We start from the raw sequence: 144,179 nt of genomic DNA on the forward strand, positions 1-144,179 counted from the left end.
TACTGTCCAAATATTTCTGGCCCTAACTGTATAGTACTTTTACCTGCACCTAGAGATGAGCGAGCACGCTCGGTAGGTCAGTTACTCGAGTGAGCCTCGCTCATCTCGAGTGACTGCCTTCTTCTCCGAGCGTGCTCGGGGGGGGGGGGGGAGTGAAAGAGATCTCTCTCTTTCCCCACCGCTCACCCCCGCCGCCCCCCTGAGGAGGAGGATATCAAACATTCTTTTACATTTGTGATCCCAGACCCTCCTGTCTCTTTGGCGATGTAAAGTTGCCTTTTAATATAACAGCTTTCATGTGTCCTATGATGTGTTATGGGCTACAAAAACGTTCAGCTGCAAGAAAATGATTCTTTCTCTCTTTATTTGTATGGCGATGAGATCTCATCCTTCATCCAATCGGACATTTTGTCAACAGACTTGGGGGACACAGCATTGGGTGAAGAACATATGAATGCCCTAGGGATCTTATAGTCTTGATGGGTGTTAAGTATCTATATCCTGTCTGTGGTCAGTAAATGTGAAAAGATTTTACAACTCCTTACATTGCAGAGATGGGAAATTATCAAGAAGATGAGATTAGAAAATGTTATAGAGTATTCCATCCATTAACATTAGGACAAGACTATAATACATGTTAGATTCTGGGGGTCACCTATGACTAACCCATAAAAGTGACAAATGTTAATGAATGAAACTCCCTTTTAATTATGACTGCAAACATTTGTCACATTAAATATATGTCCCTTTCTCTCATCACCATTTTATTTACTGATTCATGTAACAGAATGACTAGCATTACCCTTGACTGTGAAGCAGAGATGTCCAATCTTTTGGCGTCTATGGGCCACATTGGATGAAGAAGAGTTGTCTTGGGCCATATATTAAACACACAAACACTAACGATGCAGGGCATCATCCTCTACACCAGGGGTCCCCAACTGCAGTCCTCAGGCACCCCAACAGGTCATGTTTTCAGGATATCCTATAGTAAGAACACCTGTGGCAATGTCTGAGGCACCAACAATAATTACATCACCTATGCCATACTGAGAAAATCCTGAAAACATGACCTGTTGGTGGTCCCTGAGGACTGGAGTTGGGTAACACTGCTCTACACAGCCCCCTTCATCCTCCACACAACTTCCATCGTCCTCCAAACAATCCACTATCTTCGTCCACACTCCGCCAGACAACACCAATCGTCTTCCACAGTCCTCCAATCAACTCTCATTGCCCTCCATTGTGCCCCCAAATAACCCCATCATCCTCCAAATAACCCCTCCACGTCATCAGGCTATATAGACTCCATACCGGAGTCAGTGCCTGCTTCTGCATGCAAGCCTGGACATACAAACCTATCTAATCTCACATGCAGTTCATGGCCACAGGCCAATTTCTGGCACCAGCGGAGGGATACACAACACTGGCTGGCCAAGATGAGACCACCATCTCTCGTCCTCACCTCGATACTGGATGGTAATGGTCAGAACTCAGGAGGACAGGAAGGAGAATCGCTACTGCATGCTGTACTCAGAGTTGCAAGCTGCCAGGTACCACCTGCGTCCTCGCCTCCTACAAATTCAACCTGCACAGGCACCACTCCCCTTCGGGATGCATTCACAGCCATCTTGGGCCGCATGCGGGTGACAGGTTGGACGCCCGCGCTGTAAATAATCTGTGTTCAGTATAATAATGATCGGTTGTGTAGTGCTAAAGCTCGGTTCCAATTCCTAATTATATCTGCATTAATAGCTGCATTATTTTCGGCTTACGCATTTTACGGGAACGTTCTGTAAACCTTATTATCTTGAAATGCCGACAATACATTATTTTCCCTGCAAATCAAAGGAGTGACCTTACCAAGTTTATTGTGTTACAGTACTTCTCTATTATGTCTCCTCGTAAACCTGTATCAGATGAGAAGTTCTTTCATATCAGCTTATTTATTGGGAAAATCAATTTACAAAGAATAGATGTTTCTTACCTTTCTGTAATCCGTGTGCTGGAGAATTTCCAGTTTGATATTAAATAAAGGAAGAAAAGGACTCATTTTTGTTTTACCTCAAACTTTAATCTGCTGTCTGGAGCTTTGTGAACCACAAAATATAATGCAATTTAAGTTTTCTAATATTAAATTTCCCATTGTTTATTAGATTGTCTCTTGTGTTGTAAGTAAGGTGAAATAATGCTCCGTAACATGCTGTAGTACAATGCCATTACCATTAATACTGTATATTGGGATGCTATAGTCTTTTTCTTCTGTAGCTAATATTACATTATCGCATATACGTTATATTGAAAATGTGCTTTTTATGTCAGGATGTAAACAATTCATAACCTTTTTTTAACACCTTAGTGACCACCTCATTGCCTTTTTATGTCCTGACTTGCTGGGCTTTAATCCCCAGGGACGTAAAAACATGCTCCCTGCAGGAATTAAAACCCTGCAAGCCGTGGACGTGACCGCTCCATACTGTTGGTTACCGGAGGTAGCCAATATCCTGGAGCTGTCATGGGGGGGGGGGGGGCGCGGGATTCCCTCCTAGTCACGTGATTCAGCAGATACCAGCGATCGCATTGAAGTCATTGAGTATTAAAAATAAAGTTAGTTTCAGCTCCCCTTACAGATTCGATCGGTAAGGGGAGCTGAGGTTACTCTTCCCCATCCTCCGCGATGTCCCGCGGCGTTCTTGTCCTCCAGGACCTGACGCCGGCGTCTGTACGCCAGACGTCATTACGTCACACACATGTGCAGAAGTCTTGGAGGCCCGGAACATTTAAAATCTCCCTGCTCCTGGCTAGTATGAATAGCCAAGAGCACAGAGCTGTCACCGGGAGCCGCTGTATGCGGTTCCCCGGAACATGATCACTGTTATCCAATAGATAACAGCGATCATGTAAAAGTTAAAAAAAAGAAAAAAAGTTTAATTTTTATCTTCCCTCCACGAATCATGTCTGTGAGGGGAGAGGAAATTACGTACCTAAGCCCCCCGGATTTTTTAGAGGATCTTACCCCGGCTTCTGTGCACGCACCCATCGCCAAGATGATGATCGCATGCGCAAAAGCCACAGATTGCCAGGGTAATTTAAAAACTCCCTGCTCCTGGTAGCCAAAAGCCTGGAGATTTCACGGGGTGCCGCAGTACGTGGTCTTTGGTCATGAGATCTCCAGTATCCAATGGAAAACGGTGATCATGTAAAAGTTAAAGCTTCACCTCCCGTCACAGATTCGATCCGTGAAGGGAGGTTAAATTACTTACCTAAGGCTTCCGGTGATGGCCCTTGATTAGATCCTTATCCGCGGACCTTTCCCCAGCTTCAGCACATGCGCCCGTCACCAAAATGGTGGACACAAGCGCAAAAGCTGGGAAGGGCCCGGAAAATTTTAAATCTCCTTGCTCCTGGATACTAATGGTAGCCGAGAGCCTGGAGCAGTGACCGAGGGCCACAGTGAGCGGTTTCCAGTAACATGATCCCGTTATCCAATGAATAATGGCGATCACATAAAAGTTAAAGACAGTTGAAAGACAGTTTGATGCTCCGTTGGTTTTGTGCCCTGTTGTGCATCCAGACAGAAGATTAGGGCCACAATGGGTATGTCTCTGAACACGGAACAAACAGGTTGATCCATTTTGGGGTAAAAGTTTTCATTCATATATGTGCTGTTCAAAAAAACTTTTTAGAATGACACAATTCCCAGAAAATGAAAATCCTTCTGTTTTGCTTCGATTCATTCAAAAACTGTGGGGTCAAAATACACAGTACACCGCTAAATGCATTCGTTAGGGGGTCTAGTTTTCAAAATGCAGTCATTTGTGGGGGTTCTCGATCGTTTTGGCCGCTTAAGGGCTCTATAAGTGGGCAATGGGGCCTAAATCAACTTCAAGCAAAATGTCTGTTCTGAAAGCCACCAGCTGCTCCTTTGATTTTGGGCCCCGTTGTGCATCCAGACATAAGATTACGGCCACAATGGCTATGTCACTGAAAACAGGACAATCAGGGGTATCCATTTTGGGGTGAAAGTCTTCATTCATCTGTGTGCTGTACAAAAAAAAAAAAAGCAGTTTTTCAAATGACACTATTTCCAAAAAAATGAAAAATCGTAATTTTTTTCCCTTCTGCTTTGCTTAGATTCATTCAAAAACTGTGGGATCAAAAAAAACAAAAAACAAACAGTACACTCCTAGATGAATTCGCTAAGGGGTCTTGTTTGCAAAATGAGGTCATTAGTGGGCTTTCTCTACCATTATATGGTCACTGTATGATGGTAATATTAGTCTGCACAGTAGTTGTTTTACAGTAATATAGCCACATTCACATCTGCTTTTGTATAATTCAGCTCTGCTAAAGGAGCCTAGCAACAAAAATACCAGAAGGATCGGGTTGGAACAGTGCCAGACAGACCCCACTGACTTTACAGGGGTCCGTCCAGCTGGCAGCATGCTATCCGTAATGTCCCAGATGAAATAGCGTAGCACACTGCACTAGTTCACCTGTGAGTTTGCTGTGCCGTATCTGCATTAGAGACTCCGAACAAAGCCTCCAACACAGAAGTGATTGTGGCCTAAATGGAATGATAACACTACTTTCGTAAGAAAATACGTTTATCTTTTTAAAAAAAAATTAAAAATGATTATTCATATACCATTATACTGTTTATTTAAAATAAGACCTAATTCTTATAATTTGTGTAAATAAGAGAAAGACTTCCACATCCTGTATGTCTGGTAGGCATGCCGTATCAGAACAATACACTGCATTATTTGAGAACTATTCTTCATTCCTCGAAGTCACACAAGGCCAAGTAAAAAAAAAAGTCTTATTAGAAGTCTCAGAACAAAAAGATACGGAGCCTATTCTAATGTCCGGCATGTAAAACAAGCCTAATTAGATATGCTATCCACTTCATTTAATAATGTCATGCAGGCAATGTTAAACAGTATGTAGGAAAACAGTTTATCAATAACCAAAGAATGTGATGGAGGAAACCCACTCCTCGAACACTTCTCATGTCAGTGGTCTCAGGTGCATATCAAGTCACAGGGCAACCTGACTTTGAACCTTTAGAAAGGAAAGAATAACTTTCAAGGCGACTATTTGATACGAAGTAGGTTTCAGAGGGGCTAAGGATTCTGAAAGGAATGTGAATGTAGCCCACTGTTCACATGGCTCTGTGCACTTAACCCTTTGACTGTCCTTTCTATTGCTGGCTGCCTCTTGCTTTATGGTTACAAGTGCACAGTCTGTGACTGTGAGATAGTGAGCTGAAGAAGGCATTAAGCACTTTCTTTGAAGGATATAAATGCCTGCAAAAGTAGTGCTAATAACCAGAAATTCATACAAGATTTTATCCTAAATTCAATTTTATCCAAAGACTACATAAAATATAACAATTCATCATCATCATCATCAGATAGTAGTATTGCTAAAAAGACATTGGGCCAATCCTACCCTAAAATGATAAGAATAAAAGAATGTTCCCTCTGCTATCTACGATACTTAGGTTCTTGGATAAGAACATGTTGACCCTTGGGCCTCCATCTAAACCAGGCCAGCTTACTCCTATCTTCAATAACCTAGCTTTCCCAGAAGGGATGAGATAACACATTTTGGGGCTCTCCATGCTATAGGCTCCCTACATTAGACACTTTACCCAATCAGGTACCTTGTACTCTACAGTCTTCTTCCCCGGTGCTCTGTCTGGAGGGGATTGGCTTCTCCACGTACAACTAACAAACTTCATAAATACTATGCTCCCTAGGTGGTTGTTACGTAGAGATCTTACTTTTGAACTACTATGGACACAGACATGCCCCCTTTCCATTTAGTGTCGTTGCTGTACAGATTACTCCTGGAGATTTGGGGGTATACTACCCTGGCACGGTATGCGTCTGTTTGGGAGCATGAACTGCAAAGGTTTTATCTTAACTCTTAAATCTTCCAACTCTTGTCAAGTGCAAGAGAAAATAATACAAGGCGTAAACCAAATTGTATATAACACAGTCAGTATGATGCAAATTGTACATGGTGAGGGTATAAGAAGTCAGTCAGCAGACACTCTACTACACATTGTCAGGCAGATGTGGATGCACCTTGCCACACACAGGTTTGGCTTTGGGCTAACTGAAGTGGTAGCACCCAAGGAAACCTGGTTTTCACGCTTGACTCCTTCAAGCTTTGCTGCAGGGTCCCCAGCCCATTACACACACTGACAGTCCCGGTTGTGTGGCAGCTGACGCTGCAGTGAGCCAGGGCGCATTACCTGTAAGTCTGAACAGGTGCGTGGTGGTAGAACAGGCTTGAGTCAGGGCTGCCAGCTCTGGTGAAGGCTATAGGTCAACGCACACAGCAAGCAAGAGAGTCCAGTAAACAGAGATGAGGTCAAGGAACACAGAAGTCAGGAATGTCAGTATGAGCATGGGTCAGCACCAGAAACACACAAATAGGGGCTTTATCACAATGGTGTGGGACCAACTGCTTAAGCACTCTCCATGGAGTGGACGACTAATATAGCAGAGGAGTGCAGGTGATTGGCTGGGGAAGGATTACGACAGTCCCACTGAAAATGAATAGAGCACCAGCGTGACCAGCACTCCATTCAGTCTCCTCACAGCAAGGGGTGTAGTATGTAAGCCCACAGTGAGGAGGATGGAGGAAATGGAACCCCGTCCTCAGGATTGGTGGAGGTCTCAAGGTTGTCCAGTAAACCATCGGTGATTTCTCGGAGATATATACATACTCCAAAATATTGAGATATGATTCGTTACTTGACCAGATAAGTCAATACATTTTTTACTTTCTGTATCAATTTTTAAAAAAAAATAATATTGTGTAGTTAATAATTGCATGAAAAATGTGGGAATAAGCCAGATAGTAGGATTATCAAGCACTATAAGCAACCTTGGATTTGCATTAAATATTGATGACATTACACACATAACGTCCTGCCACAGGGAGGGGCATCATTGCTATCTATGGACTGTGTCTGGTATTCAAGTGGCTGGGCAAAGCAGCAATACCAATCAACACAGAGGTAGTTCTGATTATGGGCCGAAACAGCCCCTTTTTCTAATCCTAGAGAACACTTTCTATGACTTTGTATGGAGCGTTCTGATTGTACAGTAGATGAGCAGTATAGACGTATAGCATTCTTCTGAATTCACTTTTGTCCTTCATTTGTCCTATGTGTTGACCCTATAATGCTCACTTATTGCTCTATATCAAATTAAATGACATTCTTCTAAACTAATCACGTTGTATTATGTATATTTGTAGTGTTCTGAATAGCATTCAATTTCGGATAACCTTCAGTCCCATTATCTGCAAATCACCTTTCCTTCATCAAGCTATGATTAATTTAATGGACCCACAAGAATGCATCAAATGGGCAAAGCAGCTTAAGAAAGATAATCTTGGGTCATCAGTGAGTCCATCCTTCTGTGTACTTAATAAAAATGAGATAATTTGCTAATAACTCATCTCTTCATTTTCTTAGAAGTATGACAAGGGTTAGAAGGCAATAAGCCAATGCAAAAAGTTAATGGAGAGCAAATAGATTATCTTCTCATCAAGAATCAAACTTTTTCATTAACATTGCATATGATTTATTTTGGATCCTGAGTTAGCATAAGGATTAATGTTAAAATTAAGGCCATCCTTTCTTTAAAAGTAAAGTATTATATGGGATTGAAACAACTGTTACGTTTTTAGCGCAAAAATACGTTGCACCCCGGAAAACCCTCGCTCGGCTTAAATCCTTGTGATGGCTTCAGATACCTAGAGGCACCTTGTAAGCTATTTGCAACATTTGACGCTGCTAAACTGCCCCCACCCCTCTCTCCCTCCTTTTTTTACCAGCTCCTATAGGAGTCTTTTGGAGCCGATGCTGTAACTCGGGCAAAAGTTCCAGAACTATCTTTTTGCCCACCTTATATGCATCGGCACCTATGTTTCATTTTTCACAAGGCGACATTTTTATGCGCCGTATATTCGCCCGTGTGAACGAATGCATTGGAAACCAATGCCTCAGATGGTTGCATATATCGGTCGGCCGTAAATATGCGCTCGTGTGAATAAAGTCTGAAAATCTCTTGCAGACGATATCCCATCCACCTGCAGACACCAATGGTTGCACAATAATGCTGGCAAGCTTGTGTTGCCATTGGCTGCCATGGATATGTGGGGGTTTGCTGCAAGTGGTTTTCACTATTTGGAAACAGGATTATTAAAAGAATTCAAATATGTAACTATTTGGGTAGATCAGATGGTATGTTGTTGGATCAGGCGTCTCACCCTAAAATATTTAGAAGAGCTCCTGATGAAAGATTTGGTAATAAGGCCGCCTGCAGACGGGCGGGTCAGATCCGGCTGCGAGGATTCCCGCCCCGGGACCCGACCCGAGCGCCTGCAGAGAGCGGCGCGTACTTACCTGCGCCCGCGGCTCCGGCTGTTTGATGTGCCGGCTTGCCGGGCAGCTGGCGCATGCGCAGACCGGAACCGGTGGCAGGGCAGTGACGTTTCTGTGAGCCACACACAGAAATAGAGCATGCCGCGATTTGTTTGTTAACGCAATCCTATGCAGGCTTCCAGCGGCGGAATTTCCGCTCATGTGCAGGCGCCCAAAAGAGAACCAGTCACGTTCTTAGATTAGGGGTGCAGGCTGTACATATTTACAGTCACATCCTTGCTGACTGTCAGAGTTTTTCTTCTTTTTCAAAAGGTTTTTCCAGATCTTACACAGCATGTAGTTTATACACTAAAGAACCAAGAACCACTGTGACCAGATACAGATTGCATTGAAATGACGAGGGGACTGCCTCCTAGGTTATTTCGACCCACAGGTTACCATTGATAATAGACCACCAGAATTTTATCTGATCATGCACTAATGAGTAAAAATATTTCTTATGGTTTGGTATACTCATACTTCTTCATTTCCAATGTCTAGTAAAAGCATCGGCCCTCACTCTCTAGCTCTTATTAGTCTGTATGTAGGCATCAATGCAGCAATTCTGGTTCTCCACATTTCACCTCATCAGACAAATGACAGGAGTTCCTTTAGAGAAATCACCTTAAATACACTCTTTGTCAAAAAAATCAAGCACCTACCGTGTTTCCCTGAAAATTGGACCTACCCTGATTATAAGACCTACCCCATTTTCGGTGGGGGCCTGATATATAAGACGTGCAATAATTTCCAGGAGCTCGGACTTTAATAAAAGTAAATTTCATGCTTTATTAGATATCGTGTTCACAACATCATGGTTATAAGGTGTTTTATGGAGTACGCGTTTCGATCTTTGACTAAGATCTTGATCACCTCACCTGAAATATAAGGCCTCCCCAAAGAATAAGACCTAGCCAACCTGCATTAAAAAAAATCTATACACAACTGGTCTGCGGCGTCCCGATGCCTCCTGATGGTCTCCGGTGGCGCTGCGGCAAATCGTGTCCTTTCCGTTTCACAGCTGAGCTTCTTCTGGTGTTGGGGGTTTGAACACCCCGCCTCCAGCAAAGCGCGTGCTGTGATTCACATCCAATCACAGACGGCACTCGATGATGCCATTCACTAAGTGGCTGTGATTGGCTGGCTTGGGCTCGATAAGTCAATCACAGCGCGTGCTTTGCTGGAGGCGGGGTATTCAAACCCCTGTCACCAGGAAGAAGCTCAGCTGTGAGACGGGAGGACGCAGTTTGTCGCAGCACCGCTGGAGACCATTGAGAGGCATCGGGACGCCGCGGACCAGGTGAGTATAAGGCCCAACCTGAAAGTAAGATACTGTGCCTCTTTTGGGACAAAAAGTAATATAAGACCGTGTCTTATTTCTGGGGAAATACAGTTGAAGGAGTTGTTGGAATCAAATAAAATTTTCTATGTGTGACTGTAACGTTGATATAAGTGATTATAATATCATAGCAAATGGATAATTTATTGTGGAAAATTGAACACTTAAAGGGAGGCTCTAGAACCCTGTTGTACTGCGTCTAGCTAGGATACAGGATGTGATACGGACGGGCATGGAGGCTCTAGTAACCTGTTGTACCGCCTCTAGCTTGGATACAAGATGTGATATGGGCAGGCATGGAGGCTCTAGGACCCTGTTGTACTGCCTCTAGCTTGGATACAAGATGTGATATGGGCAGACATGGAGGCTCTAGAACCCTGTTGTACTGCCTCTAGCTTGGATACAAGATGTGATATGGGCAGGCATGGAGGCTCTAGAACTTTGTTGTACTGCGGCTAGCTTGGATACAAGATGTGATATGGGCAGGCATGGAGGGTCTAGTACCCTGTTGTACTGCCTCTAGCTTGGATACAAGATGTGATATGGTTGGAATGGAGGCTCTAGTACCCTGTTGTACCGCCTCTAGCTTGCATATGCAGCGTCCGAGGAGAGGGCTCACAGCCAAGGAGAAAACGGTGTAAATGAGAATAACTTTGTCATGGTGGCTCTACCATCTCCTCCCCAGGGGGTAGCTCGGGACCCGTCCAACTTACTGCTGGGGAAGTTCATAAGGAAAAGTAACCAGGAGTTACTTTAAAGTTCTTTGTTACTCGTGACACTACCCTTCTGTCTTCTGCAGTGAATCTTGATGAAGTATATAACTTAGTCCACACACAGGGAAACTTTCTGAACAAACCGGGAACAGTCGGTAATGTCCGTTTACTGCAACTTGGGCACAATTACATGCATAGAAGGTGGTGTGGCAGGGAGGACTCTGGGGGTAATCCAGACAATCCACAGTCCTAGTTTTCTGTGTGATCCCGCTCCCGGCGAATCTATTTCTCTCTCCAACACTCTACCAGTTAACACTTACGCTTCTGGTGCCTTTTCTCTCTCAAGCAGCGGTCCTTCTTTGTCTCTCTCAGTGCTTAGAGGTAGCATCGGCACATCCTGGGTAGAGTAGGCCCAGGCCAAGCAGAAGGGTATCTCTCAGCTTCCTCCATTCTCCACGCACAGACTGATAAATGTCTGCAGGGGTCACTCACTGGCTTGAAAGCAGAACTTATTGCACTCACAGTCTTAGACTGGCTACTTTTGACTACTCTCAGACTCTCTTGCATAGACTAGCCCAACATGGCATCCTTGCAAACACTTATATATGACATAATCACATGACCTACATGATACATTTCTCAGACATAACCCAGACATTAACTTATTAAGTGCTGCAGAGATGCAATACACATACCAAATGCACACTACAAATAAGACACTGACAAGACAATTGCTCGAGAAAGACATATAACTAGTTCTGGGCCACTGCAGATACAAGATGTGATACGGGTGGGCATGGAGGCTCTAGTACCCTGTTGTACCACCTCTAGCTTGGATACAAGATGTGATACTGGTGGGCATAGAGGCTCTAGTACCCTGTTGTACCACCTCTAACTTGGATACAAGATGTGATACGGGCAACATGGAGGCTCTAGTACCCTGTTGTACCACCTCTTGCTTGAATACAAGATGTGATACTGGTGGGCATGGAGGCTCTAGTACCCTGTTGTACCGTCTCTAGCTTGGATACAGGATGTGATACGGACAGGCATGGAGGCTCTAGTACCCTGTTGTAACGCCTCTAGCTTGGATACAAGATATAATACAGGAGGGCATGGAGGCATACAGGTTCCATATGGTATCCTGCGGCATATCTGTCTCATTTACTGTAAATTAGCCTCTAGATCGTGCAAACTCATAGACTGCTACAAGGCTGAGTTGGCGTCCCAGAAGGTCTCATACATGTTTTATTGGCAATAAATCTTGTAACCGAGCAGGCCATGGAAGTGTGACAATGTTGTGGAGGCATTTTTGTGGTACCCTTGCTGTATGCAGCCAAGCATTACCTGGCTGGAAAATGCCTCTTAAAAGTCCTACCATCAGAGGCAACACATGGGGCTGTAGGACGTCCTCAAAATATTGCTGAGCTATCATCATACCTCATACCACTACTAGGGGTGACTTACAGCTCTGCTCCTCCGTCTCTGCTCCTTTGTCTCACACACGCACGGCTCTGCTCCAACCGACTCACACACGCTCAGCTCTGCTCCTCTGCATACAGTGAGGGGAGAGACTTAGTCATGTGACCTCTGACTTCTCCCACACAAGTGACTGATCACATGACAGTGACATCGTCAAAAGTCCTGTAAGCACATGGCTGCTGTCTGGCTCTGCAGGTTTTGAATAAAGTGAAAGACCTGTCATGCCATCACCATTATGTGAACAGGGGCGGAGGTCAGAGTCCAGGTGACTGATCACATGACTGTGACATCACAGGTCCTGTGAGCACACGGGTACTGTCAGGCTCTGCATGTTTTATGCTTTAGGACCTGTGATGACATCACCGCCATGTGATCAGGGTCAGATCATGTAACGCACTCAAACATGGACAAGTGGTCGTTAGTACTTTGATATCTTAAAGAGTTTGTGTCATCAATGACAACCCCTTTAATAAGAAAGATCCACTTTAAAATCAGTTATTTACATTGTTGCTGAAATCTTCCTGCAGGGATCACCATAGGGGAATTGTAGTGTAATGGATCGGTACTGAAAGTACCCAATGAATATCTGCCCCCTTCCTGATTAGACACTCAAGAGTGGTGCATGCACGAGAAGAACCGCACTGACACGCCGTTCAGCTGGATGATACTTCCTTTATTCTAACAAGTTACACAAGGTTATATAGACTATGTCTGTGATGTATGCAAAGCCGGCGCATAGCTCATACGTCATGAGGTACGAGCGCATTGCTGATTGGCAGTTGCCTTATATGGGTTTCTTCCTCCAGGACCTCGACGTTATCATCTTGGGTATAGTCCCGGACAGAGGTGCCATCTTGAGCACATTGTTTCAAGCACGATGGGAGGGGGAGCGAGCTGGCTGATATTTCCAGCATAGCGGCCATTTAAGCAAGCATGATAAAGCACATATTGCAATAGGCATTTTACTTAGTTTATTACAGTCTATTACAATAGCATTACTTGTCTTGCTGGCATTCAGTTGAATAGCAGTTCATGTAATACATAAATGGACTGAGTGGAGCCACGGCTTGTTAGTTTCTTTGACATCCATATGCCCTAATGGTAAGTACCTTTACACGGGCCAATTATTGGCCAAAAAATTGCTCAAACGTGTGATTTTAAGTTATAGTTGTCCCATGTAAACAGGGTACTGAGCGCGAAATCACTTGTTAATGTTTTGTTTCAACTCAAAGTGACTAGTGAGTGACTTCTTGCTCAGTGTAAACAGGCAGTCATTCATCTATGAGGTACTGCCTGTTCACAGTTAATGAGGCACAGCAGGCCGGAAGGGATCTCCAGTGCGCTGTGCTCAATTCGGAGAAGAATTATTGCTCCTGTGTGAAAGCACATGAGTAATAGTTGTTGAGATAGCTGGTTTTTTTAAATGCTGCTTCTTTTTGCAGTTTTGAGTCTGACATTTTTTGTTGCTTTTTTTGGCAAAAAAACACGACATCCAGATATTAGCTGTAAGTCAATAGGGAATTATGAAAAATGCTATAGTCAATACTTTTTTGTAGTAGCATTCTGTCTCAATTTTGATGTTATTTTAAAATTGCAACATGCTCCGGGTCTAGCGTTTTACTATAGGCTTCTGTATAGGGGAAAAAAAAAACCTGGGTGAGAACAAAATAGACAAAACATATCTGTAAAAAATGTAGGCAACATAAAAAAGGAAGCCTTAGGGTGTGTGTATATATATTTCCCAGTGTCGGCAGGAGCATTCTTTAGGTTCTAAATAGAAAAGTAAAGGAGTCACAACTTGATTATTCAATGCCAAGTGCAAAAGTATTGGCACCCCTGTGTAATGAATCCAATCTAATTCTCTAACTTCCCCGTGTCGTACAAACATGAAATTTGGCATAAGCATTCTTTAGGTCCTGAATAAGAAAAGCAACGGGGTCACAGCTCGATTTTTCAATGCTAATTGCAAAGGTAAGTGCAATCCTATTAAATTTACCTTCCCGATGTCTTACAGTCTTGAAATTCGGCACAAGCATTCTTTAGGTCCTAAATAGGAAAAGTAAATGGGTCACAACTCGATTATTCAATGCTAATTACTGTAACTTCCCGATTCTCGTACAAGCGTGAAATTTGGCGCGAGCATTCTTTGGGTCCTAAGTGAGGAGAACGAGAGGGATGGCACATTCTGCAGAGGGACATCGGTACATGCAGCCTGAGGAGACTCTAACGCTCCTCTATGTGTATACATACTTTATTCCTCAGTTCCTCTAAAGTAACCGCGACTTCATAAAAATTTCCGTGTGAACAACACATAAACACCTGCACCAAATTAACTCGGGTGTATCAGCTAGTATTATATATATACATATAATGTATATAATTTAAATATGTAGAATAAATCATCATTGTTATAATAAAAGCATTGCATTTGTTTTTTATACTTTGTAATGTATCTAAATCTAGTAAATGCTCAAAAACAAAATGATAAACTATATAAAGCCCCGTGTTTTCATTTACATGGTATCATATACACAACTACATGTGTTCTATTGTAATAAGGCCACAACTCACAGGAGTTTAATGGGCAGAAAACATAAAGATAAGATTTTTGTAACAACTTAACCAGCTCAGAGGAAATGTTCTCTGCTACAATGTCACAGAACCCACAGACGTTTAGAATGTCGTATAAGGTGAACTTCCATGTAAGCACTAATGGGAAACACAATACTCTCTTCTTGACTGGCAGAGCAGAAAAAAGAACTTAAGGGGACTTATTCTTGTAATTTCTTGAATGCTTAATTGGGAGAAGCAAGGGAGAAATGTTGAATATATTGATTGTGAGATCTGGTAACCTGCAGGTAGCGCTCAATGTATGGAACAATATGCCTTCTTTGCTTATCTTGCACTAAGTTTAATATTTGATCTCTAATTTCCTTTGTAGGGGAAGAGTGTTTCAGCTCAACAAGAGTCTGAATGAAATGATGCATTGCCTCTCTCCATTCAATGGTCATGGGATCCCGTCCCCCAGACATGTTGGGGTTTAAACTCATTGTCCTTATGCTATGGGACTACAACTCCCGGTTACAGGATCATTTTCCCTGCAAGACAAAGACTTAGAGTGTGACATCATTTTCACAGAGTTCTCAGAAGTAAAATAAATTCAGGTACAAGAAATTATTGTATGGGAGTGAGACGGAGGGGGGAGAGTGTGGCGAAGAGGGGGGTAAGAAAGCTGGGAAGAAGAGAGCTACAAAAAGAGGGCGATAGAAGAAAGGAAGGGATAAAGTGCTGTTTTTCAGAGAGTCTAACCAAAATGTGGCAGACAATCCTTTTAACTCATTTGACACAGTGTCACAATTGTACATGGTTGTAAATAACAGCCATCACCCTGTAGTAACAGAAGGGATCAGAGAGAACTTCAGTTCTGGCCTGTTAACCCTAGTGGTGCTGCTATCAATCACAATCACGGACTCAACAAGTAAGAGGGGCTGCCTTTGCTCCACCACCATCAACAAAGGTCCCCTATATCATGCGTATGCCTTACAGCCAATGCATAGGAATATACCGATGATACAATGGCATTGTATTAATAACTAATAATGTAAAATAAAAGACACTTGCAGAAGAAAAAACAATTATATTTAAATAGGAGTAAATACTTGTATTCCACATAAAATAAACAATTCTGGTGCATCTTTTAGCAATCTTTGTTGTGCTGTTCCTGTTATTCTTCCTAGTAATTTATGAAGAAACTGACAACTGGGTGTTACCAATTAGGAGTGTGTCCCTACACAGTCTGACATCTTCCAATAAGTGCTGCCAGTGCCAGATTATGTAGGGACACACCCAAATGACAAAGGGGAATGATAACGCCCCTTTGTCAATCTATACAGTTAGGGCCAGAAATATTTGGACAGTAACACAATTTTCGCGAGTTGGGCTCTGCATGCCACCGCATTGGATTTGAAATGAAGCCTCTATAACAGAATTCAAGTGCAGATTGTAACGTTTAATTTAAAGGGTTGAACAAAAATATCTGATAGAAAATGTAGGAATTGTACACATTTCTTTACAAACACTCCACATTTTAGGAGCTCAAAAGTAATTGGACAAATAAACATAACCCAAACAAAATATTTTTTTTTCAATATTTTGTTGCGAATCCTTTGGAGGCAATCACTGCCTTAAGTCTGGAACCCATGGACATCACCAAACGCTGGGTTTCCTCCTTCTTAATGCTTTGCCAGGCCTTTACAGCCGCAGCCTTCAGGTCTTGCTTGTTTGTGGGTCTTTCCGTCTGAAGTCTGGATTTGAGCAAGTGAAATGCATGCTCAATTGGGTTAAGATCTGGTGATTGACTTGGCCATTGCAGAATGTTCCACTTTTTTGCACTCATGAACTCCTGGGTAGCTTTGGCTGTATGCTTGGGGTCATTGTCCATCTGTACTGTGAAGCGCCGTCCGATCAACTTTGCAGCATTTGGCTGAATCTGGGCTGAAAGTATATCCCGGTACACTTCAGAATTCATCCGGCTACTCTTGTCTGCTGTTATGTCATCAATAAACACAAGTGACCCAGTGCCATTGAAAGCCATGCATGCCCATGCCATCACGTTGCCTCCACCATGTTTTACAGAGGATGTGGTGTGCCTTGGATCATGTGCCGTTCCCTTTCTTCTCCAAACTTTTTTCTTCCCATCATTCTGGTACAGGTTGATCTTTGTCTCATCTGTCCATAGAATACTTTTCCAGAACTGGGCTGGCTTCTTGAGGTGTTTTTCGGCAAATTTAACTCTGGCCTGTCTATTTTTGGAATTGATGAATGGTTTGCATCTAGATGTGAACCCTTTGTATTTACTTTCATGGAGTCTTCCCTTTACTGTTGACTTAGAGACAGATACACCTACTTCCCGGAGAGTGTTCTGGACTTCAGTTGATGTTGTGAACGGGTTCTTCTTCACCAAAGAAAGTATGCGGCGATCATCCACCACCGTTGTCTTCCGTGGACGCCCAGGCCTTTTTGAGTTCCCAAGCTCACCAGTGAATTCCTCTTTTCTCAGAATGTACCCGACTGTTGATTTTGCTACTCCAAGCATGTCTGCTATCTCTCTGATGGATTTTTTCAGCCTCAGGATGTTCTGCTTCACCTCAATTGAGAGTTCCTTTGACCGCATGTTGTCTGGTCACAACAACAGCTTCCAAATCCAAAACCACACACCTGGAATCAACCCCAGACCTTTTAACTACTTAATTGATTACAGGTTAACGAGGGAGACGCCTTCTGAGTTAATTGCAGCCCTTAGAGTCCATTGTCCAATTACTTTTGGTCCCTTGAAAAAGAGGAGGCTATGCATTACAGAGCTATGATTCCTAAACCCTTTCTCCGATTTGGATGTGGAAACTCATATTGCAGCTGGGAGTGTGCACTTTCAGCCCATATTATATATCTATAATTGTATTTCTGAACATGTTTTTGTAAACAGCTAAAATAACAAAACTTGTGTCACTGTCCAAATATTTCTGGCCCTAACTGTATATATAAAATTGAATGTATGTCTGTCTGTGTGTGTGTGTGTCTGTCTGTTTGTCCTTTATGCGCTACTACACCATTCATCCAATCGCCATGAAACTTTGGGAAGTTGTTGAGTACACTCCTGGGAAGATTATAGGCATAGTACAACTATCCTATGATAGATGGCGCGCGAGCGAGCGTCGTCGACAGTTACGCCCCCCCCCCCACGTAGATCGTTTGATTTCCATCATTGCCACTAATTCTCTCACTTCCCGATATTGTAGAAACATGAAATTTGCCACGAGCATTGATTATGTCATAAATAGGAAAAGTTAATGGGTCCCAACTCGATTATTCAATTCTAAGCGCCAAAGAATTAGCGTCCAAATTTTACGTACGGAATCTAATCTTCTCGCTTCCCAATGTCATAGAAACTTGAAATTTTGCACGAGCATTGATTATGTCATAAATAGGAAAAGTTAATAGGTCCCAACTCGATTATTCAATTCTAAGCGCAAAATAATTAGCGTCCAAATTTTACGTACGGAATCTAATTCTCTCACTTCCTGATGTCATCTATATATATAAAAAGGAATGTCTGTCTGTCCTTTTTGCGCTACTATACCATTCATCTAATCGCCATGAAACTTTGGGAAGTTGTTGAGTACACTCCTGGGAAGATTACTGGCATAGTACACCTATCCTGCGAGCATTGTCGACAGTTATGCCCCCCAGACAAAGATCGTTTGATTTCCATCTCAAGCACAAAAGCAAAAGGCATTACGAGCAACGGGATGAGTGTTCAACTACAAAATGATGCATCATCCGCTGAACGTTTCGCAAGACAATTGCTGGATATTGAGAATGCTGAGGTAAAATGAAAGCTGTGCTGTGATTGGTTGCAATTTCTTATACTGCTGAGGTAAAATGAAAGCTGTGCTCTGATTGGTTGCTATTTCTTATACTGCTGAGGTAACAGGAAAGCTGTGCTGTGATTGGTTGCTATATATTATACCGCTGAGGTAACATGAACGCTGTGCTGTGATTGGTTGCTATATATTATACTGCTGAGGTAACATGAAAGCTGCTGTGCTGTGATTGGTTGTTATATATTATACCGCTGAGGTAACTTGAAAGCTGCTATCTAGATATATAAAAACAAATGTATGTATGTATGTCTGTCTTCGCAGCAACGCGCGATGGGTACGCTAGTTTATTCATAATTTCTAGGCGGGGTATTATTGTATCTTGTCACCATGGGAAGTGTGGGTGGTGACAAGATAGTTAATGCTTGACAGGGGGGTGACACCCCCTGTTCCTGATAGGCTGTCATTTATTGGCCTCACAGCAGGTCCTAGCACTCAGCACAGCGGTATCCTGATGTGACTATACCGCTTGTGTGTGCTGCTGGACCTGCTGTGACTGTAGGCGGTGGCGGCCTCCCCTTACCGTGGCCGCTGTCACTCTCCCCGCCTGGAGTGTCCCTGGCGGCATCTGCGGCAGCAGCGCTGCACTCAGTGTGCCCTCCCCTTACCAGGGCCGCTGTCACTATCCCCAGCACTGTACCGGGTGGCAGCAGTGTGAAGATCTGCGGCTCCGCTCTGTTGTAGTGGCCGGCAAGGAGGGAGCGGAGAGGCGTTGGTCCCCACATCTAAGCGGTTAAGAGCGCCGGTGGGCCGGACTCATCTCTGTTTGTGGCCAGCACTGTAAGGGCCCCCACATCAAGAAGCAGGCTGTCCTCTGGCCAAACAGTGCCGTGATTTTAGCCTTGCCAGGAGGGTTAGGGGTGTTTTGGGGTTAGGCTTACATTATTTTTTCTCTTACATGCAGGCCTTTTCAGCAAATAATGTAAGCCTAACAGTTACACTAATCCCAAACCGTCCAGTCAAGGCAAAAATCATTACACACTGTGCTGCTAGGACCTTTGAGAAGTCACCAAACAGGAGCATTCCTGCATCCAAGCCCTGTCAAACCCCTAGCTTCCGGTGGCGTCAAGATACAATAATACCTCTAGGCGGTACAAAAGAGGAATAGCATAACATAGTTATGAGAAAATATACTCTACAACAAAAGTAGGTGCTGATTATCAGTTCTTGTGTTTCATCTGTGGGTCGTATGCACCTTACCTTGCTCCAGATCTCCAATCTATGCAATAAGGCTTCCTGCATGATGGTAAGTTTATGAGCTTCATGAATACAAATGGACATCTAACAAAAAGTCTCCACATGAGTCTGGGGTCAAATGAAGGTGGAGGTGCAGCCTCCATAAAGTTTAATGAGCCCTCCCATAGCTGTATTTAGACAATTATGCACTCCATCCAGCACAGTTTCAGTAAGTACTCCTGTTATACAGATACTGTTGTGGCGCTGGCATTACTGACAGTCAGCCTAAGGGCTTATTCACACGAGCGTATATTGGCCGGCATTTTCACGGCCGTCCGATGTACGCTACCATCTGATGTATTGGATTCCAATGCATCAGATCAGACAGGCATATTCACGCGGCATAAAAGTGCCAGGCCAATATAGCGCCGGGCGCTTTTACGCCGGGCAGCAAAGCTAGTCCTGGAACTGTCTTTCTGCCCGGAATATGTCGGCAGCTGCATACGCTCCTATGGGAGCCAATGACAGCAGACGGAGAAGGAAGGTGGGAGGAAGTTTTGCAGCGTGACTGCTAAGCTCCTACCCCTTTTCTCCTCCCCTCTGGCTGTTTGCAATGGTAGGGTTGGTATGGGGGCAAAGTTAAGCTCCATCCCCTCCCATTGCTGGCTGCAGACAAGGGTTGGGGAGGAGGTGGGGCCTTAGCTCCACCTTCGCCCATTGCAAACAGCTGGAGAAGAGGTGGTTGAGCTGGTGAGGGGGAGGGAAGGGGGAGGGAAGGGGGAGACAGCTTAGTAGAGCTAAGCTGTCTCTCCCCGCCCAACGGCATTGCAGCCTTGGCATATATGCGCCGGTCCTGGGCCTTCTGAACGGGCACACAAACTTTAGATCTGTGCACCCGTTCACACGTTTTTACGTGCTGGCAGACGCATGTAAAAACGCCCATGGCCGTGTACAGAGCCGTAAGGTCCATTAAGGTCTCATGTCTTTTTTTTTCTACTTTTGAAAAGATAAAAATAGAGTAATTTGGACATAATGCTTCCAAAATATAACTATACAATGGCCATGTAACTCTGCCACGTAGTGCAAACATAAAAGTACCAGAATAACATTATGTAGTGCTCAGGTAATAATGCTATAACGTTGTGAAAAATACAAAAGCTGGTGCCCTTACTGGATGGCCAAAATGCAGATTTATATCAGAAGACACTAAGACCCTACTTGTCAGCAGAAGGAGTTGTCGGGGTTACGTTAAAGGGATTGTCCTGAGTACCTTTTTTCTTAGTATAAGCCCAGTGACGTCTAGTAAAATATAAATTAGGCCATACTCCCCTATTTCATCACCTCTGGCACCACAATCACCCCAGTTTCCGCTTGCTTCCGGCTAGCTCGGTCATGTGCCATAGAAGCATGCGACTACTGTTGCCAATTCCTGGGCTCAGAATTGGTACAGCTGAGGCCAGTGATTGGCAAGGCTGTCATGTGCTTATACAGCCCCGTGACAGGTTTACCCAGAAGTAAGCAAAGACTGAGAACCAGAGGAGCGAGGATCAGAGCTCCGTAGGTAATGAAACAAGCGAAAACACTCCGGTTTATTGTTTTACAGGCCCTTTAAAAGCAAATAGTCAGTGGTGGGTACCCATGACGTTATAGAAATAGCATAGCACACAGTTTCCGTAGCTCCCATTCACTTCAGTGAGGCCTACGAAAAGAGAGCAGTGCTAAGCGCTTGTCTTCTCTGGCCAGATGGCTGGTAGCCATGGAAGTGGTTTCCTATCTTGGCTATGAAAAGGCAAGATGGCAATACCCTTCACCATATTGGAATGGGTTTGCACAGAGTGTCTCTCACTTTGGAGGACTCAAGACATCCATGCATTACAAGGACAGCCCACTGACTTCAATGTGGATTGTGAAAGGCTTCATTTCAGACGTAGTGGCACTGTAGGAAACTGAACACTTAGGGAACCTGTCACCTCTGAACACCAACATAAACTAAGTTATGACGCGGTTTAGGAAGGTGACGGTGAGCCGGGGGATTTTTTTTTTTACTCTCCCATTACAGAGCTGACTGCAGGTGAAGTCCTCACATGGTCTAAAAATCTGATTCTTTTCAGACCATTGTATGTGTGCTTCCCCATATAAGTCTTTTAGGAGAGCAGGTGAGTATAAAAAAAATACATTCCCCGGCTCCCAGTCGCCTCTCCAAACAGCACCATAACTTAGTTTATGGTGCTGTACAGAGGGAACAGGTTCCCTTTAAGGGGATTATTTGGATTAAAAAAAATCTCTACAAATGTGCTAAAACAAAAAAAAAACTACTCAACTGTTCATAGATCTGAAACAGCTGTGGTCCTTCCAGTCATTGTTTACAAGCAGATAGCATGTGGTCGCAGTAGTCATGCAACAAACTACTGGCATCACTCCTAAGTGATGGGAGCCATGATGCCAGGAGTATGGCACATGACTGCTGTGTCCAATGATTAGCCGCAGTGTGAATGAGCAGTACAAAATACCATCACTGTGCTATTGTAAACAGTGACCAGCAGGGGACATCCCCACAAATGGCCCCGTTTTAAAAACTACACCCCTTAATGTAGTCACTGAGGAGTGTCATGAGTATCTTGACCCCAGAGTTTCTTTTCAGGAGTTATTGCAATTTAGAGGAGAAAAAAAAATCATATTTTTGCAAATGAGTCATTTTAAAGACAGTTTTTTTTCTATAGTGTACATGAAAACAAGGATTTGCACCCCAGAATGGATCCCCCTGTTTGTTTTGTATTCAGAAACATACCCATTGTAAGGTCACTGCCCTTCCTTTGTGCTTTTGTTCAGCACTGAGAGGGTTAACCAGCTATCTAACTCTCAGTTCACCTGTGGGGTTAATTAGGCATTACTCTCCTATTTAAGGTGAGATGATGCACTTCCTGGTTGCCTTTGAATTGTTTTTTTTTTTTGTGTAGGTCTTGATAATCAGCCCTCACTGGTCATTCTGTTCTGTGGCAGGTCTGCCCGCTCTTTAGGTTCTGTCTTGCAGTCTGACTTCTGTTTTAGTTGTTTCCTGACTAGAGATGAGCGAGCGTACTCGGATAAGCACTACTCGCTCGAGTAATTTGCTTTATCCGAGTATCGCTGTGCTCGGGTCTGAAGATTCGGGTGCCGGCACGGAGCGGGGAGCTGCAGGGGAGAGCGGGGAGGAACGGAGGGGAGATCTTTCTCTCCCTCTCTCCCGCCCGCTCTCCCCTCCGACTCACCTGTCAGCCGCAGCGGCACCCGAATCTTCAGACCCGAGCACAGCGATACTCGGATAAAGCAAATTACTCGAGCGAGTAGTGCTTTTCCGAGTACGCTCGCTCATCTCTATTCCTGACCTTCTATTCTGTCTGAGGCATCTTTCATATTTGCATGTGTTCTTATGTTTATTTTCTGTCAGTTTCATGTCAGTTTGTCCTTGTTCTGTCCTGCATCTGTCTCCTGCCAGTTCCATCTGTTTGCCATTTCCGTATATTGACCCTTCAGGGACAGACAGACCCGAGTTTCCAGCGCAGTGCGGCCCTTATTGGGGCGATTGCCTTGCTTATAGGTAGGGTACTGCTATTCTCCCTGCAGCCAAGGGTCAGTCTCCATTTTCCTGAATTCGGTCTATGCCTTCTCAGTTGTGCCTGTACTCCTGTCTACATTCCGCTTATCTGAAGAGTCAGCAACCAACTACTCCAGGACTGTCCTCAGCCTTGGTGGGTTGGTCCAGTGGATCTATATTTTCTGTAAATCCGTAACAACCATTGTGTCCCTAATATTATGTCTGTATGCACAACGGGGTAAAAAAAAATAGGAGCAGCCGGTGGCTTTCAGAACAGACTAGCTTGAAGGTGTTTTAGGCCCCATTGCCCACTTGTAGAGCCCTTGAGCTGCCAAAACGAGAGAACCCCCACAAATGACCCCATTTTGAAAACTAGACCCCTTAATGAATTCATCTAGGGGTGTACTGTGTATTTTGATCCCACAGTTTTTGAATAAATCTAAGCAAAGCAGAAGGAAAAAAATACGATTTTCATTTTTTGGGAACAGTTTTTTTTGTACAGCACACATATGAATGAAGACTTTCACCCCACAATGGATACCCCTGTTTGTCCTGTGTTCAAAATCATACCTATTGTGGCCCTAATCTTATGTCCACACGGACAACTGGGCCTAAACTGAAAGGAACATCAAACTTCAACTGTCTTAACTTTACGTGATCGCCATTATCCATTGGATAACGGTGATCACGTGACCGGGGACCACTCACCGCGGGCCTTGGTCACTGCTCCAGGCTCTTGGCTACCTTTAGTAGCCAGGAGCAAGGAGATTTTACATTTTCCGGGCCCTACCCAGCTTCTGCGCTTGCGTCCGCCATTCTGGCGACAAGCGCATGCGCCGACACTGGGAAAAGGTCCGCGGATAACAATGCCATCGGGGGACATTGCCAGAGGCTTTAGATAATTTCACCTCCCCTCATGAATCAGATCTGTGACGGGAGGTGAAACTTTCACGTGATCGCCGTTACCCATTGGATAACGGTGATCACGGGACCAAGAACCGCATACCCCCGTGAGATCTCAAGGCTCTTGGCTATGTTTGATAGCCAGGAGCAGGGAGATTTTAAATTACCCCGGCTTTCGTGCATGTGTCTGCCATTTTGACGATGGGCGCATGCGAAGAAGCCAGGGTAAGGACCGCGGATAAATCTGGGGGCCTTAGGTACGTAATTTTATCTTCCCTCACGGATATGAACCATGAGGGGAAATGACGCTTTTTTTTTTCTTTTACATGATCGCTATGTCCAATGGATAAGTGATCATGTGACCGGGAACCACATAGACATCTCCCAGTGACAGCCCTGTGCTCTCGGCTACTCATACTAGCCGTGAGTTTTTAAATTTCCCAAGCATCCCAGGCTTCTGTGCATGCGCGTGACGTAATGACGCCTATGGCGCATGTTCAGAAGATGGGCATCAGGTCCTGTAGGACGAGAACACAGCAGGACATCGCGGAGGACGGGGGCAAATATCCTCAGCTCCCCTTACGTAACGGATCCGTAAGGGGAGCTGAACCTTTAACTTTATTTTACGATCGCGTGACCGGCAGCTTCCCACCCCCACCCCCCCATGACAGCTCCAGGATGTCTGCTACCTCAGATAACCGACAGCATGGAGCTATCACATCCTCAGCCTGCAGGGCTTTAATCCCCAGGGATTAAAGCCCAGCAAAGCAAGATGTCAAAACACTATGGGGTGGTCACTAAGGGGTTAATGCTATCTCTAACAATTTGAGAGGGAGTTATGAAGCAGACAGCTCCCATTAAAGAGAGCCTGTCACACGGAACATGGTTGCCTGATCTGCAGGAGGAGCTCAGCAGATTGATATAGTTTCTAGGAAAATAGTTAGTTTAACTTGTGTTTTATTAATTTACATCTCTGCTCTTTTTTGTCTTGGCAGTCCAGTGGGCGGAGCCATCAGTGACTGACAGTTATCTCTGTTCTGTGTGTGTATATAGATATAACAGTCTATCACTAAGTAGGGCTGCAGACTACACTTCTAAACTCAGAATGGGCAGTTCTTTAAAATAATAAAATACAACTTATTTTGAATCTTTTCATATAAAGTATATATCAATCTGCTCAGCTCCTCCTGCTCTACAGCGGAAAACGAATGGGTACCCAAAAGAAACAGGAAATCATTAAAAATAATCTAATTTGTACATTTTGAAACTTCAGTCTCTTTCCAAAGTTCTCTCCATATGAAGCAATGCGTTTGTCCAAACGTTTTATTCCACTGCTCAAAGCATTTTTTTAAACTCGTCATTATTGAGGTCTTTTAGTATTTGCCGGTTTTTGTTTCACCTTTGAGGTCTCTTAACCAGAGGAAATTAAGAAAAAAGTTGCACGGAGCAAGTTTTGGGAAATATGAAGGGTGAAGCAAGGATGTCATGCCGTATTCATCAAAAATTGGTTAACACTCAGCGCGGCAGGTGAATTGTCATGTTGGAAGAACCAGTCACCAGTTTGCACAAATCAAGATTTTTTCTCCATATATCGTGACTAGAGATGAGCGAGCATACTCGATAAGGCAAACTACTCGAGCGAGTAGTGCCTTATGCGAGTACCTGCCCGCTCGTCTCTAAAGATTCAGGTGCTGGCATGGGAGAGCGGTGAGTTGCGGGAGGGAACCCCGGGGGGGGGGGGGGGTGCGGGGGGGAGAGAGTGAGAGAGAGATCTCCCCTCCGTTCCTCCCCGCCCCCTGCCAGCAGCCGAATCTTTAGAGACGAGCGGGCAGGTACTCGCATAAGGCACTACTCGCTCGAGTAGTTTGCCTTAGCGAGTATGCTCGCTCATCACTAATCATGATGCAACCTTTTCAAAAAACTGTCAAATAAAAACTTTGGTTGATTGTTTGATGTTGTGCTACAAATTCCGAGTGCCTGATCCCTCTCACATCCAAGAAATAAATGAGCATTCTTCTCACCTGTGACTTTACTTGTATGAATCGGCCATCACAAAATAGGCGAAAACCTGAACAACTTATTAAAAGAAAAGCACTGGGGCGAAATATAACCTTCCCCAACAATGACGGCTGGCAGACTGCCTGAGAGGGGTTCCGCAGACATTCACCTATGAACAGAAGATGCTACCAGTAACACCCCGCCCACCAGATGATTCCGGTTCCTTTTGGGCGCCCCCTTGTATGCTGCCTGTTCATGTTGAATGTGACAGGCTCCCTTTAAGTCTTCTTTCTTTTACAATTACTGAAGCCAGATATTCCTTTCACCGATTATTTCTGGATTATTGTCTAACTTAATTGAAGCTGTATAACTTCATCATCACTAATCCTTTCTTAAGTGATACAGCCAGTTTATGATATTACATTGCACGGAGGTTACAGACAATTCACAATGTTCTTGTGTAAAATTTAATTTGAAGATTACAATGTCTTAATACAAATCCTCCAAACAATGGCGCTCCTTACAAGGCACGATGGGGGTCACGTTCTCCACCCGTGATGTAAGGAACAACATTCTAAACAATTATACAAGCTAAATATCAAGCGAGTCTAGCTGCCCATTCATCTCCATACCACAGATTGTTTAACCGGATTACGATATGGGGATGGTGCGTATCAGTGCAACAAGGGAAAGACACCTGCCAACTCTGAAAACACTCAGGGACACTTTGTGCTTTGTTGTAGGGGGTACTACCTTGTTTGATGATGCTAATGGAGTCCGATTCAGAGTCAACACCATGATAGGACCACCAGCCTGGACAGTGCAGACCACACACAGGGGGTTCGTGGCTTTATGTGCTATTCATTTAGGCCATTCATTGTTGCCATGAAACTTAAACTTGAGAGACCGGTTAATGTTTTGCTAACTTTCAATAGTCCAATATCGGGTTTCCAAGGCAGCTATGTATTCTTGTGTTTGAGTATTATGGCTGGTCTTCTGCTAAGTATGTGCTTCCGCCCCGTACCCCTGTGTGTTCCGGCACAGACACCCGATCAGCTGTGGTCCCAAGCGGTGGCTCTCCGTCGATCAACTATTGATGACCTATCCTGATTTGAAATAACTCTAAAAAAATTTAGAAAATACAAAAATACAAAGTTTTTTTTTTTTTTATTGCGAACTGTTCAGCACACATGTACAACCATGTATAACCTCAATTCTGAACGTTAACATTTTAAACTGTGCCAACATTAATGCCGCTAAGGCATCACATTATAAACAGCATGGCAAAAAATGTAAAGCGTCGACCAATAAAACTCTGAAATTTAAAGTAGCCCAACAAATCTGTAAACTCACAGCCAGAGGACGGGTACAGGAACAGAACGGTATCCGCGAGATCACATTTCCCTCTCTTTTTCAGCCTCAATTTAGTAACCTGCCATATAACTATAAGTAGGAAAACCGCTAATAAACGATAGATAGCTGTCGGACAAACTGGACTGCCCTTCAAGCAGCGACAGAAGCAGCTAGGGCTATTTTTATTTTCTGCTGCAACCACTATAGTTCTGTAAAAGTTGGAGGGGGGGGGGGGGGAGAGAACTTTTAGATGGAAACCCCTTAAAGGAGTTGCCCAATTGTAAACTACTGATTGACCATCAATAGTATAGATTAGCAGAGGGTCTGCCGTCCGAACTACCCACCAGTCACCTCTGCGCTGGGTCAATGTGCTCGCTGTTCCCAATGCAGTGGCAGGACTTGGTATTACAGGCAAAGTTTGCACTGAAGTAAATGGAAACTTTGGGGGTACTGCCAAGCCGAGCCACTGCAGTGGGAAAGGAGTGCTTTCTATAGAAATAAGCTCCGTGCATGAGCAGAAAAGGTCCGGCAAACAGCTAATCAGCAGGAGTCCCAAGTTGTGGAGCTTAGCCCATCGACTATTAAAGGTCTATCTTATGGATAAGCCATCAATAGTTTACAAGTGGCCAACTCCTTCAAGGACACACCATTTCTTTTTTTCCCCATCCCCATGAAGGCTTCTTTTTGCAGAACAGATTGCACTTTTAAAATCATTTTGGGGTACATGTAATGCATTGAAAAGTTTTACTCGTTTTTTTGGAAGAGATGGGGGGGGGGGGGGGGGGGGGGGGGGAGAGAGAAAAAAAATGCCTAAAAATTTTAGTTGAGGCTCATTTAAGACAGTGTACAAAAATGTGCAATGCTGACATTATGTAACTCAGCGAACAATAAATAAATCTGTGCCTATTTCACTAGCTTTACTTTTTCTTTCAGTACTCTAAACTTTGGATTATTTTGTATTTTCTTGTTGAAGATGGCAAGAAGCTCCTCTGGGGACTTGTGCTGCTCAGAAGAAACCACGTAATACTGGGCAATTACCTAGAAAAAAAACAATAACCAAAAATGTAACAGGGAACCTGACTAATATCTTCTTAAAGGGAGCCTGGCATCATTTTTACCATAGTAAACCAAGCACAGCGCTGGAATCATCACCTACATCTGTTTATGGAACTTGGTTTTCTATGGCTACTTATAAATGTATACCTGAAGAATCCCGGCTTTTAAAAAGTTTTTATATATGACACAGAAACTATGTAGACCATTTCTGTCGGTGGGCCAGATCGTCTCTTGTCTGCAGCTTTTTCCCATTAGTCCGCCCCCTCTTGTCCTAGGATGTGGATGGAGTGCTAGCCGCTGAGAATTTGCTGACCTGCGCATGCACAAATTAGCGCAGCAATTCTGGCCATAAAAGGAACAGGTGTACTGCATGTGCGGTCAGCGGAGGCGCAAGATTTTGTAGCGCCGCGTGGATGATGTACTGACATAGGAGAATAGATGGGCGGGATTAAGGGAAAAACCTGCAGACAAGGGAGATGGCCCCAACTGTCCATCGGAACGGGGCAACAATTTACATGGCAACTATTTAAACAGTGATTCTTCAGCTAGGCTTTTATAAAGAGCCGTGGGAAAATACATTTTGTTAACGTGATGTAGGTGACAATTCTAGCGCCGTGCTTGCTTTACTTTGGTAACAAGTGATGACAAGTTCTCTTTAAAATAAACTTTTACAAATGTCAGATACATGGCAGAAAAGAAGCAGCGGTGTTCTAACCACTTAAATGGTCACTCCACTTAAAAACAAACAAACTGTGCTTGTATTACAATGTGATATCCAACAAAAGTACAAATCGCTTTATATAACTAAAATGTCAATTCTGTATTTTGTAATTTTGTGACAGACACACGGAGATGGATTACAGTAAGAGTGTGTGTGTGTGTGTGTGGTCTATTCTTGCTACTATCTCATGCTGCCCATAGAAGTCTATGGAGAGGGGATGAGGAAGCTGCTGCAAGAGGGAGCAAAGACAAAAAGACTGAACCTGCTGTCATATGGGTGAGAGAGTATCCCTGGAGGTACACTTTAATTGTAGACTGAAAAGTATACTCAAGGAAAACCCAAGCACAGAATACCTTTTTCCTGAGTTTCTTGATGGGTAGTTCATTGTCGGGAGCCAGTCTCAGCAGTGCCTTGATTGTGCCCTTCCAGTTAAATTTACCTGCAAACATAAGGAGAAAATATCAGTTGCAGTCATTAACCCCTTGAGTGGCACGCCCGGAAAATTTCCGGGACGAGCTCCACTGCTCATAGCAACATAGCCCGGAAGATTTCCGGGCTATGTATCACAATGGGAGCTGCAGAGCACAATGCCACAAGCTGTGACAGTGTGCTCTGCCTGCACAGACCCACAAAGAACAAAGCAAGGGCTTTGAAAAACCAGCAGAAGATATTGCCGATATGTCGGCAACCTCCTGCTTTGTTTACAAGTTGCCATAGAGACCATCGGCTTGTCAGAAGCAAGCCGATGGTCTCTGTGGCAGGGAGAGCTGGTTGTTAGCTGTCAGAGGACAGCTAGGTACCTGCTCTTACAGCAGAGATCAGAGAAAACCTCCGATCTCTGCTGTGTTAACCCTTTACATGCTGCAGTCTATGTGACTGCAGCATGTAAAGGGTTGCCACTGCAGCATGTAAAGGGCTGTCACCATCGGACCCCCGGAATGTGATCAGGGGTCCTGATGGGTCCCTGTGGAAGTCCCCTAAAGGGACCAAAAAAAAAAAAATTTAAAAAAAAAAAGTAAAAAAATTATTAAAAAAATAAAAAAAACACTTGTCTCCCTTTACTTTGTAAAAAATCAAAAATACAATCACACATGTGGTATCCGTGTGCGTCGTACTGACCCAGAGAAGGAAGTTAATACATTATTTAACCCCTTAATGACATGGCCCCTTTTTTTCTTTTTTCCCCATTTCTTTTTTTCCTCCCCCCTGTTTAAAAAATCACAACTTGTCCCGCAAAAAACAAGCCCTTATATGGCCATGTCAATGGAAAAATGAAAAAGTTATGGCTCTTGAGACGCAACTGCAAAACTAGTTGAAATTCAATGATTAGACCATTTTAAAAAACCTGCCCTGGTGGGCAAGACAGGGTGGTAGGAAACCTGCCACTCAAGGGGTTAAAGGGGTTGTCTCAGCACAGCTTGAAGTCTGCTATCTCCGGCAGGCCCTTTGAAGTCTTTAGCCAGAAATGGTGTTTGGATTGCCTTACCTCTTTGACTGCCATCCTCTCCAGCATTTTCGTTGGCACCCTTCTTGTCTGCCTCCTCTTCCTGTAATTTTCCTTGGAATAAAATCAATAAGGATTAATATATAGATTGAAAACATTTTTCTAGTTTGTCCCAAAGATGTTCAGTACGGTACAGGTCGGCACTCAGCCAGTCCAATTAGTGAACATCCATATCCTTAAAGAAACTTTAAACAGCGTTGGATTGGTGACAAGGCACATTATCTTCTCGATAGTATTGCTGACAATTCCCAGAGTATTACCACATTGTTGGCAGCACATTATTGTCTAGAATGTCAAGGTACACCTCCGTCTTCATGGTTCTTGCCACTGCAACTAACGGACCGAGACCATGCCACACAGAACATCTCCCAGACTATAAACAAAACTTCCACCGTACTTAATTGTTGGCACGAGACCTTCAAGCAAAAGTTGTTCCCCAGGCGTCCTCCACACCCAGGTACTGATCTGATCTGAAGATGGAGTGGCTTAATTAGTCACTCAACAGAACGTTTTCCCCATTGCTCAACTGTGCAATGAGCACATGCCTTGCACCATTACAGATTGGCCAATGCATCGTCTTTGAGAAAACTCACCAGACCCTAATGAACATCTTTCGGATGAACTGAAATGCTGGGTCAGGAAATATGAACAGTGTCCATTTTTTGTTTTTTGAGAGAGAACTTGCCAGAGGTTTGCAGGATGAATGGAGGGAAATTCCAGCTTAAGTGTATTAGACATTAGTAGGAAGTATGCCACGGAGAGTATCCAATGTCATTAGGGCAAAAGGAGCCCCACTAAGTAATAATAATAATCTTTATTTGTATAGCGCCAATTTACTCCGCAGCGCTTAATATATGTAAGTAAATACTACTTTTGATTCTTGCTCAGGATTCCAATCACTTTTGGCAGGGTAGCGTACATCATGAGCTCCAAGTTACATAGCTGCTGGGAGCTCAGATAGGAAGCTCACCCCAATGAGCCATGACTGTGCTACTCGGAGGCCTAAAGGGTTAGTCCTATATAATCACTAGGATATGCCAGCACTTTATAATCTGTGATTTTCTGACCTCTGTGACTCCCTCCTATCTTGAAAATGAAAGGGCCGCAGTGTAAATTAACCTCAGATGCCCCAAAACAGCTGCACCCTGGTCACCAGCAAAGAACTACAGCATGGACTCACACAGATTAGTGCAGTCCCTTACACGGTGCCACTGTGCAATGAAAACCAGTACTAAATCAAAATTGCACCCTCTTCTTTCCCAGCATCAGTGGGGGGTCCCAGAGATCTCCATGATCATAAAGATGACATTTCACTAACAATATGCTGTCACTTGGGAATACTCTTTAAACTACTAATACCTTGAACAAGACGACATGTGCTCTTCTTATATAATTATGTTGAACTCTACAGCTCACAACACCTATAACAAGGGGATGCAGTGTACGGATACAGACTGACGTACTGTCATATAATTTGTGGCTCTGGTGAGGCAGGAGCTCCGCTCTGTCATGTGCTGTAATTATAGGACTGCAGTAGCCAGCATGCAGAACATGTAGTCACAAGACACTAGGAAGGATTTTTTTTTTTTTAGTATCAGGTAGCAAATACTAATTGTAAAAATTTCCTGAACTCATACTAACAGTATGAGAGGCTGAAAACAGGTATATGTCCATCTAGTTTGTCTAAATGGGGTTCATATTCGTGCGAGATTTGTACGTCTCAAGCGACATTCTCGGCCGTGTGAAAACGGCCTTACTTTACAGTTGTGTCATCTGCAAATATGGCTATTTTACTATGCAATCCTTCTACCAGGTCATTAATAAATATATTTAAAAGAATAGGGCCCAATAATGATCCCTGTGGTACCCCACTAGTAACGGTGACCCAATCAGAGTATGTACCATTAATAACCACTCTCTACTTTCTATCACTGAGCCTGTTACTTACCCAAATAAGGGAGATGGAATAAAACCTCTACAGTGCCACCTATTGGAAGGCAGTATTCCTTCAAGCCAAAGTCAGACTTTTTATACAAGCCTTATATATACAAAGCTTGTATAAAAAGTCTGACTTTGGCTTGAAGGAATGCGGCCTTCCAATAGGTGGCACTGTGGAGGTTTTATTCCATCTCTCTTATTTGCATATTACCCAGATGAGCGTACATGGCCATTTGAGTCTCCTCACTCACCGTCTAGGTGCTCTCCCTAAGGAGAAAAGATAGCATTTCTGACCCCTGTTACTTACCCACTTACACACATATTCTCGCCCAGACCAAGCATTCTCATTTTATATACCAACCTTTTATGCAGCACAGTATCACACGCTTGGGAAAAATCCAGCTAGACAAGATCAAGTGACCCTCTCTGATCCAGTCTAGAACTCACCTCCTCATAGAAGCTGATCAGATTGGTTTGATAGGAGTGATCTTTTATAAACCCATGCTGATACAGAGTTGTACAGCTATTTTCCTGAAGGTCCTCCAGGATAGCATCTTAGAAACCCTTCAAACATTTTACCCACAATAGAAGTAAGACCTACTGGCCTGTAGTTTTCAGGTTTGCTTTCTGACCCCTTTTTGAATACTGGCACCACATTGGCTACGTACCAATCCAGTGGAACAGAACCCATCACTATATAGTCCTTAAACATAAGAAACTGTCTAACACAATACTTAATTCCCTTAGGACCAGAGGGTGTAAGCTCTGAGGACCTGTCTATTCTAATCTTTTTAAGGCAGCTCCGCACTTCTTCTTGGGTTAGGATGGTGACATTTAAGAGAATTTACTTTATCACTTTGCATCTTATCTGACATTTCATTCTCCTCTGAATACACTGGAGAAAAAAAAATAATAGATTGTCTGTCTTTCTCCTCATCACCCTCTACAATTTTTTTCTCCAATATTTATTAAAGAACCAACACTTTCAGTAGTAATATTTTTAGCATTTATATAACTGAAGAACAGTTTTGGGTTAGTTTTACCCTCATTGGCAAGGAGTCTTTGTCTCCATCTTTGCGGCTTTTATCTACTTTTTTTTTAACTTTGTTTACATTTATTTTGTTCCTTATAGGATTTAAGTGCTTCTTCACTGCCTTCTTGGTTTAGTTTAAACACTTTCTTTTTTGCTGTTTATTGCCCCCTTTACATCTTGTTTTTCCTATTAACTCCTTTTTCTGTTTATGGGTAAGATAGAAAAAAGAGCTGTCGGCTAACTCATGTGCATGCACAACTTAAAGTGAATCCACCTATTATTGTCTAGCCAAAATCAGTCATATAGAGCAGTGTTCCCCAACTCCAGTCCTCAGGGACCACCAACAGGTCATGTTTTCAGGATTTCCTCAGTGTTACACAGGTGATGTAATTATTGTCAGTGCCTCAGACATTGCCGCAGGTGTACTTACTATAGGATATCCTGAAAACATGACCTGTTGGCGGTCCCTGAGGACTGGAGTTGGGGACCCCTGATATAGAGCTTTCAAGAGTCAAATATTGACGGCTTCTCCTTAAGAAAAACCCTCAATGTTAGACTCAAAGAACCCCCCCTTCAAATCAATGCTTGTACCTTTTGAATCATTAGTCTTCTTTTTCTGTGGAGCCTCCTTCTGTACACCTTCACCCTCATGTTCTCGCTGCTTCTTTTTCTTCTTTTTACTTGTGACCTCCTCATCGTTGGCTTCATCGTTACCACCCTTGTTGCTCTCATCATCTTCAATTTTCCTCTTCTTCCCCTTCTTCTTTGTGCCATTCTGTAGCTGCTCGTCTAACTTTAGATCTTTTTTCTCTTTCTTGTTCGTTTTCTGTCTTTCTTCCTTCCGTTCCTGCTTGCTCTTCTTTTTAGTTTCCTCTGTGGCTGTGGAAGACTCAGATTTGCTCTCAACCACTGGAGCGTTGGATGGCTTTGGTACATTGTTGTTAGTATTGTCATTCTGCTGCAAGATAATTAAATCGAAATGTTTTAGAGTATTATATGGGGCTAAGATAAGAATACCAAGAGAGATTCTCCCATCAAACATTTCAGCCCACCTCTATTCGTAAAGGGAGGGAGCCACTACATAGAAAGTTGGATCAGTGTGCGTCAGTGCATGCATTTCACCAGCAATATCAGTCAATCACTGAGTGTCCCACCGGAGTGACCATAAGCAATTGACTCATCGTGGAGGCAGCTGTTAAAGAGGGTTATTCAAAAAGGAAATACCCTGAAAAAGACCCCTTAAGGCCCATTTACACGGGCCGATGATCGCTAAAAGATCGCTCAAACCAGAGTTTGAGTGACAGCTTTAAGCGATCATTTTGTATAAACTATTAAGTAGCTACTCAGCTACTTAAGAGCAATTAAGTGTGTAAATGAAGCCTTTAGTTGAAAGCAGTTAATAGCCCAAGGGCTCTTATCTGCATTCAGATCCTTTTTTTTCCAACTGGAAACATTGCTATCAGCACTCCCCGTGGAGAACTGCTGATAGGGCTGAATGACGATTTTTAGGTTGGACTGAAGTTAACAAGCAGCTAGCAGTGCATGAAAAGTGCACGATGGCCACGCATTTAGACACAACGATTATTGCTAAAACAATCCCCTTTTAGTGATTATCGCTCCGTGTAAACGGGCCTTTACGTTAACTAAACTATCAAACTAAGCACTGGTGACTATTGTATGTTATAACATTTTCCCATGCAGGGCCCTAATCTATTAAACACTGTGCAGAACAGCTACAAAGAGCCAGTTGAGCTGGAGGACCTAGCACGACAGTACATTAAAGGGATTATCCTACAATCCAATATTTTTGTCAAAAGCCCAATATCTTCTGAACATCATTGAATAGAATACCACATGCCCAAATGAGCTTACTATGTGCCTCCCTGTTAAGTATATAGATTCTGTTACTCCTGTTGGTGAAGGTTTCTTCATTCAGCAAACAGGGGAGTCCTTTTGCTCAGTCACATGACCAGAACTTCTAACTGGGAAACTACTGTGCACATGAAATGATTAACCTGTCATAGGAGGGGGAGCTGAGCTTACGGAACACAGGGGAGAGAGCGCGTAGACACAGCCTGCTCTGCCCTGAGTGCTAAAAACAGGAACACAGCAATTACATAGCAGTGAAGACCTGATGAACTCGAGCATGCTCGACTGGAGTGAGGAACAACTGCAGGACATTCCAGGAGCAACCAATGGTAAACATAGTGGGAATGGGATGTTTACGGGGGTTGGGAAGTCTAAAGCATTCTCAAACAGATGTATTTGCACAGATTAATGATTTTAAAAATTGATCACACTTACGATTCCTCATCAGGAGGTAGGTCCTCCATCTCCCCATCCATACTCAGACGACTCTTTAGGCCATTTTTTACACTGGACGATTATCGTTCAAAACCCTGCGCTCCCGTGGGGTTCGAACAGTAATTGTCCAGTCATTCAGTTTTAGGCTGCTATTTCTATAGCCCCTGAGATATGTCTATTGTCCATGTTCTAAGGTTCACAATCTCATTGATCAAAAAGGGCTTGCTTCGTTTCTTCCGCTCAACAACACGACAGACGATCCCTAGACTAATGGACAACAGACCCCTCCATCTAATGCATGTGGGCTGAAGTTCTAAATTCTTTAATGCACATAGAAGATAGTCGGATAGCTACAGTGTATTTTACTCTACTTGTGCCATTTGGATTCAGTTCAGAATATCTCTGGAGTTTGTTTTGTGGGTCTCTAGTGGCTTTTTGCCTTCCAGATTTACGATTGGGTGATGTTCCCAGTCAGGTTGAACTAATTAAATGCTTCCAGTACCTGTCAGAGACCTCCCCTTCCCATCATACCTTTCCTACCTACACTCGTTAGAAGTTCTAATTTTAGTTTATTGTCAGAAGTTTTTACTTAATCCTCCCTAGAGGGTTGCTTTTATTTTTAAATACTAGAACGATGTTTGCTAGAACGGCTGGCAAGATACGGTTTTCATATGACCATTTGCCTGCGTGCAATTTGTTCTGGCCATGTATGTTCAGCATTTACTGATTACTGCCATATTGTTCATTAAATATTTCTAAATACCCAAATATTTTTTTTAACGCTTGATCAAACTGGATAAAAAGTAAATCTTGTTATTTGTGTAGTGCCAACTTAATCGGCAGAATGAACCTTGAGCCGGATACCTGACCCATGCGGAGATTGAACTCACGACCTTCGGTTTGTAAGTGTCAGCTTAAAACTGTATTCTGCTGCTGAGGTGTTGCTGCAAGGAAACTAAATACATACTGCCTTGTTTCACCACAAACAGTAGCTGATCTCTAGGGGAAGGGGGGGGGTTACAACCAGACAAGCTGTGATAGGCTCATCATTAGGGGACTCTGAACAAAATAAACCTGTAAAATGGACGACCCCCTCTAATGACCAAAGGTAGAGAAAGTGGCAAGCAGGTCCCATCCTGAGATTGTCCCTGCATGGAGGTTAACATCTCTTACGGTCACCGTTTCATCGCCCCATAAAGTTGCAGAGGGATCTTTTCCGGATTTATCCCTTCAGATAAGAAATAAAAAAAAACTGCGTATAGTCTGAACATCAGTTCTACTAGTCCTTACATTCTCTGTAGCTTCTTTCAAAACCTCCCACACTTCACTCTGCACGGTTGGGTTACGAATCTTTAAACTGTTTTGGATCCATTTCTACCAAGAAAAAAAACAAAACACAAGATCACAAGAACAGTTAAAACTGTAAGGAGTCAGAAAACTTGTTAATGCATGTTTCAGATCTGAGAGATCTGGTCCGCGAGGTCTTGGAGCTAACATCCATCTAGAGACAAAAAACGCATACACCCCTATCTGGATGTAGGGTGCTTTAACACGGGACAACTGCTTAAGCGTCACAGTGATTATCGCTCCTATGCTTTCACACGGGAGCCATGATCACTCACTGAATGGAGGCGGACTGCGCCAGAGATTTTTTCCAACCGCGCACGTTGAGTGACTGCCTGGTTCAACGGAGGTGACCTGAAAACAGCGATTCTGACAAGTGATTGATTCTTGCTGTCAGGTTCCATGTTTACACAGGCCAAAAGTCGTTCCGTGTAAAAGTACCCTAAGGGCTCCTGCATGGCCCGATATCAGCCTTGCAGTCCTTCTGAAACCCCCTGGATGTGAGGCATTTTCACAAGAAAACCGCCTCGCATCACTGCTGGGGTTACCTCAACTCCGCCGCGGCAGCAGATTGCATGTTCTCCCATTGTTTTTATTGGAGCCGGCGCTGCTGCCACCAACCCTATCGAAAACATGCAGAAGCCCCTGGATGCGACAGCTTCGCATCCGTGTGAGGCTGAAGGAATCCCCTGCTGCAGCTGTCACAGCCGCGGCAGGGGATCGCAATCTTCTCCTATTGATTTTAATGGGGCTCTCGCCGACCCCATTGAGAACAATGGGCGATACCGCAAAAAAGAATAGGCATGCTGCAATGTGTCTCCTGCATGGCATTGCAACATGGTGCCATGCAGGGAAACATCACAAGTGTGAATGCACCCATTAAAAAAATAGGTTTCATATTTGTGCGTCTTGCAATGCACAAATTTCACACGATTTTCTCGCCAGTGTGCAGAAGCCCTGAAGGTACCTTTACATGCTAGGATTGTTGGGTGCATAAGTGCCCCGACAGCCGTACCAGCGAATATCGTTCCTGTGTTTTACACAGGAGTGATCGTTGTTCGAATGAACTTGGTAATGTCACTGTTGTACCAAGTTTATTCCACTTCTTGATGACGTCTTCTCTGTGCCTCAAGAGTATTTGTAATGTCTTGGAGAGGTTTTGCTCCCCTCTTCCTGACTGATACCTTGCAACAATCAGATCCCTCTGATGGTCTGTAAGCTTCTTACAGACCATGGATTTTCCTGAATAATAAGAAAATGTCAGGAAAATCCTCCTAGAAGAGCTGAACTTTATATGGGGCAAATCAGAACCACTTGACAAAAACACGGCATTTCAACAGTGGAATAAGGCAAAATAGTTATAATACAAAGGTGTCAGCTATTTCATATACATGAAGTTCCCAGGGCAAACCAGCATGGAGGCCTCTTGTGAGGCATGAAGTTTGTAGTACAGGGTGGCCATGGAAAAGTAGCCGGCAGCACACTCTTCATCACTCTAATCACAGTGTAGATTTCGTTTTACCTTAGCAGTATAAGAAATGAAAGCTGCGTTGTGATTGGTTGCTACAGACAACAAAAATGTATTTGTTTTGATTAAAAAACGCACCACCTTAGGCCTCATATCCACTAGAAAAATAGAATTAACAAATCTGCGCATTTTTCGCGGGTGAAATCCGCAATCAAATTTGCCCATAGGGAATCATTGGCCATCCACGGTCAATTAAACTGAATTTAACACCCACGGATGTGATTTAATTCGATTTGCGGATTTCACGCGCAGGTAAAAAAAAAAAAATACAGCATGCTCCATTTTACTGCGGATAGGCTCCATTCAACTGCTTATGATCTCCGCAAGCAATTAAAAAAAAAGAAAAATCAAATTAATAGTGACCTGCAGTGCATCCGCTGCGGAAAACCATGCTGACCATATTTTTCTAGTGGACATGAGGCCTCAGACTAAGGCCCAATGTCCACGGGCGGATTTTACTTATAAAATCCCTGCGTAGCCCCTGCACGGTAGATCCGTTCATCTTGCTGCCCATACGGATGCATTAGCAACCGTAGGGCAGCTAAAAGCATGCGGATGGGATTTCTTCCCGGAGTGCAGGTTGCACGAACGGGAAGAAATCGCAGCATGCTCCATTTTGCTGCGGGGCTCCTGTACGGACAACTCCCACTGAAGTCTATGGAAGCCGTCCGTATCTGCGGCACAGCCACAGCTGTTTTTGTACTGTGCCGCAGATACGCGGGAGAGCAGGAGTTTAGAAAAAAAAAAGGCTGTGCATGGCGCATACGCGCAGCGCGCTGAGCACATCCGCCGGCCAGAAGAAAGAAGATCCGGCCTGCACTGAAGACAGCCCCGCAGCGTCCGGAGGGGTGAGTATAATGTATTTTCCCTGTCTATTTTTGTTGTGTATTGTTTGCCGATTTGTTGTAGATTTTCCCTATTGATCAGTTAAAATCCAGCGGTAATGTTGTGGGTTTCGCAGCAGATTATCTGTGGATGCAGAAGAGCCGTACGCACATTATAACAACTGGCCAATCCATTATAACTCAGGACTATAGAGTGAAGACATACCTGGAACTTCAGCTTCTTTCTGGGAACATTATCAAATGTAGTAATTTGAATTAAAATGTCCCTTATATTCTCACTAATGTCCGGCTTCTTCACTAGTTCTTTAATCCTCTGGAAAGAACAAAAGTAGCCAGAAATAATTCATCATAAATCCTACATAAAGGGAGAGAATCTCTCTACGATTCATCAAATACTAAACAGGGAGATCCAGGAACACAAAAGCAATGGGGGAGATTTATGAAAACTAGTGCCAACCAATCCGCTTCCAGCTCTCAGTTTTCAGAGGGCTATTTGAAAATGGAAGACACAATCTGATTGGTTACTATGGTAATGCATACCACGCATTCAAATGAGAACCATATAGTAAATGCCCCTCCAGAACTAGACATCACCAGCTATTTTGTACTATAGAAGATCAATGTACTGTCTCTTCGAGAGCATCTAGTGTGGTCATCTCTGGGCTGCAATACCACACACAGCCTGTGAACCATTGTGGCACTGTTTTTGGCAGAAAGCACTCATGCTTTCAACAGCTTTTAGGCCTCAATTAGACAGCTTTATTTCCCTTCCATGTATTTCACGGACTCACTATAGCCTATGAGTCTACTCACACGGGCGAGTTTTCATAGGGACTGATGTTCTTGTCTGTGAACATGGACCACAATAGAAACACCACATGCAAGGTCCACTAACCATGGAGATGAGACAGCAAACAGATGGGGGTCCGTGTGCCGTCCGATGCATGTTGCACCCAACTCGCAATATGGCCGTCTGAATGAGGCCTACTAGCTGCAGATTTCACGCTGCCTGGACGAGCGATACAATATTATATGTTATAATCATTAATAACTTCATGGGTCGGTGATCCAGGGATTATTCCGATTGCCAGATTGGAGTCTGGAAGGAATTTCTTTCCCTTAAATGGAGAAAAATTGGCTTCTACCTCGTTGGGGTTTTTTGCCTTCGTCTAGATCAACATTGGGGGGTAATAGGCTGAGCTGGATGGACATATGTCTTTTTTTGTCCTTTGTTACTATGCACTTCCACCATCAGGCCATAAACCAGACACTCACCTTAATGCACTGTTGCTGCTTCAAATCCCCTTTACTGACTTTTGCTTCAAAGGCTTTGCCGCCATATTTCTCATCCTCTGTTAAACATTTCAGGTGGGTTTTATAGTCTTCACCCCTGCATTACAGACACAAATATAAAGGACTAGCTGATATACCCGGCTTCGCCCGAGTTAATTTGGTACTGGTGTTTATCTGGTGTTCACACAGAAAATCTTATGAAGTCGTGGTTACTTTAGAGATACCGAGGAAAAAGATATGTTCACCATTTTGCATAGTTCTCTGCGTTACCCAGGAAACACCACGTGGAGGTAACCATGCGACGTTTCCTTCATATAAAATGACATCAGGAAGTGAGAGAATTAGATTACGTACGTAAAATTTGGACGCTAATTCTTTTGCGCTTAGAATTGAATAATCGAGTTGGGACCCATTAACTTTTCATATTTATGACCAAATCAATGCTTGTGCCAAATTGCATGTTTCTATGACATTGGGAAGTGAGAGATTTAGATTATGTACGTACAATTTGGACGCTAGTTCTTTTGCGCATAGAATTGAATAATGGAGTTGGGACCCATTAGCTTTTCCTATTTAAGACAATCAATGCTCGTGCCAAATTTACCGTTTCTATGACACCGGAAAGTGAGAAAATTACATTCCGCACGTAAAATTTGGACGCTAATTCTTTTGCGCATAGAATTGAACAATCGAGTTGGGACCCATTAGCTTTTCCTATTTATGACAATCAATGCTCGTGCCAAATTTCCCATTTCTATGACACCGGAAAGTGAAGAAATTACATTCCGCATGTAAAATTTGGACGCTAATTCTTTTGCGCATAGAATTGAATAATGGAGTTGGGACCCATTAGCTTTTCCTATTTATGAGATAATCAATGCTCGTGCCAAATTTCACGTTTCTATGACACCGGAAAGTGAAAAAATTACATTCCACACGTAAAATTTCGACGCCAATTCTTTTGCGCTAGAATTGAATAATCGAGTTGGGACCCATTAGCTTTTCCTATTTATGAGATAATCAATGCTCGTGCCAAATTTCCCGTTTCTATGACACCGGAAAGTGAAAAAATTACATTCCACACGTAAAATTTGGACGCTAATTCTTTTGCGCTAGAATTGAATAATGGAGTTGGGACCTATGAACTTTTCCTATTTATGATATAATCAATGCTCGTGCCAAATTTCACGTTTCTATGACACCGGAAAGTGAGAAAATTAGATTCCGTACGTAAAATTTGGACGCTAATTCTTTTGCGCATAGAATTGAATAATGGAGTTGGGACCCATTAGCTTTTCCTATTTATGACATAATCAATGCTCGTGCCAAATTTCGAGTTTCTATGACACTGGGAAGTGAGAGAATTAGATTCCGTACGTAAAATTTGGACGCTAATTCTTTTGCGCATAGAATTAAATAATCGAGTTGGAACCCATTAACTTTTCCTATTTATGACATAATCAATGCCCGTGCCAAATTTTAAGTTTCTATGACATTGGGAAATGAGAGATTTAGATTATGTACGTTAAATTTCGACGCCAATTCTTGTGCGCTAGAATTGAATAATCGAGTTGGGACCCAATTACTTTTCCTATTTTGGAGATATTCTATGCTTGTGCCAAAATTCATGTTTCTACGACATCGGGAAGTTGGAGAACTTTTGGCGAGTCAGTCAGTGAGTGAGTGAGTCAGTCAGTGAGGGCTTTAGTCATATATATATATATATATATATATATATATATATATATATAGGACAACAAATGGTAACACAATTACTAATAAAGGAGTTTTACAAGATATTTTTACTGAGGACATAGGTCATCGGTAGTTGACTGGCAGTGGTCACCGGGCGCCCAAACAACTGATTTGCTTCTGCTTTGAACCCTGTGTTTTACAGGTGACAGCAGGTGCCCACACAGCTGATCGGTCGGGGTCCCAAGTGGCAGACCCCAGCCGATCAACTATTTATGACCAATTTTGACCTATGATTACCTATCTTGAGGATAGGTCATCAATAAGAATAGCCTGGAAAACCCCTTTAAGAAGCTACAACACTTAACAGACAAAATGAAGGTTAATCCTCTGCTACTTTTAAGCCCCGACAAGTTCTTTTCAGCACTGCTTAGATACATATCATCAGTTCAGAACCCCCTTTAGTTCAGAATGTGCTAAAAGCAACTGACTAAAGAAAGCTCCTATTACAGGAGGTGCTGGTCCTTCACATCCAACAACCCAGAAAATCTAATAATCTGGCATCAGGCTGCTCACTCCTATGATTAGTGACTAGAGATGAGCGAGCATACTCGCTAAGGACAATCACTCGAGCGAGCATTGTCCTTAGCGAGTACCTGCCCGCTCGGGAGAAAAGGTTCGGCTGCCGGCGTGGGTGACAGATGAGTTGCGGTAGTGAGCAGGGGAGAGCGGGGGGAGAGAGAGATCTCCCCTCCGTTCCTCCCCGCAGCTCCCTGCCCGCCACCGGCAGCTGAATCTTTGCTCTCGAGCGGGCAGGTACTCGCTAAGGGCAATGCTCGATCGAGTGATTGTCCTTAGCGAGTATGCTCGCTCATCACTATTAGTGACCCATATACTAAAAACTTTTTTTTTTCTTTTTTTTAAATACTTGGACGTACCAGAAATCTTTACCACAGTCGATACAAGAAAGACACTGACAGTTCCGGCAGATGGCGAGATGTTTCTCCACTTGCCCTTTCTTCAGGGATTCGCCACATGCATTGCAGGTGAAAACTACCATGGTGATGCTTACAGACACGGTCTCTCACCTATAGAAAGGGAAAAGGTAGTCATTGACAAATCACAGCAGGTAACACTACCCTCTCCACCAGGGCTGGGCACATACCAGAAGTCAGGTACGCAAATCACAGACGGGATATTTCCTACTTATAAAAAATGGCGCCGGAGTAGGGAATAGTATAAAAGGTGTAATTAAATTTAAAAAATAAAATATATATATATATATATATATAAATAATAACATAGCCATTATACACCAAGTCGGTCCCCGCTGAAACTGGATGCAATGATGTCATGTTCATCATTCGCATGACTGCTGCGGCCAATCGCTGGCCCCGACAGTCACGTGCCATTCATACAGACATGACCAGAGTTTACAGGTTAACCGCAGCAGTCATGAGAGCGATAAACGTGACATCATCGCTTCCTGGTTTTGCGAGGACCGGGTCAGCAGCGGCGCAAAAAGGGTGAATTATGACTTATCTTTATATACTGTTCCCTACTGTGGGGCATTTTTTTATGCCAGTGCTGGCTTTATATGGGATGGCTGTCGTCAGAACAGCTAATTAATACAGCAAATGTAGGAGACAGGCGATTCGTGTAAACACGGCCACCAACCGGGTGACGAGGGAGAATTTGTTTCAGCTCACCTAAAAATAGTCATTGGTTGAGAAATCATCTGGTATAAACAGGGAATTGTTTGTCTTTAACCCCCTAAGGACTGCTCCTTTTTTATTCTCAAGCTTTTCCTCCCGCTTTCAAAAAAATAATACCGTAACTTTAATTTATCCACCATCGTAGCTTGTTTTTTGCGAGATGAGTTGTATTTTTCAATGGTACAATACCATATAATGTACAGAAAAACTTTCTAAAAAATTCTACGTGGAGTGAAAAAAAAAATAAAAAGTGCAATTCCACCATCTTTGGGGGTGGGGGATTCGCTCCTACATTGCACACTGCAGCAGAAATAACCCGATCACTTTAATCTGTTGGGTGCGATTACTACGATACCAAATTTACTTATTTTTTTTCTGTACTACTTTCAAAAAATAAAATATCTTAAGAAAAAATAATTAAAATTATTTTCTGCCGCCATCTCCTGACAAATCTTACGTTTTTATTCTTTCATCAACATAGTTGTGTGAGGGCTGCTGTTTTTGCACAATGTCCTGTCGTTTCTATCGATATCCTTTATGACTTTTTGATCATTTTATTATAATTTTTTTCTTGGAGACTTGACTAAAAATGACATTGCGGTTCTTTTTCGGACAACATTCATCTTACGGGGTTAATCATGCATTACTTTGATTTGACTTTTATGGACATGGCAGTAACAAATACGGTTTTAGTGTTCTTTATTATAAATATGGGGAAGGTTTTAGTTTTTAATTTTTTACTTTTTTTATCTATTTTTTTTAATAAGCCCAAACTTTTTGAAACTGATCTTACATCTATATTTTTTAGCCCTCACAGGGGACATGAAGTTGCGATTGTTTGATCACTCCTGCTGTATTGCAGGTAACTAGAGATGAGCGAGTATACTCGCTAGGACACATTACTGGAGCGAGTAGTGCCTTAGCCGAGTATCTCCTCGCTCGTCTCTAAAGATTCGGGGGCCAGCGGGGAGGAACAGAGGAGAGATCTCTCTCTCCCTCTCTCCCCCCGCTCCCCGACGCAACTCACCTGTCACCGGCGCCGGCCCCCGAATCTTTAGAGACGAGCGGGAGATACTCGGCTAAGGCACTACTCGCTCCAGTAATGTGCCTTAGCGAGTATACTCGCTCATCTCTACAGGTAATCTATCAAGCCACACCACAGGCATGGCTTGATAGGCAATCTGCAATGGCAGCCCTGCCTTCCAGAAGGCCCCCAACTGCCATGGTAACCAAACACCACCCCACGATTCAAGTGCAAGCGGCTGTTCGGGACCCCCGGACTCCGATCAGGGTATTTACAGTAACTCTGACCCAATGAGGGGGAGAATGGGGCATCTGATTGCTGATGGGTCACCCAATACGAGGGGTAATAGCAGCTAGCACCTTAGTACATGAGGCCCTAGAGAATAGTGCAGCCATATAAGAACGAGAACAGCCATTCATCGGTTTATTCCTACATGTCTGGATAGAGTACAAGTAGTAAAATAACTTGTTAGGCTTCACCCCAAACCAGCCCCCTTTAACCTTGGGCAGATGTTACCCCTCCCTCCTTCTTCAGTACTCATGGCAAGAAGTCTGCAGTGCAAACCTCCAATGTGTTACTCTGTTAGAGGCTGCCATGCTGACTTACAGAACACCTTGGAAAAGGCGGCACTGCACACCTCCATAGACTCGCCCAATTCCAGTTGCCAACACTGCATGCCCGGACTATGCCACGCGGCTACCTGTTGCAGCACAACTGCCACCCATATGTGATACTGTGCGCACTGCATGCAGACAACCAACTACTACAAAGTCCATTATGGCACCCGAGGAAGGTCTGACACTCCCAACGGCAAGGGCAGCGCTCGCTGTAACCACCCTAATGAGCACTCACCTCCTGCAAACCACGTGCTCCGTCTCCACAGCGCCCGCGGTCTACAGCCTGACGTCACTTCCGGAAAGCCTTAGTGGAATCGAAACCAACTTCGCTGTGAGGGCGGAAGTGACGTTGTCGTCGCGCAGAAATGACGCCAGAGAAGATGCAGAGTTGTTGGTAAGCCGGCGGCGCTGCCCTGGTCAGTATTGTCCACCCCTATGCCTGTGCATGTACTGTGTATTACCGGGAGGCCAGACTACAGCCAGCCGTACGTTACATCATGGTGGAAGCCAATATGCTGTAACACAGGGGCAGTTTATAAAGTGTCACCTACTGCAAGTAATGGCAGCTCCCCTCTTTTCAGGGCTGGGGGACTATATTGTGCTGGGGCCATTGGTAACACGTCCCATTACAAGACTGATGAGTAGGGCGGCAGCCTGGGTTTTGGGGTCACACCCTAGTTAAAGGGGGTTTCCAGGCTATTTATAGCGCTGACTTGTTCTCAGGATAGGTCATGGTAGTTGATGGGCCGCGGTCAGCGACACAACACGCGGGGTACGGAGTGAAAGCAGATAGTGCTAATCCCAAGTAGTGGCCGGTGCTGGTAACTGCAGGTGCAGCTCTCATTTATTTTAATGGGAGCCTGCAGTTACCAGTGCCGGCCACTATGTGGGGTCAGAGCAGGCTGCTTCTGTTCCGTATACACTGTTGTGGCGCGGACAGCGGGGGCCCGATCCGCCCTAGGATCGGTCATCAGTAACAATTGTATGGAAAGTCCCTTTAAAAAGGAGTCTCGGATGGTAAAAGTAATGAGGGAATGGCAAAACAAGGGAATTCTGAAAAAAGATGGCAGCTGCAGGCGTATGCTGTGACCTCATGACCAGCTGTCATGTGATCTCCTCCTGGACAAGCCCTTTAAAGTGATCCGCAGATCCCAGGACTACAACTGTCCTAGACGCATATTTGGTATTTCAGCCGCACTTCAGTAGCTGTGAGCGATTCCAGCGACCTGATTGGTTGGTTGTTGGGTACACACCCCCCTTTGGAGATGTGCACAAGTGCCGGCCCGTTAAATAAGCAGCAGCAGGGCCGTAGGAGGGGCGGCAACTAAGGCCAACCCTAAAACTAACCCCCCGCTGGTCTCGCTCAACGCTACTGAAGTGCGGCTGAAATACCAAATGTGTGTCCCAGACTGAGGGATGGAGTCATATTACCTGCCGATGTCCCTCCGATCTGCCGGTTTGGGAACGTTTTTTCAGCCATTCAAGATGGCCGCTGTAATTTTCTAGTTGCCAAATGCACACTGGGCACTGTTCTCTGATTGGCCAATGTTAACCACGTGAGCAGTGCTGGCCAATCATAGAGTAGGTGTAGTGAATCGGTAGTCTAATGCGCTATGGGGATTAAGTAGTGCACAGATTCCATCGGTCATCTTGGATGGCTGACCCAGAACCAGCAGATCCGAGGGGTATTGGCAGGTAATAGAACTGCCTCCTCCAGCCCCAGGATAAAATGTCCCTTTAAGCCGCACAATGTGAGATGTTGACATTGCACCACAGACAGTCCCTTTAATTCGAGCCGTGTGATCATTGCAGTCCGGCTCCCTAGCAGACAGCTGGGCCATTCAGATGAGAACCCATCCGTGTAATACTAGGACACTGACTCATGGAGGGACCCCCGCTCTTCCATGTCTATATGTCCTAATGGGACTATTTAACCCCTTGGTAGTTTGATGGCTGATTACTTTTGCTACAAACCTGCATTTTTCTGGACCCGACTGCCATTGTGATAATTTGACTTTTACAAGGGTGACAAAGGAGTGAAATAATGATGTGCTTGTAATAAAAATGGCAAAAGGAGGTGCCAAATGTAAGTGCCTGGTGCCCCCAAATTAAAAATGCTCACTTTCCTTTAAAAAAAAATTCTAAAAAAAATTAAAAATTCTGAAATGATTTAGGCTCCTCCCCCTTCCAGTGCCAGTACGTGGTTATCATATATGTTCCGGATAAAATAGATGCCCTTTCAGAATATGACTGTCCCAGCGCCACATTGTGCCTACATAATACAGAATGGAGGCCTCCCAATCCCACAAAAAATTATCCCCATTCTCCATTTTTGAACAGTATCTGCTCTTATAAATAAATTGCACCCAACTGTTTTACCACCCTGTACAGATGCCTGGTGAGGGGGACACACGGAAAGCCCTATTGGAGATCTTTGGATGTACCAGTAATAGGATGCATTACTCCACAACCCTCCAGTGACTCTTTGGTCCTCTGAAAGCGGTAAAGGAATTTTTGAACCCCATAAAATATTTTTTACCGACCAAATAACTATAAATACATGAGGGGACGATACAAGGATCTCTCCCAGGATCTGTTTACACCCAGGACTGCGACGGTAACAAGAGGGCATCCGCTACGTTTAGAGGAAAGCAGGTTTCATCACCAACACAGAAAAGGGTTCTTTACTGTAAGAGCAGTGAGACTGTGGAACTTTCTGCCTGAGGACGTGGTGATGGCAAAATCCATAGAGGAGTTTAAGAGGGGACTAGATGTCTTTCTAGATCGCTATATTACAGGATATAGACATTAAGTGACCAGCGGGGTTGTTGATCCGGGTCTTGCAGTCAGGTAGGAACTATCAAACGTTGATCCAGGGATTATTCTGACTGCCATTTTGGAGTCAGAAAGGAAGTTTTTCCCCCCAAATAGGGTAAATTTGGCTTCTGACTCATTGTTTTTGCCTTCCTCTGGATCAACAAAGGGGGGTGGAAACAGGCTGAACTATATGGACATTGTCGTTTTTCAGCCCAGCGTACTATGTTACTATTATGAGCTGCTTGTAAGCTATTGAAAGTAGTGACGCTCCCTTTACGAATTCTCTGCCACTTCCATGGTGCTGGTAATTCTCCTGCCCATCTCGGTTCACCCAGCTCCAGCGATGTGACAATTGCAGCCAATTACTGATCACAGCGGTGCCGACTTTCGAGTTATCACTAGAGCCCGGTAAACAAGTATTGTGGGGGAACAGGGAATCGATAACACGGGAGCCAAGGGAATTGGTAGAGCAGGATTTCTCTTCTTATTTTCTACTACAGTATTATAAGTTGCTTGTAAAATATTTTGCCAGTGCAGACATGTCTGCCAGCAGTGCACAGCGGTCAGCCACTGCCGGTCCCACTTCTTACGGCTATTGACCTGCGCACCAGCACTTTATTTTTGCCTTAGATTGTTGGAAATAGACTTAGTTATGTTGACTGACCTTTCTAGGCTTTATATGTGTACTGGGACTTGGGTAATACCTGGTGATTCAAACGTATTACACCATTGGTGCTGAGGGCAGGGTATGAAGATTTCAGTATTTGATGTTTAACCCCTTAAGGACCAGGGTGTTTTAGTCCTAAAGGACCAGACATTTCTTAGGGATTTTACCCATGTGGTGGTTTTGCTGCCCCCTTTTTTTTCTCTTCAGCAACCAAAATAGTTTTTTTCTGTGACATAGGCCCCCTGCACACGGGCAGAAATTCCATGGCAGGATTTCCCGCAGAATTTCCGCCCATGCCCGCCTGCATAGGATTGCATTAGATAACGCAATCCTAGGCAGACGGCCGTAATTTGTCTGCATGAAAACACACGCGAACAACAAATCGCGGCATGTTCTATTTCTGTGCCAGTCTCGCAGAGGCCCGCACAGAAATGTCAGTGGTGACGGGCCGGCTCCCCTCTGTGCATGCGCCAGCTAGCCGGCACACAGCGCAGAGAGAAGACGCCGGGAGCGGGTGAGCCGCAGGCCTCTGCAGAACCGACCCAACCATCTGCAGGCGGCCATATAAGGATATTTTTTTTCTATCTATATTTTTTTTTCACTGACTTTTTTTCCCGTTTTTTAGTTTTATTAAAGGGGTTGTCTCGCGAAAGCAAGTGGGGTTAAGTACTTCTGTATGGCCATATTAATGCACTTTGTAATATACATCGTGCATTAAATATGAGCCATACACAAGTTATTCACTTACCTGCTCCGTTGCTGGCGTCCTCGTCTCCATGGCTCCGTCTAATTTCGGTGTCTTCTTGCTTTTTTAGACGCGCTTGCGCAGATGGGTCTTCTCCCTTCGGCTCCGCTCGGCAGCAGCGGCGTTTTGGCTCCGCCCCTTGTACGCGTCATTGCGTAGCTCCGCCCCCGTCACACGTGCCGATTCCAGCCAATCAGGAGGCCATACAGAAGCACTTAATCCCACTTGCTTTCGCGAGACAACCCCTTTAAGGGTGAAAAGCTTAAAAAAAAACAATTTTTCTAAATTTGTAGTTTTGTTTTTAAAATTAGTATATTTACATTAAAATAAAGTACAGGAATGGGCTCCTCATTTTGCTTCAGACGTTTTGATGTATAGTTTGTATAGTTTCGGATTACAGGGTGCATATGGTGACTTTTTTGGTTGGTGTCGTCGGTGGGTCATTTTTTTTTTTTTTTAAATTTCTTTTATTTTATTCTGTAATTTTTGTACTTCATTTCTGTAACGGATCGCTGTGATTCTCCGCTCGTGGACTGCAGGGCTGCGCTTTCCATAGTAGCCTATGGAAAGCGTTCACTGCGTTTCCCGCGGCCAGATTATCGCCGCAGGAAATGCAGTGAAGAATTGCCCGTGGACAGGCGGCCTTCAGCTCTACTGTGCCAGGGGGCACCCAGTAGTCACATGATGACTGAGTCAAATAGTGGGAGTAACACTCTCTCTTTAGTACATAGCACTCAGTGAGTTCCCTGTAGCCTGGAAAGAAGGCTGAAGCTGCTAAAAACCGCTTCTACCTTCTGAGTCCTCAGTAATAACTGAGGACCCTACCTGTTTCCGCTTAATTGCGGCAGCTTTAATCCCGCGCTGTACTTTCTGCTATTACCTGGGATTAAAGCCCAGGACTAAGCGCCAAGAATTTACTGGTCATTAAGGGGTTAATATTTATGGTGCTGTAAAAATATTCTGTAATCTTGGTTACATGTGGTCCATGCTTATTTTGTATATGGCCTTTGCTCATTAACATGTTCCCAATTATTGGGACTTTTTAAGTGGATTTAGATTGTTTGTTAGCAGGTGCGTTTCCAATAAACTCTGGTAGTTTCATCTTGTGTTTATGCCATGTGTGTTTATGCGATGTGTGATTATGCCATGTGTGTTTATGCGATGTGTGATTATGCCATGTGTGTTTATGCCATGTGTGATTATGCCATGTGTGTTTCATGCATAGACTTTTTCTATAGTATTATGTCTAGTGCACCCAAAATGCCATCAGTTGTGTCCCGCTTCGGCATAAAGCCCGTGGCCGGATACTTATGACATTGACAACTTCCGTGACGTGTATCCCCGCTTCATTCTGGACCTTTCAGAAGCTTCGAGATGCAACCAGTGCTCAAACCTGCTCTTATACCCTGCCATGAGGGGCTAGTCCTCCCTGCTGACTGCCATTACTTCTTGAAGACCGGTGGATGAGTAGTCCATGTCTCGTGATCGCTTTGATAGAAGTCTGTTATTTCCTGTGCAGATCTGATTATGTGTCTCCAGTATCTGAGAGTATTCATTAGTCACCGGATTATGGTGATTCCAGTCTATGTAATTGAAGCAGACGTTCCCTTTTATTCCAGCACAGTAGGTTCATCTGAAGGCCTGCGGCCAATCTGTGTACTCTGTGACGGAATGAAACGTTTTCCCGTCAGGTTGGTCTTTGTATAGTAGATGGCTGTGCGTAGATCTGTATACTGTATTATTATATAGGACAATAGGCCTCTGTCTTACAACTCGTGATGGCTTATATGATAGTTGTCACTGTAATAATAAGGCATCGCTCCATAAATGATACACGTGTGATGCCGGACACCGATGGAAGGATGTACCTGATGCCACCCACAGCACGGGGTGCACCATTGATGATGCCACATCCTTCTCGGAGTATACATGGGCAGTAATTTGCCGGTTGTAGATAGCCCATTCAAGTTATTTCTCATCACTAGTTTGAGGCTTGATATTGGTGACATTTTACTTGTCTCAGGCCCTTTAACGCCTTAGGACCAAGTAAATATATGGTGCTTGGAACTGGGCTTTAATCAAAAGCAAAAATACAGCTCGGGATTTAAGCCTCCGTTCCAGCAATGAAGCAAGAGCAGGTCGGATCCTCAGCTGTTACCGTGTTTTCCTGAAAATAAGCCCTAGCCTGATTTTACAGCATTTTTGTGGAGGCTTGAAATAGAAGCCCTAGTTACACTACATAAAAAAAGAAAATACTTACCTAGCAGGCTCAGCCAGGTCCCTCTTGCTGCTCTCCAGAGCTCCGGTGTGGTCCTACAGTGCTCGGCCACTCATACAACATTACTTCCTGGTTACGGAATTCATAACTTCTGCCTCCACAATGCGATGGCTGTGATTGGTTCTTCGACTGCTGGTTAGCCAATCAATGCAGCGCTCGTTGAACCAATGCGATCGCTGTGATTAGTTTAACGAGTGCTGCTTTTCTTGGCTGAGCAGTGGTCGAAGAACCAGTCACAGCTATCGCTTCCTGGAGGCAGGATTTATGAATCCCGTAACCAGGAAGTCCTGTGGGCGGCCAAGGACTGCAAGAGCAGCGTGAACCTCCAGAGAGCAGCGGGAGGGTCCTGGCTGAGCCTGCAGTTGGTAAGTATAATAAGACATCCCAAAAAATAATATAAGACAGGGTCTTATTTTGATGAGAAACGCGGTAGCAACAGCTGAGAACCTGGAGGAGAAGGGAGAAGCAGTTTTTTAACCTTTTCTGCATTCTCCTTTTTCGGATACACTGAGCTTACTAAACACTATGCACTAAGAAGTGGAAGTGTTTCCTCTACTATGCAACCCGGCGGTCACGTGACTGCTGGGAGACCCCTGGCACAGCAGAGCTGCAGGGTCCTTGCAGACCCAGATCAGCTCTGTTAGTGACTATTGTCACTACACAGGTATGTTTTTCCCTGTAACTACGTATTCTATGGATGCCCCAGCTACACTGGAAAAGTGTCAAATTAAAAAAAACTAAAAGGCGGGAAAATAAAGTCAGTGAAGAAAGATGTAACAATATAGTCCTATATGTCATGGGGGAAAAAAAGGCAGCAAAACTCTTTTTGGTAGCTGAAGGATAAAATACGGCAGCAAAACCACCACATGGGTAAAATCCCTAAAACATGTCTGGTCTTTAAGATACCAAACAGCCTGGTCTTTAAGGGGTTAACTGCTTTATAATTTAGTAACAATGAAATAAAATAAGGCACATAACAACCACCACAAGAGACAGTTTGATATGATTTATGTAAGCATAGCCAAACAAAACGGCAAATGACAGCAATCTCAACAGTAATTGTAGGCCGAACCGATATGATTGGTCCACGCAGGGTATTCCGATCCCCGGTAAATGGGACACAATCACAGGTAGGTAGGTAGGTAGGTGCACAGTCTCCAGCAATAGAAACCTTATACAACCCAAAAATGATTTTGTCAGCAACAAGGAGTTAAAAATGGGATTTGGGGGGGGGAGGGAGTCCAAAGTTTTAGCCCCCATCATGGAGTTTCCGAAGTTGCTACCCATGTAGACCATACTTTTTTTTAAAATTTAGTAGTGACATATATAGGGGATGACTTAAAGGGGTTGTCCCGAGGCAGCAAGTGGGTCTATACACTTCTGCATGGCCATATTAATGCACTTTGTAATGTACATTGTGCATTAATTATGAGCCATACAGAAGTTATAAAAAGTTTTATACTTACCTGCTCCGTTGCTGGCGTCCTCGTCTCCATGGTGCCGACTAATTTTCGCCCTCCGATGGCCAAATTAGCCGCGCTTGCGCAGTCCGGGTCTTCTTCTTTTCTGAATGGGGCTCCGTGTAGCTCCGCCCCGTCACGTGCCGATTCCAGCCAATCAGGAGGCTGGAATCGGCAATGGACCGCACAGAAGCCCTGCGGTCCATGGAGACAGAGGATCCCGGCGGCCATCTTCAGCAGGTGAGTATGAAGACGCCGGACCGCCGGGATTCAGGTAAGCGCTGTGCGGGTTGTTTTTTTAACCCCTGCAGCGGGGTTGTCTCGCGCCGAACGGGGGGGGGGGGGTTTTAAAAAAAAAAAAACCCGTTTCGGCGCGGGACAACCCCTTTAAATTGTTATACCTGTTTTATCCTTTTTTGCTGGTTATACACATAAAACAAAAAGCTGTCTGAAGCCACCAATATCAATTGGATCAGCCAACAATCTGATGTGTTTAGGGAGGAAAGTAGGACCGCTGTCTTACACCACCAGACTAACCGAAGACCCTTATAAGATGATGTCTTTCATAAAACATTGCACACAAGTCAGAATCCACAGCCACCAGTCGCTACATAAGGGATTCTACTTCCACACTTGTTCCTTATAGCCCTGTCTGGGTTTATGATGCAGATCGGAGGATGTAATTTTTGTTCTACAGGTAAGGGTTACACCAGCGATGGCCTAGGTATCTTACATCATAACGTTAATGCCTTTTCTTGCATTTCTAGAGCATTGAAATGGTCTTCCAGAATGGACCCGACCGCAAGTCACAGTTGTCACCTTCTACAGCAGCTTCACGAGCAACGTATCCAAGGACTGCTGTGTGACTGCATGCTGGTGGTGAAGGGAGTCTGCTTCAAAGCCCATAAGAACGTGCTCGCTGCTTTTAGTCAGTATTTTCGGTAAGGTGCAACGACTTTCGCTGCAGTCAGAATGATTTTCCATGAAGATCCAGGTCGTGTGCATGTTAGCTTTTTATTGATAGCTGTGGAGGGTAGGACACACAAGCCCCTGCATTGTCAATCATTGTCAGTGGATCTACAGATTGAGGGTTGACCCATTATTAGCCAACTGCTATACACTTTCTAAGGGTCCCAGTACATGTAGTGGTAGTTTGCAGTGTGGCAAGCTTTGCATGGTTGCACTGTGAACTACTGCAGCTTTTGCCCACGTAGACTGCATAGATGAACATATATTAAAACAGTATGTATGGTAATCCTTGTATTTTACTTGCATATTGAGTGTTACGCAGCAGGCGTGGACCCACCGTGTGACTGACTAATTTGACTTGGCACTACTACCAGATGGCAGCTCCAAGAGTTCCGTAGTCTTTATCATTTAACCTCTATTTTAGAGGTCTTTGCTGCAGGCAACCTTCTGGATACTACCTCAAGAGTAGTCTCCGTACGGTAACAGCCGACCCGGCAAGTCAAAAGATACCAGAGCATGGTACAGAGATCAGGCTCAGACAGAGTCAGATAACTGACTCTGACGCTGATCAATGAGTGGAACAGGTTACCATGGGAGGTGGTGAGTTCTCCTTCAATGGAAGTGTTCAAACAAAGGCTGGACAGACATCTGTCTGGGATGATTTAGTGATCCTGCACTGAGCAGGGAGTTGGACCCGATGACCCTGGAGGTTTCTCCAACTCTACCATTCTATGATTCTAAATAACTAAGGTCAGGGCAGGCAAAGTTTGTGCAATTTGGTATACAGGCAGGAGGTCAGGGCAGATGGCATTCACCAAGATGTGGTTGGTAAACTGGCTAAGGTCAGGACAGGCAGAGTTCGGGAAAGTTAGGTATTTAGGTGAAAGTTCAAAACATGGAAGCAAGCAGAATACAGAAGAACCTTCACGATAACACTAGGAACCTTCGTGCTCAGTTACCTTCCAGTGGTGGGAAAGAGCCTTAAATAGCCTGGGATAGCTGAGTACCGGCTAACCTACGTTGAGGCAGGTTGACCGCTCACGTATACACTATAGGCCGAGGCAGCAACCAAAGGAATGGTAGTGGGGAGGGTGTTGCTGCTGGATGGAGATGGAGGTGAGAGGAGTGCTGCCGACGTCAGTGGGTGGCCATAACATGGATAAAGTAAAGGATATGAGTCAAAGCCAGTCCAAACACAAAGTATCTTTTATAGTTATTCAGTTTTTTTGTGCCACCTTGCCATCATTCAGTGTGAGCTTTATTGAGGCCCTCCTTATGGCACCATGATATCTAGCGATCATACTTCGGGTCTTGGGCTTAGATGTTTTTACAGCAGAAGTATACATCCTCATCTTTATCCTCTCCTTTGACAGATCTCTCTTTCAGAATGCTTCAAACCAGAAAAATGATGTCTTTCATTTGGACATTAAGAACATCGGTGGAATAGGTCAAATTTTGGACTTTATGTATACTTCTCACCTGGACCTGAACAACGATAACATACAGGTTATGTTGGACATTGCACAATGCCTGCAGGTACAAAACGTCTTAAACATGTGTTACAGCTTCCTAAAGCTGACCACAAATGTTGATCCAGTCACTTCCATGCCATGCAACAGTTCTCTACCTCTCCAGGGCACTTATACCGCCTTTAATAATCCAATTTCCAATGAGCACCTCAACACAACACTCCTAGAAGAGCCCATAGCAGATGAAAGACAACCCCAGGCTGATAAAGGGAATGTTCCTCCTAGTGAAGTACCCAAGAGTGCACTTGTCTCCTTGAAGCATTTTGGGCAACCATATAAGCTACGTGATTTTTATAGTAAGTTGTTTTACAAGGAGACGGCGGACAAGGCAGCAGAACAGCTAACAACAACCAGTGTTTGCACAGAGCCCAGTATTGAATCTCAACCATGGACCTTAAATAACTCTGAATCCATCTTGGCCCCATCTGACTCTTTACCTCTTGAACCCTTACCTGCATTCTCACAAACCTTTGTTACATCCCAGGATCCAGAGACGTCTCCATTACAGTTCCCTCAGGAGATGCGTCTTAAGAAAGCTATTCATTTAAAGAAGTTAAACTTTCTGAGGTCTCAGAAGGCGGCTGAAGAGTCTTCTGAACCCATAGGAGTCTCGCACAAAGCTGTAGAGGAGACTGTCTTTCCAAATGTGGAGCTGGAGAGAACAGAGAAAAACTTTTTGGAAAAGGAAGCAGATGGGGAAATTCTGGACACTGTGGAAGAAAATGTTGAGGTGGGGAGAGCCGAGAGTCCTAACTTGGAAGATCAGAGTGCTCCTGTCTCCAAGCATTGCTCTTGTGATGTGTGTGGAAAGAGGTTCAAACACCCCAGTAATCTCGAGCTGCACAAGCGTTCTCATACAGGTATAGTGAGGTAATGGTTGCTTAGATCACCCCCTTATTGAGTGGTACCCATAAAGTGTCCTGGATATTTCATATGTAAAGTTGAACATATCCGCAATAGTAAAGTGGGCCAAATCCAGTTTACAGACTAAGGCCGCCTGCACACGGGCGGAAATCCCGCGGTGGGATTTCCCACGGGATTTCCGCCACTGAAAGTTTGCATAGGAGTGCATTACAATACGCACTTCTATGCAGACGGCCGCGGTTTGGCCGCGCGAAATCTCGCGCGGCAAACAAACCGCTGCATGTCCTATTTTTGTGCGGGGCACGCACTCACCCAGCCGCCGGCTCCGGTCTGCGGCTGCGCCGCAGCCGGCACATGAAAGAGCTGGGGCCGCCAGGCGCGGGAGAGTACGCGCTCGTCCCTGCAGGCTCTCGGGTCGGGTCCCGCGGCGAGAATTCTCGCTGCCGGATCTGACCCGCTCGTCTGCAGGCGGCCTTATTCACCTATAAATGTATGCCCGTTTTGGGTTGTTTTTGATTGATGTCCACGAAAGGTAAAAAATACCTCAAATTAGATCCTGAAGTGGTTTAACTGGCTCCTAAAGTCTATAGCATTTTGCACATCCATGCTCTATAGTCAGCTTTTTAAAGGCTTCCTCCATTTTTAATAATCTCTAATTGTTAGAAGTTGATCATAAAGTATCCCTTTTTTGGGATCCCCAACGATCAGCTGTAGTCTATGGAGACACCTGATAGAAAGTGTGCAGTTGTCCTACAGCACCTCCACAGGTAACATGAAGCATTACACAGTGAACACTCTTTGTAACCGCTCTCCATTCTGATCAGGAGACGAGGATCTTGAACAAGAGAGCCTCTTTATTAACTCCGGGTTCCCTAATGGGGTATGTAAAATATGGGCTTTGGAAACTGGATAGCCGCTTTAAGTTCTGTGCTTCATTTGTCTCCATTTAATTATATTGCAGATTAGGTTTTTAATTCCGGTAAGTTCCATCCAACTCCCAACCTATGTTGTATATATTATATATTCTTATGTCAATGCACACATTATTAGTTATAGGAGCTTAATATTATTGTGGCTGAGCTATGGTAGGGATTAAAATTGGACAACTATTGGGCTACACTCCCACACAGCAGAAATGCTGCGGATTTTTCATCCAGGCTTGCGGATGAAAAATTTGTAGAATATTACAGTAGCAAAAAAAGGGGATGAGATAGTAAGAAATCTAATCTACACACTGCAGAAAAATATCTGCTCGGAACTTGGCCACTCATCAATTGATGCGCATGCATTTCCTAGACCTCCTGGATTTGTTGTCCGCACATTTCTTAACTTAACCCTCTCCAATCCGCTGTCTGACGTCTAAAGACATTATGATTTAAGGCTGTACAGCTCCAATGTTTAAAGACGTCCGTCGGGGTTCTCTTACTGTATATTGCCAGCCTCTCTGCTGTCGGAGCGTATCCAATGTGTCCCCCCCCATGCAGTACTGGCTTTAGCCAGCATATAGCGCCATTGTATAACAGTAGATAAAGAGTAAGCCCCCTAGGAAAACCAGAATACAAATTGGATTGGAAAGGGTTAAAGGGAGTCTGTCTGCTCTTAAGAACCCAATAAACTACATTTATGGGTTCATAGGGGCTAACATGCTAAAGTCAGCAATGTGAGTCTTCTAGCTACCTTCCCTGCCGTTCCCCCTGATGTCCACTGTCGAAAGTGCATTCAGCAGCAACTGGCAGACTACATAGGTGCGTTCATGGCAAGTAGTCTGGCAAACGCATTCAAGAGGAACGGCAGGGAAGGTAACTATCCCTGGGGTCAGCATGTTAGCTCCTATGTGACCATAGCTTCAGTTTATGGGGCTCATATGAGCTAACAGACTCTCTTTAAGCTTTAGCCCTTTCACAACTCCTACCATGCCTTTTTGTGACTGCCTTTAAGGGGCCTTATTTCACAGTTCCATGTTTGACACACTAAATGGTGTCCTAACAGCAGCCTGTGTCCTAGTGACACAAGTTCTAATGGACATTCTAATACATTAATGAAAACAAAGATTTGGTACCATGTTAGCCAGTAGAGCAAAATGTGATTGTTCCCAGCAAGCGAAACCAAGTAATCTTATAGATATGATACCTTTTAATGGCTAACAAAAATACATGATGTAATAGCGAGCTTGCGAACCAACGCAGGGTTCTTCTTCAGGCTTATGGATTGGATCTGAAGAGGCATGCATATTTATACACACTTATAACATACATACTTATGACAAGGCACAGATATGGATGTGATTGGTTCGCACTTAAAAGGAATTCTGCAACAGCAAACAAACTTTTTTGTCTAGGCACTGATAGCGAAGTGAAAGTTTTATGGTCCCTAAATTACTGTTGTCTGTTTTGCTTCTTTCTTGTAGTCTGATATATTCATGAGGACTATAGCACCACCCTTATCTGCAGGCTTAATCGTGATTTCCTTGTTGCTCTTAAAGGGGTTGTCCCGCGAAACAAAGTGGGTCTATACACTTCTGTATGGCCATATTAATGCACTTTGTAATGTACATTGTGCATTAATTATGAGCCATACAGAAGTTATCAAAAGTTATTCACTTACCTGTTCCGTTGCTGGCGTCCTCGTCTCCATGGTGCCCGTCTAATTTTCAGCGTCTAATGGCCAAATTAGACGCGCTTGCGCAGTCCGGGTCTTCTCCTTTTCTCAATGGGGCTCCGTGTAGCTCCGCCCCGTCACGTGCCGATTCCAGCCAATCAGGAGGCTGGAATCGGCAATGGACCGCACAGAAGCCCTGTGGTCCACCGAGGGAGAAGATCCCGGCGGCCATCTTCAGCAGGTAAGTAAGAAGTCACCGGAGCGCGGGGATTCAGGTAAGCACTGTGCGGTGTTCTTTTTTAACCCCTGCATCAGGGTTGTCTCGCGCCGAACGGGAAGGGGGGGAAGGGTTGGAAAAAAAAAAACCCGTTTCGGCGCGGGACAACCCCTTTAAGTGCATGGATGGCCCTTCTTTCCTGCATATTGATATTAAATGTTTCACTTCCATGCTTGTCCAGTATAGTGGATTGCACCGCATGTCTAAAGGAGTCTATGTATTTGTCCAAAGTGCGATTCCGTCCAGGAGGGGGCGTCCAATCAGACTTCTTTTTGGCCCCAAGTTTCTCCTGTGTTTGTGTGCTTGAAAGTCCAGTGTCCTCTTTATCAAGAAAGAATTCTTTCAGTCTTAGTCTTCTGAAATATTCCTCCATGTCACATGGGACAGTTTCCATCCTAAACACTTCAAAAAGTCCATTGTCTACAGCCAGGCCATCAGATACAACCGGATCTGCTCCAACCCAACAGACAGAGAGGAACATTTCTACCCTCCTAAAAGGACATTTATAAATCAGGGCTACCATCCCACCTCAATTGATGACCAAATCAACAGAGCCACCAGGATACCCAGGAATCAACTACTCCAATACAAGGAGAAGGAAAGAAACAATCGTGTGCCTCTAGTAGTGACCTACAATCCGCAACTAGAGGTACTGAGGAAAACCGCAAGAAAACTCCACTATACCCTGCACAAGGATGCCCACTGAAAATCATATTCCCAGACCCTCTGCTTCTGTGTTACAGGCAACCTCCTAACTTGAGGAACTTTATAGTCAGGAGTGCATTGACCCTCTGACACACAAAAAGGAACTTATCCTTGTAATGTAAGGAGCTGTAAGACCTGCTCACATGTACTGACTGCGGACAGGATACGGATCCCCAACACACAGCAGGACTATAAGATCCCGGGGACATTAACATGTTCCACGTCCAATGTTGTGTACCTGATCATGTGCAGTAAGTGTCCTGTTGGGGGGCTTTATGTTGGAGAAACAGGGCAGAAACTGAAAGCAAGGATGAGATCTCATCGCCACACGATTAAACACAGAAAAAGAGAATTACCTGTGGCCGAGCACTTCTCTAACCATGGACATGACATAGGAGATATGAGAGTTTTGATATTGAAGGGTGGTTTCAAGTCACAAAACCACAGAAGAATTTGGGAATATAAATTGATAACAACCTTTGACACGCTGAATACTGGGTTAAATTGTTCCCCAGGATTTATGAGTGAACGGGAAGTGTGAGACATTTATTGCATATATAAGACCCTCATCAACAGTAATTCAGGGACCATAAACTTTCACTCCCTTATCAGTGTTTAGCTAAAAATCTTTGTGCACCTCTTGTAGCAATTCTAGCCTGCCCCCCCCCCCCCCACAGTAATTTAGGGACCATAAAACTTTCACTCCGCTATCAGTGCCTAGACAAAAAAAAGTTTGTTTGCTGTTGCAGAATTCCTTTTAAAGGGGTTGTCCCGCGCCGAAACGGGTTTTTTTTTTTTCAATAGCCCCCCCGTTCGGCGCGAGACAAACCCGATGCATGTGTTGAAAAAAAAAAACGGATAGTACTTACCCGAATCCCCGCGCTCCGGTGACTTCTTACTTACCTTGCGAAGATGGCCGCCGGGATCTTCACCCTCGGTGGACCGCAGGTCTTCTGTGCGGTCCATTGCCGATTCCAGCCTCCTGATTGGCTGGAATCGGCACACGTGACGGGCGGAGCTACAAGGAGCAGCTCTCCAGCACAAGCAGCCCCATTCAACACGGAGAAGACCGGACTGCGCAAGCGCGTCTAATCGGGCGATTAGACGCTGAAAATTAGACGGCACCATGGAGACGAGGACGCCAGCACTGGAGCAGGTAAGTGAATAACTTCTGTATGGCTCATATTTAATGCACGATGTATATTACAAAGTGCATTAATATGGCCATACAGAAGTGTATAACCCCACTTGCTTTCGCGGGACAACCCCTTTAAGTGCGAACCAATCACATCCATATCTGTGCCTTGTCATAAGTATGTATGTTATAAGTATGTATAAATATCCATGCCTCTTCAGATCCAATCCATAAGCCTGAAGAAGAACCCTGCGTTGGTTCGCAAGCTCGCTATTATTACATTATGTATTTTTGTTAGCCATTAAAAGGAAATATATCTACAAGATTACGTGGTTTCTCTGGCTGGGAACAATTCTAATACATTCACACAATGGCGAGGAGAGAACCCATTGATTTTTATCTGGGACTGTGCTAGCCATGTTCTGTAACCCGTGCAGAGGTCATTATGCAGGGAGAGGGAGGAGGTGAGCTGTGATTATCACCTATTGTGAATAGTGGGTCCTGTATTGGCTGTATATAGGTGTCACCTGTTGTAAACCTGCCTGTGATGCTGATGAGATTACTAAAGTGTCAGTGTATTATTAAGCTTGGTGGTTGGGGTGAAAACTGCAGGATTTTTTTTGGGGGGGTAAAATATAGATCATGACTTCAAAATCAACAAAAAGTCATTAAAATGTGTTTAAAGGGGTATTCCAGAGACATTAAGTTATCCACTATCCTGCAGTTAGGGGATAATTAGCAGGTCATTGGAGATCTGACTGCTGGGACACCCACCAATTGCCAGAATGGGGGTCCCATGTTAACTGAGAGACTGGCAAAGTGAATGGAGCAACAGCACGCATGTTAGGCCACCGAGCTAGTCATTTCAGTGGGAGCGCTGGAGATTGCCAAGCTCTTGAATTTGGCTATTTTGGGCACTCCGATTGAAATAAATGGAACGGTGGGCAAGCCTGCATGCTACCACTCTATTTTTATTGCCAGTCTCTTGTGGGGAGAGACCCCCTTTCTGGTGATCAGTCAGGGTCCCAGTGGTTGGACCACCAAAATCATCAGCTTTTCCCATTCCCTGCGAATAGGGGGTAACAATGTCACCGGAATACCCAGTTAACAAATAAACCTGAATTATACAGTGAGCCGTTTCCTGATGACACTTTCCCTTTATTGAGGTCGCCAGCAATGAGTTATAGGGCATATGCAGTATAATTTGTCCCCCTCACCCAGCTGGGCTTTGTTCTTCTCCGTCCCGCTGTTACATAATTCTCCTGGCACTCGAAGACCGATGTACCTTATACCTAATTATGTACCTGTTTCTTTATAGGTGAGAAGCCCTTTGAATGCAGTGTTTGTGGGAAGCACTTCTCCCAGGTGAGACATTCACATGTAATTCCTGGTATTAATAAGTTAGGCCGGCTGCACACGGCCAGATTTGCGTTACGGAATCCAAAGCGGGCATTCGCCTCCGGATTCCGCAGCAAATACCACCCATAGCATGCTATGGAAAAGCGTTTTTCCTGTACACGAGCGAAAAAATTGCAGCATGCTCTATTTTAGTGCGGTTTCCGCACAGATGGCTTCCATTGTCAAGTCAATGGAAGCCGTCCGACCCGCGGCCCTTCTGTAATGACATTGGGGAAAGGTACCTGCATCATCGATTAGCAACGTCACAGGAAAAGCAGGGATTTAGAAAAAAAAGACCACGCGTGTTTGACTGCTCACCGTGCGGACAATCAGCAGTACAGAAAAAGAAGGTCGTCGGGTACGGGGGGTCACCATCTGGGCGCAGGGTCGGATTCTGCTGTGGGCTCCTGCATGCGGAATCCGACCCGCTTGTGTGCAGCCGGTCCTAGTCTGAGCCTATCTTTCACCCCTTCACTGCTGGGACAATTTTCATGCTAAATCTGAAGTGGTACAATGTAATCCTATTATATCCACAAACCTCTTATGAAAGTAGAAATGTGACACGTTTACAAAATGCCACTTTACAGTCATGGATGCCCTCATGCTATTATGTAAGTTGTGTTTAAAAAGAAACGCCTACAAATTAAAGGGGTCGACACATCTCGGCAATGTATTCCCTACACACAGGATAGGAGATAACTCGTTGATCAGTGGGGGTCTGACTCCTCTCTGGACCCCCCCACTGATCCTGAGATTTCAGCCCTGGGGCACTTGCACAACTCTCTTCCATACACTTCAACGGGACCACCGGGAAACACTTAAACTTAGTCCCAACGATCACTAAGACATCTTGCTGAAATAAGAATACCCCTTTAATGTTTGTGCCTAAAAGTCTGAGCCGAGCAAAACCCAAGATGTGCAAGACCTGCCACTAATGCCATTTGTAGATGTGTATATAGACTGTATACGTGTCACCTCTGTAGTATGTCTACATGTAGATGTATACCTACCATCTGCAGAAGAGATCCAAAGTCTCAGATGCCAGTAAACATCATGAAATTGACAAATGTTCTATTTAGATGTAGAACTTCACTCCTTTTAGTAGGAAGAAAACTAAATGTGACAATGGGCATATGAACCCTCTGCCATCGGTGTAAGGGGGTGACACCATGAAGAAAAGTTCCTGTATTCCCTCTGGGGTCACTGCAGGCTGTAAAGGTTGGGGGTGACAGTAAGGACTCTCTCACACGGGCGCATGTTTGCTGCATTTTACGTACGTATTTATGCGTAATATGCAGTGCGCAGCAAACGGTCACGTAATATGCGTATTTTAATAATGGACGTATTGCGCCAAAATAGGACATGCTGCGTTTTTTTGATGCATGTAATTCACAGGTCTGAATGGGCCAACACAAATTAATAGGCTTTTAGTGCTGCGCATTACCCAGCAAACATACGCCCGTGTGACTGAGCCCTAAGTGGCTTTTTCTCTTTCTTCCTGTTATCACTTGCATCTTCCGCCTCCCCAACACCGAACCAGGAAGTAAAACCTTTTTTTATGCGCATCAGAGGATCACCAAGTGTTTCCCATCACATCACACGGCATGCAATATGTTTGACTGTCCCATTGAGAACAATGGGCAATGTGTTCCGAGGGAACTCGAAAACATAGGACATGCAGTGATTTTTATTTATTTTTTACCTCGTAGCATCGCTCGTGTATATAGTCTCAAATATATCTACTAAAGTAAGGGCTCATTCACACGGGTGTATTTACGCTCCGTGTTACATGTGTAATGCGGAGAGCTGAAACCCCATTGATTTGCATTGGGGTATTCAGACATACGGTTTTCACGTGTGTATTCACGCATGTTAAGAAAAAAAATTGCAGCATTTTCTATTGTGGTCCAAAATAGGCCTTTAAAGTCAATGGGAGCGTGTAAATACACATGATACATGCACATGCACTGCGTATTTCTGCATGAAATCAGTGGGGCCTTCTTGTAAATATTCTCTGTATTATAGGCCACAGCTGGTGAATTTCTGCATAATTTAGCAGTTTATAGTGTTTTATCCTTTATTTTCTTGGTACCGTCAGCCTGTCTTCAGCTCTACTGGGCTGTCCGTCATCTGAATTATAATTGAAATGGTGAAATCTGAGGTGGCTCTGCGCCACGATCCATGACAAAATCTGCAGCAAGTGGTACGGATCTGCTGCGGATTGTTTTAGCAGTAGAAAGTTAACCGTAAATCTGCGACATCTGAATGCATCCTTATTAAGAATGAGCGAGTATACTCGCTAAGGCACTACTCATCCGAGTAATGTGCCTTAGACGAGTATCGCTGTGCTCGTCCTTAAAGATTCGGGGGCCGCCGCAGAGCGGGGAGCTGCGGGGGAGAGCGGGGAGGAACGGAGGGGAGATCCCTCTCTCCCGCCCTCTCTCCCCTGCTCCCCGCCGTGACTCACCTGTCAGCCGCAGCGGCACCCGAATCTTTAAGGACGAGCAGGGAGATACTCGGCTAAGGCACATTACTTGGACGAGTAGTGCCTTAGCGAGTATACTTGCTCACCCTTAAAGGGGTTGTCTTGCGGCAGCATGTGGGGGTATACACTTCTGTATGGCCATATTAATGCACTTTGTAATATACATCGTGCATTAAATATGAGCCAAACAGAAGTTATTCACTTACCTGCTCCGTTGCTGGCGTCCCCGTCTCCATGGCTCCGTCTAATTTCGCTGTCTTCTGGCGTTTTTAGACGCGCTTGCGCAGTCCGTGCCTCTGCCTGGTGAATGAGGCCGCTCGTGCCGGAGAGCTGGTCACCGCGTTGTCATCGTAGCTCCGCCCCGTCACGTGGTGCCGATCAGCCAATGAGGTGGCTGTATCGGCAGTGGAACACCGAAGACAGAAGAAACAACTCCACGGTGCACCATGGGAAGACCCGCGGTGCACCGTGGGAGAAGACCAGCGGCACCATCTTTAAAAGAAGAAAAGAAGAAGCTGCAGAACGCTGATGCAGGTAAGTGCAATGTGCTTGTTAAAAACTAACACATGCTTTCTTTTTCATAGGGCATAATGCAGGGGTCCATTTAAAAAAAAAAATTCGCTTTCGCCGCGAGACAACCCCTTTAATCGTTATAGATCCTTATGAGAGTCTGCTAATACACTCTGTCCACCAGGGGGAGCATGTCACTCACCTATAATATCACTTCCCTGACATCTAGCTTCTTAAGTTGTGTTCTCTTTCAGGCCGGGAACCTTCAGACTCACCTACGACGTCACTCTGGTGAAAAGCCTTATATATGTGAGATTTGTGGGAAGAGGTATGTTACCATTATCTGTGTACTTTTGAATTTCTAGGAAAGATGGTTGTGAAATACACATTAATGTAAACTCCTATAAGTAATATTTTCCTAAACTTTAGAAAAGGTCTGCAGTGTCATAATTTGCGTGACCACCGCTCCCTTTATTGCTGTGGCACGGAGGGAGTTTACCAAGCTCCTCAATTCCCTCCATCCCATAGAAGTGAATGGAGCCACTGTCACATATGCCGCCACCGCTCCATTCACATAAAGAACTCTGGGTGTACAGATGTCAGGGATCGCTGGGGGTTGGACCCCAATGATCAGACATTTATTCCCTATCCTGTGCATAGGGAGTAAATGTCATTAGTGGGGGGGGGGGGGGGGCACTTTATGTGGGATAGTAAGAAGAAAACTGGAATTACTTTAGTCCACTAACCAGAAATCTAGGTCTGTCACATCCAAATGCAGCTGGAAATGCTGTCATTGTAGTAGTTGGGGGGACATATGGGGGGTCTGTGTGGTGAGTGCACACATTAAAATAATTTCTATTGGTTTATGTAGTTATAAGCCTGCAGACCTGTCCCTTTCTATTCTTGCAGGGTTAATGTATAGGAGGATTACACTGTTTGGAAAAATTAGGAAGTTTTTTTGTAACGGAAACATGATTAATTTTATATAACTTTGTGGTGCTGAATACAAAAATAATATTGAAAATGTGAGATTGATTCTTGTTTGGAAGTTACAAAGAGAAAAAGTCAAAAGACAAAAAAATTGCGGTATTTTGGGGATTTAAACTACCACTCCTCCCGTGTTTGGTACAGTTTTTCAACTGAGGTGTGTTTGGGAATTAAATTGCTTCTCTCTGGTATTTGTTACAATTTTCTGTTTTTTAATTTCATATCTGCATATACTATTACATATCGTATACATTACAGCACCATTCCTTCAGAACCCCACTGACTGTCTGTCCGCTGTCTCTAACACTATGTCTTCTCTCTTCCTAAAACTGAACCTCTCAAAAACTGGCCTACTGGTCTTTCCACCCTCCACTAACCGACCTCATCCTGACATCTCCATCTCAGTGTGTGGTGCCACCATAACTCCCAGCACACTTGCTGTCTTAGGGGTTATATTCGACCCCTAATCTCTCCTTTACCCCCTATATCCAATCTCTTGCCCCAAAATGTCAGCTGCACCTCAAAAACATTGCCAGAATCAACTCTTTTCTCACTGTGGACACGCTAAAAACGCTTACTGTTGCCCTCATCCACTTCCAGCTCAATTACTACAACTCGCTGCTGATCGGCCTCCCCTGCACCAGACTCTACCCTCTCCAATCCATCCTGAATGCGGCAGCCAGGCTCATCTTCCTGTCCAGCCGCTATTCAGACGCCTCTGCCCTGTGCTGGTCACTGCACTGGCTGCCCGTCAAATACAGGATACAATTTAAATTCAATACCTTCTTCCACAAAGCCCTGAACAGCACCGCGCCGCCCTACATTGCCTCCCTCATCTCAAACCACCACTCAGCCCGCGCCCTCCGCTCCGCTAATGAAATCAGATTAAATGCCCTTATATTTCAAATCTTTCATTCCCACCTCCAAGACTTCTCCACAGAAGCACCAGTCCTCTGGAACTCACTACCCAAAACTATCCGAGCAATCCCTGACACACACAACTTCAGGCGTGCTCTTAAAAAAAAAAGTACCTCTTCAGGGAGGCATAACACATCTACTAAACAAACCCCTCTATTCCGCATGATAACATGCTACCTGACCTACCGACTGCAATCCCTGCCAGCCACAATCAACCGCCCTTTGCAGTCATACCGATTCAGCCACCAAATGGCTTAATGTCTGACCATTGTCTATGTGTATAGCATCCCTCACTCTCCACCTCGCCATACCGTGCACATCTCCAGCCCTTTACCTTCTGTATCACCCCATTACTTGTAGTATGTAAGCTCGTTGGAGCAGGACCCTCACCCCTACTGTTTCCATCAATTGATTACTTCATGTAACCGGGGTCTTGCTTTTATTCCCCCTGTCTTGTAAGCGCTGCGGATTATGTTGGCGCTATATAAATAAAGATTATTATTGCTATTACAGCAGGCATATAAAAAGCCTTATACTTTGGGGGTAAAGTCGGAGATCAGAATAAACCACCGGCTCGTTTTTGCTGCAATACCTGTTTAATCTCTGATTGTGGTTGCACGGGAAGGGACTAGCTGTTCACAGTCCCAATGGTATGGAGGAAACCAAGTAATCACGTTACAGATTACTACTTCTGCATGGTACCCGTATTAAAGGATGACCAAGAAGAAGGCAACAATTAACTCCCCTAAAATCCCTTCAGCAGTGCGGCCTATACTGCCCAGCGAGGATATGCCCATTATAGAACCCCCCCATAAAGGCAATAATTGGCAGGACCATCCTCAACTGTGCATGTGTTGTGTTGAATGTTTCTGAGGAGCGGCATAAGATAACACAAGACGAACTCCATGATCTTAACAGGGATCCGGAATTGCCCAAGAATAAAGCAGAACTCTTGGCCTTCAGGTTAAAACGATGGAATCATCTTGCAGAAAATGTGAATGTCACTTCCTTTCGCTGCTGGCAGCAATGCTTTGTGCAGATCTCACCCTCTGTAACAGTGTCAGCGGTGTTAAGGGAGCTTTCGGCATCACATACAGTCACAATGAATGGCGTTTCTTTATAGGTTCTTCAGAGGTCAGTTTAAAGGCGGTGCTTTTGTACACGGCAGCGTTCTGCCTTCAGTTCCACCGGCATATGCAGCCTAGAGTAAAGAAACCTATACAGACATGGAGGAACGTCTTAGACTTCTACAGTGCAAGAATCAGAAGTGGCATGAGTAAACTTATGGCTGTTTCGGTGGGACTACAGCAGGGCTACACTAAATTCTGTTGTCATCTCTGTGAATGGGACAGTCGCGACAGATGAAACTATTACCACAAGGAGGACTAGCCTCATCGATCACCGCTTACACCAGGCCGGAAGAATGTAGTATCAGTATCGCTAAACTCAGAATTCTTTCCTTTTTCCTTCTATAATTTCTAAACAACAACCAAGCTCGCATTTTCACTGTCATTTTTCCGTTCGGCATCCACAAATTATGTAAGGTTAGTTAAGGGGGTTCTGTCACTAAAAAAGAAAAATTCTATACTTCTTTATTCCTCCCCCGTCAGTATACTTACCAGATCTTCACCTCCCCCATCTTCTCCTGTCTCCTGCAGTCCGGGGGAAGGGGTCACTTCACCTTGAGCTGCCTGATTCTTCTCCTTCCTGTGAGCTTACGTACATTTGGTTGGCAGTCTTCTGCCTGCCAACCAATGTATGATACGTCACAGCTCACAGGCCAGCAGGGGGACTGCCTATCTCCTTCAGAGATTGCTCATGCGAGTTGTCTCTGAAATAGATTACAATTCCTTCCTAGGCAGTCAAGCTGCAGCACAGGGACCTGACCTTCACTGACCCAGCTGGAAGGAATTTGAGGAATGCAGTCTTCATAACAAGCTGGGCCCAGTGTGTAGTGAGGTGACCGGGGACATTGCAAAAGCTCAGCAAGGAGAGATGTACTAAGGAAACTGACAGGGAAGGAATAGGTAAGTATAGATTTTTTTTTTAAATGACAGAACCTCTTTAAGCGTATCTCCGTTACAAAACCTGTGTTTACCCGAAAATAGGACAGTGTTTTATACTAGTTTTCGCCCCAAAAGATGTACTTTATAAAGTCGCCATTTAGCGATGAAACGCGTTGTACAATCATACTTACATAAATTTATGACAAATACTAGATTTGTCATTATCGGAATGATTTGTTGATCTAGCGCGGAGCACTTTTTCCTATTTAGCATCATTCGCCCCAAAAGAGGTACAGTGTCTTATTTTCGGGGGGTGTCTTATACTTACCTAGCAGCCGGCGTTCAGGTCTCTTGCGCTGGTGTCCGGTGCTGTTCCAGGCTTCTTTGTTCTCCTGACGCCGACAGAGCATTTCTTCCTAGTAGTGGGCTTTGAATACCCCGCCTCCAGTGAGCGATTGCTCTGATTGGCTGACGCCGCACTTGAAGAACCAATTGGAGCCGGAGCTCGATTAAACTATCACAGCCATTCATTGAATGACACCATTGAATGGCTGTGATTTGTGTAATTGAGCACCAACTCTGTTTGGCTGACGCGACGCTCGAAGAACCAATCAGAGCAGTCGCTCGCTGGAGGCTGGGTATTCAAGCCTTGCTACCAGGAAGAAATGCTCTGTCTTTTTTGGGGGGGGAAACGTGGTAATAGTATTATCTGCAGAAGATGGTGAGACAACTAAAACCTGCAAGTTGCTTGTACATAACAGGATAGCCATGCATCTAGGGCTGCTCACATCAAACATTGGTAATTTTCTTCTCATCGTTTTTTAGAACAGTACTTTTACATGTATTTCCCTAAACTGTGTTTATTGTAGATTTGCGGTTTCTGGTGACGTGCAGCGTCATATCGTCATTCACACAGGGGAGAAGCCTCACTTATGCGACATCTGTGGCCGAGGTAAATGAGTGAAGGCGTTGTAAGGACTAGTAGTAGTTCTAGCACAAGTACTGAGGCTGCGGTATCTTTCTATCAGGTTTTAGCAACGTCAGTAACTTGAAGGAACACGAGAAGACTCACGCAGCTGACAAGTTCTACACCTGCGACGACTGCGGGAAATCATTCAACATGCCCCGGAAGCTAATGAAACACCGGATTCGGCACACCGGGGAGAAACCATACAGCTGCCTGACGTGCGGTAAGCAGAACTCCTAGGAAATGTCTCGTAGATGGGAGCCTGATGAGGGATACAGAAACACCTGGCACTATGGCATAGTGTTCAGAGAATGGGCTCCTCCTGCCCTTTTTCCTGGTTTGAGAGGAGTAAGATGAAGTATGGGAATTCAACTAATCGGATATTTACAGATGTAGCAAAGATTCTGATCTGTGACTTACTGTAACAAGTTATCTTAACACAACAAAAGCTGTTAAAAGGCAAACGGTGACAAAGAACTACATCTTAATGTATTGTGTCAAGTTAAGCTTTGCTACATCTGTATGGCTATACCGTATGTGTTGTTTGTTAGATTACCCCTCTGAAGCCAGCCACCTTTTGCCAGTTTGCAACTTTACTGTTTTGAAGATACTTCTTATTCCTACACATTTCTTGTCTCAGTTTCTAGCTGCATGGTCTAGTTCAATCCCCTCACATCCTTTCGTAATGCCTTAAAGATTGGCTAAAGGCCTCCATACAGATGAGTCTAGTTGTCCACTTACCCCAATAACCATGGGGCCTGACAACTCCCTAATATGTATGGGGGTGGCTCAACTTTACCCTGACAGATGGGGAAAGAAGAATAGAGAGATTTCCTCGCCCAGTCCTTTTGTTCCCTTGAGAGATAAGCTAAGGCCAGAGCTGTCTGACTGTGACTTACCTACCTAAACACACCAACACTTGGCCAGGCCGAACGTTCATATGTATGGGGAAGCCAGGAGTAACAGCTATTAGAAGAATGTTTAGGATAGTCCATCAATGTGTGGTCAATTTGGATTCCACCCTCAAGATGCCTAGCACAAAAGAGGAACTATGGCCCCTTTAGTTCAACATCCTATATAGCGACGTGTGGCTGCTATTGGTACTGCAGTTCAGCCCATTCAAATGATTTGGGGCTAAAATTTTTTGAGCTGCAGTTCTTGGCCACTGCCCTCACATTCTATTGCTTGATGAAGGCTCTTGGGAAAAGCCTTTGTTATAGCCTAAAAAATCTGTTTGGTTATCAGCTATATTAACCCTTTCCAATCCACTGTCTGACATCTGAAGACATTCTGATTGAAGGCTGTAGAGCTCCGATGTCGGAAGTCATCCGGCAGGGTATTCTTATATTACTGGCTGCTCTGTTGTCGGGGGCCTCTCTGGCATGTCACATACTGCAGTACTGGCTCTAGCCAGCAGATGGCGCCATTGTAAAATGGAAAAAAAGAGAAAGCCCCCTAGGAAACCCTGAATCCAAAATTGGATTGCAAAGGGTTAACTGGATCAGCCAACGATCTCATGTATGAGGGCCTGTTAACATATTCTACTCATTCTGTCTTTTTTCATTAGTTTATTGAGCAATAGAAATAATGTTCCCTCTCTGATAAAACCATACCCATTGTCACCAGGTAAAAGGTTTGCCGGTTCTGGAGATCTGCGGCGGCACGTGAGATCCCATACAGGGGAGAAGCCATACACCTGTGATGTGTGTAACAAAAGTTTCTGTCGCTCCGCTGTCCTCAGACGGCATAAAACTATGCACTGCAAGCCCACAGAAGATGGACAGATCACTCCTGAAGAGTTCCCCAACACTGTGGAGTCCTCAGGAAAATCCCAGAATTCAGATTCATTAACTCCTAACATTCCGGCTACTTTCATGCAAGAGCACGAACATTCGGTGGAAAACAGCCGGAGTGATTATGAGGGGAGCAATAATAACTCTTATTGTAAACTGCAGACTGTGATTGTGCAGGATGAACTTACAGCGCAGGAGAAGAGAAATGCTGAGTGCACCAAGATGCCGAAGCCTCACGCAGCAGAAACCCCCAACACTTACACATTTACAGAGGTGGAGGTCACGGAAGAGAGCTTACACTCGGACATATCCATGATACGCTCCTCTCTAGTCACTTTGGAGAATAACTGTAATGAACCTTTAAATAATCGAACACCTAATGGCTATAGAGGGTCCGATGGCCCATTCTTCTCTAGTATGAGCCTTTGGGGACTCGCTATGAAGACTCTGCAAAATGAAAATGACATGGATCAGTGATTCCTAGTTTTTTGGGTTTTTTTGGGAAAGGGTTATCCTATTGAATGAAGTAAATGGGCCTGTAGAATCATCCCGGGCCACTGCGCAATGTACAGAGCTGTTTGCTTTCTGCAACAAAACAGCTAGAGCTAGGATCACCCCCTCCCCAACAGAGGACGTATACGTCCAGGGTTTGTATGGAGGGGGATCAAGAGCCGATCCCGCTCCATATAATGTGGTCATCGGCTGTTACTTACAGCTGACACCTGCTGGCAACAGCCGTGATCAAAGTTCAGGGGGTCCCGAACGGCACCACGCAATGCAATCGCGAGGTGCTGTTCAATTGCCATGGCAGCTTGGAGCCTTCTAACGGCACCCAGTACTGCCATGGGTGATTGCCTATTCAGCCATGCCCGTCAGATCACGGTATAATGTAATACTATGGTACAATCATTGCTAAAAAGAAAATCAGCACCTATGAGGAGTTGTTAGAATCAAATTAAAATTTATGTGAGTGACGTTATCATAAGTAAGTGAATACAGTTTCAGAGCTAAAGGATAAATGATTGCAGGAAACTGAACACTCGAAGGGAGGCTCTAGTACCCGGTTGTATCGCCTCTAGCTTGCAGGTTCCATGTGGTATCCTGCGGTATATCGGTCCACATTTGCTGTAACTGAGCCTCTCTAGATCATGCAAACTAGTAGGTTGTCAAAGTCAGTGTTCCAGATGGTTCCATACATGTTCTGTTGGTGGTAAATCTGGTAACTGGAGAATGTTGTAGGGGCTCCTGTGACCCCCTTGTGTGTGCGGTCGAGCATTGTCTCTTGGAAGCCGCCATGAGAGGAACATATGTTCCTGAACATATCGCTGAGCTGTCATTGTCCCTTGTACCACTACTACGGGTGACCGACTGTTATATGCCATGGCCCCCCAAACCATCACACCAGCAGTAGGGACAGTGTGCCGCTCCACAGCAAAGGCAGGATTGAGGTGCTCGCCCTGAGGTCTGCAGACCTGAACACGGCCATCAGTGCCTAAACTAAACCTGGGTTTGTCGCTGAAAAGAACCCAGTTCCACTATGTAGCAGTCCAGTTTCATTGTTCACAACATCACGGCAAACAGATGACTGTGGGTGGGTGTCAAAGACAGTGCATGTAAGGGGCGCCATGATACCAAATGTCCTTCAATTAAGCGCATGGAAATGGTTCAGCCAGACACTGGGGCCTGTAATGATGGTGCCACCTGTCTGTGGATGGTAGACGGCAGAGAAGCGGGAGCTACTTGTTCTTGTCGGACAAACCTACGATCCCCTCATCTGGTGATCTGAGCCAGGTGGCTGGAAATTCGTTGATACGGCCATCCAGCTTCTTGCATCCCAATAATGCGCCCCTCCTCAAACTCTAACTGGGTGAAACCTCTTCTCTGCGTCGTAGAGGCATCTAGTGGTCAACAAGCTCTATACAAGCGGAAGAAGAGGTCACTACACACAAGGAGCCTCCGAATGTTTTATAGGCCAAGGGTGGAACCACTTTTAGGGCCTCAGGTGACAAGACTGTTCATCTAGTCCAAGATGATCACAGTTGTCAGCACTCTTTAATCATCCCAAAAACTTTGGAGGAACAATCCTCAATGCACATCCCACAAGGGGTAGGACCCAAACTGAAGAATTTTCCAAAGAGACGAAGGGCAGCAAATTATTTGTGCAAATAAGAGAACAAACACTGAGGATGTGTTTTTATTTCTCCACAGACATAAAAAACAACGTTTCGACTACTATCTGTAGTCTTTATCAAGCTCACTAATAATTTACTGCCCTTTGTTTCTTTGGAAAAGACAGTTTATCTAGTGGTACCACAACTCTAATCATTTGCATATCTGCCTGGGATGTAACTGCATGCCGAATTTTGCAGCAAAACGAGAACTCCTGCTAGGTGCTGGATTTTTTTTTTGACAATGAGTGTATTACACTATAGTGCATGAGCAATAAAGCGATAACAAGTTCAAGTCCCCTGTGGGGACAAAATTTTTTTTTTAATGAATTAAAAAAAAAAAAACTTTTATTAATTATTAGAAAACATTTTAAAAGAATCAAAAATTAAATAAACTTTTCCCATATTTAGAATACAAAAATCAACACAAACATATTTGGTATTGTTGCATCCATAAAAGTCAGATCTATCCAAGTAATGTATTATTTGTCCTGCAGAGTGAATGTCATCCAAGAAAAAAAATACACAACACCAGAATTGTGCATTTTGATCACCCTGTCTCTAAGAAAGACATTTATAAAAAGCGATCAAAAAAATCATATATACTCCAAAATGGTCCCAATAGGAACTACAGGACAAAAACAAGTCCTTGCATAACTATGTTAAGGGAAAATATAAATTAGTTATGTCTGTCAGAAGATGGCGGCAGAAAAGCATTTTTTTTTTCTTTCCCAAAGCTATTTTGTTTTTTGTCAGTAGTAGAGAAAAAAAATATGGAAATTTGGTATTGTAGTAATCTTAATGCCCTATAGAATAAAGTTACCATGTCATTTTGGTGCAGTATGTACGTCAAAAACATGACAAACCCGCCCTAAAGATGTTGAAATTGCTTTTCTTTTTGCATTTCACTAAAACTTTTTTAAAGTTTTGTAGTACATTACATGGTGCATTAAATACTACCATTTGAAAAAATGCAACTCGTTCTGCAAAGAACAAGCCCTCAGACAGCTAAGTCGATGGATGAATAGGAGTTATGATTTTTTTGGAAAGTAAGCAGGAAAAAACGAAAATTGAAAAAAGGGAGGTTTTTAAGGGGTTAAAGACTACTCAACCCAAAGTTATAAAATAAGAATGCAAATATGGAGGACTGAGGTGGATGCATCGAGTAACAAAGCCACAGTTCCACCTCAATGCTCATCTCTCTTTTTTTTTTTTTTTTTTCACAGTTGCCCATCTGCCTTCCCATGCCACTTATATAAGAGAAATCGTATGAAATTGGTTGTGTCGGGTGAAAAATTGATGGTACATCCTTTGGGATATGTGTTTGATCGTCCTGGTCTTACTGCTGCGATTTCCATCAAGTGTCCCAGTAGACGGATGCACATCCATCACTCGTTGGGATATGCCATCAGTCTGTGGTCCGGCACAACCAGATAGGGGGTGCACTTATAAGACTGTTAGAGCCTTGGAAGTTACTAGTGGATTTGGCAGCTAGTATGTTTATGATAAAGCACTTTTGGGGTCACCCGCCAAATTCTCTTCACAAGTCATTTCTGGTTGGCATTCATGTTTACTTTATCCCACGTAATGTAAAAAAGAAAAACCTTGAAACTTTTTAAAGATTTTTCAATTTTATAAGCACAGTATTTTTCTAATTTTAATAAAAGTAAAATCTAGAACAACATGAAATGATGCTATATTATTCTTTGCACCATAGAATCATTAAAGGAAATGTCACCATCTTTTCACAGCCCTCTCCAAGAGCAGCACATGGTAGTGACGGTCTCCCTGATTAGTATTATGTCGGCTGTCTGTATCTCTGCAGTAGTTTAGGGGAAACTTTCAATCAATGAGTAACAGCCAAATGCAGAGGACTACAGGTTTAAAGGGTTTTCTAGCCTGTATATGTGTTTAAACAAAAAATGACAGTGGTGCCTTGACATACGAGTTTAATGCGTTCCGAGACGGAGCTCTTCAGCCAAAAAACTCGTATGTCAAAGCACTTTTCCCCATTGAAATGCATTGAAACACCATTAATGTGTTCAAATGCATTTCAATGGGGAAACTACAAGTAAAAAAAAAAATTAATACTCCCCTACCACCGGCGTTCCGCGATGAACTGCTGCAGGCTGTCGCTCCCTCCTCCATGCCGACAGAGCCTTGCTTTCTGGATGTGGGGCTTGAATGCCCCGCCTCCAGCAAGCTAATGTTCTGATTGGCTGATGTGGTGCTGAGTTAACCAATGAAAGTCGGCGCTGGATTTAACCAATCACAGCCATTCAATGACATCACGGTACACGGTGGTGATCTCACCCATACTGATGGCACTGCTGCAGCTAATGAGCGAGCGCTGATGTCACATGTATGGTTGACGTCATCACTGGAGTCGCGCAACAAAAGGTCAAGAAGGAAAAAGGTAGATGATTTGGTTTATTTTAACACACATACAATTTATGATAAATTTTCCATCTGGAAATTTGGTCAATAAATCTGTGGCAATATGAAATATATAATATTTATTAATATGACAATTAGAGCACAACTGATATGCTTGTACTCTGTGTTCTTCTGTCTGCAGGTTTTTCTGCAGCAAATATAGAAATCCTGCAGAGAACACGGGAGATGATGTCATTCTGATCTCTTTCATTTTTGCCTGGCAGACAGCTAAAGGCCTGGGCTTCGTTTTATGAGGGGTGGGTTTAAAGGGGGGTTTCCATGATTTTCATTTTTGTTTCCCAGTACCCACTGAAATGATTATTATTGTGTTTAAACATTGCTGCACTCAGTTTCGCACATTGCCTGCCTTTTTTCTTTAACTCTTATGGCAGCACATCAGCCCTCCACAGGAGGCCGATGTGGTGATAGTGGGAGCCCCTCCCACTGTTAACCACTTAGATGCCCTAGTCAATATTTCAAGCAGCATCTAAGAGGTTGAACATCTGGGATCAGAGTTATTCTAATCTTGGCTGTTCGTATTGGGTGTCAACTCTATAAGGGCGGTTTTACAACTTCACTGGGGGTTCCACTTTCCTACTCCCTTCAGGGAGCAGGAAAGAGGAATCCCTGTCGCCAAATGGCTCTGTCTTTAGACAGAACCGAACCGTGCCGGACGGACCCTATTGACTATAATGGGTGCCTTCTGCTCGGCTGCCCGGCTTTTGAATAGAAGAAAAAGTGCTGCATGCAGTGCTTCGTCTTCGGTATTTGGAGCCAGATCTGTGAATGAACCTCAGATAGAGGTTCCAACGCAGATGTGAAACCAGCTTAATACAGTTGGTATTTGTAAGCAATAGCACAGTTATGGATCTTGAGACTGCACCATCAATGTACCGTAATTAATACGGTGACTCATGTCAAGGATATGCAAGCTGAAATGCGCTATTATGGTATTTCACGAGAAGGGTTTAAAGAGGAAGAGAGACATTGATGGTATATCACTGAACAAAATTGCAGTGGCATTAAATAAAGCGTCCTGTCTCCTTTCAGCTACCCTCTGCCTTTTCAAGGTGGCCACATGGTTGACCATCTACTAAAATGGGTTGATTATAGCATCTGCAGAGAAAGCTGGGTGAAGTTGGCAACAAAGTGGCACAGCAATATTCCCATCAGGAATATATGTGAGTGCCGCTGCATCTACAGTCGAGCCCTATACAAGGTATCCTCTTCAGTCAGCGTAGTGGTGCCCTATCCCTATACAAGGTCTCCTCTTCAGTCAGCGTAGTGGTGCCCTATCCCTATACAAGGTCTCCTCTTCAGTCAGTGTAGTGGTGCCCTATCCCTATACAGGGTCTACTCTTCAGTCAGTGTAGTGGTGCCCTATCCCTATACAAGGTCTCCTCTTCAGTCAGTGTAGTGGTGCCCTATCCCTATACAAGGTCTCCTCTTCAGTCAGTGTAGTGGTGCCCTATCCCTATACAAGGTCTCCTCTTCAGTCAGTGTAGTGGTGCCCTATCCCTATACAAGGTCTCCTCTTCAGTCAGTGTAGTGGTGCCCTATCCCTATACAAGGTCTCCTTTTCAGTCAGTGTAGTGGTGTCCTATCACTATACAAGGCCTCCTCTTCAGTCAGTGTAGTGGTGCCCTATCCCTATACAAGGTCTCCTCTTCAGTGAGTGTAGTGGTGCCCTATCCCTATACCAGGCCACCTCTTCAGTCAGTGTAGTGGTGCCCTATCCCTATACAAGGCCTCCTCTTCAGTGAGTGTAGTGGTGCCCTATCCCTATGCCAGGCCACCTCTTCAGTCAGTGTAGTGGTGCCCTATCCCTATACATGGTCTCCTCTTCAGTCAGTGTAGTGGTGCCCTATCCCTATACAAGGTCTCCTCTTCAGTGAGTGTAGTGGTGCCCTATCCCTATACAAGGTCTCCTTTTCAGTCAGTGTAGTGGTGTCCTATCACTATACAAGGCCTCCTCTTCAGTCAGTGTAGTGGTGCCCTATCCCTATACAAGGTCTCCTCTTCAGTGAGTGTAGTGGTGCCCTATCCCTATACCAGGCCACCTCTTCAGTCAGTGTAGTGGTGCCCTATCCCTATACCAGGCCACCTCTTCAGTCAGTGTAGTGGTGCCCTATCCCTATGCCAGGCCACCTCTTCAGTCAGTGTAGTGGTGCCCTATCCCTATACATGGTCTCCTCTTCAGTCAGTGTAGTGGTGCCCTATCCCTATACAAGGTCTCCTCTTCAGTGAGTGTAGTGGTGCCCTATCACTATACAAGGCCTCCTCTTCAGTCAGTGTAGTGGTGCCCTATCACTATACAAGGCCTCCTCTTCAGTCAGTGCAGTGGTGCCCTATCACTATACAAGGCCTCCTCTTCAGTCAGTGTAGTGGTGCCCTATCCCTATACCAGGCCACCTCTTCAGTCAGTGTAGTGGTGCCCTATCGCTATACCAGGCCACCTCTTCAGTCAGTGTAGTGGTGCCCTATCACTATGCCAGGCCACCTCTTCAGTCAGTGTAGTGGTGCCCTATCCCTATACAAGGTCTCCTCTTCAGTCAGTGTAGTGGTGTCCTATCCCTATACATGGTCTCCTCTTCAGTCAGTGTAGTGGTGCCCTATCCCTATACATGGTCTCCTCTTCAGTCAGTGTAGTGGTGCCCTATCCCTATACATGGTCTCCTCTTCAGTCAGTGTAGTGGTGCCCTATCCCTATACAAGGTCTCCTCTTCAGTCAGTGTAGTGGTGCCCTATCCCTATACAAGGTCTCCTCTTCAGTCAGTGTAGTGGTGCCCTATCCCTATACAAGGTCTTCTGTTCAGTCAGTGTAGTGGTGCCCTATCCCTATACATGGTCTCCTCTTCAGTCAGTGTAGTGGTGCTCTATCCCTATACAAGGTCTCCTCTTCAGTGAGTGTAGTGGTGCCCTATCCCTATACAAGGTCTCCTCTTCAGTCAGTGTAGTGGTGCCCTATCCCTATACAAGGTCTCCTCTTCAGTCAGTGTAGTGGTGCCCAATGCAGCTGTGTCATAGTCAGATTTTTTAATACATAAAATTCAAAAGCTCCCTTTATCATGCCACAAGACTACCCATCCATCATTCTGGCGCTGCTCGCAGCACATTCTAATTTTTTTCCTAATTAATACCTTGATATACAGAGATGCTTTTGTGTGAGATTTCAAAACCTGTAACTAAATTTGATGAACACTTTAAATCCGATCTCTTCAGATGCACATCATTATGGTAATAATAGCCTGTGAAATATGCACATGCACCTGAGAACAATACTCGCACATTAAACCTAGATGTATAATGTGTTTTGGGTCATATAAAATGATGGTGAGTTTGCTCTTGATAATCAGCCTGCAATTTCCTATGAGAACCACGGACTGAGGACTACGCTTAACCTGTTCTCAATGCATGAAGCACTAAGGTCAGTGAAGCTTCCATTTCAAACCTGTTGGGGTATGCTTGAAGTACATGAATGTAGAAGGATTTTTTAAGTATCTCATACCATATGTTATGTCAAGCCGTAGAGATAAATGTAAATATTCTGGAATCCACATATGAGGAGGTCCTCTACCTAAAGTACCTACTGTTGTTTTGTCTTGTTCTAAGCTTAGGAAAACTTTTTTAGGGTGCATTCAAACTTACTGATTTGGGTGCAGATCAGATTAATTGAAATGGTGACATTTGCTGCGGATCCGAATCATAAACTGCGTCAAAATCTGCACCAATGGTGCAGTTTTGATGTGGATTTCAGCTGTGAGTCCGGCCGGTGACCTTGCGTACAGCACATAATTGTATTGTGTATGACCGCAAGCGGACATGCACAGTACAGCTTTTTTTTTCTCTATTTCTATTTCCTCTTAAACTACATGCCTTTCAGTGCCCATGTAGTACTGTGGATCGTTTGCTCGAATGGCGATCTTGGAATCCGCAATTCACATCCGGTTGTGTGAGACTGGCCTTACCCTTAATGACTGGGACAATGTCACCAAAAATTATAAAACAAATCATAAATGGGAAATTTTTAAAAGCATCTCAAATACTCATTGTGAACAGTTCATATCTTTATAGAAATAAAAGGATTCGGAGTAGGAAAAAACCAATGTGTCGAAATAAAGGTGTAGAGTGGGCAATAGACAACAAAAAGAAAGCATTTGAACAAATAAAACAAGAAAGGGAATAAAAGCATATAAGGAAAAAAAATGAATTATGTAAAAAGTGGATAAAAGCAGCAAAGATTCAGACAAAGAGACTTATTGCTAAATAGAGTAAAACTAACCCTAAACTGTTCTTCAACTATACAAATAGTAAAAAGATTTGGCCCTTTTAAACTTAATGTAGGAGAAATTGTAGAGGGTGATGAGGAGAAGGCAAATCGGGTAAATAGATTTTTCCCAGTGCATTCACAGCGGAAAACTGAGTGTAGATTTTAAAGTGAACTCTCCACTGAATGTTGCCAGTCTAACCCAAGAAGACGTACAAAGCCACCTTAAAAAGACAAAACGTTGGTTCACGATGGTAATGTGACAGACAGACCATCATTTCTTATATTTAAGAGTTCAGTAGTGATGGGGTCTGTGTCACCAGATTGGCGCATAAAAAATATGTTGCCAATATTTATAAAGGCGTCAAAATGAACCTGGACACTAGAGGCCAGTAAGTCTGACTTCTATTGTGGGTAAAATGTTTAAAGGGTTTCTAAAACGTGTTATCCTGGAGTGCCTCAATGAAAATAGCTCCGTATCCGCATGGGTTTATCAGGGTTTGCTCCTATCAAATCAACCTGATCAGCTTCTACGAGGAGGTAAGTTCTAAAGTGGACCGTGGAAAGTCACTGAATCTGGACTTTTCCAAAGCGTTTGATATTGTGCCATATAAGAGGTTGATATATAAAATGCTTTGGACTGGGAAAAATGTGTGCAAGTAGGTTTGTTGTCAGTATGAGAAACAAAGTAATCTTGTAGATATACCTTTTTAATGGCTAACAAAGACATGTTGTTATAACGAGCTTTTAAACCTATTTAGGGTTCTTCGTCAGGCCTCGTAATGGAAGCCTCAAAGGAAAAAAGTGTATATGTGGTTGTGTTTTATGTATATGTATATATATATATGTCTCTGTGTGTGTGTGTGTATATATATATATAATATATATATATATAATTACATACTGCAATATTTTTTAGGCTTCCATTAAGCCTAAAGGAGAACCCTTAATAGAATATGAATATATGTGTGTATGTATGTATGTATAGAGGAACAGACATGAAGTGATTAATTTGCACCTAAATACCAGAACAGGATGAGAGGAGGGGTAAATACTTAGTCCACTGATAAGGATGTGACCATTTATGGTATCTAAATTGGTATTAGGGGGTCACCAGGCCTGTGTGTTATCTCTTCTATAGATTTCTCATATGCTGCATTCTAGCATGAAGTGTCTTGAAGTGTTTAATCTAAACATAGAGTGTCAAAAATGGTTATAAACGTGTGCTCACAAAATCTTAAGATTTTGAGGTTGCAACTGGCTTAGCGATAGAAAGCAGAGGGTGGTTATTAATGGTACATACTCTGATTGGGTCACCGTTACCATTGGGGTACCACAGGGGGCAGTACTGGACCCTATTCTTTTTCATGTATTTACTAACCACCTTGTAGAAGGATTGTGCAGTAAAATATTTGCAAATGATACAAAACTATGACAGAATGTGGCTGCAAATGGATCTGTATAAGTTGGGGGTTGGACAGAAAAGTGGCAAATCAGGTTTAACACTGATAAATGTGAAGTTATACACATAGGCAGAAGAAATATATGTCACCGTTACACACTAAATGGGAAACCCTGATATGGAAAAGGACTTGGGGATTTTAGTTACCTGTAAGCTTAACTGAAGCAACCAGTGTCAGGCAGCTGCTGCCAAGGCAAATAGGATCATGGGGCGCATCAAAAGAGGTCTAGGGGCACATGATGAGAGCATTGTTCTTTCTCTTTACAAGTCACTGGTCAGACCACACACGGAATATTGTGTACAGTTTGGGGCACCGCTACTCAAGAAGGACATATCAGAGCTTGAGCAGGTACAAATGCGGGCAACTACCCAGAGAGGATATCAAAATTGGGATTATTTCTTTTAGAAAAAAAAGATTGCTGAGAGGCGACCAAATAACTATAGATAAATACGCAAGGACTGTGAGTGTAACAAGAGGGCACTCTCTACGTCTAGAGGAAAGAAGGTTTCTACACTGATTTAGAAGGGGGTTCTTTACAGTAAGAGCAGTGAGACTATGAAACTCTCTACCTGAGGACGTGGTAGTGGTGAACTCATTAAAAGACTTTGAGCGGCCTGGACACCTTTCTTGAGTGTAACAATATTACATGTAGTCGCTGATTACTTCAGAAGGGTTGTTGGTCCAGGGATTATTCTGATTGCCAGAATGAGGAAAATTGAGGAAAATTGACTTCTACTTCGTTGTTTTTCTTTTGCCTTCCTCTGCCTCAACAATGGAGGTAACAGGCTGAACTGGATGGACATGTCTGTTTTCAGCCTAACCTACTATGGGGGATATTTTATTAAGGTTTTACTAGCATAGAAAAGTTGCTAAATGTTACGCAAGGGTCATTTGTGCAAAACTTTTGCAACTTTTCAGCCGTCTGTGCCAGCCCTGCCACTTTTCCAAAAAGTGATCTGGGCTTATCCTGAGGGGACATGGCCACCTGGACTGACAGATTTATGTATAGTTTACGCCACAAACTAGAATAAATTATGCTGGAAATGTTATTGTGCACATAAACACTGCATTTCATCTGCTCAACGGCATGCAGATCCGTGTTAATTGCTGGGTTGCATCTGGGCTTCTTATTGCATTAATCAACAAGCACAGTGTGCATTGGCAGCCTCAGCAAAAGGTGAAAATCAACAATGGAACTATTATTTATAACGAATCATCAATTGTAATGCCCTAAAATAATGATTGTAGCATAATTGATAAATGTGAATGCCGTTTATGGTAACAATTACACAAGGCATTGCTAGCAAAGCCTAATTCTGGGCTTCAGTGATGAGGACTGTGCTTGCCAAGAATCACGTGCTCTATTGGGAAATGAAGAGTATGTGATGTTATACCAAGATCTGGAATCTATATATGTAGAGTAACCCTACCACTCAACGATAATGTATACAGTGACTAAATATTACTGCCATGCTGTGACTGGATAACATCACCATATCGGGACACAATAATACCACCATCCTGGGATTGGATAACACCAGCTTACAGTGACTAAGGCCCCCTGTCCACGGGCGTTGCGGTATCCTGCGGCCGATCTCCGCCACTTGAGCCGCCGCCCGGAAGCAGGAGCCACAGATGGTTCTCCGTAAGTCAGCCTAATCTGATAGATAGGCTGACCGCGGAGAATCGGGGCAATTGCCAGCTGCGAGTGTAGAATTGCAATGATTCTCTGCTTGTGGACAGGGGGCCGGCGCTTTCCATAGCAATGCTATGGAAAGCTTGAGACGTCGTGATTCGCTGGCGGTTTACCGCAGGCGAAATCACGCCCATGGACAGGCACCCTCAATAACACACCATACTGTGTGTGAATACCACGGCTTCTGAATAAAAAAACCACTACGAGTATAAACAAAATTACCACTATACCGAAGCTGACCACAGTGATCGTATAGTGGTCTGATACCATACAGACAATCTGCCCCGTATCCGCACCCTGCAGACAGGACACACGGACAAAATACCGAGCAAACACCTTTACAGGCAGAATAAACAGACCAAGTGATTCACAGGTAGCGTCCTCTCTATTCGCTTTCCCCATCTTTTCCATCTGGTCTAGACTGCCTTGAGAAATTCCATGTGCGATTCTTGCCTCTGCAGTATGACACAAAGATACCTTTTAGCTGAAGTTTTTGGGCTCTGGTCAGCAGAGCTGTAACAAGACCAGGATACTTGTTTCTATTAGAAATAGTGCCCTCTTTGTGGACCCAATTATTAATAATGCCCCTTATGCAACCAATTAGTAAGTGTCTACTTTGTGGTCTCACTTAGTAACAATGCACCCTAAGTGGCCCTATTTAGTAATTGTGCCCTCTGTGGCCTGAATAATGGATTGTGTCGCCCCCCCCCCCCCCCTGTGGTTCCATCGAATAAGTGTCTTCTCTAAGGTACAAACTATTAATATGGCCCTGTTTGCTAAGTGTGCCTTCTGTGGCCCCAATTATTCATAGTGCTCCCTCAGCGGCCATACTGTACTCTTAATGCGGGAGATGGAAGGAAGAGTCAGGATAGCTGTACACATGCGGCATCTGGTTCTTCAGTATGATGAAGAGAAGGCTTAGAATTAGAGATGAGCAAACGTACTCGTCCGAGCTTGATACTCGTTCGAGTATTAGCGTGTTCGAGATGCTCGTTACTCGAGATGAGTACCACGCGATGTTCGAGTTATTTTCACTTTCATCTCTGAGACGTTAGCGCGCTTTTCTGGCTAATAGAAAGACAGGGAAGGCATTACAACTTTCCCCTGCGACATTCAAGCCCTATACCACCCCCTGCAGTGAGTGGCTGGCGAGATCAGGTGTCACCCGAGTATATAAATCGGCCCCTCCCGCGGCTCGCCACAGATGCGTTCTGACAGAGATCAGGGACAGTGCTGCTAGTGCCGGAGCTGCTATAGGGAGAGCGTTAGGAGTTATTTTAGGCTTCAAGAACCCCAATGGTCCTTCTTAGGGCCACATCTAACCATGTGCAGTAGTGTGGAGGCTGCTTTTTGCAGTGTTGCACGTTTTTTTTTGTATATCGGCCGTGCAGAGCATTGCGTCCTGCAGTAATTTTACATTGTCCAGGGCCAGTAGTGGTGAGGCAGGGACAGAAGACATATTTAGTGTATATAGGCAGTGGGCCTTTCCAAAAACATTTGGGAAAAAAAATCTATTTGGGCTGCCTGTGACCGTCCTCAGTGTACTGGGTCTCTGCTGGGGGTAGTTGTCCTAATTCATACGCAGCCAGCTAAGTGTTACAGCAGGCTTGCGCAAAATTCTTTCCTGCCTCTGTGTTGCCTCTTACATCACCGCTGTATTCCTGTCCACAAGTGTACTGGGTCTCTGCTGGGGGTAGTTGTCCTAATTCATACGCAGCCAGCTAAGTGTTACAGCAGGCTTGCGCAAAATTCTTTCCTGCCTCTGTGTTGCCTCTTACATCACCGCTGTATTCCTGTCCACAAGTGTACTGGGTCTCTGCTGGGGGTAGTTGTCCTAATTCATACGCAGCCAGCTAAGTGTTACAGCAGGCTTGCGCAAAATTCTTTCCTGCCTCTGTGTTGCCTCTTACATCACCGCTGTATTCCTGTCCACAGTGAAACAGTCTGCAGTAATTTTACATTGTCCAGGGCCAGTAGTGGTGAGGCAGGGACAGAAGACATATTTAGTGTATATAGGCAGTGGGCCTTTCCAAAAACATTTGGGAAAAAAAATCTATTTGGGCTGCCTGTGACCGTCCTCAGTGTACTGGGTCTCTGCTGGGGGTAGTTGTCCTAATTCATACGCAGCCAGCTAAGTGTTACAGCAGGCTTGCGCAAAATTATTTCCTGCCTCTGCTGTGCGTTCCGTAAGCGAAGTCAGCCTCCAACCACAGGCCAATAAGCGGCACATTTAATTACAGTGTTCTGTTTCTGCACTACTGGTAATACACCATGCTGAGGGGTAGGGGTAGGCCTAGAGGATGTGGACGTGGGCGAGGACGCGGAGGCCCAAGTCAGGGTGTGGGCACAGGCCGAGCTCCTGATCCAGGTGTATCGCAGCCGACTGCTGCGGGATTAGGAGAGAGGCACGTTTCTGGTGTCCCCACATTCATCTCACAATTAATGGGTCCACGCGGTAGACCTTTATTAGAAAATGAGCAGTGTGAGCAGGTCCTGTCGTGGATGGCAGAAAGTGCATCCAGCAATCTATCGACCACCCAGAGTTCTGCGCCGTCCACTACTGCAACTCTGAATCCTCTGGCTGCTGCTCCTCCTTCCTCCCAGCCTCCTCACTCCATTACAATGACACATTCTGAGGAGCAGGCAGACTCCCAGGAACTGTTCCCGGGCCCCTGCCCAGAATGGCCAGCAATGGTTCCTCTCCCACCGGAGGAGTTTGTCGTGACCGATGCCCAACCTTTGGAAAGTTCCCGGGGTCCGGGGTATGAGGCTGGGGACTTCCGGCAACTGTCTCAAGAGCTTTCAGTGGGTGAGGAGGACGATGACGATGAGACACAGTTGTCTATCACTCAGGTAGTAGTAATTGGAGTAAGTCCGAGGGAGGAGCGCACAGAGGATTCGGAGGAAGAGCAGCAGGACGATGAGGTGACTGACCCCACCTGGTTTGCTACGCTTACTGAGGACAGGTCTTCAGAGGGGGAGGCAAGTACAGCAGCAGGGCAGGTTGGAAGAGGCAGTGCGGTGGCCAGGGGTAGAGGCAGGGCCAGACCGAATAATCCACCAACTGTTTCCCAAAGCGCCCCCTCGCGTCATGCCACCCTGCAGAGGCCGAGGTGCTCAAAGATCTGGCAGTTTTTCACTGAGAGTGCAGACGACCGATGAACAGTGGTGTGCAACCTTTGTCGCGCCAAGATCAACCGGGGAGCCACCACCACCAGCCTCACCACCACCAGCATGCGCAGACATATGATGGCCAAGCACCCCACAAGGTGGGACGAAGGCCGTTCACCGCCTCCGGTTTGCACCGCTGCCTCTCCCCCTGTGCCCCAACCTGCCACTGAGATCCAACACCCTCACCTCCGCTGTGCTCGGCCCCATCCGCCAATGTCTCTCAGCGCACCGTGCAGCCGTCGCTAGCGCAAGTACGCCGCCACGCACCCGCACGCTCAAGCGTTAAACGTGCACATAGCCAAATTTATCAGCCTGGAGATGCTGCCGTATAGGGTTGTGGAAACGGAGGCTTTCAAAGGTATGATGGCGGCGGCGGCCCCGCGCTACTCAGTTCCCAGTCGCCACTACTTTTCCCGATGTGCTGTCCCAGCCCTGCACGACCACGTCTCCCGCAACATTGTACGCGCCCTCACCAACGCGGTTACTGCCAAGGTCCACTTAACAACGGACACGTGGACAAGCACAGGCGGGCAGGGCCACTATACCTCCCTGACGGCACATTGGGTGAATTTAGTGGAGGCTGGGACAGAGTCAGAGCCTGGGACCGCTCACGTCCTACCCACCCCCAGATTTGCGGGCCCCAGCTCGGTGGTGGTATCTGCGGCGGTGTATGCTTCCTCCACTAAACCACCCTCCTCCTCCTCCTACGCAACCTCTGTCTCGCAATCAAAATGTGTCAGCAGCAGCACGTCGCCAGCAGTCGGTGTCGCGCGGCGTGGCAGCACAGCGGTGGGCAAGCGTCAGCAGGCCGTGCTGAAACTACTCAGCTTAGGAGAGGCACACGGCCCACGAACTGCTGCAGGGTCTGACAGAGCAGACCGACCGCTGGCTTGCGCCGCTGAGCCTCCAACCGGGCATGGTCGTGTGTGACAACGGCCGTAACCTGGTGGCGGCTCTGCAGCTCGGCAGCCTCACGCACGTGCCATGCCTGGCCCACGTCTTTAATTTGGTGGTTCAGCGCTTTCTGAAAAGCTACCCACGCTTGTCAGACCTGCTCGGAAAGGTGCGCCGGCTCTGCGCACATTTCCGCAAGTCCCACACGGACGCTGCCACGCTGCCACCCTGCGCACCCTGCAACATCGGTTTAATCTGCCAGTGCACCGACTGCTGTGCGACGTGCCCACATGGTGGAACTCTACGCTCCACATGTTGGCCAGGCTCTATGAGCAGCGTAGAGCTATAGTGGAATACCAACTCCAACATGGGCGGCGCAGTGGGAGTCAGCCTCCTCAATTCTTTACAGAAGAGTGGGCCTGGTTGGCAGACATCTGCCAGGTCCTTGGAAACTTTGAGGAGTCTACCCAGATGGTGAGCGGCGATGCTGCAATCATTAGCGTCACCATTCCTCTGCTATGCGTCTTGAGAAGTTCCCTGCAAAGCATAAAGGCAGACGCTTTGCGCTTGGAAACAGAGGCGGGGGAAGACAGTATGTCGCTGGATAGTCAAAGCACCCTTCTGTCTATATCTCAGCGCCTTGAGGAGGAGGAGCATGAGGAGGAGGGGGAAGAGACAGCTTGGCCCAATGCTGAGGGTACCCATGCTGCTTGCCTGTCATCCTTTCAGCGTGTATGGCCTGAGGAGGAGGAGGAGGAGGAGGAGGATGAGGATCCTGAAAGTGATCTTCCTAGTGCGGACAGCCATGTGTTGCGTACAGGTACCCTGGCACACATGGCTGACTTCATGTTAGGATGCCTTTCTCGTGACCCTCGCGTTACACGCATTCTGGCCACTACGGATTACTGGGTGTACACACTGCTCGACCCACGGTATAAGGAGAACCTTTCCACTCTCATACCCGAAGAGGAAAGGGGTTCGAGAGTGATGCTATACCACAGGACCCTGGCGGACAAACTGATGGTAAAATTCCCATCCGACAGCGCTAGTGGCCGAAGGCGCAGTTCCGAGGGCCAGGTAGCAGGGGAGGTGCAGAGATCAGGCAGCATGTACAGCACAGGCAGGGGAACACTCTCTAAGGCCTTTGACAGCTTTCTGGCTCCCCAGCAAGACTGTGTCACCGCTCCCCAGTCAAGGCTGAGTCGGCGGGAGCACTGTAAAAGGATGGTGAGGGAGTATGTAGCCGATCGCACGACCGTCCTCCGTGACGCCTCTGCACCCTACAACTACTGGGTGTCGAAGCTGGACACGTGGCCTGAACTCGCGCCGTATGCCCTGGAGGTGCTTGCTTGTCCTGTGGCTAGCGTCTTGTCAGAGAGGGTGTTTAGTGCGGCTGGGGGAATCATCACGGATAAGCGTGCCCGCCTGTCAACCGACAGTGCCGACAGGCTTACACTCATCAAGATGAACAAAGCCTGCATTTCCCCAGACTTCTCTTCTCCACCAGCGGACAGCAGCGATACCTAAACAATACGTAGGCTGCACCCGCGGATGGAAGCATTGTTCTCTATCACCATCAAAAACGTGGACCTTTTAGCTTCATCAATCTGTGTATAATATTCATCCTCCTCCTCCTGCTCCTCCTCCTGAAACCTGACGTAATCACGCCGAACGGGCAATTTTTCTTAGGCCCACAAGGCTCAGTCATATAATTTTTGTAAACAATTTTTATACATTTCAATGCTCATTAGAGCGTTGAAACTTTCACCTGAACCAATTTTTATTTTAACTGGGCTGCCTCCAGGCCTAGTTACAAATTAAGCCACATTAACCAAAGCGATTTAATGGGTTTCACCTGCCCTCTTGGTTGGGCATGGGCAATTTTTCTGATGTACATTAGTACTGTTGGTACACCAATTTTTTGGGGCCCTCGCCTACAGTGTAATCCAATTAATTTTTTGCCCACCTGCATTAAAGCTGACGTTACATCAGCTGTGCTGGGCACTGCAATGGGATATATTTATGTACCGCCGGTGGGTTCCAGGGAGCCACCCATGCTGTGGGTCCACAGGGACTTGTAACTACATGTGTCCACTTCTAAAGAACCCCAGTCTGACTGGGGCATGCAGTGTGGGCCGAAGCCCACCTGCATTAAACATGACATTACCTCAGCTGTGATGGGCAATACAATGGGATATATATGTACCGCTGGTGGCTTCCTGGCACCCACCCATGCTGTGGGTCCACAGGGTCCCTGTGTACCTGCCTGTGTCTATGAATTAAAAACCCCGGTCAGGTTGGGGCATGCAGTGTGGGCCGAAGCCCACCTGCATTTAATCTGACGTTAGCTCTGCTGTCCAGGGCACTGCAATGGAATACATTTATGTACAGCCGGTGGGTTCCAGGGAGCCACCCATGCTGTGGGTGCACACGGAATTCCCATTGCGGAGTTGTACCTGCCTGTGACTATTTATAAAAAAACGCGGTCTGACTGGGGCATGCAGACACCTTGACAGAATGAATAGTGTGTGGCACATAGGTTCCCCATTGCTATGCCCACGTGTGCAGCTCCTAATGACGGTGGCACAGGATTATATTTCTCATTGCTTCTGTACAGCATTGTGGGCTATCGCCCCGCCCCTTTTAAAGAGGGTCGCTGCCTAGCCGTGCCAACCCTCTGCAGTGTGTGCCTGCAGTTCCTCCTCATGGCAGACGCACTTATAAATAGACATGAGGGTGGTGTGGCATGAGTGCAGCTGAAGGCTGCGCAGGGACACTTTGGTGTGCGCTGTGGACACTGCGTCGTGCGGGGGGGGGGGGGGTTGGGCAGCATGTAACCCAGGAGAAGTGGCAGCGGAGTGTCATGCAGGCAGTGATTGTGCTTTGTTGGAGGGGTAGTGTGGTGCTTAGCTAAGGTATGCATTGCTAATGAGGGCTTTTCAGAAGTAAAAGTTGTTGGGAGGGGCCCACTCTTGCCGCTATTGTGGCTTACTAGTGGGACCTGGGAACTTGAGATGCAGCCCAACATGTAGCCTCTCGCCTGCCCTATCCGTTGCTGTGTCGTTCCCATCACTTTCTTGAATGGCCCAGATTTTCACAAATGAAAACCTTAGCGAGCATCGGCGATATACAAAAATGCTCGGGTCGCCCATTGACTTCAATGGGGTTCATTACTCGAAACGAACCCTCGAGCATCGCGATAATTTCGTCCCGAGTAACGAGCACCCGAGCATTTTGGTGCTCGCTCATCTCTACTTAGAATGTTTTTTCTGCTGCAGGTTCAGCTGGTGGTTTGTCTGTCCCAACCCTTCTTCTTCTCCACTGGTGGTTTTGCTAGAAAGTCCAGCAGCAGAAGAGAGGTTGAAAAGATGAAAAAAAATACTTTAGAGGTAAATATGGACCTGCCTGATTCCTGCATAACTGAGTAACTCCTGTCCTATGCCCATCCATGTGGATTGTAGCAGCCTGAAGAAAATGGAAGGCAGGTCAATTCTGCTTTCTCATATGGACCTGTGTTACTCTACTTAGGTCCCTGTAAAATGTACAAATTAATAGACAATCCATTAAGGGCATTATGAGATTATAAAAACCTGGCTGTTCTAAAAACAGTGCCACCCTTATTTATAGACCTTGTTTGGTATTTTAGTCTAAAGCAAAAACATAGCCATATTACAGTGCTATTAAAATCCCAGGGCCAGTGACAGGTTTGTATCTTTTACTTATCAGTCGTATTTAAGCCCCAGACCCCTGATGACACCATTTCTAAGACTAAACATGTTGTGGGGGGCTTAGTTAACTTTAAAATGCAGGACCACTTTTGACTGCCAATGTCACGGTGTGTCGACCACAATTTAGGAACAGGCCGGGCCCATATGACTGGCTTGTTGGCATATGTTCTCTGTCATTATGGTGTTGGGAACCAGCAAGTAATTCTCTGCATGTTTATGGGCGGATTATTTAGCTTGGGGGTGGAACAGCCCAGCCAGCCAATTGCCAATAATTTGTGTACATTTATTCTGTCCCCTCCTTACAGAGGGTGCCAGTTATTCATTTGGTTTGGTCTGACTCCCTGTCTTTTCACACTAGTGAAGATCTGAAATGCACAACAGAACATTATCTTCATCTGGTTAGTAGGTAATATTTACCCCAGTTTGGCTTGAAGGTTTTCAGCTGCTCAGGCTGACCGTGAGTCAAACGGCTTAAATAGCAACAACAAAAGGAGAAAAGCTGGCTCCTTAAAAACACTTCTTTTATTCCTCTTTAATTACAAAAAAAATCCATAAAATTATAAATGATGGGTACCGTGTGATACCATGTTAACACACAGACACGTTTCTCTGCCTCTGCCCCTCTCTTTTCTGCCTCTGCCCCTCTCTTCTCTGCCCTCTGCCCCTTCTCTGCCTATCTCTTCTCTGCCCTCTGCTTCTCTGCCTCTGCCCCTCTTCTCTGTCTCTGTCTCTCTCTTCTCTGCCTCTGTCTCTCTCTTCTCTGTCTCTCTCTTCTCTGCCTCTCTCTGCTCTGCCTCTCTCTTCTCTGCCCTCTGCCTCTCTCTTCTCTGCCCTCTGCCTCTCTCTTCTCTGCCCTCTGCCCCTCTCTTCTCTGTCTCTCTCTTCTCTGCCTCCTGACTCTCTCTTCTCTGCCCTCTGACCCTCTCTTCTCTGCCCTCGGCCTCTGTGTGTGTCTTTCTCTGCGTCTATCTTTTCTCTGCTTGTCATTTTCTCTTTGCTCTCTCTGTCTTCGGTCTCTGGGTGTGATTGGTGGCCCAGAGGCTGTGTGTCACCTGATGATGGCTGGGGTCGCCACGCCCCTTCCATGCTTTTGTCCCAGGAGCTACCTCTGTTCAGGAGCTACCTCTGTTCTCAGGAACCGCGATTGAGTAGGATTTATGAGCAGCTCAGCCAATTCATAAATGTCGCTTTCACGCCACAATGACTGTTATTGGTTATCCAGTGCTGCATTGAAAGGATGAACCAATCACAGCCCTCACAAGCCCACCTTCAGCACCGCCCTGCTGTCCCTTCAGCACCGCTCACTCCAGTGTAGCAGCGTCCGCTCTCCTTTAGCTCTTCCAGCTGTCCCTTCATCGCCGCCCACTCTCCTTCAGTGCCGCCTGCTGTCCTTTAGCACTGCTTGCTCCCGTAGTAGCCGCTCCCAGTCAGCACCGGCCACTGTCATTCAGTAGCGGCTGCTGTGCTTCAGTACTGCCTGATCGGACTTGCTTAGCGACAGTTCATTGTCCCCAGGCACGCGCCCATAAACTTAACATAAGAACTTTGGGCTGCCCTCATAGGTCACTTGCTGTACCAAACGTCAATTTTAGGATTTTACGGTGGTGGTGAGGATGTCCCTAATCTAATGACACCAAAATCATCCACCAAAAGTCAAACAAAGCGGTCAAAGTGTGGTGCAAGAAAAAGCCAGTAGGCTTATCCATATTAGATTGGTGTTATATCAGTCCTTTTAGGGCATTATATCTACGTCCGGGTGCGTCACTGTGGACTTGCACGGACGTAACTGCTAACATTCTAGCAGGATCCATTTTCTGCATCCCGTGTCCATATAATTATTTAGTCTCAGCCTTTCAACCAGCATATAGTCATTAGATAAGGCAGTCAACTGATAAGCAACAGCTCCAGGCTGGTCTGTGACCCTGGGATTTTACTAGCCCAGTAGTATGGTTTGGTTTTACTTTTAATGTATTAAACGTTACGTTTTATTGAATAGGGACGTTAAAATAATTTTTTTTTGCCTGCTTCAGGCAATTTTCCTTTCAAGCCATAAGAATTCATTGCCCTTGACAAACCCAGGGGTCTAATTTTGTTGTTGTTTGGTATTTCGGTCTAGTGTCATTTACTTGATGAGGTGCAATAACGAGCACAACCTATGAACAAGCGCCGCGTTATTTCTAGACGAAAGCGGCCACGTTTTTAAATGCGTAGCATCAATATGGTTAATAAACATTGTGTAGCATCCGGCATTACAGAGGGACGAGGGATTCAGCACACACATAAATGCCTCCATTGTAATTACTGCAGACATTTTAGATAACGTATTAGTTAATTAATGCAACCAGGTGTGCTCAATAAAATAAGCTACCCATGGCTTCACATACGAATTTCTCCTCGAGCCGTCTGACACGGACATTCATTAAACCTTCCCATCAGGCACAGGCAGGAATTAAGCATATATCATTGCCTCATTTACAAGCAATTTAATACTGAGCGTTTTGTGTCTTTTTTTTTTTTTGCATTTACCGGATGGAAGAAAAATGATTGATATGTTCAGTGCTGAAAATGGAAAGCGTTGTCTAGCTGCGCTCTCCCATGTGTAGCACATCTCATCTAATGTGTTCACGTTCACATCCTTGAATGTTACCCATTCACAGTTTTGTTTTGTTTTTTTTACATGGTTTATAAGTTTTGTTTTCCATTTTCTTCTCACAAACACCCTCAACACTCATCTCATGTAGGAGGTAATAATGAGTGTTTGTGTCATGTTACATATAAAATACCACTGTCATGACAAGCGAAGAACAGGACTGAGGGATGTCAAAGCATCGGCCTCGACGGTCGACCCACATGACCCATTCATCAGCACATGCTCACTGTCATTTTGGCTCTTGCTACCAACGAGATCACTGCTCTGCAGATTGGTTGCGGGTGGGTGGGACCGATTGCTGGGAAGATTGGTTGCGGGTGGGAGGGATAGCCCACACAGTCAATCACCATTAGTTTGTGTGCTTTAATCCAGCTTCTCTTGCCAGAGGATGCTGGTTATTCTCTAATCTGGTCTGATTCCTGTCTGAAAACTCTGTTTGAAAGGATTTCTGGTCCAGTTGGTAGTTCCCGATCCAGGCCTGCATATTAGGATAAGTTTGTCTGCTGATTTAACATGCAGTGTTGTGACACCGTTTTCCCTAAACACTGGTGGTAATATATTGTGTCATTTAATCTTTGCCATTTCCTGAACCATGTAGGGAATGTTAGGGTTGCCCTTATCAGGGCGATTACTCCATTTATAGGTAGGGTCTTTCCTATAAACGTTTAGGATGTGTTTTCACTATAATATATATGTATAAGTGTGTATGTATAATCTATACACACACACTATTAGGGCTTTCTATGATTATTAAGCATATATACTTTCATCCGTATAGGGTGCTGTCAGCACATCTTGCACGGATATATCAAACACGCTACAGGCCTGATTTGTCATGTAAAATGAGAGAGAGAGTGACTGACTGACTTGGGACCCGACGTCTCCCATTGTAATCTATGGGGTTCGTTACTTGAGTAAAGCTCTCGAATTTTCCGAACAGCTCGACTCGAATAACGTGGAGCCGAGCATTTGGGTGCTCGCTCATCTCTATACATAACCTATTAATGAACCCTTTGTAGGTGAAAACACCAGGGCAGATTTGACAATTTTTTTTCTTTTGCTTTTCTAGCTAGTAAGCCTTGGAAATGGTTAAATGAGTCCTACTTTCTACAACCGTGGAGCTCTGCAGGACATATTTTTTACATCTTTGCCATTTTAGCTTTTTATCAGTAGACAGCAAGTCATTGATATGCCGTATTAGAAGAACAAGCCACATGGCTTAGATCTATCATGAATCAGTTTTAATAATACTATTACCTCCATTAATTCCATTCTTACTGTTATGAAGAAGGGGCATTGCATAAGTCGCTGTGTGCTTCTAAGCTGGGTGGAGGGTGCACACACTTCTCCAGGGAGCAAACATATTAGTGTACTGAAGCTGTGACCCATCTCAAAGGAAGATGACTTAGCTGATTAGCTGAGCGGACTGAATAGCTGGGAGCAGCGGTGGCTGCACAATAAGAAAAGCTGAGGCAATTAGCAGAAAATCGCATGCCAAACGTGCCTCCAATTGGCACAAGGCCTTGGTATTTACACTCTGTTGTCCTCTATTGGTGTGAAGTATCTGCTTGTGATTCATTCCTGTGTCTGCTCTCTCAGCACTTTCTATAAATACAATGTTCTAAAATGAATTAGTAGTTAGGTTTATCATAGCTCAATTGCTTGGATACTGCATACCTATAGTGCCATACATGTACCATTGTCATCTCTGTAGCCCCTCTTTCTGAACCTCCATGTCTCTCAAAATACAGTGCAATGGCATATATACCATAGAGGCAGGTCGTATAGCTGCTGTGGCCCCCTAGGAAGCCACTTCTCAACAAGGCAAAATAAAACACATGCAGTCAGATATACTAAAATCATTTTGATGGCCACCTAATATAACAATGACACCTAGTCTTCTAGAGATTGTCGTCTCGGAGAAGAGGGAGAAAATACATGTGTAATATGGGCAATGACAACGGCTGTGTTTGTGACTGGAGGCCTAGGGTTGAGCGCCTCAATCCTGTCTTTTCTGTGGAGCGACACACTGTCCCCATTTCTGGTGTAATGGTCTGGGCAGGGCCATTGCATACAAGAGTTTGTCCCCCCTAGTAGTGGTATGATGGACAATGACGGCTCAGCGATATGTTAAAGGGGTTGTCCCGCGCCGAAACGGGTTGGTTTTTTTTTCAACCCCCCCCACCGTTCGGCGCGAGACAACCCCGATGCAGGGACTTAAAAAAAAACCCGCTCAGCGCTTACCTGAATCCCCGCGCTCCGGTGACTTCTATACTTACCGGTGAAGATGGCCGCCGGGATCTTCTTCCTCCGTGGACCGCAGCTCTTCTGTGCGGTCCATTGCCGATTCCAGCCTCCTGATTGGCTGGAATCGGCACGTGACGGGGCGGAGCTACACAGAGCTACACGGAGCCCCATTCAGAAAAGCAGAAGACCCGGACTGCGCAAGCGCGTCTAATTTGGCCATTCGACCATTTTAGACGGCGAAAATTAGACGGCAACCATGGAGACGAGGACGCCAGCAGCGGAGCAGGTAAGTGAAAAACTTTTTATAACTTCTGTATGGCTCATAATTAATGCACAATGTACATTACAAAGTGCATTATTATGGCCATACAGAAGTGTATAGACCCACTTGCTGCCGCGGGACAACCCCTTTAAGGACATCCTGCACCACATGTGTCCCTCTCATGATGGCTTCTAAGAGGCATTTTCCAGCAGGATTTCGTATTATTTGGCCACATTACTTTTGTGTCTCATGCAGAGAAATGTTGTGTGACTCATCTTATTTGTATCTTTTATTGTTTTACCTGTCTCATATGTATGTTTCCAACTTTTCCTGATAATGCATAAAACATTTTGGATCTTATATAAGGTATTTCTTGAGTCTTACACTTTTTGGTTTGTTTGGTGTATATATCTATAATTGGTGCTTTTTGACTCCTTATTTTGGAGTGGCCTTCATATTGGTACAAATATTTACTCTTCAGATCAGATGGACGTACCTGGGTGTGGATGCCTGGGCAACACCTTTTACCTGAGTGTGTTGTACTAACAGTTAAGTGCAACACATGGTCCGTTATGGTCTGGGGATGTTTTACGTGGCATGGTCTCGGCCCGTTGGTTGTAGTGGCAAGAACCATGAACATGGAGGTGTACCTTGACATTCTAGACAATAATGTGCTTCTGAGAATGTTGCAATACTCTGGAACGGTCAGCAAGACAACACGTCTTGTCTAGAGATGAGCGAACGTACTCGTCCGAGCTTGATGCTCGGGCGAATATTAGCGTGTTCGGGATGCTCGTTACTCGTAACGAGTACCACGCGATGTTCCGGTTACTTTCAGTTTCCTCTCTGAGACGTTAGCGCGCTTTTCTGGCCAATTGAAAGACAGGGAAGGCATTACAACTTCCCCCTGTGACGTTCAAGCCCTATACCAGCCCCCTGCTGTGAGTGGCTGGGGAGATCAGATGTCACCCGAGTATAAAAGTCGGCCCCTCCCGTGGCTCGCCTCAGATGCCTTGTGACTGAGTTAACTGAGGGAAAGTGCTGCTGCTGGTGCTGCTGTAGGGAGAGTGTTAGGAGTGAGTGTAGGCTTCAAGAACCCCAACGGTCCTTCTCAGGGCCACATTTAACCGTGTGCAATACTGTGCAGGCTGCTGTTAGCAGTGTTGCATTATTTTTTTTTCAAAATCAGCTGTGCAGAGCATTGCGCCCTGCAGTAATACTACAGGGACAGAATTGTGTAGGCAGGGCCAGAAGACATATATTATTGATTCAATATAGTCAGTGGGCCTTTTCTTTTTAAAAAAAGGGAAAAATTCTATGTGCCCTGCCTCTGTCAGTCCTCAGCGTTCTGTGTACGTGTGTGGTGAGTGGAGATAGTAAACAAATCATACGCAGCCAGCTACGTTTAACAGCAGGCTTGCGCCAATTTATTTCCTGCCTTCCTGGGAAAAATCACCGCTCTGCTGCACTTCATATAACTGCATTTCTGTGGAACAGATTTCTTATCTGATTGAATATAGTCAGTGGGCCTTTTCTTTTTAAAAAAAAGGGAAAAATTCTATGTGCCCTGCCTCTGTCAGTCCTCAGCGTTCTGTGTACGTGTGTGGTGGGTGGAGATAGTAAACAAATCAAACGTAGCTGGCTGCGTATAACAGCAGGCTTGCGCCAATTTATTTCCTGCCTTCCTGGGAAAAATCACCGCTCTGCTGCACTTCATATAACTGCATTTCTGTGGAACAGATTTCTTATCTGATTGAATATAGTCAGTGGGCCTTTTCTTTTTAAAAAAAAGGGAAAAATTCTATGTGCCCTGCCTCTGTCAGTCCTCAGCGTTCTGTGTACGTGTGTGGTGGGTGGAGATAGTAAACAAATCATACGCAGCCAGCTACGTTTAACAGCAGGCTTGCGCCAATTTATTTCCTGCCTGGGAAATCAAATCACTGGTAATACACCATGCTGAGGGGTAGGGGTAGGCCTATAGGACGTGGACGCGGGCGAGGACGCGGAGGCCCAAGTCAGGGTGTGGCCACAGGCCGAGCCAGTGCGGTGGCCAGGGGTAGAGGCAGGGCCAGACCGAATAATCCACCAACTGTTTCCCAAAGCGCCCCCTCGCGCCATGCCACCCTGCACAGGTCAAGGTGCTCTACGGTGTGGCAGTTTTTCACAGAGACGCCTGACGACCGACGAACAGTGGTGTGCAACCTTTGTCGCGCCAAGATCAGCTGGGGAGGCACCACCAACAGCATGCGCAGGCATATGATGGCCAAGCACCCCACAAGGTGGGACGATGCCCGTTCACCGCCTCCGGTTTGCACCACTGCCTCTCCCCCTGTGCCCCAACCTGCCACTGAGATCCAACCCCCCTCTGAGGACACAGGCACTACCGTCTCCTGGCCTGCACCCACACCCTCACCTCCGCTGTCCTCGGCCCCATCCAGCAATGTCTCTCAGCGTAGCGTCCAGATGTCGCTAGCGCCACAGTTTGAGCGCAAGCGCAAGTACGACGCCACGCACACGCACGCTCAAACGTTAAACGTGCACATTGCAAAATTGATCAGCCTAGAGATGCTGCCGTATAGGCTTGTGGAAACGGAGGCTTTCAAAAGCATGATGGCGGCGGCGGTCCCGCGCTACTCGGTTCCCAGTCGCCACTACTTTTCCCGATGTGCCGTCCCAGGCCTGCACGACCACGTCTCCCGCAACATGGTACGCGCCCTCACCAACGCGGTTACTGCCAAGGTCCACTTAACAACAGACACGTGGACAAGCACAGGCGGGCAGGGCCACTATATCTCCCTGACGGCACATTGGGTGAATTTAGTGGAGGCTGGGACAGAGTCAGAGCCTGGGACCGCTCACGTCCTACCCACCCCCCGAATTGCGTGCCCCAGCTCGGTGGTGGTATCTGCGGGGGTGTATGCTTCCTCCACTAAACCACCCTCCTCCTCCTCCTATGCAACCTCTGTCTCGCAATCAAGATGTGTCAGCAGCAGCACGTCGCCAGCAGTCAGTGTCACGCGGCGTGGCAGCACAGCGGTGGGCAAGCGTCAGCAGGCCGTGCTGAAACTACTCAGCTTAGGAGAGAAGAGGCACATGGCCCACGAACTGCTGCAGGGTCTGACAGAGCAGACCGACCGCTGGCTTGCGCCGCTGAGCCTCCAACCGGGCATGGTCGTGTGTGACAACGGCCGTAACCTGGTGGCGGCTCTGCAGCTCGGCAGCCTCACGCACGTGCCATGCCTGGCCCATGTGTTTAATTTGGTGGTTCAGCGCTTTCTGAAAAGCTACCCCCACTTCTCATACCTGCTCGGAAAGGTGCGCTGGATCTGCGCACATTTCCACAAATCACACACGCACGCTGCCACCCTGCGGACCCTGCAACATCGGTTTAATCTGCCAGTGCACCGACTGCTGTGCGACGTGCCCACACAGTGGAACTCTACGCTCCACATGTTGGCCAGACTCTATGAGCAGCGTAGAGCTATAGTGGAATACCAACTCCAACTTGCGCGGCGCAGTGGGAGTCAGCCTCCTCAATTATTTACAGAAGAGTGGGCCTGGTTGGCAGCCATCTGCCAGGTCCTTGGAAAATTTGAGGAGTCTACCCAGGTGGTGAGCGGCGATGCTGCAATCATTAGCGTCACCATTCCTCTGCTATGCATCTTGAGAAGTTCCCTGCAAAGCATAAAGGCAGACGCTTTGCGCTCGGAAACAGAGCCGGGGGAAGACAGTATGTCGCTGGATAGTCAGAGCACCCTCCTGTCTATATCTCAGCGCGTTCAGGAGGAGGAGGAGGAGCATGAGGAGGATGAGGAGGAGGGGGAAGAGACAGCTTGGCCCACTGCTGACGGTACCCATGCTGCTTGCCTGTCATCCTTTCAGAGTGTATGGCCTGAGGAGGAGGAGGAAGAGGAGGAGGAGGAGGATCCTGAAAGTGATCTTCCTAGTGAAGACAGCCATGTGTTGCATACAGGTACCCTGGCACACATGGCTGACTTCATGTTAGGATGCCTTTCTCGTGACCCTCGCGTTACACGCATTCTGGCCACTACGGATTACTGGGTGTACACACTGCTCGATCCACGGTATAAGGAGAGCCTTTGCACTCTCATTCCCGAAGAGGAAAGGGGTTCGAGAATGATGCTTTACCACAGGGCGCTGGTGGACAAACTGATGGTAAACTTTCCATCCGACAGCGCTAGTGGCAGAAGGCGCAGTTCCGAGGGCCAGGTAGCAGGGGAGGCGCAGAGATCAGGCAGCATGTACAGCGCAGCAGGGGAACATTCTCCAAGGCCTTTGCCAGCTTTATGGCTCCCCAGCAAGACTGTGTCACCGCTCCCCAGTCAAGGCTGAGTCGGCGGGAGCACTGTAAAAGGATGGTGAGGGAGTACGTAGCCGATCGCACGACCATCCTCCGTGATGCCTCTGCCACCTACAACTACTGGGTGTCGAAGCTGGACACGTGGCCTGAACTCACGCTGTATGCCCTGGAGGTGCTTGCTTGTCCTGCGGCTAGCGTCTTGTCGGAAAGGGTGTTTAGTGCGGCTGGGGGAATCATCACGGATAAGCGTACCCACCTGTCAACCGACAGTGCCGACAGGCTTACACTCATCAAGATGAACAAAGCCTGGATTTCCCCAGACTTCTCTTCTCCACCAGCGGACAGCAGCGATACCTAAGCAATACGTAGGCTGCACCCGCGGATGGAAGCATCGTTCTCTCTCACCATCCAAATAAGGGAGATGGAATAAATCCTCCCTTATTTGCATATTACCCAGAGGAGCGTGCGTGGCCATTTGAGTCTCCTCACTTAGTTTATAGTATATAGTTGCTCTCCCTAAGGAGAAAAGAGCGTTTCTGACCCCTGTCCCAGGCCTCTCACTAGCAAAAGCCAGACTCCTACTGTACACTGATGATGGGCAATAACCTGGAAACAGCTGTATGTACATGGAGTCTGGCTTTGCTTTTGATTCCCAGTCATTGTAACATGACTTGTATAAAAAGTCCCACTTTGACTCGAAGGAATGCTGCCTTTCAATAGGTGGCACTGTGGAGGATTTATTCCATCTCCCTTATTTGCATATTACCCAGAGGAGCGTGCGTGGCCATTTGAGTCTCCTCACTTAGTTTATAGTATTTAGTTGCTCTCCCTAAGGAGAAAAGAGCGTTTCTGACCCCTCTCACCATCCAAAACGGGGACATTTCTGCTTCATCAATCTGTGTATAATATTCCTCCTCCTCCTCCTCCTGCTCCTCCTCCTGAAACCTCACGTAATCACGCGGAACGGGCAATTTTTCTTAGGGCCACAAGGCTCACTCATATAATTTTTCTAAACAATTTTTATACGTTTCAATGCTCTTAAAAGCGTTGAAACTTTAACTTGAACCAATTTTTCGTTAAACTGGGCTGCCTCCAGGCCTAGTTCCAACTTAAGCCACATTAACCAAAGCGATTAATGGGTTTCACCTGCCCTCTTGGTTGGCCATGGCCAATTTTTTGGATGTACATTACTACTGTTGATACAGCAATTTTTGTGGGCCCTCGCCTACAGTGTAATCAAATGAATTTTTAGCCCACCTGCATTACAGCTGACGTTACATCCGCTGTGTTGGGCAATGCAATGGGATATATTTATGTACCGCCGGTGGCTTCCTGGCACCCACCCATGCTGTGGGTCCACAGAGAATTATAAATGCATCTGAAACCACATCTAAAGAACCCCAGTCAGACTGGGGCATGCAGTGTGGGCCGAAGCCCACCTGCATTAAGCACGACATTACTACCTCAGCTGTGTTGGGCAATGCAATGGGATATTTTTATGTACCGCCGGTGGGTTCCAGGGAGCAACCCATGCTGTCGGTCCACAGGGACTTCACAATAGGGAGTTGTACCTGCCTGTGTCTATGAATTAAAAACCGCGGTCTGACTGGGGCATGCAGACACCTTGACAGAATGAATAGTGTGTGGCACATAGGTTCCCCATTGCTATGCCCACGTGTGCAGCTCCTGATGGCGGTGGCACAGGATTATATTTCTCATTGCTTCTGTACAGCATTGTGGGCTATCGCCCCGCCCCTTTTAAAGAGGGTCGCTGCCTAGCTGTGCCAACCCTCTGCAGTGTGTGCCTGCGGTTCCTCGTCATGGCAGACGCACTTATAAATAGACATGAGGGTGGCGTGGCATGAGGGCAGCTGAAGGCTGGGCAGGGACAGTTTGGTGTGCGCTGTGGACACTGGGTCGTGGGGGGGGGGGGTTGGGCAGCATGTAACCCAGGAGAAGTGGCAGCGGAGTGTCATGCAGGCAGTGATTGTGCTTTGTTGGAGGTAGTGTGGTGCTTAGCTAAGGTATGCATTGCTAATGAGGGCTTTTCAGAAGTAAAAGTTGTTGGGGGGGGGCCCACTCTTGCCGCTATTGTGGCTTAATAGTGGGACCTGTGAACTTGAGATGCAGCCCAACATGTAGCCCCTCGCCTGCCCTATCCGTTGCTGTGTCGTTCCCATCACTTTCTTGAATTGCCCAGATTTTCACACATGAAAACCTTAGCGAGCATCGGCGAAATACAAAAATGCTCGGGTCGCCCATTGACTTCAATGGGGTTCGTTACTCGAAACGAACCCTCGAGCATCGCGATAATTTCGTCCCGAGTAACGAGCACCCGAGCATTTTGGTGCTCGCTCATCTCTAGTCTTGTCACATATCCAATGCTGTTTTACCTTGTTTTTAGGATATGGATGTTCCATGATTGGACCGGCTGCACGAGTCCCGACCTGAACCCTATTCTTTGGGACAAACTGGAACATCGGTTAGGAAATATGAACATTGTCCATTTTCTTTGAGAGAACAGTTACAGGATGAATGGAGGGAAATACTAACTAAAGTGTATCAGTCATTAGTAGATAGTATGCCACAGAGAGTATCAGATGTCATTAGGGCCAAAGGAGTCCCATGAAGTATAAGCTTATGAAACAAATACTACTTTTGATTCTTGTTGAGGAGTCCAATTGGTAGGATTACATCGAACCATGCTATTTGTAATGGTGACTGGGCAAGACTGAGCTCCAAGTTCCTAAGCATATTGGGGTTTAGTGAAAGGTAGCCAACAACAGATTGCAGGAGCATGATACTACAGTATAGAAAGGGGAGTCCTAGTATATCAGGGGTCACTGTATTTCTAACATTCCATTTAAACACAATGGAGCTTAGAATGAACAGTGCTATGGGTCCTGGCCAGATAAACAGGGAATTTTGATGTTAAGATGACTACTTCCTTTGAATAATCTTAAAGGAAATAATGTGTATTTGAAGAAAGCTTTTACATCCTGCACCAAACTTTTCAGCTAGATCAAAATGACCGAATTTTAGAGATAAGTTAAAGCGCAGAAGATACGGACGCCACACAAAAGTCTATTAGAAAGTGATATTGGTTGTTTTCATGTTTGGTACGGATCACTGAGGAGATCAGCCTTTTCTCATTTTGAAAGGCTGATGGAATATATAGTATATTGCTACACACATCTGATCTGCCACTAGGAGTGTCAAAGTTGAATAACGGTACAATTACAATTATCACAGCAGACTCATGAGTTCTCTTTGTACTTATTTTCTCAGTGTATTCAGATGTCTGTGGATGAAATGGAATCTAGAATTCAGAACATTTGTAATATCTAATGGTGCAGAGGTTTATCCTATGTGAAATACTTGGAGATGTATTAATTGTCCTCCGCTCTTAATCACAAAGGAATTTCGTCATGGGGACCAAAACACATAGAGGTCTCCAGGGAAGGAAATGCAAATAGTGGCTGCTTAAATGCTCAGCCTGATCTCACTAAATCCCAATGATTAATATCATTTAGATCATAAGATGAATTTATTCTCATCTTTATTTTTTTGGAAATGGACAAGACCTCATTCATATTATGGATAAAAAATAGACTATACTGTATATAATAAATCCAAAGCTTTCCAAACTACTGTATACACAATTTTGATAAAAGTATAGGGACATACATACAAGGCGATGAAATTCAATTTTATTCACATTTTTCAATACTGTTAGGCTGCCTTTGCCCTCAATCACTGCAATGACCCTCCTAGGCATGCTTTCCACTAAATTCTGAAAGATATGTGGAGAGGTGGAGGGTTTTTCCTCCCTTATTCGAAGACCGCTTCAGATAGTGATGCGGGGATGATTGGCGTATTGGGTGTTCACGGATATGGCGTTCTAGTTCATCCCAAAGATGCTCAATGGGATTGAAATCCAGACTTTGGGCTGGCCTATGAAGTTTGCAGATGTTCTGTTCCACAAACTAAGCCTCAAAACTGCGTGCTTTATGACATATTGGTTGAGACCTAGAGCTCTATACCAAAGTAGGTAATGCCATATTGTCCAGAGTATCTCTATACCCATTAGCACTGAGGGTGAACTTCCCTATAACCAACGGCCCTTCCCAGCAGAAGTACCTCCTCCAAACTTCACTGCTAGTATGATGTAGTTGCATAGAAATCGCCCTACAGAAAACCACCACACCTAAGTGCTGCCATTCGATTCAAAGATGGTGTACTGTTATTCAGCTGTCCACAACACTTGCTTCCACTTATTTGCAGTCCCAAAATAATGCTCCAAGCACGATCGCAGGCATCTCGGTGTATGATTTTGGGCTTGTATGCAGCTGCTTGTCCATGGTAACCCTTCACATGCAGTATCTTACGCATGATTCTACCACTAATGGATCTTACAATGGCCTGTGAGACCTTCCGAACAAGTGTTTTGGCATATGATGTGCGTGATGCCGTCAAAACTCATGAAAGGCTCCATTGTCCACGTTCTGTCAGTTAATGAGGTCTCTCTGAACGTGACTACACTGCACATACACCAGATGTTTTCCATTTCTGAGTTACATTGCCAACAGTGGACTTTGGAAGGTCCAAAAGCATGGCAATGTTCCATACTGATTGATTGCTCAGGTGACATCGCACCACCATCCCCCATTGGAAGTCTGTCAACTCTACACCTGGTAGCATTCTGATGGTTGCTGTACTGGGATATGCCTGTGTGATACTGTCTTTTATACTTTATACTCACACATCTGATTTGTATATCCCCTTCACCTGACAGCACAGGATTGGGGAGTGTCCCAAAACTTTTGTAAATATAGTGTATATCATACACTGGGCACTTTTTACATGGCATCAAAGTAAGCAACTGCCTGGTGTCTCTAAAGACAGGTACCTGAGAATTAAACTTAAACTACACAGTATTATTTAGTGGTATGTGGTATTATTTAAGAATTGAATAGCTGTATTATGTGAAAGTATTATCTGGACACTGCATATTATTTGGGCTATCTTATCTTTATCCGTTTAGTCGAGCCAAATTTATGTATCAGCCCTCTCCACGTGGTTCTATTTTGTAATGCTTCTTTCAATTTGATCATTTGCATGTTGGTGTTGGCCTTGATTATATCAAGCCAGCACGGTCTTTGGTAGCCAGGTCGTCTTTTGCTGCTGACTACTCCAAGCATTATTGATGTTTATAATGCATTAGCTTGCACTACGTGGCAGAAGTGTGAGTTTGTTTTGTAATTTTGCCCTCCAATGAGAACTTTGGTTTGATGCGGTCTATGACTGTTTTTTGTTTGTGATCCTGGCGGTCCAAAGAATTTGTATGAGTTTCCTCCAGCACCAAAGTTTAAATGTAGCAGTCTTCCTCTACTCCGTCTTCTTCAGTGTCCAGTTTTAGCAGCCATAAGTTGTGATTAGAAAGATGATTGTGTTGACTTTCCAGCATTTTGTTGCAATGCTTATGTCTTTGTTTTTCCAGATCTTATCTATACTCCGCATTACAATGCGACAGCACGATTCATCGCTTTATTTTGGGTCCTAATTCTCTATTGCGGTTGATTTTCGATCCGAAGAAGTTGAAGTCTTGAACTGCTTCGATTTCTTCGTGGTTGATTTAGATTTTTTTTTGTAGTGTTACCAGTTGTTATGATCCTAGTTTTCTTGATATTCAAGTATAGGCAGTAAAGATATGGGTCCAGGAATAGCGGATCCTTTCCAGGCTTCAGGAGGACTATTATAATAACTCATACGTTGTGCCCTTGTTATGGTGGCCAACATATCCCGTTTTCTCTCCTTCCTCAAATATGGTCTGTTTTAAAAACAAACTTTAATTATTAGCTGACTCCATAATATACTGATTCAAATTAGTTTGTGCCTCCCACCAGTTAGTACTAGATTCAACAGTAGGATTGTGTAGAAATAATGCCTCAGATTATAACAAATATTATTGTAGCTCTTGCCCCAATTGTCTATGTTTTTATTTTACATTGTTGATTGCTTCAGTGACCCCCCCCCCCCCCCCCTCTCAAAAGTGCCTTCATTGCATCTTATTTCATCTTTCATCTTATTCCCTCATAGAGAATGAGTTGTGATTAACCATAAAAAAAACTCTGCTAGGGGTTGCTGAATCCACTCATAATCGCTGCTGCATTCAGGATGGATTGGAGAGGGGAGTGTCTGCTGGAGGGGAGACCTATCAGCAGCGAGTTGCAATAATCGAGCCAAGAGTGGATGAGGGCAACAGTGAGCATTTTTAGCATGTCTACGGTGAGAAAAGGGCAGATTCTTGCGATGTTCTTGAGGTGCAGCTGACATGTTCTGGCAAGAGATTGGATGTAGGGGATAAATGAGAGATCGGAGTTGAATATAACCCCAAGGCAGTGGGAGTGCTGTCTGGGATTTATGGTGGTGCCACATACTGAGATGGAGATGTCAGGATGAGGTTGGTTAGTAGAGGTTAGAAACAGTAGAAGGTCAGTTTTTGAGAGGTTTAGTTTCAGGTAGAGAGAAGACATAGTGTTAGATACAGCGGTCAGTGGCATTCTGGAGGAATGTTGCTGTGATGTCACGGGAAGAGGTGTATAATTGGGTGTCATCAGCATAGAGATGGTACCGAAAGCCAAATCTCCTGATGGTTTGTCTAATAGGGGCGGTGTAGATGGAGAAATGGGGGGGGGGGTGTTGAGGACTGAGCCCTAGGGAACCCCAACAGCAAGGGGAAGAGGAGGGGAAGTAGAGCCAGCAAAGCAGACACTAAAGGAGCAGTCGGATAGGTAAGAGGAGAACCAGGAGAGAGCAGTGTCCTTTAGTCCAATGGAGCAACGCATACTGAGGAGGAGTTTGTGGTCAACAGTGTCAAATACTGCAGAGAGATCGAAGAGGATCAGTAGGGAGTAGTTGCCCCTCGATTTGGCCGTCAGGAGGTCAATTGACAATTTATTCAGGGCAGTTTCTATTGAGTGTAGGGGGCAGAAGCCGGACTGCAGGGGGTCAAGAGGAGAGTTTTCTGAGAGATGGCTTATAAGGCGGGAGTAAACCAGGCGTTCTAGTAATTTGGAGATGAAGGGGAGGTTGAAGATGGGTCGGTAGTAGGCAGCATCGGTCGAGTCAAGAGTCTGTTTCTTTAGCAGTGGGGATATGATAGCGTGTTTGAATAAGGAAGGGAAGATGCCAGTGGTCAGAGAAGGATTGAATATAGTGGTGAGGTGGGAGATGGCCACTGGGATGAGGGACCGGAGGAGGTGTGAGGGAAGAGGGTCGCTAGCACAGGTGGTGGGGCGAGCATAGGAAAACAATCTGGAGAATTCTTCCTCTGTCGGTCTGCATACAGAGAGTGAGCAGGAGCTGGATGCAGTACTGACAAGACTAGGGTCAGGGTTTGTCTGGGATTGGGAGGTTATTTCCTGCCAGATGTTGTCAATTTTCTTTTTGAAGCAAGCAGCCAGTTCTTCAGCCCTGAGATCCATCACTGGGGGCTGCAATTTTGTGCTGAGAATGGAGTGGATACTTTAGTATGTAGGAGATCATTACCCAGCTCCAGGTTTTTTCTAGACAATGTCTGATATGTTGAAGAGTGGCATAAATATAGTTGTACTCTTATGTTTTGGCTCTCCATATATCTATCAGACGGGTTTCCTGCAGCAGCCACCCCAGTGGTAAAATGCCATCTACTGCACCTGAAAGATTTACAAGAACCCTGTCGCAAAGTGGGTCTATAATGGTGATACAATCTCCTATTATTAGTATTGGAGTACTGGGTATGGTGGCAACAAACTGCAAAACATGTCAATACCACAGAAAGCATAGACAGCAGCAAGTATAGATAAGTTGTTCACCTCTCATTTGTCATTCAGTTTCTGCATTGAGAAAACTGAATGACATATCTTTCCATGTAAACAGGCAGTTCACTTATGAACAGCTGCCTGTTACTGTAAATGGGCGGCAACGATCCCTAGACCGCTGCACCTCCATTAAGTCAAAGATGTTTCTTCCTGTATAGAAACTATTATTGCTGTAACGACCTGTTGGTTATCTGTTGCCTGACAGATCACCCCATGAAAAAGCACTCAAACTAGTAAAAAATGAATGATAGTTAGCTCCCACCCATCTCTTAGGTAAATAGTGTTCAGTGTCTCGAGTAAGGGTCATTTTAGACGAGCTGATTATCGTTTCAACAAGCAAATATCACTGCAAACGTATTTGCTCATGCAACCTGTTTAGACAGGCAGATACATCATTGGCTTGTCCAAATGAGAATTGTTCAGTCTTCACATTTTCTGCGTAAGCGAATAAGAGGGACTAAATCATTGCTGTTTAAACTGAATGATAAGTGAATGAGCCAACAATGGTTTTTATGAAAACGAACGACAAACGTGGCTCATGTTTAGGCCGAACGATTATCATTAATTTTCGCTTGTTTGAATGATTTTTTTGAACAATAACCATTCCATCTAAAAGCACCATTGCATGAGCTTCCTGCAAAAATAAGACTGAGGGACCCTGCTGTGATAAATGTTGGGAAACTGCACTACACTTAATAGGTTCCCTTATCCCCCATCAGTTTCTCAAAGAGGTATTCCAGGCTCTGTACAGGCCTTCCCCAACTCTAAAGGCCCTTCTTCCCTAAGGAACTCATTCTGCCACTGCAAATGAACTAAACATGGAGAACAACTCCTGTAATTTACAGTCGTATCCAGGTATGGATAATCTTTTAACCACTAATGCATTAAACGAGCTGCTTTTGTCTCTGTAAAAGGACATTTTTCAAGATATGCAAAAAATGTTGAATCAACTTCAATCCAATATTGACCACCTTGTCACATGTACAGCCTATGTTTAACAAAAATTGGCAAATTCTCCACTGCCCACAGTAAGTTGGTAGATGCACACAATGTCTTGGAAGAAAAGATCTCCTGTCTACGCAAAAAAGTTATAGACCTTGAGGAAAGCTCACAAAGAAACAACATAAAGAGGATCTTTAGCAAACCCACATAATGCCATACTGATTTTCCCTGATATCTCTCCAGCAATTTTGTAACTCCAAAGACAATTAACATAGTAATGTAGTATGTAAGGATGAAAAAAGATATGTCCATCCAGTTCAACGTATTAGCCCCCAATGCTGATCCAGAGGAAGGCAAAAAAAGCAATGTGGTACAAGCCAATTTTCCCCATTTAAGGGAAAATTCCATTCTGACTCCAATCTGGCAATCAGAATAATCCCTGGATCACAGGCCCTTCTGAAGTTTAATTATAACATATAATATTGTATCGCTTAAGAAAGACGTTCAGGTCCAGCTTTAACTCTTTTAGTGATTTCACCATCACCACATCCTCAGGCAGAGAGTTTCAGTCTCACTGCTCTTCCAGTAAAGAACCCCCTTCTATGTTGGTGTAGAAACCTTCCTTCCTCTAGATGTAAAGGATGCCACCTTGTTACAGTCACAGTCCTGGTTATAAATAGATTGTGGGAAAGATCCTTGTATTGTCCCATGATATATTTACGAGTATACATAGTTATTACGTCGCCCCTCAACAGTCTTTTTTTTTTTTTTTTTTTTTTAAACTAAATAATCCCAATTTTGATAACCTCTCTGGGTATTGTAGTTCGCCCATTCTGTTTATTACTTTAGTTGTCCACTTTTGTACCTGCTTAATCTCTGATATATCTTTCCTGAGTACTGGTGCCCAAAACTGTATACAATATTCCCTGTGTGGTCTAACCAGTGACTTGTAAAGAGGAAGAACAATGTTCTCATCATGTGCCCCTAGACCTCTTTTGATACACCCCATGAACCTATTTGCCTTGGCAGCAGCTGCCTGACACTGGTTGCTACAGTTAAGCTTACAGTTAACTAAAATGCCAAAGTTCTTCCCCATGACAGTGTTTTCCATTTAGTATGTAATTGTGATACGCATTTCCTACACCAGAAGTTTTCCTATTCTCCCTCCTTCCCTTGGAGACTTATTGAATATATTCTTCCCCATCTACCCCGAACACGAATGTAACTTGAAAACCAACTTAGAAATGTTTTTACCTTCAGTTTCTAGTGTCTTCTCAGTGTGGAATGCCCACAAAGCCTATATGAGAGGTTTATTTATAAAATACTGCTCTAAGGCTAAAAGAAAAAGAAAGGAAGAATTAACTTCCCTGATCTCTCAAATAAATACCATTGACTACCTAAATAATGCTAATCTCACATCTCAAAGAACGAAAGAGATATTTAGGTTACGGGCCAAGCTTAAGAGTAAAACATGATTTTGTTTTTTATAAAATGAGAGTGCAATTTTACGCACATATTGTAAATCTAAGAAAAGGATTAGATATCTTTTAGACTCTGGCGTGCATATAATTACTCATTCCCAATAAATTGCTAATGCATTTGCCTTATACTACGCCTCTCTTTCTAATTTAGGGGAATATACAAATACGCATCAACTCCAATTAAAGAAATTTCAAATTTTCTCCAGAACATTAACCTACCATGTCTGTCTCTACACCGATCTCCAGGTCTGAAGTTCTAGAAGCCATCAAAATGCTAAAACCTCTCAAATGGTTATTATAAAAAATACTCTTCCCTTCTGGCTCCCTATCTAGTAATGGTGTTTAATGAGGCAACTGATAAGGGTTCCTTTCCCTCAGAAATGTTAGCCCGTATTGTCACTTTGACTCAAACTTGCCAAAAAAATTACTTCCACAGCTAATTTTTGTCCTATTTCTCTATTCAATACTGATGTAAAAATGTATGCTAAGATCGTCAGCATCCGACTCTTTTCTATTACAACATTGGTGTAGATCAAGTAGGTTTTGTCCCACAGAGACAGGCTCTGGAGGAAGCGGCTGATTTCTGAATCTCATTAAGACTGCTGAACTTGGTCCTATACCTTCTTTATTCCTAGCCCTAGATGCTATTTAGAGGCTACCTTAGGGAAATTTGGTTTCTCTGGTTCCATTAGATCTGCGATTTTGTCGTTCTATTTGGCACCATGTGCAAGGTTTTCTAAATCTGGGTGTATTTCCCCTTTATTTATAATTTGTAATGGTACTTGACAGGGCTGTCCTCTCTCTCCCTTTATTTTTGCCCTTCTTATGGAACCTCTAGCTGAATAGATTAGAACAAATAATAACATCAAAAGAATTAAATTAGGACATCCGAAAGACAAAATAGAACTATATGCAGATAACCTAATCCTAGCTTTAAAGGACCCTATCTCCTCTTTAAAACAGGCCCAATCTGACATTTCTGATTTTTTAAAAACTTTTTCATATTATAGGGAAACGATACAAAATTTCAATTGCTGAATGTTGCAATTGACTATAAAACTAGGCAACATATAATTAATTCCTTAAGGATCAAGCACAGTAAATTTACGGCGCTTAGTCCTGAGCTTTAATTTTGGCATGGGATTAAAGCGCCTGCAATGTTGCAGGAGCAGGGCGGTACCTCAGCTGTTAGTCACAGTCAAGGATCCGGAAGAGAAGGCAGAACAGTTTTTAACCACTTCTGCCTTCTCCTTTACAGGTTACATAGCACTCAATGAGCACTATATAGTGTATAGAGAAAGCTGAAGTGTTACTTCTGCTAGGTGACCCATCGGTCACGTCACCACCTGGTGTCCCCTGTCACAGCAGAGCTGCAGGCTCCTACCAGACCCTGATCAACTCTGCTAGTGACTATTGTCACTACAGGGGAATGTTGTACCCTGTAACTGGGGCTCCTTTGGATGCCCCAGCTACATTGGAAAAGTGTGAAATAAAAAAACAAAAAATTCAATGTGAATGACCCCCAGAGGTCTTATATGAAATCATGGGTGACATAGATGTTAAAAAAATTACAGAATGAAATACAAAAATATATTTATCTAAAAAAGAAAATGACCCCCCCCCCCACCGACGCCAACTAAAATCATCACCATATGCACCCTGTAATCTTAAACTATACAAATGATATATCAAAACGTCCAAAACAAAATTAGGAACCAATTCCTGTACTTTATTTTAGTGTAAATAAACTAATTTTAAAAATAAACAACTATAAATTTTTAAAAAATCATTTCCGTTCCGTCTTTGAACCTTTGCATGCCGCAATCTACATATTTGGCGGCTGTTCTTATCTATCTGCACTGTTGCAGCGGGAGGCTGGCTATCAATAACAGCCAGCTCCCGCTGTGAGATGGTGCAAGCTCACGTTTTAAGGCAGCAAAAGAGCAAGTCTCAAAAAATGTTTTTAAAAAGTGGGGTTTTATTGTGTACAAAAGTAGCACAGCATAAACAACTGTATAAACTTAGTAATGCCAGAATTGTGCTGACCCAGAGAATAATGTTATTGCATTATTAATTTTGCACACTGACAACTGTAAAAATGAAATCCAAAAAGCAAATGTCAGAATTTTTTCCCCCAACACCCCTAAAAAAATGTATTATATAACTTTTATTACATTATATGTAACCAAAAATTCTGCCATTTAAAAATGGCTATGTCAACGGAAAAATTAAAAAGTTATGGCTCCTGGAATTCAACAATGAAAAATACCCTAAAAATGAGTTGGTCATTAAGGCGCAAACAGGCTTTTTACTAAGGGGCTAAGGGATATGAATAGAGATGAGCGAACGTACTCGGTAAGGGCGATTTCGCAATTGAGCACCGCGATTTTCGAGTACTTCACTACTCGGGTGAAAAGTACTTGGGGTCGCCGGGGGGCAGGGGGAGGCGCAGCGGAGCGGGGGGTAGCAGCGGGGAACAGGGGGGAGCCCCCTTCCTCTCCCTCTCCCCCCCCACTCCCCGCTGCAACCCCCCGCTCACCCACAGCGCACCCGAGTAGTGAAGTACTCGAAAATCGCGGTGCTCGATTGCGAAATCGGCCTTACCGAGTACGTTCGCTCATCTCTAGATATGAACTATGAGCTAGAATGCGAAGCCCCTAAGTAAAAGCAAATTTTGCCCTGGTGAACCAGGCCCAACCGTGTTTTACGTGATAAGCCTTTCATTTTAATGGGCGGGATATAATACTAAGAGCAGACTGGGTAGACCATATAGTCTTTTTCTTTCATCAAATTTCTATGTTTGTATATTTATTAACCCTGTAAGTAAAATATGGATTAAAAACAATTTCTGCCAGCTCGATCAGCTAGGGTGTCTGTGTTAATGGAAGGGCTTGATTTCATAACATGACCCCTTTTTAAGAAGTGTGAATATCTATTATATGGAAATAAGAAATATTATAAAGATGCGCCAGGTGTATTCCTAGTTTGTTAACAAGATAACAAAAATCAATGTTTAACTCACCTGGTGCCAGGCGAGGAAAACCTTATACAAGGTACCTCGCTGACACCACAATCCAGGTAGACTTGTAGCAGGTCTTTAATCCCCGATCCGGTAGTATACGTAGAGCCGCAGGACGATTAACAAGCACACCGGATAACCGGGGCTTATTGTATACAAAATGCAGAAAATAGAAAATAAAACATCCACGCTCGGAGGATAAAGTTTTGACTATACAAACGTAATATTTTATTATAATGATAGAACAACGCTTTTCGGTAAATATATACCTTTTACAAGCTCATCCTTGAAGCACGATCACGTAGCAAACAACAAGATACATTTCTCAGACAGTTAACTCATTCAGTGCTGCAGTTATGCAATAGACATCCTATTCATACAACATGAAAGACACTGACAATACAAAGCAAGAGACAAATGCATACATACATTATGGAGGGGCCCCATCAACTTGGGGCCACTACACTTGTACATGTTCCTATAGACATGATACAATGTGCGCTCCTTGTACATGTTCCGATAGATATGGTACAATGTGCTCTCCTTGTACATGTTCCTATAGATATGGTACAATGTGTCCTCCTTGTACATGTTCCTATAGATATGGTACAATGTGTCCTCCTTGTACATGTTCCTATAGATATTGTACAATGTGCTCTCCTTGTACATGTTCCTATAGATATGGTACAATGTGTGCTCCTTGTACATGTTCCTATAGATATGGTACAATGTGCTCTCCTTGTACATGTTCCTATAGATATGGTACAATGTGCTCTCCTTGTACATGTTCCTATAGATATGGTACAATGTGCGCTCCTTGTACATGTTCCTATAGATATGGTACAATGTGCGCTCCTTGTACATGTTCCTATAGATATGGTACAATGTGCTCTCCTTGTACATGTTCCTATAGATATGGTACAATGTGCTCTCCTTGTACATGTTCCTATAGATATGGCACAATGTATTCTCCTTGTACATGTTCCTATAGATATGGTACGATGTATTCTCCTTGTACATATACCTATAGATATGGTACAATGTGCTCTCCTTGTACATGTTCCTATAGATATGGCACAATGTGCGCTCCTTGTACATGTTCCTATAGATATGGTACAATGTGCTCTCCTTGTACATGTTCCTATAGATATGGTACAATGTGCTCTCCTTGTACATGTTCCTATAGATATGGTACAATGTGCGCTCCTTGTACATGTTCCTATACATATGGTACAATGTGCTCTCCTTGTACATGTTCCTATAGATATGGTACAATGTGCTCTCCTTGTACATGTTCCTATAGATATGGTACAATGTGCTCTCCTTGTACATGTTCCTATAGATATGGTACAATGTGCTCTCCTTGTACATGTTCCTATAGATATGGTACAATGTGCTCTCCTTGTACATGTCCCTATAGATATGGTACAATGTGCTCTCCTTGTACATGTCCCTATAGATATGGTACAATGTGCGCTCCTTGTACATGTTCCTATAGATATGGTACAATGTGCGCTCCTTGTACATGTTCCTATAGATATGGTACAATGTATTCTCCTTGTACATGCTCCTATAGATATGGTACAATGTGCTCTCCTTGTACATGTCCCTATAGATATGGTACAATGTGCGCTCCTTGTACATGTTCCTATAGATATGGTACAATGTGCGCTCCTTGTACATGTTCCTATAGATATGGTACAATGTGCTCCTTGTACATGTTCCCATAGATATGGTACAATGTGCTCTCCTTGTACATGTTCCCATAGATATGGTACAATGTGGGCTCCTTGTACATGTTCTTATAGATATGGTACAATGTGCTCTCCTTGTACATGTTCCCATAGATATGGTACAATGTGCGCTCCTTGTACATGTTCCTATAGATATGGTACAATGTGCGCTCCTTGTACATGTTCCTATAGATATGGTACAATGTGCGCTCCTTGTACATGTTCCTATAGATATGGTACAATGTGCTCTCCTTGTACATGTTCCTATAGATATGGTACAATGTGCGCTCCTTGTACATGTTCCTATACATATGGTACAATGTGCTCTCCTTGTACATGTTCCTATAGATATGGTACAATGTGCTCTCCTTGTACATGTTCCTATAGATATGGTACAATGTGCTCTCCTTGTACATGTTCCTATAGATATGGTACAATGTGCTCTCCTTGTACATGTCCCTATAGATATGGTACAATGTGCTCTCCTTGTACATGTCCCTATAGATATGGTACAATGTGCGCTCCTTGTACATGTTCCTATAGATATGGTACAATGTGCGCTCCTTGTACATGTTCCTATAGATATGGTACAATGTATTCTCCTTGTACATGCTCCTATAGATATGGTACAATGTGCTCTCCTTGTACATGTCCCTATAGATATGGTACAATGTGCGCTCCTTGTACATGTTCCTATAGATATGGTACAATGTGCGCTCCTTGTACATGTTCCTATAGATATGGTACAATGTGCTCCTTGTACATGTTCCCATAGATATGGTACAATGTGCTCTCCTTGTACATGTTCCCATAGATATGGTACAATGTGGGCTCCTTGTACATGTTCTTATAGATATGGTACAATGTGCGCTCCTTGTACATGTTCCTATAGATATGGTACAATGTGCACTTCTTGTACATGTTCCTATAGATATGGTACAATGTGCTCTCCTTGTACATGTTCCTATAGATATGGTACAATGTGCTCTCTTTGTACATGTTCCTATAGATATGGTACAATGTGGGCTCCTTGTACATGTTCCTATAGATATGCTACAATGTGCTCTCCTTGTACATGTTCCTATAGATATGGCACAATGTATTCTCCTTGTACATGTTCCTATAGATATGGTACGATGTATTCTCCTTGTACATGTTCCTATAGATATGGTACGATGTATTCTCCTTGTACATATTCCTATAGATATGGTACAATGTGTGCTCCTTGTACATGTTCCTATAGATATGGTACAATGTGCGCTCCTTGTACATTTTCCTATAGATATGGTACAATGTGCTCTCCTTGTATATGTTCCTATAGATATGGCACAATATATTCTCCTTGTACATGTTCCTATAGACATGGTACAATGTGCTCTCCTTGTACATGTTCCTATAGATATGGTACAATGTGCTCACCTTGTACATGTTCCTATAGATATGGTACAATGTGTTCTCCTTTTACATGTTCCTATAGATATGCACAAAGGTAGATTAGGGGGTAAAAAAATTATTTTTTCCCAGAAACAGCCCCACTCTTTCCCAGGTGAATGAAGCGAAACAGCAATATCAGACACAGTCAGGAGAGTAGCTACAGGGGGTCAGGGGTAGTAGTTGTACCTGGTGTTTCTGTAGGGGACTTCCCTGTTGGAACACGTTAAAATGTACAAATAATAGTTGTAGCTCGCAAACTCATAAGGCTTAATGTAGAACTTGATGCTACATATGCAACTAGTAGCCAATGTGTATAACAATACTTCTTGATTGCTTTTCCCGAGCAGTTTGCTGATTCATGTGTTCTGGTTACCTGGTTGGAGAAGGCTGGACAGGGTGGAACGAGTGTGCTTAGACAGGACTGGTGACACAAGAAGATTTGTGGCACTGAGGGAGTGAGCGTGGGCCTTCTGAGACAACCCTGCTAAGAAAAAGAGGCAGCCACATAAGCTGAGAGGAGCCGCTAAGCGCAAAGCAGTGATGTGCAATGAGAGGAACTTATAGCAATGGATCATCAGTGGCTTCTGCAAGGATGGATCAGTGTTGCTTTAGCAAAAGGAAGCATCTACACCATAATCACTCTCAGGAACCTTCAAGTGAAACATCACTGACAGACTTTGATTACTGAGCTGTGGCCAAACTTAAGCAACAGTTGTAAGCAGAGACTGGTCTCTAATATAGGAGGACAGTGTGCACAATTAGGAACAGCTAGAATTGAACTTTAACCTTGAAGTGGTTGATCACAACTATTTTGGAGCTTAGGACATTTGTTGTCATCTTTCATCCTGTTGTATAGTGAAGAATACTCCCCAAGAAGCGTGTGGTACTGGAACCACTAATAGATGTTGTATTAAAGGATTGAGAAGACTCAGAAGATTTGTTTACCTTGTTAATTACGACATAGAAGGACTATTCAAAGAGAGCTGGAGCATCAGCCTTCAATGAGCGTGCTCGCTCATCTCTAATTATAACCAATAGAGTGTTGTCTTTGCTTATAACCAACAGTGTGTAGGGAGGATTTTAGTTATGATAGAATTTCAGGTTTGATAACACATTGTTATATAATCCTGTTAGTTGTTTCTCTGTGATATCCATTTGTTTTGAATCCAGTTAGCATTTAGTAGTAAATGCTACAAATTGGGTATTTGCGCCCCTGTTTTCTCTGTTATATCCTGAACCCTTGTATAATACCATGGACCTATTACTCCTTAGAGAACCCAAGCGTCATTTTGGTCACATAAGAAAACATCAGTATTCTAAATAGAACATAGGTGGGAGTCCTGTTACAGATTTTGCACTATGGGGAGAAAAGCAGACCCTTTTTTCTATTATCACTTAACCTCTTTAATTCCACTTAGGTAATTTAATTGGAAATTAAATTAAAAGAGGAAAAACTACAATTGTGAAATCAGATTAATTTCTGAAAATGTACATTGTCCAAAATATTAAATTTGAGCCATTTGTTTCCAATATCTATTTTTGTTAGAGTCCATTATCTAATCTATTAATACACCATGGTGATTGTAACACAGAATTGATAGTAGATTTTCTCAAAAACTGCATTTCCTAGAAACCAAATGTGTGATCAATAAAAGTAATTTTCCAAGCCTCCAATTAATCCAAAATACAGTGAATCTCTGTAGTAGTAGTTATTATGTTTTGGGATCAAAAACAGAACGCCAGGGTCCACCATTACCTGCAAAAAGAAGCAATCTCCAGGAGACTGAGAGACGGGGCAACAATAGCATACAGAGGCAACCCAATTCAAATCCTGCCAGATCTATCCCACCTCACTGTCCAGAAATGCTGCACTCTACATCCGCTACTTTAGTCCCTGAAAGCCCATAACCTGAACTACACCTGCGGCTTTCCTTTCCGCCTGCTGGTGCGCCACAACGGCTCAACCCACATCCTCTGAACTCCAGAGGACTTCCCTGGATTCCTCGAGGCTCTCAGTCTGCCATACCTCTCCATTCCAGAATGGCCAAGCCTGCCGTCGGGCTTCACTGGGGAAAATCTACCCCTATGTCCAAGACGAGCCCGCCCCCGCAGGGCTAGGGGATCTACTAAAGACATAAATATATTGCCTGTCTGAAGACAGAAGGTCATCATCCTGACTCTTGTTGATTCGAGTTACAGATTTCTGGACTCTGAGTTCTTACCTACAATAGTTTGAATTCACTCCTTGCCTGGGGGTGCAGTTGTTTACTAACTCTCAAGGTTGAACAGGGTTACCCCTACTGATTCATGGTGGCGGGTTCTGGGATGGGGGAGCACCCTCCGTAGAAAGCCCATACTCCCCTCCGGAACCGCGTCTACTGCTTTGAGTAGCAGATGCTGATTTTTTCTGTTTTTCCTACCCAATTTTGTAGGCTCAATTGGCCTATATTTCTGCAGGTTTCAGTATTTCTTGTATTCTATTACTTTCTTTTTCTTCTCCTCTCCCCCCTTTTTCCCTCTGCTTTTCTTCTCTCAATTCTCTCCCTCTGCCTCTCCTCTCTTCTACCTACCCAGCCTTCCCTCGCTTTTCCCCCTTTTCTTCTCTGGAGGGCACCACCAAGGGGGGAGGGGCAGATGGGATATGTACAACTCTTGATAATGGCCCCATTGAATTTATGCTCCCTAAATGTAAGGGGTTTGAATTTCCCACAAAAGTTGTTCCAGATTTTGTATCCGTTACATAAACAAAGGGCTAAAATATTGTTTCTACAGGAGACTCACTTCTGGTCTGAGGATGTGCCCATCATCAAGGACCAACAGTATACTTCCTGGTTCCACAGCATAAACCCGACCACAATAGCGAAGGGAGCATCGATCTCTATCTGCAGGATGCTGCCACACGAAGTCGTGGACTCCCGCGTAGATCTCGAGGACAGGAATGTTTTTCTTAAACCCAGGGTCTGGAGCAGGGTTTTTACTTTGGTCAACTGGTACCTCCCCAACCAAAGACAAATTCAGATGGGTCGGACTCTACTCCAGTCTCTCTTAGATTTTGCAGAGGGTATAATCGTAGTAAGAGGGGACATAAATTTCCCTTTAAACCCAACAATAGACTGCTCAACCCCCAGGGACTGCCTTCCTGTGGCCCAGATCAGGTCTTTAACATAACCCTCCACCTACTCCAACTAGTTGACATATGGCGGATCTTGCACCCACAAGTTACAAATTATTCCTATTACTCACCTGCACATCAATCATACAGCCATATAGATGTTTTCTTTTAGAGCCATCACGCCCTGACACTATATTCAAAGGCATCTATTGGCAATATGATATGGTCTGACCACGCACCAATTTTTCTCTCACTCGCAGCCTCCTCCCTAAAGACTGGGTGTGCTATGAAGATATCAAACGAAACAAGGGGGTCTTAATCAAACACGGGACACGTTTGAAAAGGGAAAACTCCCATAAAATCATAACAATAATTGACAAAATCAATATCCTGGAAGCCACACACAAAAACAATAGTTCCCAGTCTGCCCGGACTGAATTACTTAACGCCAGAGAAGAACTGAGACGGATACTAGATCAAAAATATCTGTGGTCCTGCGACCTTATCCAAAAATATTCCTTTCAACACGACAATAAATGTGGACGCCCCCTGGCACGTCTTCTGCACACAAATAGAGGCCACGCTTACATATCCTCAATTTACGGCAAATCTAGGCAGAAAATGTACAATCCAACTAAAATAGCAAACCCCTTTAGGACTACTATAAGGAGTTATATCAAATTAAAGGTCATTATGACAATATGGCATGTTTCCAGTCTTATGTGCGAGAAACCCTCCCCCGATCCCTGCAGACACAAGTGGTCTCTTGGAGAGAGACATATCTAAGGAAGAGGTAGAGGAAGTCATTAAATGGTCCCCAGAGGGCAAATCCCCCGGCCCTGACAGATTTATGCCCTGATTCTTTAAACAATTCAGGGAGCTGCTCTCCCCTTTCATGACATCCGTCTTTAATCAAGTGTCCCTAGCTTCTCCATTCCCACGTCAGGCACTTATGGCCCATATCACAAAAGATACTCTGGTGTGTGGAAACTACCACCCCATCTCACTGATTAATGTTTGCGCCAAATTATTTTCCAAAATTCTAGCAAACCAGTTGGGCCCTCTTCTACCCTCAATCATACATAACAACCAAGTGGGAGTCGTCCAGGGCAGGGAGGCCAAGGATAATACCAATAAAACCCTTCTCCTGATTTCAAGAGCCTCAACCCTACAGCTACCGCTATGCTTACTCTCCCTCGATGCTGAAAAGACATTCGACAGAGTGCATTGGGGGTTCCTATACTCCGCTCTGGAGCAAATTAGCTTAGGTCCCAGGTTCCTGGAGAAAGTGATGGCCGTTTACTCTGATCCTGCAGTGCAGGTAAGGGCCAATGGCCTCTTATCTGAATAATTCTCCATTAAAAATAGAACTAGACAGGGCTGTCCACTTTCCCTGATGCTATATGCAGTCATAATGGAACACTTGGCCATAGCTCTTCGGAATATCGCAGACACATGTGGTATTACTATTGAGCATGAGCAATACAAAATAGCCCTCTATGCTGACGACCTCTTCATGTACATCTCACAGCCTTGAACTCCTCTCCTGGTCATCCTGAGAGAGTTTGCATGCTTTGACCAGCTTAGCAATTTTAAGGTTAACATGCACAAGACCGAGGCATTAAACATATGTCTTCCAGCAGAGGAGGTCGAACAATTAGCCAATCACTTTCCCTTTAGGTGCAGATCCTCCTCCTTAAAGTACTTAGGTGTCCACATCCCTGCCGATCCATCCCAGTTGTTCCAATTAAATTATGCCCCACTGTTAGAGAAAACAACTTGAGAGCTAAACAACTACTCCAGGAAACACTTATCCTGGTTTGGATGAATCAATGTTCTTAAAATGGACATAATTCCCTGATTCCTCTACATATTTCAGACACTTCCTATTAAAATCTCGGTTCACTTTTTCAAGCAAACCCAAGCAGCCTTCCGCAGATGTGTATGGGGAGGGTAGAGGAAGTAGGTTGAGCTACTGCACTTTCTCGCCATAAAACATGTGGAGGGGTGGGAGCCCCGGACCCTAGACTATACTATTTGGCAGCTATACTTACCAGACTTCTCGAATGGCTCTTCTGTTCCACTATCAAACAGTGGGTGGAAGTAGAGACAGCCATGATCCGAAATAATTTACAAGATCTGCCTTGGTTGTCTCCTGAAGACAGACCCCCTCCATGATGTCTTCCCCACTGGTTGCGAATTGCCTGGATGTGTGGGGTGGGTTGGTGGCCAAAAAGAGTCTCCCAATACGTAGGGGAGCCTTGACTCTCTTATTTTGCAACCCAGCATTTCCACCTGGTCTCCATGTACACAGGTTCCTGTGTTAGAAGGTATCGGATAACGTAAGACTGGCAGAAGTGGCCCCCAGGGAGGTGTTACCCCCATTGCCCACACGTCTGGCCAGCCATCCAGACAAGATGCTCTCCTGGTTCGAACACAGACAACTATCAGCCTTTCTCACTTCCCAAACAAAAACCTTTCACTTGGCCGATGTTCCCACAGCATTTAAAAACTTGTTCTTGCAGGATTCCCTCCCATGGCCTTTTTAAGATATATTGTATATTACTGAGTATCATCACGCCCTTTCATTTGTCCTCGGTTGGGAGAGAGAATTGGCCGTTTCGGTACCGGACCCTGATTGGGATAGGGCATATCTGTTCTCACACAAGCTACCGGTGGCATGCACCGCCCAGGAAAAGACCTATAAGATCCTTTCCAGGTTGTATGGGTGCCCAGTTCTAATCCACCGTATATTTACATCAGTCTCTGACCAGTGCTGGCAGTGTAACAATGCGATGGGGATGATGCTTCACATATGGTGGGAATGCCCAGACCTGAAGCCTTTCTAGAATGATGTATTCCACCTGTATGGAAGGGTGACACATGGAGTGGTCATTCAGTTAGCACAGCTAGCACTGCTCTCCATTATCCCAGGGAGTTTGTCAGTGATAAAAAAGGGCCTCTTACACCACTTTCTCACAGCAGCGAGAGCCGTGATCCCTAGGTACTGGCGGAGTACAGGGCCCCCCATGATACTTGAATTTGTTCAGGAATTGTGTCACCTGAAATACATGGAGGAATTAATGTCAGAAGGCTACCCAGAGCGCTGGGACTGCATGGGAAAGTGGTCATCTTGCACGATTTCTTGGAGACGGCAGAGTTCCAGGAATTCCTAGGGTAGGTAGATCAAGGCAGTCTCTAATATTGAGTTGAATGAGCGCCACCAGACAGGATACGTTTTATCCTCTCACCTCCTCTTTACCACCCCTTTCCTAGGAACCTCTCCCCTCCATCTTTCCTCTCGTTCCTTTCATTCCCCCCTTTTTTTCTCTTTTTCTTTCTTTTTTCTCTCTTTGAGTTTATTACTTCTTCAATTTTTCCTTTATTAAGAGATTGTTTACTACCTAATGTTTGTTAAAGGTCATATTTTTTAATGTTATACTGGCAAACATAAGATTGCAGTTGCTATGGATATGATGTTTGTGTTCATATCTATTGTATGAGCAACCGGAGGATCTTTAAGGACTTCCTCCTAAGTTTTCAGTTCTACATAGCTCACAATAACTTGACTGATATCTCATCACATATGGATACCTGATGTGCTGTGTTCAATATATATGGGCGTTGTATTTGTATGTAGCAAGATAAATTTTTGCATCATACGTTGTATAAGTATGTTACCTAATACCAATAAAACAGTTTAAACATAAAAACAGAACATATCCACAAATGATAGCCCCAACAATGCTCTGCTGGGGCAGCTAATGAACTATAACAGACTAAAGATGTCTGGCCTGACTATTCACTGTAATTGTATAAAATACATTCATTATTGTCCATCCTACCCCTCATACCACCATTTCTAATGACTCATGCTATTTTTAGAATAAATATACTGTGAATCACTAAGATTAGACCCACTTGAAGGTATGGTGACATCATCACTTCATATTTCTGACCTATTGGCATAGACATTATGCCAGTCTTAACGTCCATTTACATGTAACTACGGTATTATCGCCCAAAATTATGCTACCATCGTGTACTTTTCGTCTGAAGGATTATTTTAAGGTGAACTTAAAATCCATCGTTCAGCCGCAGAGAAATAAAGTATCTCTCAACAGACTGCATGCTGTGTTCTCAGCGGGAGCTGGGAGATTACATTGTATTCTGCCTGCAGCCGCTAGGAGAACAGTGCAGCTGTGTGCAGAGCCCTGCCTACATGCTGGGCTCTCGCAAATAGCTCCGATAGGCCCATTCACATGCAAATGAAGTGTCCATTAACAATTTAAGCAAAATGATTGCTAAAACTTTCAATCTTTCTATCATTTGAAAGATTATCTTTGCGTGTAAACAGGCCTTTAGGCCAGATTCACACATCCATAGGTGAGTTGCACTCTAGATTCTTGACCAAGCCCTTTGGGCATTGGACATTGCATGACACATTCTCATCTATAATATGGAAGAAATTATGACATACTGCAATTTTTTTGCCTGGATAATGGGTTCACGTTCTGAAAAGCCCCATTATTGTTAATGGGGATGTGTGCTGTCCATGCCCAGCCCATTGCAAACATGGACTGCACAAAATATACAAGAGTGTGAATAAGCCCTTTGTTCTGCACAAGCGTGTCTGCTGACGGATTGTTGGAAGAGGAGGAGAACAAGATAGAAAAACAGGGGTGGCGCCCATAATTGCAGAAGAAAGGAGAAACACCCGCCACAGAACTAGTGCAAACTCTGCTAGTGCCAAATAGTCAGCCCAAAGATTCTGCTGGTCAATTACATACATTCTGAGATATTGCACCAGCTCTTGGTTTGTACGTTCGGTCTGCCCATTGGTTTTGGGGTGAAAGGCAGAGGAATAAGACAACCCGATTCCCAAGCACCTACTGAAGGCCAGCCAGAATCGGGCAACGAATTGCACTCCCTGGTCAGAAACTATGTGAATCTGAACACCATGAAGACGCACAATCTCCTTGATAAATATGATGGCTAACTCTGGTGCTGAGGGAAGCTTTTTCAACGGTATAAAATGGCTCATCTTTCAGAATCTGTCAACCACCACCAGAATAACTGAACAGCCTTGAGACATGGGTAAATCCGTAATAAAGTCCATCGACAAATGGGACCACGGTCTATCTGGAACAGCAAGAAGGAGAAGCCGCCCCTCAGGCCGTCTACATACACTCTTCTCTCGGGACATCTGTGACCACCAATACAACCAGGCACACAGTTCCAATGTCCCTCGGACCCCTGGATGACTGGCCAGGACAGACGAATGGACCTCCTCCAGCACAACGAGACACAGTACACTAGGAACGAACAACCTCCCATCCGGGAGATCCTCGGGAACTGCCTGTTGGGCCACCAGGAGTTGAGTGGAAAGTCAGATGTCAGAGCTGCAACTATAACACGCGGGGGCAAAATACTCTCTGGCTGAGAATCGTCCACCTCAGGGACCCCAAAACTGCGCGACAAGGCATCAGCCTTCACATTCTTAGATCCTGGCAAATAAGTAACAACAAAATTGAAACGTGTGAAAAACAGAGCCCAGCGTGCCTGCTGGGCATTAAGGCGCTTAGCGGTCTCTAAATAAACCAAGTTCTTATGGTCCATAAGGACTGTAATAGGACGCCGGGCCCCCTCCAGGAGATGTGTCCATTCTTCGAAGGCCCATTTTATAGCTAACAATTCCCTATTACCAATATCATAATTGCGTTCTGCCGGGTTAAATTTCTTAGAGAAAAAGGCACAAGGTTGGAGACCGGCCCGACCTGAGAATTCCTGGGAGAGAACCACCCCAACTCCGTGTTCCGAGGCATTGACCTCAGTGATGAACGGGTGGTTCAGATCAGGCTGAACCAGAATCGTCGCTGTAGAGAAGGCCCTCTTGAGAAGTACAAAAGCCTCTACAGCCTCCAGAGACCTCTCTCTGCAGTGTGAAAACCCTCAGATATTTGTAGACTGCTATTAAGTCTCCTCTCAGCCTTCTTTTTTACAAGCTAAACATTCCCAGATCCCTTACAAACTATTCCTGGACACGCAACAGGACAGTACGCAAATGCTCAACATGGGACTACCAATCAGGAGACAAGACCAAAATGTCGTCGAGATATATAACTATGAACCTGCCCAACAAATCATGAAAAATGATGTTTATAAAGTCCTGAAAAACTGCCGGAGCATTACATAACCCGAACGGCATGACTAAACATTCAAAATATCCTAGCGGTGTATTAAAGGCAGTCTTCCACTCGTCTCCCTCTCTGACACAAATCAGATTGTAGGCTCCCCTGAGGTCGAGTTTGGAGAACCACTTGGCCCCCACGATCTGATTTAGGAGATCTGGGATCAAGGGTAGAGAGTACTGGTTATTGATAGTAATCTTATTCAGGGCCCTATAATCAACACATGGCCGGAGACCACCATCCTTCTTTTCCAGGAAAAACAAACCTGCCCCTGCGGGACGAATATGGCCCTTGGCCAGGCTCTCAGTGATGTATTCCTTCATAGCCTCCCATTCGGGAACAGTTTCATTATAAATATATATATTTATAATGAAATTCCCCCTTGGGAATCTTACTCCCGGGAATTAGGTCTATCTTGCAATCCCACTCCCGATGGGGGGTTAACGCTTCAGACAGTTGTTTAGAAAACACGTCCTCAAAACCCTCAATATATTTAGGTAACACGACCTCCTCACTGACTGAATGAACCGGAACCAAAACCAGGTGATCTTTGCAAGTTGAGCCCCACTGGAGCAACTCGGAGTGAACCCAGTCAATCTGCGGGTAATGGAGTCGTAACCACAGCAAACCCAGAACCATATCTACAGAAAGATTCTTCCTCACCAAAAAGGAACAGGTCTCGGTGTGTAACGCCCCCACCGAGAACTGAAGCTCCGGAGGTCTTCTCCTGACAATACAGGCAGGCAAGGGAGTGGAGTCAATTCCGGAGACCCGTACAGGGTGGCTAAGGAGTTGCAGACACTGAAACATGGGCTTAATAAACTCAAAATTCACAAAATTTGTGGCCGCACCAGAATCAATAAATGCTTGGCCGACAAAAGGTAACTACCGTAAATAATAGCACAAGGAAGAAACTATTTAGAATATTCTGGAAGTACCTGATCCCTCCGGTCATCACCTAGGAGCAGACGTTTTCCTGTGGCTGTCTCTTGCGGCAGGTGGCGACCCGGTGTCCTGGATCTCCACAGTAGAGGCATAACTGGTGCTTGAGCTGGTACGCCTTACGCTCCTGTGGGGACATGGAGCCTAGTTCCATAGGCTCTGCGTCCTTGGTAGGTGAGGCCTGGGCCTGGTTCCCCAGAGGAGCAGGAGGTACTCTGTGCTGAGGGTTAAGTCTGGCTCTAAGTCGTCGGTCCGCCCTAACTGACAATGTCATGGCTTGATCTAACGTCTCTGGTTCTAGATGTGACAACAACAAATCTTGTACCGCCTCAGACAACCCAGTCAGAAACAAATCCTTTAAAGCACTGTTATTCCACCGGGACTCAACACAAAACTGATGGAACTGTGAACAATATTCTTCCGCTGAGCGTCTGAAAAAAAAACCTTTGATGGACTGACTGGGTGGTGAATCGGGAGGCAACGAAAACATCCAATTCTGAGGGTCACCCCTCAACCGTGAGATAATCAAACCCACTCTCTGGTGTTCAGAACCAGACGAGTGGGGTCGCAAACTAAAGTATAGCTTGCAACCCTCCCGGAAAGAAAAAAGGCTCTGCGGTCACCTGAAAAGAAGTCTGGCATGGTGGCCTTAGGCTCACAACATGCTCCCGGAATCGCAGGGGCAGCCAGTGGGGCTCTGTTAGCAGTTTGTTCCTGCTGCTGAAGTCGATCTGACAGATCCTGCACCAAACCAGTTGGGGCTTGCACCTGTTTCCCCAGAGCAGATACCGCCTCCATATCTGGACTCAACAGGGCAGGTCGGAGAGAAAAACCCGAGATCGTTTGGGCCAGTGTGTCTGTTACGGCTGGTAGGGAATAGATGACCAGAGGGGGGTCCCTACAATCAGCCCTCTCCTGTATCCTTACCTACTTGCTCCCTTGGGCTAAGCCCCAGGTGATAACTGGGCGGCAGCCCCTGCTTTGACCTAGTGACAGGGACCCCAAGGGAGAGGGACAGGAGAGGGATGATCAAACAAGCCAGGCCAAAACCTACTGAGAGCGAAACAACAGAGGGTAAAACAGAGAGTAGTCAGGGAAAACCGAGTCAAACCGGGGAGGCACGTGCGCAGTACAAAAGGAGCAAGACCGGAGCGGAGTCAAAGGCAAAAATGGGTCAGAAACACAGAGCAGACGAGAACAGTAAATGCGAGTGCTAGCAGAGCAAAGTCTAACCAAACACTGGCAACCTCTGCTAGCACTCAGCAGCCTTATATGTGAAAGTCCCCGCCCAGACAGGGCAGGGAAAGGTGACACGCCTATAAAGGAGATGATAAGAACGGCTTTTCCCGGGGCCGTGTACTATACAGAGAGCCATGCGGCTGGCCAGAGAGAGCACGTCCCCGAGCACGACAGGGCATGCGCCGCCATCGGGCGCGGGCAACCACCAACACGCGGTAACCTCGACTGGAGCCGCCCGCACTGACACCTGCGGCGTCAGGAGGAGCAGAGTGCGACCGCCGGCCGCCAGCGCCCCCCCAGTGGTGACCCTATACCTAACACCCTTATTTATAATTTTGTATTCAGGGACCTGCACAGAAACCATATGGCCTCCCTCGAAACTCAGTTCAATTATAACCACCAGAAGTGTTAGCCATTGTTTTCAATGGCAAACCTCACATTGCATGCACCTCGCACGCCAGGCAATGTTTTTGCCGGCCCCGTTGAAAACAATGGGCAAGGCATTCTGAGGGAATGCCCAAAGATAGGACATATCGCGGTTTATATTTGTGTAAGTATTCTGCATCTCGCAACATACAAATCTCGCACGATTTTCTCAGCCCTTTGAAATCAGCCCTAGTGTCCTTGAGATAGCACTAAACTGTCATAGCAAGGAAAGCAGTGTTAGCATGGGTGTTGAGACAAGAAGATAGACATGAATCTCTTCTTGGGAGGCCATATACTGTTTACCCCAGAAAGCGTTTTCTTATATGCTCATTATCACCCCCTATAGAGTAATGCACTATATACCAACTGCTAAGAGGTGTTGGGAAAGGGAAGTATCCCTACTATACTATTATATGGACACATTGGGCAACACAGTTATGGCAGCACTCCCTATAAACCTATTCCGTTTATTTTAGGATAAATAAAATTACAGTATGGTTACACTTTATAGTGTCAACAGAGACTACAGAGCCTAGGTGTACAAATAGCGGTTGCTGGGGTCACGATTGCGACCCAGCCCTTAAGCCCCCCAGGGCCCAGGGGGCCTCCTTTCCACACACTGACAGCATTACTTTAACTAAGGTCTCAGCTTCTTCTGCACACCGGCGCTTCCTCCCGGACCTCTGCTCAGACTCCTTCCCTCTGATAATGTCAGTGCAGAACCAGATAGGGGAGGAGTCTGAGCAGAGGTCCGGGAGGAAGCGCCGGTGTACAGGAAAAGCTGCCGGCCCACGCAGAGACCTTAGTGAAAGCACCTGCGGTCAGTCAGCGGGACCTGTGTGATGGGGGAGAGGGGGGAAAGAACGAGAGGGGGGGCCCTGTGTGATGGGGGGAGGGGGAGAGAACGAGGAGGGACCCTGTGTGATGGGGGGGAGAGAATGAGGGGGACCCTGTGTGATGAGGGTAGGGGGGAGAGGGGAGAGAACGAGGGGGGACCCTGTGTGATGGGGGAGGGGGGAGAAAACGAGGGGGACCCTGTGTGATGGGGAGAGAACGAGGGGGACCCTGTGTGATGGACGGGGAGAGAATGAGAGGGACCCTGTGTGATGGGGGGGAGAAAACGAGGAGGACCCTGTGTGATTGGGGGGAGAGAATGAGGGGTACCCTCTGTAAATGGGGGCGTGAGGGGAGAGAACGAGGGAGACCCTGTGTGATGGGGGGGAGGGCAGAGAACGAGGGGGACCCTGTGTAATGGGGGGGGGAGAGAACGAGGGGGATCCTGTGTGATGCGGGGGAGATAACGAGGGTGACCCTGTGTGATGGGGACCCTGTGTGATGGCGAGGGAGACAGAGGGAGACAGAGGGAGACAGAGGGAGAAAGAGGGAGGGAGAGGGGGAGAGAGAGAGAGAGAACACACGCGAACCAAAAAAAAGAAAAGCTCGGCACCCGGCGGGTCCCATGCAAAAATGCTTGAGTCTCCCATTGTAGTCAATGGCATTCGTTACTCAAGTAGAGCTCTCGAATTTAATGAAAAGCTTAACTCAAATAACGAGGACCCGAGCATTTGGGTGCTCGCTCATCTCCACTAATGATCCATTGATGGGTCATTTAAAAAAAACAAAACAGTAATGTAGCTAAAAGTGATGTACAAGGAGTAGCCGTAAAAAGGAGTGGGGGTTGGAGGGGTCTGGAAGGGGGCCCAAGCTAAACTTTTGCACCCGGGCCCATGAGCCTCTAGCTACGCCCCTGCTACAGAGTATATTGACCGTTGTACTAAAGGAGCTTCGTAATCAGTGAGTGTTATTACCCCTGGCCAGTGTGGACTTTATATTGACTGCTTTCGCTTCAGGTACCTGTTTTTAAATGGCCGATTTGAATATATATATATTTCAGCTATAGAAACCTGTTTACATTGTTTGCAATTGTGAAGGTACTAGTTATTTTCATTATTGCTTTAGAGTGCTTTATTGCTCTCGCTCATGACCTGAAGTTTGTGAGTTCAATCCCTGAATGGTTCAGGTAGCCAACTCAAGGTTAACTCAGCCTTCTATCCTTCCAAGGTCGGTAAAATAAGTACCCAGCTTGCTGGGAGGTAATAAATAAATTACCTGAAAGCACTGCGGAATAAGTTGGCGCTATACAAATAACAAGATTTATTTATTTTATTTATTTATTTTTATCCAATTTTTAGTAAAGTATTGCTTCTGTTATAAACTTGTTTAAAGCCTTTCTACAATTGGCATCATATTTTGCACCTGTTACACTGACATAATGATTGCCCTATACTCAATTCTCATTCTACCGTAATAGAATTATTGTCTATACAGAATCCCGATTTTTAAAGAGTTGTAAACTAGGCCGCTCACTCTCTTCTTCATTTTCTATGGATCTCGATTAACCCCCTCACTGTCCTAGACCCTTAGGGAGTTTGTATATTCACCTCAAGCTTGTGTGCATCCTTATGTACATAGATGAACAGTGATTATCAAGAATACTGGCCATCTGTTCATATATAATGACTTGTATTATCACCTCAATTGTCTGCATAGGATTGTAACTCAGAGTTAATATACAGGTGTGACAACAAGAGCAAAATTAAAGGGATAGTCTAGATCTTGCATATGTGATTGTACCTGGCTGGTGCAGCATCTATTTTTTATGTATAATATAATTCCAGAAGGAAACCACAGAAATAACCTAGTTGAACCCGGTCTGCGTACATTATTTTATTTCCCCCTTGCTGCCTACATTATCACATTTCAGTGAGTGATTTAATGCACAGTTAGTCTACTTATCTCATATTGTGTGTTGCTTTCTCCTTCCATCAATATAGTATGTTGGTGAGTAGAAGATGGGGGGAGGGTGCATACAAATCCATTTGACGTCTGCACAATGCCAGCTGAATGCACAAGTAGCTCAGACAGGTTTCCAATGCTGCACACTGCTGGTGTTATGTGGATTTAACACCTGGTGTGCTGGGAGCTTCTGAGACATTCATTTCCATCTCTTCCAGTGCCTCAGCAGTATCATAGCCGGCTGAGCTGCTGCAGATCAGTAATTACAGGGTTAAGTGTGTTGGAGAATGGAAGTGACATGTTCGGGGTAGTAATATAACAGTGCACTATATGAATGTAGAGTACGTTCTGTTTAACATTATTGCAGTTGCACTATAAAGCCATTTATGGATGCCCAATTTTCTCATATTGCAGACACTTGGTAAGAAAAGTGCTCCTCCTATGGCATAGGCACATCAAGGAGACAGAGTGACAGTGTCATCCTTGGCTTGACCAGCATTGACCATGTTTTCCCAGACCTTTGTGAGCCCTCATGTTTGTCTGGTGCTGACATTGGCCTTTAGTACAGTGGCAAACACTGGAAGCAAGGGTGTACATACCATAAAGATGTCCATGCAGCTGCTCTTAGGCAATTCGAGAGAGGGGACTCAGTCCTGGTTGGTCCCATTCCCTTTGTTACTCATTGACAGGAACATGCAGGCTCTGTAAATATTGCAGTGTATTGTTACTCTCCATGTCCTCCTATTAAACCCTGCCTCTAGCAGGGCTTAATAGAAGTACTACATTGGCATGTCTGAAGGCCTAAACTAGGCCTCTAACTGCCATGACAACAGTTCTGCAACCTATAATGGCGCTATGGGGAGGGGGAGATTAAGTGACAAAAGGAGTCCCCTTCCTGTATCTAGCCACTTGGATGGCTGCTGAGCACACTCCATACTCACCCTCTGCCATTACAATTTACATTTATATTAAACCTGCATAGCTATAAACTGCTACTGGCACTGGGTATCCTATGCTGTCAGGCTGCGCAACAGGAGTACATTTATACCTCCCCCTTCTAACCATGCTATTGAGATATTTGTTACCCTTGTACAGAGGGATGTGGATAAATTGAAATCTGAAATATCTAGGAAAAGGATGAAACCAAAGTCTAATCTAACTACAGAAGAGTGTCGGGCTATTAAAAGATTGGCAGATGACAAATCTATAGTATTGATAGCATGACAAATCTACCGCCAACTATCTGATAAAACAGTCTATGAGAGATTAAATAGTAACCCAACTTTCAGGTATCAAACACAGCTGAGAATTATACTTAACCCTTTCCAATCCAATTTGTATCCTGGTTTTCCTAGGAGGCTTACTCTTTTTCTGCCATTGAAAAACGGCGCTATCTGCTGGCTAAAGCTAGTACTGCATTAGGTGACAGGTTCGATAGGCTCTGACAGCAGAGAGGCTGGCAATATACAGTAAGAGAACCCCGACGATTGTCTTCCAACATCGGAGCTATACAGCCCTAAATCATAATATCTTTAGACGTCAGACAGTGGATTGGAAAGGGATAATGATGTGCATATGGAAAGTGTCATTGATGGTAATCTACAAAAATCTCTGGATGTTCTACATCAAGGAACGCCTGGATTTTACGCTTTATCCAAAATCAATAAAAGTCTACAAAAACCACCGGGTAGACCAATCGTGGCAGGTTGTGATTTGCTATTTAGCAATAGTGTGCGTTTCCTGGATAGGATATTAAGAAAATTCTCAGAGGGGTCACAATCCTATGTAAAAGACACAGGTGATTTCCCACGTAAAATTAGGAATCACAATGTGTCGGATTCTATGTATCTGGTCATGTTTGATGTGGTGCCCTGTACACATCCATCACACGTGAGGGGCATATCAGCTGTCAGGCATTACCTTAAGTAATCTACTTTCTCAGGGGGTTGCCAGCAGTTGCCTTTCGCTGATGGAGTGCATCCTCGCAAACAATTTTTTTTGTACTACTGACAGCGACAGGGTACCGCCATGGGGTCCAACATGGCACCCACTTATGCTAAACATTTATATGCGCATTTGTGAGGACGACCATATCTATCCATCTGTGCACTGGGAACATGTCGTCTGTTGGTATCGATATAGAGATTATATTTTTGTATTCTGGGAAGGGTACAAACTCTGAGCTGCTGAAATTTCATACGTTTCTGAATATGATTTATCCAGAACTGGAATTCACCATGACATCATCCAGGGAGACTATCCATTTCCTCGATGTGAGAGTGTCTGTTGTTGGCTCTACAATTAAAACAGATTTATTTACAAAGACAACCAATAGAAATAGCCTTTTGGTCTACGACAGCAATCATCCAAGGAGAATGACTGAATCTCTCCCTTGCTCCCAATTGCTTTGTGTCCGAGGTTTACTGACGATGTGATAATAGATACTCGACTCGAGGAAATGTGCAGGAGATTTGAGGATGGAGGCTATCCAATACAAGTGCTAAGCGACACATGTGCAAAAGTGAGGAGGCTTACTCAGGAGGAGCTTTTAGTGGAAAAGACCGGTCACAAAAAGAGGCAAGAATAAAAACATTATTCAGAAACACTGTCTGCTGATTGGTAAATGCTGTAGTAACATTCCAGAATTTTCTACGCCTCCCATGATGGCCTATAAGAGGAGTCATAATTTGCGTGATAGATTGGTGTGCCCTCTGGTACATCCTGTGGCCAAGCCGGGTCGACGAACCTTGGTTCCTGTAAAAAATGGCAACTTCCCCTGTTTAGCATGTTCATGCTGTAGCAACATCTTGAGAGGTGACCATTTCAGGCACCCTTTAATTGGCAAGAAATACTACATGAAGGGGAGATTTACTTGCACTACCACATATGTGGTTTACCTTATCACATGTCCATGTGGTCTTGGCTATGTGGGTGAGATGAGTATGCAGGCTCACAACCGCATAGTCAACCACAAAAGCACAATCCGGACGGAAAAACTGATTTACCCATCCCAAAACACTTTATTGAGCAGAAGCATTCTATCAGTCAGCTTAAGTATATAATTATTGATTGGGTAGGTCCATTACCAAGAGGGGGTGACCGACTGGGGCTATTGAAGCGAAAGGAGTTGAAATGGATATATGAGCTCGGTACCATAGCCTCTATGGTCCTCAATTTGGAATATCCATATACACCTTACATATAAGATATTTACCCTGTTTGTTCAGTCAAGTGTATATTATGCATAGCTATAATGCCTGTTCTCTAATCTTTGTTCTTCGTTTTTTTAGGAAGATGAGGCATCCAGATGTGTTTCCATCTATTTTTTGCTTTTTTGAATGTCTTCATGCGCATGGATTATCATTGTTATATATGCAACGGCCGAGCTGAGTGCGCCAAAGTGAGGGAGACCACAGGGTTTGCAGAAGGGTTGTCATGGGTGGCTCTGTGATCTCTCCCGACAGTAGCAATAAGGGTGCTCTGCTCATGGGTTGTGCAGTGGCCTAAAGAACGTACCATGGTACATGTAACAGACAAATTCGTTGTTGTCACAGGTGATGCCAGTACTCCTTTCCAGGTCTCTTGGGATGGAATGCCGAAGAAATAAATGAGACGAGTCCGGTAGCTTGTAATAGTAAAACTGGGAGCACTCAGGTTTACTAAGCTGTTTCACAAGTACGATTACAATGTACACTTGCAGATGGTGATGCAGTATTACACTTGACGATAGCAGTGGTGCAGAGACTTCAATACAATGGGGATAACAGTACTGCTGAAATTGTGAAGGAAAGGCTTCTACACTCTCTCTCTTTTCTTACTTTCACTAACTTGAGACAATTCTTCCACTGGCTCGATTTAACTGACTGAGCAGGGGGTGGATGAAGGGAGATTTAAGGTGATCTCTAGAGCACTGTATTTTGGGGCTTCACGAGGTATATTAAAAACTCACTGTTACAGTGATTAATCAACCTCTGGGATTTCTTCTACTCATTATGATGGGAACACCAAGGGAGCGGAAAGGGGACCTCGCTCAACCTCGATGATGATAAAGGTGAACTCCTTTCTCTCTCCTGTCTGGATCTCCTCCTCTGCCGACACGACTGACTGCACTCTCTGACACTCTGACTGGCTGGAAGCCAGAAGTAAAAAGCCTAAAGTCTCTAACTGCTTACTCACTGCTGCTTTTATCTCCTCTTTTCATTCCCGCACTTTTTCTACTCCTCCCACTCTGCATAGGGACTTGTGTTACTGTTTTCCCGCCCCTGGACTCTGCACCAATGAATTTGAAAGCCGACGTCCAAGCTAAGCTCTAGGCTTAGTAGAAAAAAGGGGAGAAACGGGGTCTCTCCTACGGATGGCAGCTTCTATGTCCAAGAACGGCACACAGACAGGTGTGACAGGACAGGTGTTGCTGTGCGTGTTCTGTAGGACCCACTGGGCCACTACATATATACATACTTTCAATATGCGAATGAATAAAGAAACAATTCTTTTATCTGCATTTCTTAGTAACGTCATTGTTTTAGATCATGCGGTTGGTTGTAGCTGATTCACCATATTGGTGATTATATGTTTGATGTATTTACCCAACACAACTGAAATGCCATTGGTTGTTTGTGCCCAGGACAAGTGTTGCTTTAAGTTGGGCTTATTACATCTTATATTAGGTGGGTATCGTCTATACATCTACTTCCTGTTGAAAGGATTTTTGCCCTACAATAACTTATCTATTCATGATAGATATATAACACCTATGTGGATTTACACAAATAGAGATCATCTAGACATTATTTTCCCCTTGATGGTTTATCTGTATGCATTTCCCCCACTGTATGTGGGTATATATAAATGGGGATAGATACTAAGATTGGACCGTTGTGTGTTTCATACACATGGGTCTATATGGTTGTTGCGGGATGGTACAGGCATTGGGCATGAATTGAAATGTAGCTGTAGGTCTTCCCTGGATTTGCCTAGCGACGATATGCTTCTTACCGATTGGTGAATAGGATCCTGCACAACTAGGAGTTCTCGCGCATGCGCTGCTTCCCTGTAGGTCTCAAAACTGTGATGTCACTATCTTCTCACAGGATGTGTATACACCCGCGCATGCACTGTCTATACTGGGAGACGCTGTAAGCTGGATGCATGCTGGATGGAACACATCTGTAAGACATTGCTTTTAAATATGTCAGTTGGTCTATGTATATTTTATGTATGTGACTATATTGACTTCAGCTGTGTTATGTGATTAGTGGAGGGAGTGTATTTTATGCTATATATACTATGTGTACTATGGATAGTGCATTATGCTTGACAAAGACCTATCGATAGGTCGAAACGTTGCAACTGTCTGTATGGAAGAATATAGATCTGAGTTTCAACCGCACCCATCTATGCCGCCGCAGACTCCATCTTGTTGCTGTGGGTATCCTATCCCTGTTGACAATGCATGCAGTGGATGCAAGGAAATAATCGCTTAATCCTTTAACTTGACTTCCTGCTGACACATATGCAATTCTGTTATGTTTGGGCGCAATGTTCAGAGATTATGCTCCAGCCCAATGATGGCATGTGATACCTTTAGGAATATACCATACAATACCAAACACCCTCCAACAAATTTCATACACAAAGGGGTGCCAAAATACGGGAAACAGCATAAAGTATCAAACTCTTTGCAAACCATCACATATCTATTTCGTATACCATCCTTCGTGAATATAATAGACCCAGATCTTAGTTCTTCTCCTCCACTCTCCAAACATGGAAATTCATCTCCAAGTACCTCGCTCAATTCATCTCAACTGCAGAGTGTCAGTACTACAGAACTTTATGAAAACATCAAATAGCTCTTCAAACGAGAACTTCACTAGACTGTTTTCAGTTTTCAAAACAATTACAAGAGCTGGCCAAAGAATCGACAATGTTAAAAAATAAAACAGATTAATTTGTATAGCCTTTAGATGCAGATAAGATCAGGATTGAGGATGATGAAGCAAAAATTGTACAACTTGAGTTAAAATTAAAAGATCTTGAAAACCACTCTTAACGGGCTAACCTATGAATACGAGGCCTACCTGAACCTTTTACCGTACTTTAAAGATGCAGCTCTGAATATCTTTCAAGCGTTGCTTCCTCAGGTCAACCTGGGAATTGCATTCACTTAGCGCAAACCAAGCAATACAATAGAAACCTTCCCAAAGACCTTGTCCTCGAGCTGCAACCTTTCATCTCTCCCAAGAACAGAGAGGGGTGTTCAACTCTCCAAGGACTTGGCCTCCTCCACACTAGAACACAGACAGCAGCTATGACCAATTACCCTGGCACTAATTCACTACCGAGGAGGCTTCCCTCTCTTTTCAGGTTAAGGATCGAGAGCATTCTATCTGCTTCTTAGTAGAGGGTTAGGAGATCCTTACATCTGTCAAAATCACAATTGACCCACCATCTGAACAGAACACTTCTTCAGCAATGCAAAGCTAGATTGTGGGAGAATCATTATCAGGTATCCCGTAATGCTTCTACCTTCCACCCTGTTTAATGACCACGGGCTCCACATTGCTATAAATTTCTCAGAGAGGTCTGACTCCTCAGATAGCATCTCCTCCATTGACATGATCTCATTCAATTTCTGTATCCACTCATGGGTAGTGGGTATTTGTTGAGTCCTCCAATGTCTGGGGATAACCGCACGTGCTGCGATTAGGAATGGTGTAAGAGATACTTATTAATGAGGTGGCTCCTGGGAGGATGGAGAGCAGGGCAATCCGAGGGGATACTGTAATAGATCGTCTGGTAATTTTTGTGTAGGTGCAGAACACTATGTTCCAGAATGATCTCAGTGTCAGTGCCAGTGCCCGAGCCGCATCTCCAGCAGCTTGGTGAGATAGATGGATATATACAATGTAGAAGTGACAGGCATCAATACCACCTTGTTATTAGCTTATAATTCTTCTCCTGGGCTTTATAGGCCATGGGCAGCTTGTGGGACAGTAGAAATGCTTTGCTCCACTCTTCTGGTGTTATGGTTGTAGCGAGCTCAGTTTCCCATGTGCTCATTAGACGGATCCGGAGTGGATAGACCCTCAATCAACCAGCTATATGTTTGTGAGAGGCATCTGATTGGAGACCACCTTTTAGTGAAGAGAGTATCAAATGGATTCAGTGGGGCTGTAAATGCAGAGTTGGATATGTTACTGTTGAGTGTGAAAGTTGCATGTATGAGAACCATGAGCGTGAGACTTCTGGGTGCAGGTTTTTAAGTTCAGTGAAGAAGGGTAGCCTATTTCTGTTCAAAATGTGGTGGATTCTAGTGTCGTCAAACTCAGACCACCCCATGAGTCCCTCAGCCGCAAGGCCTGAGGGAAAATCAGGATTATGGAAGAGGGGAGTTAGAGGGCCTTTCTGGATAAGATGTATTTTGCAGTGATCTTATCCCATGTGGTGAGCAGATCAGGGTCGAAGAAGCAACATTTAACCCTTTACAATCCAATGTGTATCCCAGTTTTCCCAGGGGACTTACTCTTTTTCTGCCATTATACAACGGCGCTATATGCTGGCTAAAGATAGTACTGCATTAGGTGACACGTTGGATATGCTCTGACAGCAGATAGGCTGGCAATATACAGTAAGAGAACCCCGATGGATGTCTTCCAACATCGGAGCTGTAAATCATAATGTCTTCAGAGGTCAAACAGTGGATTGGAAAGAGTTAACATTGTTGTGTGGTCTGGCTGAGGGCGAGATCCAAGGCAGTGACTTTAGAGATGTTCCAACAATGTCAGTTTTTAGTTTAATCCATTGTTTAGACTTCCCGTGGAAGTGCCAGTCGAACAATCTAAGAGGGATAGAGGCTATGTGGTAAAGCTTAAAGGGGTTGTCCCGCGGCAGCAAGTGGGTCTATACACTTCTGTATGGCCATATTAATGCACTTTGTAATGTACATTGTGCATTAATTATGAGCCATACAGAAGTTATAAAAAGTTTTTTACTTACCTGCTCCGTTGCTAGCGTCCTCGTTCCCATGGAGCCGACTAATTTTCGCCCTCCGATGGCCAAATTAGCCGCGCTTGCGCAGTCCGGGTCTTCTGCTCTCTTCAATGGAGCCGCTTGTGCAGAATGCCGGCTCCGTGTAGCTCCACCCCGTCACGTGCCGATTCCAGCCAATCAGGAGGCTGGAATCGGCAATGGACCGCACAGAAGAGCTGCGGTCCACGGAGGGAGCAGACCCCGGCGGCCATCTTCAGCAGGTAAGTATGAAGACGCCGGACCGCCGGGATTCAGGTAAGCGCTGAGCGGTTTGTTTTTTTAACCCCTGCATCGGGGTTGTCTCGCGCCGAACGGGGGGGGGTTAAAAAAAAAAAAAAACCCGTTTCGGCGTGGGACAACCCCTTTAAGGTCAGGAAGCCCTGCCCCTCCTGCATATTTAGGTTTTGAGAAGGTTTGGAAGCTAATGCGACTGTGTCTTCCTCCCCATATAAATCGCGTGAAGGCAAATTGTAAATGCTTAAAGAAGTTCATGGGGGGCTGGATAGGCAGTGTCTGGAATAATTACAGAAAGCGAGGGGCGATGTCCATCTTTAGCACATTTATTCGGTCAAACCAAGAGAGATATTTTTTGTCATAGTTATTCAAGTCTTTTAATGTGCAATTCAGCAAGGGGAGATAGTTCAAGGCGTATAGAGCAGAGATGTCCTGGGGGATAAGTATGCTGAAGTATTTGATAAGGGAATTTCTCCATTTAAATGGGAGCTGTTGGGATAGGTGCTGAATTTCAGAGGATGGCAAGGAGATACTTAGCGCTTCTGATTTAGTGATATTTATTTTAAAGTTACTGAGTTTGCCATATTTTTGGACCTCTATTAAAATTGATGGGAGGGAAATTCGTGGCTGGGTAACATATAGAAGCAGATCGTCAGCATATAATGAGGCCTTATAGTGCTGGGAACCAATTGTCAGAACGTGTACACTGGGGTTCTACCGCAAGGCTATAGCAAGATGTTCCATGACCAGTGCAAAGAGTAATGGAGATAAAGGGCAGCCCTGTCTGATGTTGTTATTAATGGAGAATGGAGTTGAGAGTTTTCCATTTGTTCTGACCTGCGCCGATGGTCTGTGATAGAGGGAGAGAATTTTGTCTATGAATCTCTGCCCTATGCCCATCTGTGTGAGTGATGCCTGGAGGAAACCCCAGTGAACACGGTCAAAGGCTTTTTTCTGCATCTATTGATATTAAACAGAAAGAGGATTTTAGTTTTTTACCTTCCTTTATCAGAAGTATGGTTTTGTTGGTGTTATCCCTGGCCTCCCGACCCCCCCCCCCCCCCCCCCACACACACAAACCCTACCTGGTCTCCATGTATTATTGATGGTAGGATAAGATTAAGTCTGTTTGCTAAGCTCTTGGGGTACAGTTTAATATCTTACTATTCCTTTTCATATAGCCTATTTCAATGTAACCAATGACTCATAGAGCTATAAATATAAGTTACACGCAATTATAATATGCTCGCTGTCACCGTCGGGCTCTCATGTTATCCGGCAGTCTTTGATGACCATTTTGTTAGGTTATCTCCACAATATGGATTCTAATAGATTTTTCATCATGTCTATTCTTCTTGGGTTAGTTCACGTTTGGTACAAGCACATGACCTTGCTTAATAATTCCCTGATATCTACAGGCTCTCTAGTTTCAGTAATTATAGGCTCAAATAGGATATGAGATTAGTGGCGCTCCAATGTAGGGTGGAGAGAATGACAGTGTACTGGGGAAAAATAGAATGGAACTGACCCCAGACGTAACCGGACCCTGCTGGGGGTCACGGTTCACCTAAATGATCCTGGAAGGCAGGTGGTGTTAGATGGGGATCTAAAAAACTGGTCAGGAGGACATCCCAAGGTGGGAGAGCATTATAGAGTGACTCTAGGTAAAATATACCAGAGAAGGCAGAAAGCAAAGGAAAACAATAAAAAAAGCCCTGGTGCTCCAGTAGATTGGTAGGCAAAGAGGGAAAAAAAATGGTTGTATATCTTATAATAAATATTGCCTCTTTGGAACTTTATGAACACGAATCCACCTGTATTACTACACGTCTACCAGGATTTTAGGGTTGTCATTATCACTGACACCCCTACGAAGTAAGTCTCCTTCCGTTTTTTTTCCTCTTTGCCTACCAATCTACTGGAGCACCAGGGCTTTTTTGTTGTTTTGCTTTGCTTTCTAATTATAGGCTCAGCTATTTTCTCACTTCCTTACTGGTCAACTCTAGCCAATAGCTTTCCCTTAGCTGTTTTCTACCCATCATCATGTGTCGTATTTTGAATCCTAATATAAGGGGATTTAATTCCCCACAAAAGTGGAGGGTAGCCTTCCAGGAATATGAAAGACATAAACTTGACATAATTTATATTCATGAATCACATTTCATACCTAACTTCCTCCCCCCCCCCACTTTTTTTAACTCACGCTTTCATTCCACCCACCACTCAGTTTTTTTCAAGAAGCAGAGGAGTTTCAATATTTCTCCTCAATTCTTCTTCCCTACATGTTT

General features: G+C 44.7%; 2 protein-coding genes across 7 annotated transcripts; one reads left to right on the forward strand and one right to left on the reverse strand.

Moving 5' to 3' along the window:
- Positions 1–28,200: 28,200 nt before the first annotated feature.
- Positions 28,201–46,341, reverse strand: LYAR (Ly1 antibody reactive). Of its 3 annotated transcripts, none has more exons than XM_066573283.1 (9): positions 46,274–46,341; positions 43,621–43,770; positions 40,973–41,087; positions 39,903–40,010; positions 37,271–37,354; positions 34,268–34,631; positions 30,688–30,759; positions 29,555–29,640; positions 28,201–28,462 (listed from the first exon to the last, which is right to left on the reverse strand). In XM_066573283.1, the coding sequence occupies exons 2-9, from the start codon at positions 43,740–43,742 to the stop codon at positions 28,328–28,330; spliced, it is 1,086 nt and encodes a 361-aa protein (XP_066429380.1). In that variant the 5' UTR covers positions 43,743–43,770; positions 46,274–46,341; the 3' UTR covers positions 28,201–28,327. The 3 variants fall into 3 exon arrangements, with proteins under 3 accessions (XP_066429380.1, XP_066429378.1, XP_066429379.1); XM_066573281.1 differs by having other exon boundaries at positions 34,268–34,634; XM_066573282.1 differs by lacking the exon at positions 46,274–46,341 and adding an exon at positions 46,028–46,204 and having other exon boundaries at positions 34,268–34,634.
- A 50-nt stretch (positions 46,342–46,391) lies between these two features.
- Positions 46,392–76,566, forward strand: ZBTB49 (zinc finger and BTB domain containing 49). 4 transcript variants are annotated; one of them, XM_066573285.1, is made up of 8 exons: positions 46,392–46,432; positions 54,773–54,946; positions 56,348–57,363; positions 63,401–63,447; positions 66,730–66,803; positions 71,256–71,338; positions 71,415–71,576; positions 72,980–76,566. In XM_066573285.1, exons 2-8 carry the CDS (start codon positions 54,795–54,797, stop codon positions 73,621–73,623), a joined length of 2,178 nt encoding a protein of 725 aa, XP_066429382.1. In that variant the 5' UTR covers positions 46,392–46,432; positions 54,773–54,794; the 3' UTR covers positions 73,624–76,566. The 4 variants fall into 4 exon arrangements, with proteins under 4 accessions (XP_066429382.1, XP_066429383.1, XP_066429384.1 ...); XM_066573286.1 differs by having other exon boundaries at positions 46,395–46,454; XM_066573287.1 differs by lacking the exon at positions 46,392–46,432 and adding an exon at positions 48,429–48,540.
- The last annotated feature ends 67,613 nt before the right edge of the window (positions 76,567–144,179 follow it).

This window comes from Eleutherodactylus coqui, chromosome 7 (genome assembly GCF_035609145.1).
Source record: "Eleutherodactylus coqui strain aEleCoq1 chromosome 7, aEleCoq1.hap1, whole genome shotgun sequence".
In the NCBI taxonomy this organism is placed as follows: Eukaryota; Metazoa; Chordata; class Amphibia; order Anura; family Eleutherodactylidae; genus Eleutherodactylus; species Eleutherodactylus coqui.

What these genes read in the sequence shown, in the direction of transcription:
- ZBTB49 (XM_066573284.1), top strand. Translation starts at nt 54,666, where the DNA reads ATGATGCAGATCGGAGGATGTAATTTTTGTTCTACAGGTAAGGGTTAC. An exon ending in GCTTTTAGTCAGTATTTTCG is followed by an intron (nt 54,947 to 56,347) that starts GTAAGGTGCAAC and finishes CTCCTTTGACAG; the next exon opens with ATCTCTCTTTCAGAATGCTT. An exon ending in ATACAGCTGCCTGACGTGCG is followed by an intron (nt 71,577 to 72,979) that starts GTAAGCAGAACT and finishes CATTGTCACCAG; the next exon opens with GTAAAAGGTTTGCCGGTTCT.
- LYAR (XM_066573281.1), bottom strand. Translation starts at nt 43,742, where the DNA reads ATGGTAGTTTTCACCTGCAATGCATGTGGCGAATCCCTGAAGAAAGGG. An exon ending in GACTGTGGTAAAGATTTCTG is followed by an intron (nt 41,088 to 43,620) that starts GTACGTCCAAGT and finishes TCTGTAATGCAG; the next exon opens with GGGTGAAGACTATAAAACCC. An exon ending in AGAGGATGGCAGTCAAAGAG is followed by an intron (nt 29,641 to 30,687) that starts GTAAGGCAATCC and finishes TTATGTTTGCAG; the next exon opens with GTAAATTTAACTGGAAGGGC.